Genomic DNA, 141,044 nt, shown 5'->3' with positions numbered 1-141,044 from the left:
GTCTGAATATAAAAGCTCAAATCTGCATACAAATCTAAATATAGGTAAATAAATAAATAATTCTATTATTGCAATTCTTCAAATGACCCTTCATTATGTGCCGGTGTTTCAGACCTGCAAAACCTCATGAAACTACAGTCACTATAGTTTATGTCACTCGCTAATCATATCTTCATAGAAATGACAGTAAGGTTTACAGATTGGTGCTAGGCTATGAACAAAAAACTATATACATTTCACACCCTCGAAATTCCCATCCCTAATGTTCACAGGCTGAGTAAATATAGAAAAAAAAAGGAATTTGGGGTGACCCATATTTGGGTCATTTGGTGACCCCCAATTTGACTTTTTTTCTAATAAGTACTCATCCAGTGAGGCCTTGAATTCATGGAGAAATGTTGTTTGTGTTGCTTTCCTTCAGTGTGAATGAATGACTCCAAAAACAAAGGGAATACTTGATGAATGAGTATTCCATTAAGCCTATAGATTTTTATTTATTTACCTGGCTCTCTTGATGGAAGAGACAATTAAAATCATAATCATAAGAAGACATAATCATTCAATTCAGGTCTATGCAGCGTGTTTACGCTGTATTGCTATGGCTCTATGGCCTTCACCGCTGTCTCTATAGACATACTTTGTAAAACTCTATTGTGACCGCACAACACATCATGTTATGAGCTTATAGATCTGCTATTTTCAATGCGCAACATCATTGTATGGCGGTGATGCTATGGCGGGGCCTTAGCATCGGCTGTGGAAAAAAAATCCATCCAAATGTGCCCATCAGCACAGACATATTCCCAGGGGTAAAGTAACAGAAAAAGAAGAAAGGCCGTCTCTCACCCATCTTCTTGTAGTACTCCTCCCAAGCCTTGGTGTAATCCTGCTGCCCCGCCGGGGTCTGGGCGGGTTGGGTGTGGTCACCTGGGACGGGTGCACCTCCGGCCGGGTTTGCAGGGTTCTGGGCCGGCATAGCCCCCGATGGCTGCTGGTAACACTGGCCGTAGTATGCTGCCCAGGCCGCATTGGGGTCAGCAGCCGCCGCCTTGCCTAGAAAAGATGCAGGGTGGAGGGGGTGAGGGCCCTCATAGGCTGAGGGTGAGCTTCTGCTAGTTTCCTGGAGACCGGGCTTGGAGACCGGAGGGAAACAGAGTCGGGGTTAGTAATGGCTCATTTCACCCCGTCACTCACAACAGTCCCATCAATGCTCCACCGGTCTCAGATTTAGACAGAATTATCATCATACCTTATCTGTAATGACTGGAAGGAATATACGTCATTTATAACCTAAATACCTTAGGACGAGGTACAGTAATATGCAGTTATAAGGAGAGGTACCACAGTGCTAATACAACCAAGAACAACTACATAAAGGAGTGATATGATGTTCTGAGGCTTGACAAGCAGCAGGGGCAGGTCAAAGAGGTGACACAGTGACTCACTAGGGTCATGGGGTCCCTGGGACTGCCACTGCGGGTAGCTGTTGTCGCTCCAGCCCTGAGAAGGGTACTGGTGAGGCCCTGGAGGACCTCCACTGGAGACGAGAGAAGAAGACATTTTGATTACGACCTTCTCATAATCATCATCTAGATATTGAACACTCCAGGCTCCTCTGCCCTCGTCATTATTTAGTCATGGACCAGTTCATTGTATAACTTGCAGTGCTATCTGTCCAGTAGCTACTCACTGTGGGGGTCCAGGGGGTCCTGGGTTGTAGGGGTTAGGATTGTAGGGGCCCATTGGACCAGAAGGACCTGGGCCACCTGGGCCACCTGGGCCTGGACCCACAGGACACAGAGGACCCTGGAACACACAGCACAGCCACATAAAACATGCATGTACGCGTATACTGTATACAAACAGACGCCACTGGAACTTATTTGCGTTACTGTACATGTTTATGGCACACTTTATAAACAGTGACGATAAGAGTCTCAATTCTGTGAACACACCACAGAGATCTGTATGTACAACTACGCGTGCAAACAGTTTTCGTAACATGAATCAAACTATTTTGGATTTCGATATCTCATTGCTCTGATTTGGTTTCTATGTGAACATGGAGAGCAAAGTACAAGACAAATTTCTTCCATGTGTGGATGTACTTGGCCAATAGCTTGAATACATGGTAAAAGGATAGGTGGGCACCAAGGAAGAGTGGGAACCTCTGTGTTAAATTGGCTTTTTTTCCAAAATGTTAAAAAATTTAATATTTGGAAAATATTTGTAAGTAAAGTAAAGCATATATGATTAGAACATGCTTAAACGTTTGACAATTAAGGTCTAATATTTCTACAATTGCTACAAATTACTACAAAACCTGTATATCCAGTCATTTTGGGGCATAAACAATAAGTTGAAGGATAACATTGAGTCTGATAATGATGTGCAGTGCATGTTCACATCATGTATATTTTACGACTATTTTAACACCTTTACCGCCGGGCCCGTAGTTCTACGGGCCGTTAAATCCAACGGTTAAGCGCCGAGCCCGTAGTCCTACGGGCTGCGGTCTTTTCGCGCATGCGCGGTCCGGGTGCACTTTCGGATTTTTTTTGATCCACTTCCGTTTCCGGTTTGATGACAGGAAATAGAATTATTTGGGATCCGGTTTCGACGATCACGCCCGCTCCCATTCTACAGACGAAACTGAAACTCAATTCTCTTCCTGTAGTTTTTTCTCCTCGCATTTCACTGTTTAACGTAATCCGCTCTAACTCAAACATGGATGCCCCGTTTGACACGTGGTTTTCACTGGGAGATACAAGGAGATCTCGCGGATGTAAACAGACCGTTCACGGCTCAATCTTAAGGATTTTAACAAGATCTATGGCGACATGAAAAAAACAAAAAAACAACAAAAACACCTTGGCACTGGTGAGTACATTATGAGATTAACCTCTGGCGGTGGATGTGTTAAGACTTAAAAAAAAAAGAAATTACATTTTGGACAAAATAGACAATTTTACATTGAGGTGCCCAGATGTCCCTAGTGCCCACCTATCCTGTATCCGAATACATAACATGAGGTTGTCCTCATGTCATCAGTCCATTTATCTAATTGAAAACCACTCGACTCCATGAGCACGTCTACCCCACTTGTTCAGTAACCATACACAGGGGTAGGGGCGTACTGTACCTCGATCTTCTCCTCAATCAGCTGCTTGGCGTGGTCTATCTGCTGCGGTGCCCCCCGGATGATGAACATCTTGAAGTTGGGGTCTCCGTTGGGCGGCGGCTGGCGGGAGATCTCCACGAACGCCCCCGTCTGCTGGTTGATGGCCTTGACATTCTCTCCTCCCCGGCCGATCACCAGACCGCATTTGTGCGCAGGGATGGAGAAAGTCATCTCCCCGCCAGGGGGCCCCCCCCAGCCGCCCTGTCCCCTGCCTCTGCCCCTGCCGCCCGGGGGCATCCCCGGCGGACCCGGGGGTCCCTGGGGAAGGAGATTAATCACTTACTGTAGCTGTGACATTGTGCCCTGCTCTCTATGTGATGAATGTGTAGTATTCGCTGTTTTTGTAGACTCAAGGCTCTGTAAGCTCTGAGAATATTTCCGTTACTCGGTGCTTTACCAACTGATGCCAGTAGTTTATTGTCGTTTATTGTTTATTAGGAGATTAACATCCCATAAGCTGTAATCACGTTCCAAATTGCACCTACAGTATGGCCTCAAGCTGCATGCCGCCATGCGGTTATTGCGAGCATATTAAGGTCAGTGGGATCGCTTTACCCTTGTAAATACGCAGTGGGCTGCACCTGTGAGGCAGACCCGTGAGTAGTAGATGTTTTAAGTACATGTCTGTAAGAGTATGTGCGGTGCATGCATACCCCTTGTCCCTCCTCCCTGACCCTTATGCTCTGCAGCAGCTCGTTGATGATCTGGGCGGCGTGCTCACAGCGGTCAGGGGGTCCAATGACGTGGGCCATCTTATCTGCACCTGTGCCATCATCTGAGAGAGAGAGAGAGAGAGAGAGGGTGTGTTTTAAAGATTCGACTCACCCAAAACGGAATCTTTGCATCAAAATGGGAGCCTTGAGAACAGCGTGCTAGGTCCTACGAATACAACTCGATTTCTAGATAAGCCTATTTTTGGGCGGTGAAACCGCCCAAAAAATAGTGAGGTTTGAAAATTTGTACAATTATCCTGCGCTGTGATTGGCCAAAAAGTACCCCGCCTAACCCTGCACCGTGATTGGCCAATTACAGTCTATTCAGGACTGTGATTGGCCAGTGTCACATGACACATGTGCATAGCCCTATATAAAAAACCATAACTTTAAAAAAAACATACATTTGTTTTTTTTAAGTTATGGTTACTTCCATCATAAAGAGTGTTTCAATAAATGTATTTATTATTTGTACATGATTGGTTGACTCCATTCAGTATTGTGATTAGCTAGCAAGACACCGCCCACTTCACACAGGGTGTGATTTTTTTAATGTTATTACATATCGTGTGGAGGATTAGTGCAGGCACAAACCACCTGGTTTGAACTGTATCCGAACTCCGGCATCGTTTTGGATTTTCTTGATCATCTCCCCACTGCGACCAATCACCACGCCCACAGAGTGTCTAGGCACAGGGATCTGAGAACAGACGGGAGGACACGCGTCAGTCATCTAGTTTGGCTCGGTTCAGTTCACAGACGTCCGAGCCCAATCTGAAATAGCGCCTCTCACACACTTACATCAATGCCTCCTTCTCCTTCTCCTCCTCCTCCACCACCACCACCACCTCCGCCGCCGCCGCCTCCTCCTCCTCCTCCACCCATGCGGGAGCCATATTCGTTCCTGTCACCATAGTTTCCCTGTTCCCTCTCCCTCAGAATCTCCTGCACCATCTCCTGGGCTTGCTGAACAGACCACACACACACACACACACACACACACACACACACACACTTGTTATTTAAAAGGTGAGGTGGATGTTAACTTTGACCTTCAGATTGACCTCTCATCACTGTACCTGGACTTTATATGGGTCTCCGATGATGCGCAGGGGCTTGTCCATGTTGGGTCCCTGAGACGCATCTTGGATCAAGATCATCTTCACACCAGCGCGCTCCTGCAGCAGCACAGCAACCGGGGTTCAGCACCACTTTTAAATCACTGACGGCGTTCCAGTAGCAAGGGACTTGCATTGTTGCCGTCCGTCACGCATTACCTCAAGCTTGAATACTTATTATTTCCTAATTAACCACTTTCATCCTGGTGTCCCTATTTTGGGCATGTCATTATTAGCCTGGTAAACCCTCCCTCCGGAAATCTCATTTCTATTTGATTCCTGGAGTGAGTCTGGCCTGATCCGCCTTTCTGCAATATTGGCTGTGCTGGAGTTGGGCGGGAGTAATACCGTTGACTGACAACCCCTTCAGCCAATGATAATTTTTCCCCTTCAGCCAATCAGCAGTTCACCAGTCTTAATGTGACGCAACGAGACTTTTGAGACAGCCATACCCAAAATGGGTTGCCTTTTTCGGATACAATGGTGTCACTGCCTGCCCCTACCGGTTCTCTAAATTTTTATTTTTAAATAGGCTTTGTCATGATTAATTGACCACATATATGAAGAACTAAATTCTATCCAAACGATATCTTATAAGTAAATTCCGTGCCTCAAAATAGAAGTTAGAGAGCTTTTTGAAGTAAAAAAATAGCGGAGAATTGGCCGCACAAGAAAAAGATGGCTGCCGTTCGTGTTTTGGGCTCACTCGAACTCGCCACCTGATTGGCCAACGTAAGCTGTCAATCACAGAACAATGAGCGACGACGCTGATAGGCTCGGCCGTTTGGCATACACAGCCAATATTGCAGAAAGGCGGATCAGGCCAGACTCACTCCAGGAATCAAATAGAAATGAGATTTCCGGAGGGAGGGTTTACCAGGCTATGTCATTATAGGGTCAATGTCAAAAATGGTCAATACATTTCAATATGTAAAAAGAAAAAAAGCTAAAATAGATCTACTATCTCACAACGGGTTGCATTGCGATGCGTTGTGCGCTTCTATATATATATATAGCAGATCTACAAGCTCATAGCGCGGCACCGAGTGCCGCGCTATGAGCTTGTATATCTGCTATTTTTGAAAACGCATTTTTTAGATGTTTTTCAAAAAACAAAAAAAACATTTTTAAGAATCGCCTCAGGTTTTAATGGGTTAAAGTGCCGCTGTGAATGTTAACCACATAGCCCTATATATATATATATATATATATATATATATAGGGCTATGTGGTTAACATTCACAGCGGCACTTTAACCCATTAAAACCTGAGGCGATTCTTAAAAATGTTTTTTTTGTTTTTTGAAAAACATCTAAAAAATGCGTTTTCAAAAATAGCAGATATACAAGCTCATAGCGCGGCACTCGGTGCCGCGCTATGAGCTTGTAGATCTGCTATTTTTGAATAGCCAAAGAAATCTAAAGTGACACAGATGCGTTCCAGGTCTTAATGGGTTAAGTACACATGCGCACACACAAACACACTACCTGTAGCTGTTTGATGGTCTCGCCTCCCTTGCCGATGACAAGACCAGCCTTGCCGGCAGGAATCATGATCTCCTGAACCGTTCCGTTCTGCCCGTTGGTCGACTCGTGGAAAGAAGAGGGTGGTGTGCCCCGCCCCCGCGATACTATCTCGTCCAATAGCATCTTGGCTTTCCTGGTCACGGAGGAGCAAAAGAGACGATTCGACTGTGCCATGTTGGTACGGGACAATGAACGCCACAGCCACACTAATATATCTGATAGATACCTGGCCAAGTCTAAATATAGTTAATCGTCTTTATCTGTTGCTTCTGTGCTCGAAGAACCAGAAGTATTGTTAAGTCCTGGTAACAAATTTCTTAGTCCTTTTCCTATAGTTCTTTTTTTTTACCTCTTTTATCTCCCCAATTTAGTCGTTGTAGTAGTTGTATCCTACTGATTCACCTACCAGTGAGGAGCCTCCACCGGGAGGACGTAGAGCCTCCGTCCTACTACTCCCGCTCAACACCGCCTGCTGACAGGTGCCGCCCCAGTCCGTAGGAATACATGCAGTAGCAATTATCACCCTCATTGCCGTATGTGTTTTCCCCCCAAAATAGGTTCACCATTATATGGGGATTTATCTTATTGAAATTCAAGAATATGTCCGTAACATTGGTACCAGAATGTTTACAACACTTTGTAACTCTTTCACCAAATTACATACCAGGATTGTTTTGTATACAGTGGTAAAATCGTGCATGTTTGTTTGCATTACGAACGCGCAGAGTGATTTTGATACCTGGTTTGCAATACAATGAGAAGGAAGAGAATTGCAACTTCTGGTTTCTTGTTCTCGCAGTACAGATGCTACATATAAAGATGTATTTGGACTTATACAGTACCATGCCCAATTGGTAGCTATGCAACCTTAAAGGTTCTAACAAAGGTCAACATTGCTTTAAAAAGGTCTCTTTTTAACTCTATCAGCCCATTTATATGTAATTATACTCACTGTATGCAGTCATGGGACCCTGTGAGAGTAACATTCCTCTCCGGAAGACCTCCGCTGTCTGGAGACATAACACACAGGTGAATGTCTAACTAAATGTAATATCAATTAGAGTGCCACATATGTTTGACAAATGTTTTATTATTAAAGCCTAACTGAGCTGCATTAACCATTACCTGGATAAGCATAAGATTTAAGGACACACACAGTACCTGGGGATATCTGAACCTTGCAGCCCGAGTCCTGTTGTATCTTATTGATCTGTTCCCCTCCCCGGCCGATGACTGGAGGAAAATTAAGAAAAGAGGGATTAAGTGGTAGGGTTGGGATCCTTTAGGATTATATCGATTCCGTTTCCTTAACGATTCCCTCTTAACGCTCCGATTCCTTAACGGTTCCCTTTAACGATTCCTATAGGGGGGTTCCAAATAAACCCTTAGAAGTCTGTAACTCTGAGAGTGTACTATGGAGTGTTCCACACTCAGAGTCATGGTGGTTCTTGAAATTAAAACATTTGAGAACCACCTGCTATTGTAATTGCAGACATAGCAGTCTGCAATCCACATTACCAACTCTGACAGTGTGATAAAACCCCGGTTCCGGAAACGGTTCCAAATGTGACGGAACTGATTACGGTTCCTCAGGTTCCGGATCCCAACCCTAGTGAGTGGTCTGCTCAGAGGGTTCTGTGGAGTCAGGAGCTGATATTTCCCAAACATGAATAGAGGTAGGAGAGCTATACACTCACCGAGTCCCACCATGCTGTCTGGAACACTGTAGTCCTCTGTGCTGGAGGTGGACCTGGCACTGTGAAGACCAGAGAAAGAAAGTTAAACGCGGGTCGCAGTGACGGCTGAATACAAGAACGGTCGCCCAAAAAACACGCTCGAACCGGGTCAAATCCGGCGATCTCCGAACGGTCGCCACCAGGTATTATTTTATTCCTAAACTTAACCTCAGTAAAAGTATGCCTAACTCTAAACGTATTCCTAACCTTATCCTCAGTAAAACGAATACAAGAACCGCTGGGGGGGCGAGCTGGGGGGGCGAGCAGTCCGCAGAAAAAATGGGGGCGAGCGTGTTTTGGGGCGAGCGTTCCGATTATCTGACAGCTCAGATCATCCAGAGTGTCAGACAGACAAGCAAAAACATGTTGAACCATCTAATGGTAAACTATACCGGTGACTTTATCTGGGGACAATTCAAATGGTCTCTGCACCTACGTTTCATTTCCACTGTTATGATTGAAAAGCATTTAGGCCTCACCTCTGCTGCGCGAGAGCAGCAAGTTGGGCTCCAATGGCTGGGATTGGAAAGAAAGACATGCAACGTGAGAAGAAAGAGAGAGTTCAGGTTACGGACGGAGTGAGAGATGATAATGTGACACAGTTAGTGTAGGAGAGATGCACAAGTACAAGGAAGGGTGAAGGGGACAAAAGTATTGACACACATACAGTACATGCTGGTCTTGCACTCAATAATAACTTATAATAGTAAATAGTTATAAACAAATCAGGAAGTCAAAAAAAAGGGCTTAAAAAGCAGTGGTAGAACACTTACACAGTGCTGTGGCCGAGTCCATGTCACTCTGTGTGGCCATCTTCTTGCTATCTGGTTGATCTGTCACGAGAGCAAATAAAACATATTGTTGCTGTAGCAGAGGTGTGTGAACACTGCATAAATGAAACTCCCCATATAGCTTTGCTTTTAAATGTGTGTCTGTGCTGTGCGTGCGTGTGCGTGTCTTCACTCAAAAGCAAGGTATCATTAAATACAACTTGAACTGCTACCTGGATCCTCCAGCTGTCGTTTTTGTGCAGGAAATGGAAAGACATCCGATGCGTTGCTGTTGTTCATGGGAGGACCCGCATCGCCCCCAATCTTCGCTGCAATCTAGGGCACATCATGAGGTGCATGTAAGCCACATGACAGTGCAGTACCAAACCACCTAACCACATGAACCCTAGTGTCCGGACATGACAAAATAGAAAAACATTGGGCGGAAATGATGATTTACAAGATCAGATCAGCTACTTTCTGCGAAGAGATTTGGTGCAGAAGGATAAAACTTAAGTAGAGACCCCTGTGTATCCAGCAGTTGAGCAGGCTGCTGGGGTATCCCGCCCAGTTAACAAAGCTCAACAGGGGGGCCGCCAAATCTTTGTATGATAGGATCATTTGTCCCTATATATATATATAGTGCATATTCTGAAGAGAACTTAAGCCAAAAATTGCAGATCTTGGATCAGCTATTTTCGGCAAAGAGGTTTGGTGCAGAGGGAAAAAAAGAGCAGAACAAGTACAGAGTGAAAGGTCAAGTTCACTAAGTATTGACGGTTTAAGTGGTTAAAATATACATTAACATGAATAAAACATACACTGATAGATAGTGCTGTCAAACAAGTCTATGGAGCTATCTATGAAAAAGTTTAATCTACGACACAATGTAATACAATGGAGTGGTGGGGGTCCCTGCTTCATTTCAATTTGCATCCCTAGTCCTGATAGACCTGTTTTGTGAATCCTTCCATGTTCAACATTGAACTTGGATGTGGCATCACACACACACAACAGGCACATGACAGCATGAAAACAACATCTCCACTTTATATGAGCTGATGTTATGACAGAAGTAGGAGGAGTAGCCCAACAGTAGCTGACTTGGCGAGATATTCTTCAGACACGTGGCATTATGTTGTTAATAATAACACGGCTTGTTTATGTTATATGTATGCACACGATAATATAGCCTGTGTAAGCTAACCCGGTTAGCTGGGTGACTCTCTCTCTGCTCCACAGAAGGAGGTCCGTCACTCCTGCTGCACCTCCTCACCTGCCGGGCCCGCTGGACCGCGTCCATGAAGGCGTCTTTCTTCATGCCTCCCCCGCCGCCGCCGCCGCCGCCGCCGTTCGTCCCCATGGCTGCCTGTCCGCCGAGAGGAGGTGGTCCACCACCACCGGCCCCAGCAGGGCCCCCGGGGGGCGGCGGTGCCGCGTTGTAATCCGACATGATGTTGACACACACAGAAGAGAGAGTGGGTTTGTGGGTGGGGGGTAAGGAGTTAAGATTAGACCGCCGGTGGGTCAAAGCTACTCTAGTGGGAGCACTGAGCAGTGATTTAAGAAGAGGGGAGGGGAGGAGGAATATAAGAACGCTCGGCCCAAAACACGCTCGCCCCGGTTACCTCGGAACGGTCGCCACCCAGGTGTTTCTAAACGTAACCTCAGTAAAACTATGCGTAAAAACCTAACCTTATTCCCAAACGTAACCTCAGTAAAACTATGCCTAAACTAAACCAAACCTTATTCCTAAACGCAACCTCGGTAAAACGGTGCCAAACTTAACCTCAGTAAAACTATTGCCTATAAAGCCTAACCATATATCCTTCCTCAGTAAAAACAAATACAAGAACCACTGGGGACGATCGGTCCGCTAAGAAAATGGGGGTGAGCGTGTTTTGGGGCGAGTGTTCCGGCTACCGGGAGGAGGGCCGAGGAACCTGGCCGGTAGAAGGACGGACGGCAACCGGGAAGGATCAACATTCCCACGACGAAACCAAATCCTCAGTGGCTACATACAGCCCTAAGTTAACCTCTGTCTGTGGTAAACCTATTGTGCTGTCCCACCCACTTAAAATACACTATCATCTCCCTGCAGTTTTTCTGTTCAGAAAAGGAACAGAAAAACATTTCACTAAAAGTTTGACTAACCAAAACATTCGGTTAATATACCTTGGTGTCATCAAAACTAGTATAAACTAATTTGAAGTGTTGAGATTTTCTGTGTGCTACTTTAAATGTGTTAGACTACTACTGTACTCAATGCAAAGATGTGATTGCTCACTCAGACACTATAGCATGCATAGCCTACCATTAAATGTAGGAATACTTAAATTTGTTTTGTGAATTTGTCCATGCTGCACAATTTTATGTGTTACTTGAGCCTAAAATATCCATAACTATTAGAACACAGTGAGTTCAGTAAATATTGTATTTCTGTTGTATTTGTCTCAGTCATCTGACCTGGCCCATTAGTAATGAGACATTTGGTGGGATTGGCAGCACTTCATTATAATCAATATTTACATAGGAATGTACAGTTATTCAAAACTAGGCAAAGATCAAGATTTTAAGTTTCACAATTATGTAATTGTGGCAACAATCAATTAATTCAAATATCTTAATGGCTCAGTCAGCTCTGTGTGACCAGTTAGGGATAATAACCAGAAGACCCATTTTCCCCATCCATCCATCACATCACAGAGACACCATAAAACAACAAAAGTCATTACATAGGCTCAAAGTTTACCTAAGAGTATGAACATTGAAATGTTGGTGTGCCAGACTCCGCCAGATTGTGCTAACAATGTCCAACATATACTACAAAATATAATAGGTAATAATATATACAAAGGTATCATAATGTACTACTTCTAGTACAGGGGTTGACACTAACGGCTGCACGACTGACCGTGGCAAGTAAATAAAACGTTCGGGCAAGTGGAGTTTGCATGGGAAAGCAACCGTCTTCATTAAATATTATTGGTTATTCATGAAAGAACAAATAATGCTACAGTTTTAAAAGTAGCAGTTGCGCTCATTCAGACTTTCAAAGTCGCCACTCAGCTGTTATCGATTGGATTTAACATTAATTTGATTTATTTTTTGGGAAAGTGCCTCTGAGACCTTAGTGTCAACCCCTGTAGTAAGCCTAAGTAATACAGGAATCCAGTGTTAAGTAGTGTAAAGTAATACCGTTAAAACAACAACAACGAATAATTGTGGTGAGGTACCATAGACCGAATTTAGAATTTCACCTTCCCTGGGACAGAGGATATAAAGAATATGTCTATGAGCAACAAAGGCATTAAAAATATTATAAAAACATATTTTTCTCACCAAAAATCATTATCATCAATAACTGTGATAATATTCAGTGATTGTTTTTGGCATGTTCATACAGCCCTGATTTACGCTTCTCCCCTCATCATTTATGACATAGTGAAATGTTGAAAATGCACTTTGTCTATAGAAACAGTCCACACTCACAAGGTGGATTATTTGAATCTTTTTATTTAACGCAACAGCAGTCTCTGACAAATGGACATGTTTCGGCTACTCAGGCCTTCATCAGCGTGCACTTTGTACAGTGATGTATTTTTAGAGTCTCCATTTCATTCCCACTTTAGTGTGCTCAACATGAATTCCTGCGTTCACATTCTACTCTTCTTATGGAAACTCTGGCTGCCATCTTTTTACTTTTTCCTGGCACTTCCTCATCCACCAGAGACATCCGTTCAAATCTCTCTACATAACTGGCAGAAGCACTGATGCTGCCGATGCCAGAGGTCATGTCAGAGCTGCCTCCAGTCCTCTGAGTCAACCATTCTTTCACCTTGTCACAAGCAGCTCCGTCGATCCCAGAAAAGCTCTCAGCTTCAGAAGGAGCACCTCCACTCACTGGAAACAGAAAAACACATTAAAAAGATGGATGAGACACTGTAAAAAGGCTTTAAATGTAGGCTAAGTGATATTTTTTGGATAAAACAAAAGAAAAATGTTAAAAGTTTGAAGCACTATATTCTGATTTTACACCTCTTTATAAACAGAAAAAACATTTTCAGGGGGGTTGCAATTTCTCAGCCAATCAGGAGAGGGTACCCATTCATCAGCTTAAAGGAGGAGTTCACACAAAAAATTACTTATTTTCTATCAATTGCACACCCTATGAAGCCTTGAATCCATGGATTCTTTTTTGTTTTTGTCGCATTCCTAAGCTAATAATTTGATTCCCGTCTCCTACCAGCTAATGTATCCGGTAGGAGACACAAAGTAGATTATTTGTGTCTCCTACCGGAAATACACACGGTCATCAAATTATTGTCTTACGAATGCCACAAAAACAAAAATAAATCCATGAAATCAAGGCTTCATGGGGTGTGTAATTGATAGAAAATAAGATTTTTTTTGGGTGAACTTCTCCTTTAAATGTTATACTGTTTCAGTTTCGATGTCTGCTCATTTCTTTGTGTCATCACTTCCAATTTCACTTGTTTAATCTGTATCCTGTGTGTGTTCTCTCTCCTGATTGGATAAAATTGGTATCTTGACCCAATGCAATTTCTGTTCACTAAAGAGCTGGAGAGACAGGGAGACTCCTGTTACTGAACAAACACTATTTCAATGAGGACTATCAGAATATAGAGCTATTTAATACTTATTTTAACAAAATAAATGTACCCTATACTGAAGACTAAATGATACTTCGTCACACAACAGTGTCGCTCGATAAATGATTTTTAAGCTTTTGGTGCAGTATAGGCTTAACACACAGATTTGACACAACAAAAACAAACTGGGGTTGCATCATCATGACTGATGGAATAACATGGGTCTCACTGCTTGGGATGAAGGCACCATCTAAGCTGGCAATCTTCCGCACAGCTGGTTGTGGTGGTTCTTCTGCCTCTGCTGCCAAAGCCTTCAGCATCCGGCCTATGAGCTGCTCTTCCCTTTCGGTCCACTCCTCCTCCTCTGTCACTGTCAAAGTAGACTTTCGTGCTAACCAAGAGAGCACTGGCTTCTGATACTGTCTCTGTTCCTCCTCCAAAAAGTGGTGACCCTTGTTCCGTGTCATTAAATCATTTATTTCCTGAAACAGCACTATGTTCCAACCATTGTAGTTATTAAGAACTTGATATCTGTTCCCACACTTTTCTACAAGCCACTGGAGAGCCTCACCTTCACTCTCGATATGCTCTTCAATGGATCTGTCCCCGAGCCAGTCCCCCCAGGTAAACAGCACCATAGAGTGTCTCCATACTCTCTCCTTCAATGGCATCAAGTGCTGCACCATAGCTTCCCTGTCCTTCTTTGTAAAAGGTTTGGAAATGGGAACAACCAGGAAGAAAACATGAGGCCCTGGCACACACATGGAGACACTGCGCACAAGTGCTATTTCATCCATCGTCGTGTTTGTTGACCAGCCTGGACATTCAACAATTGTGAGCTCTAACCCTGCAACATTTTTTTGATATTTTTCAGGCAGCATGGTTCTTCTCTGGTGCTTGAATTCCTAAAATAGAAATATCAGAATCATCATTAAAACAATCATGCCAAATTTGAGAAAATCTGCAACTAAATTCTGTGGTATGAGAACTCATTGAGATGATCTTGAGTATATCGAGTCAGTCACCTTCTTCATTAACCTCGTCTGAAAGTACTCTCCAAGAAGCATTTCGTTTCCTGCTATGCTTTTCCCAGAGTCTCCTCTCCCAACAAGAACAACTCTCAAGCTAGTGAGTGAATGCTCCTCCCCTGCAGAAAAAAGGGGTACAACTTAAAATGTTGATTATGGCTTTGATGTGAGGATAATCAGTAATTTAGATAATTGATTTGCTCACCTCTGAACAACTCCCTCAGAACTCTTTTTTGTCTGTGGACCTTCAGCCTATTATCTTTTGCTCTTCTTTCTTGAACATGCTTCTTGGCTTCTATCAGAGCAGCACGGCCAAGGTCAATCGCATACTGGGAACCGCCATTTCCTACCCACATCTCTTCTACCTTCTCCAGTAGTTCTACCACCTGCTTTTCATCAGCACGTTTTGTGTTGTCTAGAACGTGATATCTGTTCCCGCACTTCTCGACAAGCCACCGGAGGCCCTCTTCACTTTCTATGCGCTCCTCCACGGTTTTCATTCCCAACATGTCACCTCGAGTGAACAGTACAACGGTGTGATCCCAGACTTCGTCCCTGAACAAACCCATGTGCTCCTCGACCGCTCTTTGGTAGGGTGCGTTAAAAGCAGATGCAAGGCCAACCACTAAGAGCACTGCATGGGGTCCAGGTGGACATAGATACATGCTGTACTCAATCTCCTGTTTATCCAATGCACAGGTGTCTTCTAGGCTGTTATTGTAGAACCAACCAGGTGAGTCCACCACTGTGAGGTGCCTCCCCCCTTTTGTGCCATGTTTGGCCTCACAATGCACTGTTGTCCTACCATGAGCAACGCGAAACACATCTTTCCCCAAAATCGTGTTTCCTGCTGAGCTCTTGCCAGACCACTGTGAGCCAATCATCACCAGCTTTAAATGTGCTGGGGTTTTCTTACCACCTATTAGGGATGACAAAAAAAACAAAACAAATTAGGATCTATGTAATTGCATTTTTAAATTAAGTCTGTTGTCATTGCTTTTTTAGGGGATAGCTGTGTCAATCCCAAAAGGAGTTACAATACTGAAAAGAGATGGTATTGAAACCACCACACATTTTTTATATGAAAAAGTCATGACTCACCTTCAATCAGTGCTCTGAGTCTTATTCTTTCACTTGCGACTTCAGAAAGCCTCCTTGTAGCTCTCTCAGCCGTTGCCTGTATCTGCTTTCCTAGAATTTCCCCAGCAGCTGGGTCAACATCATAACAACATCCAGTCTCTGCAACCATTGCCTCTATTTTCTCAAGCAGCACTTGGACTTGAGTGCCATCCCGCCTGTTGCTGATGTCAAGAACATGCGAGCGATTTCCACACCGCTGGAGAAGCCACTTCATTGCCGGCCACTTTTCGATAACGTCCTGCAGTGTTTGGGGTCTATATGGGAAATTTGCACTAAACAGCACAATTGTGTGATCGAAGAATTTCTCATGAAAAAGTTGTAAGTGTTCCTCCAAAGATTTCTGGAAGATGTTAAGAAACGTTGCTCCAATGTGAATGACCAGTAGAAAGACATGAGGGGCTGGTGGACACAGAAATACACTGCGCTTGATTTCTAACTGATCCAGCATTGGAGTATTTTCTCTTGGGTAGTGCCACCACCAGCCTGGAGTATCGACCACAGTGAGCAGTCTGTTATGCACTTCCTCTTGTCTCATCACACTCTGGGTGGTTCTTTTGTTGGTGTCGAACACATCTTTACCCAGTATGGTGTTCCCAGTTGCACTCCTGTTACTTGACGTACCAGTCAATTCTCTCCCACCAATCATCACCATCCTCAGCTCGGACAATTGGTGACTTTGCCCTGTCACAAAAACACAATTCACAGTCACAGTCACACTGTCTACTTGAAGCATTTTATTAGCTTCACTTATCAGCTTAAAAGAGTCTTTTAGTGTCATGAGGAACATTTTACGATCTAACATCAGACAGCTCACTTTTTTATTTTTCTTATGACTTAGGCTGCACTCTGTAACTTTCATGCCCTAGTATTTCAACCTAGGTCTCCTGTTCTGGCATTTATATCTAGATTTAAATCTAGATTCCAACTATTTTGGTGAAGAGATTTGGCGTAGAGGGAAAGAAGAAAAGACCAAGTACAGTGCTGGCCCCAGCCAACTAAGTATTGCTTTACCATGATGGTTTAAGTGGTTAAACTCAGTAAAACAGTTAATGCCTTTTGTTGTACAAAGTAACCTTGCTGCACTGCCAAAATGTTATACAAATCCAGTGTTCATTTATCTCTGACAGAGTAGAATGCACTCTTGTGTAGGCTACTACTCCTATATAAGATGTTATACAAGGCTTTAATCTTGTACACTCTCTGAGTTAAATGAACACAATTTACAGTAGGCCTACATAGCACATGGATCAAATATTGTAATTACAAGTAACTTACCGGTGTTGGAGATAAAATCTGTGCTAGCCATTTTTACTCTCACTCTCACTTCTATGTCACCTGTTGTGAACTATTGGCAGTCTGTTTACTGAGACATAAATTGTGCAGTAGATCATATGAAAATGTAGTCCTGGCGGGGACACACCTCCAATAAAGAACAGGAAATGTACTATGGACTTTAGATTGTGAACATGGGAAGTTCACAACTGGTAATTTCCCACAGGGAAGTTAATCATAATAATATAATAAAACTTTATTTGTATAGCACTTATTTAAACAAAGTTACAAAGTGCTTGAACAATCAAAACAGCAATCACAAGATAAGCATAATGGAACAAAAAGCCTGCAACAAGATAAAACAATGTAGGCATATCAAGTTTCTTTTTTTTGGTTCAAGGTTTCTTTATTTTATATTTTCACATACAGGTCAATAACAAAAGGCATACAAAAACAGTACCCCTCCCACCCCCCCCAAAGCTGGAGATTTGTAGTTGTGTATGTGCATATACTGTACATTTATATACAGTACAGTACAGTACAGTACAGTACATGTACGTGTGTGTGTGTGTGTGTGTGTGTGTGTGTGTGTGTGTGTGTGTGTGTGTGTGTGTGTGTGTGTGTGTGTGTGTGTGTGTGTGCACACGTGTGCGCGCGCGTGCCTGCGTGTGCATGTGTGTGTACATTCTATATTAAAATTGGCTTAATGGAGGACCGAACACTAGATGTGAATGGCCCGAACCTATATTTGTAGCCTTTTTGTAGTTTGCAATGCCCTCCTTTCACTTCTGGTTTTATTACATTCTTAATTTAATTAAAAATATGTTAACCTTTTTTAATTCAATTCTTAATTTAATTTAAAATATATAAAGGTACTTAGACTGTTTGACAGAAATCTGTAATGCTGCTGCTATTGCTTGGTGCTGCTACTTCTGTTTTGTATAGGTGTCATAGTTTTTTATGTGGTTGTATTTTATGTTTTATCTGTTTTTTAGAGGACCACAATGGAAATAAGGGTATTATTTTGTTTTTATGCTCCGTGATATTGTGTGTTGTTATTGTCATGGAAGGGCTGATGTTCTTTTCCTTTTATCACCTAATAAATTCATTCATTCATTCAAATAACTGGGAAGGTCACTAAATCCACTACAAACAGTTCACAGAAATTCTACAGTGATGTAATTTACTTAGCTAATTTACTTACCTTGAATGGTAACATAAAAGAAGGTGGAGGTGCTTTCGGGTAGGACGGTTGTAGGAAACAAGGAACTAAAGCCTCTTTAATACTACTTAGCATGATGGTCACTCGCAATAAAGAACTGATCAACAAGATGCATCACGTAGTGAAAGCAACACCTTTGTCCCACTTGCATTCTGAAATTATGAGTCAGACAAATATACTGTAGTAATATACTGTAAATATACTGTAACCCCCCCCCCCCCAAACAGACTTAGGTCTTGGTCTTAAATGCTTGAATGTAGAAGTATTTGGCTGAAGTGAAAAATACACATATCTGAGTGTGAGAGACATAGCTGAAGAGAATATACTTAACCACTTAAACCCTACACTTTGTTGACCAAGGTCCCCCAGGGGTCTGTACTTGGTCCCCTCCTTTCCCCCCCTCTATACCAAATCACTTCATCGAAAATAGCCTATCTATCTCGGTGGCGCCGCAGTCGGTGGCGCTGTCGCCTCACTGCTAGAAGGTCCTGGGTTCGATTCCCGCAGGGGACGCTGTGGGCGCTGCGGATGTGTTCTCTCCTCCGCGTCATCAGTGCCCATACCCTAGGCGGGGTTGGCGAAAGGGCCTTTCTGTGTGGAGTTTGCATGTTCTCCCCGTGTTCCCTAGGGTAGGTACCCTCACAAAAACATGCAGTAATCCTGGTCACTATACTGCCTCCCCCTGGCCAGCCGGGGCGCCTGATGGAGGGGAAGGGAACTGGTTGGAATAACGTGTTATGCGCTACGTCCAACCAGGGAAACTCTCTCCTGTCAGGTGATAAGAAGGTCAGTTGGCTCTCATGCATTGAAGGAGGCATGAGCTCGGCCCTGGCCTCCCTAGGTTGGCAGAGGGAAGGTAGTGCTCAGGATTACATATAGACAATTGGCACTGGGTGTAAAAAATGGGGTTACAAAATCGTGGGATAAAAACAAATATTAAAAAAAAGAAAATAGCCTATCTACAAGCTCACAACATGTAACGTTGTGAGCTTATAGATCTGCTATTTTTGCTGAATGTTCGCCTACATGCCCTTGACATGAAATGCCCAGAAAAGAAACACCAGTGTCAGGTATATTGTAAATGCACATTCAACAATCTATTAATAAATGTAACAACCATTGTCAAAATAATGTAGTTACATTATAATGTAGAGGAGGCAAACAAATATATGTTATACTTATGTAGGCGTAACAATAAAGATCACCTTAAACCTAAGCACTTAAAAGGAGAAATATTTGTGTATGCATCGGTAAAATATTGATGATGATTTATAATGAGGGTCAGCCCTCAGTGGCTACAGATGCCCTAACCTCTGTGAAGACCTTTGAGCAGAATGTGCTGTCCCACTTTAAGACCATCTCCTCAACCCCCTGCAGTTTATGGAAAAAAAATAACAAAAGAAAAACTAAAAATGTTTGACTACCCAAAACATTTGGATAATATACCTTTGTGTCATCTTGAAAAGCAAGCTACAAACTTGTTTTTCCACAATTCCACAATTATATGTGTTACTTGAGCCTAACATATCCATAACTAATAGACCACAGTGAGTTCAGTAAATATATACAGTATTTCTGTTTTATTTGTCTCTGTCGTCTGACCTGGCGATGTTTGGGCAGGATTGGCAGCACTTTATTATAAACAATGCTTACATTAGGCCTGCAGAATTAATCAAAACGGTTTGAAAATCGTGATTTCAAGTTTCACAATTATGCAATATTCGTGGCAAAAAAATCAAACATCTTAATGGGTCAGCTGTTGCACCTTCCACTGATCTCCTCACCAGTACACAAGGATTAATAACCAGAACATTGTGCAAGCCAATGAAGTCATCTCTCCATCCATCGGGCTCACAGAGACACAATAAAACAACAGAAGCCATTACATAGGCTGAACGTTTAAAAGATTCAAATACTTTATTTGTCACATACTGTACATGTATGCACATTGAAACTCTGCCAGACAATGTCCAACATATATACTGCAAAATATAAGGTCTAAAGGACTACTACTAGTAGGCCTAAGTAATACAGTAAGTGATAAAGTGTACTACAAACCTAATAAGTGTGATTAATAATTGTGATAATATTCAGTGATGTTGTTTTTGGCATAATCATACCAGCCTTAATTTATACTTCTCTCTTCAAGATTTATGACAGACATAGTGAAATGTTGAAAATGCGCACTGCACTGCACAGTCTCCATTTCATTCCCACTTTAGTGCACTCAACAGGAATTTCTGCGTTCACGTTCTACTCTGCTTATGGAAACTCTGGCTGCTATCTTTTTACTTGTTTCTGGCACTTCCTCATCCACCAGAGATATTCGTTCAAATTTCTCTGCATAACTGGCAGAAGCACTGATGCTGCCGATGCCAGAGGTCATGGCAGAGCTCCCTCCGGTCCACTGAGTCAACCATTCTTTCACCTTGTCACAAGCAGCTCCGTCAATCCCAGAAAAGCTCTCAGCTTCAGAAGGAGCACCTCCACTCACTGGAAACAGAAAAACACGTTAAACAAAGGAATGAGACCATGTAAAAAAAAAAACCTCTTTTATAAACAGAAAATACATTTTCAGGGGGGGCTTGCAATTTTTCAGCCAATCAGGAGAGGGTACCCATTTATCAGCTAAATGTTATACTGTTTCAGTTTAGATTTCGTCTGCTTTGTGTCATCACTTCCAATTTCACTTGTTTAATCTGTATCCTGTGTTCTCTCTCCTGATTGGATAAAATTGGTATTTTGACCCAATGCAATTTCTGTTTACTAAAGAGCTGGAGGGACAGGGAGACTCCTGTTACTGAACAAACACTATATCAATGAGGAGTAGGATTATCAGAATATAGAGCTATTTAATACTTATTTCAACAAAAGAAAAAATAATGTACCCTATACTGAAGGCTAAATGATACTTTGTCACACAACAGTGTCGCTCGCCCTCAATAACCGATTTTCAAGCTTTTGGTGCTGCAGTATAGGCTTAACACAGATTTGACACAACAAAAACAAACAAAGCGGGGTTGCTTCATAATGACTGATGGAATAACATGGCTCTCACTGCTTGGGATGAAGGCACCATCTAAGCTGGCAATCTTCCTCACAGGTGGCTGTGGTGGTTCTTCTGCCTCTGCTGCCAAAGCTTTCAGCATCCGGCCTATGAGCTGCTCTTCCCTGTTGGTCCACTCCTCTTCCTCTGTCACCGTTGAAGTAGACTTTCGTGCTAACCAAGAGAGCACTGGCCTCTGATACTGTCTCTGTTTCTCCTCCTTAAAGTGGTGACCCTTGTTCCGTGTCATTAAATCCTTTATTTCCTGTGGTAGTTTACTATGGTAGTTAAGAACTTGATATCTGTTCCCACACTTTTCTACAAGCCACCTGAGAGCCTCACCTTCACTCTCGATATGCTCTTCAATGGATCTGTCCCCGAGCCAGTCCCCCCAGGTAAACAGCACCATAGAGTGTTTCCATACTCTCTCCTTCAATGGCATCAAGTGCTGCACCAAAGCTTCCCTGTCTTTCTTTGTAAAAGGTTTGGAAATGGGAACAACCAGGACGAAAACATGAGGACCTGGCACACACATGGAGACACTGCGCACAAGTGCTATTTCATCCATCGTTGTGTTTGTTGACCACCCTGGACATTCAACAATTGTGAGATCTAACCCTGCAACATTTTTTTGATGTTTTTCAGGCAGCATGGTTCTTCTCTGGTGCTTGAATTCCTAAAATAGAAATATCAGAATCATCATGAAAACAATTATGCCAAATTTGAGAAAATCTGCAACTGTGGTATGAGATCTATACATTCAATCAGTTACCTTTTTCATTAAGCTTGTCTGAAAGTACTCTCCAAGTAGCATTTTGTTTCCTGCTATGCTTTTCCCAGAGTCTCCTCTCCCAACAAGAACAACTCTCAAGCTAGTGAGTGAATGCTCCTCCCCTGCAGAAGAAAATTAGATACAAATGATGATTTGAAAATGATTATGGCTTTGATGTGAGGATGATCAGTAATTTAGATAAATGATTTGCTCACCTCTGAACAACTCCCTTAGAACTCTTTTTTGTCTGTGGATTTTCAGCCTATTCTTTCTTGCCCCTCTTTCTTGAACATGCTTCTTGGCTTCTATCAGAGCAGCATGGCCAAGGTCAATCGCATACTGAGAACCGCCATTTCCTATCCACATATCTTCTACCTTCTCGAGTAGTTCTACCACCTGCTTTTCATCAGCACGTTTTGTGTTGTCTAGAACGTGATATCTGTTCCCACACTTCTCGACAAGCCACCGGAGGCCCTCCTCACTTTCTATGCGCTCTTCCACGGTTTTCACTCCCAACATGTCACCTCGAGTGAACAGTACAACGGTGTGATCCCAGACTTCCTCCCTGAACAAACCCATGTGCTCCTCGACCGCTCTTTGGTAGGGTGCGTTAAAAGCAGATGCAAGGCCAACCACTAAGAGCACTGCATGGGCTCCAGGTGGACACAGGTACATGCTGTACTCAATCTCCTGTTTATCCAATGCACAGGTGTCTTCTAGGCTGTTATTGTAGAACCAACCAGGTGAGTCCACCACTGTGAGGTGCCTCCCCCCTTTTGTGCCATGTTTGGCCTCACAGTGCACTGTTGTCCTACCATGAGCAACGCGAAACACATCTTTCCCCAAAATCGTGTTTCCTGCTGAGCTCTTGCCAGACCACTGTGAGCCAACCATCACCAGGTTTAAATGTGCTGGGGTTTTCTTACCACCTATTAGGGATGACAAAAAAAAAAAAAATCTAGGATCTATGTAATTGTCTGTTGTCATTGCTTTTTTAGGGGATAGTTGTGTCAATCCCCAAAGGAGTTACAATACTCAAAAGAGATGGAATGAAACCACCCCAAAATTTCTTATAGGAAAATGTCACGACTCACCTTCTATCAGTGCTCTGAGTCTTGTTCTTTCACTTGTGACTTCAGAAAGCCTCCTTGTAGCTCTCTCAGCCGTTGCCTGTATCTGTTTTCCTAGAATTTCCCCAGCAGCTGGGTCAACATCATAACAACATGCAGTCTCTGCAACCATTGCCTCTATTTTCTCAAGCAGCACTTGGACTTGAGTGCCATCCCGCCTGTTGCTGATGTCAAGAACATGCGATCGATTTCCACACCGCTGGAGAAGCCACTTCATTGCCGGCCACATTTCGATAAAGTCCTGCAGTGTTTGGGGACTACATGGGAAATTTGCACTAAACAGTACAATTGTGTGATCAAGTAATCTTTCATGAAAAAGTTGTAGGTGTTCCTCCAACGATTTTTGGAAGATTTTAAGAAACGTTGCTCCAATGTGAATGACCAGAAGAAAGGCATGAGGGGCTGGTGGACATAGAAATACACTGCGCTTGATTTCTAACTGATCCAGCACAGGAGTATTTTCTCTTGGGTAGTGCCACCACCAGCCTGGAGTATCGACCACAGTGAGCAGTCTGTTATGCACTTTCTCTTGTCTCATCACGCTCTGGGTGGTTCTTTTGTTGGTGTCGAACACATCTTTACCCAGTATGGTGTTCCCAGTTGCACTCCTGTTACTTGACGACATGCCAAGTAATTCTCTCCCACCAATCAATACAATCCTCAGCTCGGACAACTGGTGACTTTGCCCTGTCACAAAAACACAATTTACACTCACAGTCACACTGCATTTTTTTCTGCATTATTCTTAAGAGGAGTCTAGTGTCACTGTCACGAGGAACAGTTTATAATTTAACCTTAGAAGACTCAATTTTACATTTTTCATATCATATTTTCATATAGGCTTCACTCTGTAACTTTCATGCCCTACCACGGATTTGAACCCAGGCCTCCTGCACAAGTTCTGAAGATTTGACAACTAAGCAAATAGAGTCTGCCTGCTTGCTATGAGTTTTGACCTTCAGGCAGTACCACATGTCAACCAGTAGAGGTCCTACCAGACTACAGGATCTACATTTCGCAATAGAAGAGCAGGAAGATTACATTAAATACAACCACAGCAGTTGTGATAGATACAGTATATTTTATATACTTTATCATATAGATTGGTCAAAATAAAAATGTATTCATAAAAAAAGTAACATACAGTAGCTTTTAAAATCATCAAAACTTACGGTTAGAATTATTTATCTGTACTATTTCAAGAGCCTTTCAGATGACAAAATATATACAATTATAAGAATGATACACCTTCAAGCTATTAGACAGGCTTTAACCACTTGAACTCTATAGCATCCCTATTCTGGGGGGATTATTCGCCTAATATAGCAGATCTACAAGTTCACAAGAGTTGTTAACTTGACGATATACTATTTTCTGTGAAGAGATTTGGTGTAGAGTGAGAAAAGAATGGACCAAGTAAAAAGACTAGGTATTAGTTGAACAAGTATAGATGGTTTAAGTGGTTAAACAGTAAAACAGTTAATACAGTGTGTTGTACAAAGTTAACCTTGCTGCACTGCCAACTTCCTAGATGTTATACTACAAATCCTCAATGTTAATTTATCTCTGACAGAGTACAGAATTTACTCTTTTGTATAGGATGTAAAGCTATACGTCTTGAATCTTGTACACACTATGAGTTAAATTAACAAAATGTACAGTGTATATGTATAGCATATTAATCAAATAACATATTTGTAAGAAGAACTTACCAGAGTTGGAGATAAAATCTGTGCTAGCCATTTTTACTCTCACTCTCACTTCTATGTTAACCTGACTCTGTCAAATGGAATAAGCTTGCGACACACATTTTGTTTCACAGCCTACTTTGCAAATGAGATTTCCGGAGGGAGGGGGGTTTACCAGGCTACTTCTATGTCACCTGTTGGTGAAATATCTGTTTACTGAGACATTGTAATTGTGCAGTAGATCATATGAAAATGTAGTCCTGGTGGGTACACGTCTCAATAAAGAACAGGAAATGTACTGTGGACTTTAGATTGTGAACATGGGAAATTCACAACTGGTAATTTCCCACAGGTAAGTTCACAAGATAAGCATAATGGAACAAAAAGCCTGCACCAAGATAAATCAATGTAGGCCTATCAAGTTTCTGATCAGAAAAGCTGCCAGTGCACCAACTCCATGGATGTGTGTGTGTGTGTGTGTGTGTGTGTGTGTGTGTGTGTGTGTGTGTGTGTGTGTGTGTGTGTGTGTGTGTGTGTGTGTGTGTGTGTGTGTCTGTGTCTGTGTGTGTGTGTGTGTGTGTGTGTGTGTGTGTGTGTGTGTGTGTGTGTGTGTGCTCGCGCACACGGGTGCACGTGCATGCGCGTGCATGTGTGTGTATGTACAGTATGTACAAGGTACTGTACATGATTGCATCAGGTGAGGACAAGACAACTAGAAGTAATGTTTGATAATAGCTAATAGCAACCTGAAAATGTGTGTTTAATCCTTTGTTGGAGAAACCTTTTATGTTTTAAGACAATGGATTCAATAGATCTGTTAGATTCAAATAGATCTGTTCAGAAGGATCCATTTGCTACAAAAGCAAAGGAGGGCAGAACTGGACAAGTAAAGCTTGTTGAAAAAGATTTTCACCATTGAGAGAAAGTGTTTCAAAGTGTCCAAAAATAACAATATTTAACTATAATAACACTCCACAATCATAAGCAGTGGAAACCCTTGATCCACAGCCTGCGGTCCACAATCACCATCAAACCTCCAGCTTCTTAGACGTTTGCTCACCTCTGATCAAAGTTAGGAGCCCTTGCATGAACTTAGTTGTGATCATCATGTACGTACAGTATGATGGTTTTGACTCTGACCTTTCTTTTTGCATTGTACCACATTATCTTACATCACAACTATGTTGACACAGTTGACACAACTATGTTGACACAGTTGACACAACTATGATAGAAGATTTCTCATCAAGATATCACCGTAATGGAAAGAACTGGTAGAACTTGATCTGCACCTGACCTCAAGTAACACTGTCCTCCGATAATAACCATACAGTATGATATGACTCGCACCCAAATGGCCCTTTGCTCATGTAATGTGTGATGGAAGCACTAACTGTACTGATAAGAACCAATTATTGAAATCCCAAATATGGAATAGACCACATTTAATACCTGTCTTAGCCTCCTGGCAGTCTTAAGGTTTTCTTCAGAATAGGTAACCTCTTTAAGTTTAACCCTGGCATCCCCATTTTGGGCATGTCATTATAGGTTAAAGGGTTAGTTCAGATTTTTTGAGTATTTTCTGTAGGAAATACTTGCCATTAATGTAGTGGTTGCAAAGGTATTAATTGATTGCCCGAGTCCCGTGGTCAGAGTTATGGTCCGGTTCTGATGAATATGAAGTAGTTCCGGTACAATGTTTGTGTCCAGAATCACTACGCCGCGGCAGCCTACTCCCGCACAAAATATATGACACAAAAAATAGTACCATGTGACAGAGGGGTCGAAATTGAACGAAACCTGCACTATATGGTAGAAATAGGTCAACAATACAAATGACGCTAGTTTTTTAAATTAATACATTTTTAATGAGCGGCCCCCACCAAATCTACTAATCTACCGGAACTACTTCATATTCATCAGAACCGGACCATAACTCTGACCACGGGACTCGGGCAATCAATTAATACCTTTGCAACCCCTACATTAATGGTAAGTATTTCCTACAGAAAATACTAAAAAAATCTGAACTAACCCTTTAAGTAAATAAATAAATAATTAGAAACATTTCTGAAATGTTTTGAAAATACCAGATCTACAATCTCTCAACATGTCATGATGTATTGTGTTGTGAGCTTGTAGGTAAAAAAAAACAATATTGATCACTTTTGTATGTCTGTGGCAAAAATATAATGCCCTTAATAGACCACTGACCCTAACATATTGCTGGCTTACTAACATGCATGCACACTGATCAACGTGTTTGTGCACTGAAAACGTGTGTGCTGCTGCTGCTATAATAATTAATACAATAGCGAAACCAAATAATATTAGTTTTAATTAAGAACGTGTACCATCATCACATGACTCCGATCCAGAGATACTAATATGTACCAATTTGTGTGACTTTTCAACAATATTTGAAAGGAGGACTAGCAAAAAGTGTATTTGGAAGAAAACGTGAAATGGGGAAAATCTAGCCTGGCACAAATGGCCAGGGCCTATATTTGGAGTTGCATCATAATCCAAGGCATCCAGAGATTTTGATTGTTTGACCTACGGTTTAAGAGTTATTGATGCCTTTGTGTGTTTTTAAACTTAAAACTTTGTATTAGTTGTGTCCTGGGGAGGGGGGGTCTCTTAGTATTGCTTTGAATTTGATCATTTTTACCTTTTTCTTGACTTTTTATGCCATGTAGCACTTTGAAATTTGTGTCAAATATAAAGTGCATTACAAATAAAATGTATTATTATTATTATTATTATCTTACTACTATCTTATCTTATCTTATCTCACTATCTTATCTTATCTTACTACTATATAATTGACAAAAGCTCCGAAAGCTCGTGCGCGATTCGCAAGCACAGGATCACTCCACATGCCTCCAAGACCCGCCACAGACTGTTGATCAGAGCTATGGCTATGTTTTAGGCATCTTACCCCACCTCGATCAGTGATCAGACTCTCGGCTTAATTGATTCTCTGATTTGCCTATCAGACCCTCAGCCTGATCTGGCAGGTTGCCATAGCAACCAGATACAGGAAGTCTGAGCTCTTTATCACATGACCGAGGTTGGGAGGTTGGGACTAGAGGTTAGGGCCGCAAAGAAAAGCGGGGAGGGAGGAGAGGAGAGAAGAGGAGCCGAGAGGAGAGGCCAGAGGGGCCGGACTTCGCATGACGTGTGTGCAGAGTGACTATAGGCCAGTGCTGTCTGGACGGATCGGGCCTAGATGTGAGGGCCGCAAAGCGGCACTCACATCTAGTTATTATTATTATTATTATTACATAAAATGTATTAAGAGTTATAGGCCAAAACCTGAAGCAGGCTGTTATAGCGCCACCATGAGGCCGATTTGAAAGAACTGGTGCAGAGGTTCTTCCTTGGCCTACTGAGAGTGTGCATACAGTTTCATGCTGATCAGTCCAACGGTGCCGGAGATTAGCTGTTTACAGATGGACATAACAATGTGTCCTTGCATAGATTGACTTTTCAAAGTTAAGGAGGCAAAATGGAATGAGTCTTTCCCAACAAAACATGGACGAACCTGGACCAGTGAGCCAATGAATGGGGTTTGATCAAGTCCTATCATGACTAGTTAGATCTGGCCCAGAATATCACCTTATTTCAACTAACATACGCAAATCCTATAGAGAAAATATATGTTTCCACTGAAATCTCCTAGACAGGAGATAACTAAATTGTTGTAATAGTCAAATCACGTATTTTAAAATCCTGGCTTGTTCTTATTCAAAGTGGGATTATTTGCCAGCTTTTGTGACACAATACAATAATTTGCACAAACTGATAGTATATATAATTTACATATTTGTAGCCTTTTTATAGTTTGCATTGCCCTCCTTTCACTTCTGGTTTTATTACATTCTTAATTTAATTTAATTAAAAATACGTAACGTTTTTTAAATTAAATTCTTAATTTAATTTAAAATATATAAAGGTACTTAGACTGTTTGATAGAAAACTGTAATGCTGCTGCTATTGCTTGGTGCTGCTACTTCTGTTTTGTATAGGTGTCATAGTTTTTTATGTGGTTGTATTTTATGTTTTGAGGACCACAATGGAAATAAGGGTTTTATTTTGTTTTTATGCTCCGTGATATTGTGTGTTGTTATTGTCATGGAAGGGCTGATGTTCTTTTCCTTTTATCACCTAATAAATTCATTCATTCATTCAAATAACTGGGAAGGTCACTAAATCCACTACAAACAGTTCACAGAAATTCTACAGTGATAATAAGTGGTAATTTACTTACCTTGAATGGGTAGGACGGTTGTAGGAAACAAACTAAAGCCTCATTTATACTATAGCATGATGGTCACTCGCAATAAAGAACTGATCAACACGATAGGAATGCATCATGTAGTGAAAGCAACACTTTTGTCCCACTTGCATTCTGAAATTATGAGTCAGACAAATATACTGTAGTAATATACTGTAAATATACTGTAAAAAAACCTCCAAAAAACAGACTTAGGTCTTGGACTTAAATGCTTGAATGTAGAAGTATAGGATTTGGCTGAAGTGAAAAATACACATCTGAGTCTGAGATACATAGCTGAAGAGAATATACTTAACCAATTAAACCCTACACTTTGTTGACCAAGGACCCCCAGGGGTCTGTATCAAATCACCAGTGCCGGCCCTGAGGAATTTATTGTCCTAGGCAGGATTTTACCTTGCGCCCCCAACCCATAGCCTATTATTTAATAATAAATAAGGCTATTTCACAAACACAAATAACTTGGACATTGTGTAAAATTATACAATAACCAAATTAAAATTTTGGCATTTAGCAGACGCTCTTAATCCAGAGCGATTTACAGTAAGCAACATAAACACAAGGTAATACATCAAATGCATAGAGATAATGTAGTACATATATACATTGAAACTGTACAAACTATTAGGATGCCAGGTCAACAAATTAACCTGGCATCTGTCTAAATAACATGCTATCTAATTTACATTTTAACGTTTGCATAAGACTGCATGGTCGTCAAGGCTAGAACATTTAAAACAAAACTATTATATATTATTATAAATGAATTTGCATTGGGCGTTATCTAAGTAGATAGATGTCTTGCACGCATGCATAGAGAGAGAGAGAGAGAGAGAGAGAGAGAGAGAGAGAGAGAGAGAGAGAGAGAGACGTTTGTGCATTGTGCACGCATGTTTGTGTAAAGTATGTTATACTGTGCTGTACCATTGCAATTAATAAACAGGTTTCTGCACATCTAGGGATGAACACAGCACTCTTACATTATGTGGAATGCATCCTTCAACCAATACAGGTCTTACCGGTATCTTATCTAGTTTGAGACACTTGAGGTAACCATCACATGGCTCTAGCTGACTCTTATCAGTTTATGAATCTCAGCCGTGCATGTTTCTTTTAAAGTGGTTTTGCACCCTGAATGCCACACACCCGGTTATGTTTGTAAACAAGAAACCTGTCTATAGCCTACTGTACATCCTCTGTGTTGCCCACAGAGAGTGAAAAAAACGAGAACGTAGAACACAGTAAAAAATCCTCAGTGTTAATTCAACTCTGCGACTGCCACACTGTTCAAACTGACAGCGAGCTGCGGGCGGTCAGATACTTATGAAAGAGAGGGGTGCATTATTGGGGCGCACCTAACTTTTAGTTTTTCAAATACTTAAAATGTACAAATTCGAGGGTTCTTTTGGATATTTTGTGTTCTATAAACAATACACAAATGTGCATATTTTTCATAAAATGTGTTACGATTACTGTACCCTATATATTAATATGTAAATATGTGATTGCTCACTGGCATGGATACAATTTAAATGATCAAATTTTGTTTTTGTTATTTGTCCATGCTCCAACAGTTTCAGTATGTTATTTGAGCCTAAAATATCCAAATAATAGACCATATGATTACTTGAATACTTTTAACATAGTTTGCCAAAAGTACATTGGTGCAGTTATACAATAATGCTAAATGGATAACACAAAATGCCCTGGGGGCTTGCTTCCATTGTGGTCCTATGAATTCAATTCATCAAGACGTACACTATAAAGACATACAATACTACAAGAAATCATCAATACTAGGAGCAATTAAAGTATATTTACAGAAGAACAGTGTGTTTCTCCTCCATTAGTAACGAGGAGAAATTAGGTGGGGATTAGCAGCACTTTATTATAAACAATACTTACATTAGGGCTGTACAATTAATGAAAACTATTCAAAAATCATGATTTACAGTTTCACAATTACGTAATGTCACACTACTCGTGGCAATAAAAGAAAAACGAATTAATTAATGGGTTAGCTGTTGCACTTTCCCCTCTCCTCGCCAGTACACAAGGTAAATAACCAGAACATTGTTTAAGCCAATAAACTGTACAAACTATTAGGATCCATCAGGCTCAGCAGAGACACCATTAAACAGCCATCAGCCATCAACCATCCATCAGGCTCACAGAGACACCATTAAACAACAGACCCAATTACATAGGCTCAAAGTTTACCTAAGATACAAAGACTTTATTTGTCACGTTGAAATGTTGGTGCGGCAGACTGTGCCAGACTGTCCTAACAATGTCCAACATACTGTAAATACTACATAATATAATAGTAGGTAATAAATGATACAAATAAAAAGTTATAATACAGGTCAAGGTACTACTACTGGTAGTTGGCCCAATACAGTATGTAATGAAGTGTGATTAATTACTGTGATAATATGCAGCGATATTGTTTTTTGTCATAATCAGCCTTAATGTATACTTCTCTCTTCAACATTTATGCACACTGCACTGTACTACTTTTAGAGTCTCCATTTCATTCCCGCTTTAGTGCACTCAACAGGAATTCCACACACCTCATACAAGTAACAAGGAAGAAGAACTGGAACATACTTTAGATTTGCTTAGATTGCGTAACAGTCTGTGAAACTGGTTAGTTAGTGTGTGTGTGAGTTCCGTTTTTTTGGGTGTATTGAGACACACACACACACACACACACACACACACACACACACACACACACACACACACACACTTGCTTAAGGTTGTCCATCGTGTCCGATGATGACACTCCATCTCTACTTCTTGTGAGTCCACCTCATGTGGCTGTGTAGCCCGATTCGTCATCCACACTGTCTGCCACAAGCAGAGCAGGTAAAGGCACTGACTGGGGGTGTGTGGTAATGGCTTCATGTCTCCTTTGTACAGGGTCCATGCTTCACAGCTGTAGAGGAGGGTTGTCATAACAACAGCCAGATACCTTACCTTAGTATGGAGCTTAAGGTCTTTGTTCTGGAAGACCCTTCTCCTGAGTCAAACACACACACACACACACACACACACACACACACACACACACACACACACACACACACACACACACACACACACACACACACACACACACACACACACACACACACACACACACACACACACACACACACACACACACACACACACACACACAGTTATTATTAACCAAGCAAAATATATACACTAAAATACCAAGTTTGCACAGAAATGTCTGAAACTGGTGTTATTGTCATATACATAATCATACACAGAAGCCTATACTGCATAGTGATTGATTGATTGATTGGAAAATGTATTAGGCAAAAAGAATGTAAAACACAATTACATTTATAATACTTTTGTCTAAAAGGTCTGTCCAAAAAGGTCCTTGCGGACTTGTTTCCATTGGGGTCCTTGGTATTCATTTCATAGACATATATAGTAGCAACCAAACAGTTCAAATATCAACATAAAAATACAGAAAATAATAACACTATGTACAAAAAAGCAAAAAGCATGAAAAAACTAAAAATATGTACAAAAAAAGGGGGGGGGGGGGGGGCGTCGACTGTCTACCGGAAAACTGGTACTACCTCCTCTTTTGGCCTCCAGAAAGATGAGGGCCTGAGGGTTGACAAAAGAGGAAACTCTTTTGACCACCTTTGTTGCCATGCTTTCACCTGTCAGGTATTTGTCAAGAATACATCCCAAATAGGTAATCTCTTCTTTGCTAGAAATTCTGGGAAATTCTTATGTGCCCAGAATGAAGCTAACAATTAGATACAATATAATAAAGTAGAAATTAACAATAGCATGTAAATGAATCTAGAAATTGGATCATATAATTAAAAATGAAATTAGGGTAGTAAATAGCTCATGGAGCAGGATTCTCTCATTATGAATGTACAGTGTTGTGTACACACACACACACACACACACACACACACACACACACACACACACACACACACACACACACACACACACACACACACACACACACACACACACACACACACACACACACACACACACACACACACACACACACTAAGCTTTACTTAGCTTAGCTTACTTGGCTCCTTAATTACTTACTTATGAATGTCTGTAGCTTTATTGCAATTAAAAACAAAAACATACAACAAAAAACCTTTCCTCCTGGAAAATAATAATTCATGAAGTTGTTTTCTTCTACCTGACAAGTGGACACCCGTCCAGCAGGGGTCCTACTTTCTTCCCCCCATGTGTTAAAGCCTTTGTTTGGGGGGGAAGTGACGTAAACGTTTGTCTTTCTCCTGATTGGTCGACAGGCTGGAGTCAAAGGTTACGTATATTTGGCGCTCTCGGGGCTGGCGCGGTTTTCCAAAGAATAAGCATACAGTCAGAATAACATGGATGTTATGGCCGTTCCCGGGATAACTTGGACTATATGACCGCAACGCTTTGGACGGTAACTTCACTGTAAGTGTTATTTACACGCTGGAGGTGTTTGTAAAGCTCTATGTTGTCCCTGTGCGACGCTACGGGTTGTTTGTTGTCAGGAGCGAGGTATTGACCCAGTCTGCTGCATTGAGAGGGTTTCATGTAAGGTACTTACTTAGCAAACAGTGCTACTGTAGCTCCATGTTTCATATTGTACATGATTTAACCTGGCTGGCAGCAACCTAACATACAACTACAACACAGCACTGAACTGTAATAAACGTGTTGCTGTTTAACACACACACAGCAGGGAAGGAGAGTAAAGGACCGAGCAGAACGTTCTGTGCAGTTGCAGCATTTGTTTTGTACTGTTTGTTCTCTGACACAGGGCTGTCATTTGCCACAGCAGCTAACGCTGCTAACTGTGCTACACTAACAGAGCACCTTTCATGCTGTATTGAGGAATTTCATGTTTTAGATTTATGTGACTGATGGAGTCAAAGAAGGTATTACTTATGGCCTTAACAGGGATCCCACAGAGTGACACAAGGTATTCCTCATGCTTCTGGAAACACTGGAGGCAATGTTTTTAATTGATCTGGGCTTTATGGAGTGAAATCAGTCTGGTACTCAGGCTATCTCTGTGTTATTATTGTCTGTTTTGTAACATGTTCCTCTATCTATCTATCTATCTATCTATCTATCTATCTATCTATCTATCTATCTATCTATGCTCATTTTTGAAAGGATGTAATGTTTCTGAAATATCAGTATAAGTTGTCCTTGAATGATTGATTTGTGGAATGTGGCTCTTCTTGTGTCAAATGTGAAGTCGCCTGATATTTGGGCACATTGTTTTTCTAGGGTTAATATAGCCTTGGATCAAGACTATCATATAATATGTATTTTATCGATTTTGAAATACAAAAGTAAAGGTCAGACTCGATAAAATACATCTATGATAGTCTTGATCCAAGGCTAGGGTAAATATAGTATTTGATATCTAATAATACTCCCGTTATGTGTGCTCACTGCTGATGTTAGCCAGACAAAATCATTCTTATTGTTTTAAAAGATTGACTGATCTTTCCTCACCAGGTCTGTTAAAAGTATGGCAGGTGTTGTGGCGATGGCATCTGGGATTGAGGACTTTGAGTCTCAGGTATGTTTAATAGTTTCTTTATTATGAATTGTGTGGAATGCAATGCACCTGCCCCCCTTTTGGCTGCAAGATATAATGATAAATCTAACCTCAGAAATCCAGGGAAGATGCCAATCTAAATTGTAAGTGGCAGAGTCTGTGGTGTTTCTCTTCTCTATAATGTCTGTCTATATTGATGCTTTTGTTTTTGCACACCTTCAAAAGCACATTAGCCAAAAATAGCAGATCTACAAGCTTGTAGATCTGCTATTGTAGAGCTATTGTAGATAGATTTACTCATTACTACTTAGTTAATACCCTTGTATTATAACCTTTAGTACCTTACTTATTAATGTATTATACCTCGATATGTTGAACATTGTTAGTAATAGTCTGGCAGAATTTGCCATACCAACATTTCACTGCTTGTATGAGCATGTGACAAATAAAACCTCTTGAATCTTGCAAAGTGGCCCAACTATCATGCATTGTGAGTCTTCATTTCCCCCAGCTGTAGTCTGAAGACTCACCTCACCCCCCAGCATGTCACTCTTCCTATATGCCTTCTTGCCATCTTTTCTTTAGATTGATGCTAGTCTGCTTTTTTGCATTTTGGGGGTTTTCCTTGTTAAGAATGTGATAGAGATACCATGCTATTTAGACAGCACTATCTGCTATCTCTGCACTGTATTTATGTGATTATTTACCTTGCTGTTCATTGACTAGAGCTCATGCTTACTCTGTTTATTCCAATCTCACACTTGTAAGTTGCTCTGGATAATTGTAAATTGTTCATATTTGTATTTGACATTCTTTTCTGCTATCTCCACAGCCTTGTAAGAAATCCCGCAAAGATGGCGGCAGTCCTGTTGTCAAGACAATCACAAACTATTTCTCACCTGTCCCCAAGCCTGTGGAGAAGCCTTTCTCTCCGCCCCGCTCCAACAACATCATGGACTACTTCAGCCGAAAGACTCCGTCATCCACAGAGAAGACCACTACGCCAGAGCAGTCCAAGGAGAACTGTCAAAGGCCTCAGTCTACGGAAAAACCTGCCACTCAAGCGGAACGTGTTAAAAAGCCTGGCAAGGCCGCCCAGAAGCAAGGAAGGAAGCGTAGCAAGGCTGCCAGGAGACTTCAGGATTCTGAGACTGTTGGCTGCAACGAGGAGAACAACTGTCTGGTTATAGAGGACTCCGAGGAGTCCGGAGGAGATGGCCCAGACTTGGCAGGACAGTCGGTCAGCACCCGTGGCATCCTGGGTAGCGACACGGCAGCTCTGCTGGCCCAGCTCAGTGCTGAGGCTTGTGTGGGACACACCAGCTCGCGGGGGAAGAACGCTCAGAGTGTCGGCATCGAGAAGGTCAAAAAAGATGAACAACATGAACAATCTCAAAGTAAGGACCACGTGAAACTCGAGTCGAAATTGAACTGTAATGGCGTGTCACCCGTTGCACCTTCGAAAGATAAGTTAAAAGCGACCAAGCGTGCTGTGACAAAACGCAGCAGAAAGCATCAACAGGAGGATCCGCCACTAGAGACGACAGAGGTGACAGAGACGGAGCAGTCTTTATGTAATGTTAGCATGGAGGTCAATATGGGCGATGCCTCTCAGCTAAATGGCAGCACAGTCACCGTCTCCTTTGAGGATTTCCTGCAGAGCCAGAGCCAGGGGGAGGAAGAGACAGAGGACAAAGGAAAAGAGGAGAGTAACGTTTCACCAGAGGAGATGGAGATGAAGCAGTTGGGTGTTTGTAAAGCTGATGGACAAGAAGCCTCTGGGACAGCGTCATCTCTTCAGCAGGTCTCGCCCCGTACCCTCACTATTCAGGCCGAAGTCCACGCTGTCTCGCCCAGACACGAGCCAGTCAAGCCTGCAGGAAAGATGGCCTCGGTGTTCAGCAGGAGAAAAGGGTCTATAAGCCCAACTCGGGTCGAGTCATCTCCTCAGATTGAGGGCAACGATGAGCCCCCCGCCGCTGCCGCCCTACCAGTCAAACGGAAATCCAACGTGGTTATCCAAGAGGAAGACCTGGAGCTTGCAGAGCTCAGTCAGCTTGCAGAGGTCGACGGTCAGTCCACCACGGCCAAATGTAGTCAGGCTGAGAGGAAGCAATTCATGTCCGCCTTCAAGCAGCCCAGCGTAGAAGGGGCCGCCAAAGCCAAACCTGGGAAGGGACAAAGCAAGCAGAAGCAGCCTGCAGAGGAGACCACCGAGGCTGTTGAAAAGGAGGATGATGAGGATGTCATAAGTGTGCCCTCAGTTGAGCAGCCCCCTGTTTCTGGTCCAGAGAAGAAGGGAGCTAAAAACAAAGCGTTGAGAAAGGGGAAGAGGAGGCGCCAAAAAGATGAAGAGACACTGACAGACCCTGCATCTCCTGTTGCGTCTGCAGTAGCTGTTGCCCTGAACGAGCAGGCTGGTGATAAAGAGACGGAGCCGGCGAGCCCTTCAACTCCCTCCAGCAAAGCTGTGAGGAGAAGGAGACCCAGAAGAGAGGCGTCCCTCAGAGAAGCACCTCAGGCCAAGACATCCACCCCGCCCCCTGCCCGGAAGACCAAAAGGAGCAAGGAGAGAACAAAGGATGCTGCGTCATCCCAAGACAGCCCTGTCCAGATGTCTACTCCAAAAACACCCAGGTCCAGGTTCAAGGCTGAGATGGTCTGCCCGGCTGATGATCAATGCAGCCCTATCAGGTGAGAATGTCATGATTTAGAGCAGCGGAGCTCAACCTATTCTGGATCAGGGCCCACTTGAAAACCTCGAAAGCATCCATGACCTCAGAGCATGTTCATAATCAATTGATTATGTTCAGCATCACAATGAAAACAAAATCTTCAAGGTTTTAAATAAAAGAATACCATGTAATCTTTTTTTTACATAAATGTTTTAATTTGAATGTTATATTATCATTAAAATCTTAGTGTTTTGCCAATTATTTGGGGGCCCACTTCCAATATGCCCTCACGGCCCTCCTGTGGGCCATAGCCCCCAGGTTGGGAAACACAGATCTAGAGCCATTAATATAGTTGAATAGCATTTCCAGTGTTGGTGTGTGTCAATGTGTGTGTCAATAAGCTTTTTTTTCCCCTTAGAATGAAATTCACCAGAGTCCTTCGAAATAGATCTGTGTCAGAGGGTGGAAGTGACGTTGAAATACTCAGTCCATTGGCTACTAAGGTAAGGATTTCTTTAATACTGCAGGTGACCTCTTTAATTCAGTGAAAATCTTTCTCAATACATTATACGCCAGTTCGCCAGCTTAGATCCTCGGATTGGGCCCTCCTGGATCCTCCCACAACACACTTTGTCACACGGGGGGACCGGGCCTTTTCGGCCCGGGCACCGTTGCTCTGGAATGCCCTACCCTTGGACCTTAGGTTAGCAGAGTCAGTGTCCTCTTTTAAATCGCTTTTGAAAACACATTTGCATATAAAGTGTTTTTCCTAAGGATTGTTTTATGGACTGACTTTAAATGCCGTTTTTATGTTTTTGTTTATGTTTTCTTATGTTTTCTTATTTTATTCTTTCTTTTGCTGATGTTTGCGGTTTTTAATCATGTATGTAAAGCACTTTGTAACTTTGTTTGGAAAAGCGCTATACAAATAAAATTCATTCATTCATTCATACATCTGTACATATAACAACTTCTCCCTCTTTCAGACATCAGAAGCCTCTAAGAGGAGAAAACGGGCCAAGAAGTTGGTGGAGAAGGCCAAAGTGATTCAGCAGGGTAAAGAATCCACTGCCAAGGATACCAGCAGCTTACGTCGGTCCTCGCGTGCTCAGGTGTCGACCAAGAAGATCTACCACGAGGACGAGGTACTAGACGACACACACACAGTATAATCCACAATTTTAAACTTTAACCACAGCTGTGTAAGTCTTAGAAATAACATACTAGTGTGATGTGCAACATGACATATAACATTCATGATCTCGACTTCAAGATGCAAATGAAACCAGTACATTTGCATCAAGTCTGCTTGCTGCTTGTTTTCCAATCTCATTGCTAATGAGATGGTTTTGTTTGGTCAGAATTCACTCATTTGCATGGAGGACGACTCTACTCCGAAGATAACACCGGAGAAGAGTAAATCCCAGAAAAGGATGCGCAGCATGAATGACGTCCTGGGGAAACCCGCACCTGTCAGCAAGGACACCAAGCCCGCCACAGGTAGCCTTTCAGTCCACCTCACATTTAGTATTCAACATTTCATTACAGTTCGGGGGCAGCGGTGGCCTAAAGGTTAGAGGAGAGTTGCCAGTTCGATTCCCCACCCAAAAATCTGGGTGGGGAAGTGAATTGTCACCACTCCTCCAACACTGCTGAAGTGCCCTTGAGCAAGGCACTGACTGAAGCCCCAACTGCTCCAGTGGAGCTGCTTAGTGGCCAACAGTATAAGACTGGTGGTTGTACTGGTCAGCTCCCAGGTTTTAGTATGTGTGTCTGTCTGTGTGTTTCTATGTGCAGGGCGTTTCTGAAAATGAGCACTTCTACTCAGCTACTACCCTGGGTAAAGAAAAAGAAAAAGAAAAGAAAAAAGGAAGGCGTTGCTAACCAGAGTTGCATTCTTCCATTAGGCTCCAAAGTGGCCCCGCTGTTCCAAGGGAAGAAGGCACCGAAGCCGTCTGCGGTAGTGTCCATCCTTGACGACAGCAGCCACGAGGGCTCTGACAACTCGCAGGACGACGAGCAGTTCAGAGCGCGCAGGGACTTCCTGAAGAGCGGCCTGCCTGAGTCTTTTAAGAAGCAGATAGCAAAGACCACGGCCACCAAGGAGGCCTACTCCCTGTCCTGCTCCTACTTCCAGCCAGTTGTCCACGTGCTGCAACCGCCAAAAGGTAGGCTATTCAACAGCACTTGCAACCGAGTGTCCCTATTTTGGGCATGACAGTCATATGCAAAGATATAAAAAATATTTTTCTAAAAATAGCACCCAAAAAAGTGGATGAAGTATAAAATAGGGCGAAGTAGAAATTAGTACTACTGCTTAACAGGTGGATACATAATGTCGTCATCAGTCTGAAAATGGGGGCGGTAGCTGAATGGATAATAATAATACGTCAACCACATAGTGTAACTGTAACATCGGCAGTTTGATTCCGACCGAGGACCTGTGTAGCATCTATTGTAGTTTGTCATTCCCCTTCTCTGTCTTCAATTAGCCGTCTCTACTATCGTATCAAAATGAAAACGATGACTGCCCTAAATAAATCATCAATTATGAAAAAACTGTTAAAATGATTTTGCTGGTTGATCGTCATTTGTGTTCTGCTTCCGATAGACTGCTCTCTGTGGAATCTTCTGTGGCCTGAGTCTTCTCTCCTACGCCACCTGAAGGAGCTTTGGTGTCTTCTAGTAACCCGTCCACTGCCATCTCTGCCACCTCTCTCGTCCTGCTGGAAGACGGAACCAGCCTCCAGAGCAGTGTGTGAAAGGGTAGGAGAAAACGCCTTGTTCTAAGAGTCGTGTTTCTTTAACCCATTAAGACCTGAGGCCGATTCTACAAATGCCTTCTATGTCAGTAGTTCTCAAATTTCTTTGTAATTCAAAATTATTCAACATTTTTCAAACACTTTAAGATTGTTCAATTTTTTTTAAAACAAGCAGATGTACAAGCTCGCAGTGCGGCACAAAGTGATGCACTGTGAGCTTGTATATCTACTATTTTGTAGCCAATGAAATGCTAAAATCTAAAATGACACAGATTCCTGGTTTAGTTTTTTTAATAATCATTTATTTTTGTTTGTTTGTTTTTTCAGTTTACATTTAGACAAGACTACAACAGACTCGGACCTAAATGCACATACAGACATACAAAACAGTGTACACACAGATTCCTGGTTTTAATGGGTTAAATAATCTTCATTAACTGAAGGACTAGTCTTTAACTTTATCTGGCTTTTATCAGGGTTCTTCTGGCTGGAGAGCAGAGTTCTCGGAGTGTGTCCGTCAGCTCCTGATGGAGGAAGTCAGAGCATCTAACCCTCCGTTCCCTGTTCAGAGCTTCTTCACTCGCTTCCTGAAGAGGCACAGCGAACATCTTCAGCTCTGCACAGCTTCAGGTCAGAATGACGAGGAGAGACCAGCTTCTGTTGAATTTAGCTTCACTTCGTTCCCTCTTGGAATCTCAGTATAGCAGTACGGTTTAGAACTTTGTCAGTCATTTTCTATTTGACTATGTTGTCCCTAGATCCATTCAGTGAGCAGTCAGCCAACAAAATAGCTACAGTAATTTATAGTAAAATAAATAAAAGCACTATGCTCACAATGTATTGGTAACTGTGTTTATCCTACAATTTGATGGTCACATTTTCAACACTTAATACTTTTTTTTATACTTGGTTGTACATCGTTTGTTGCTCCGAAAATAGCTTCAGTGTGACACGGTGTGAGCTTGTACTGTGATCGGCTATTTTTGGTGTGAGAGACCGGCGCACAACTAAGTATTAAAAGTCTCTAAGGGCAACCTGTGATATGCCCCTATAATAACATGGAATCAATTGAATTGCTTTAGCTATTAGTCTGAACCGTGCTGATCTTTATGTGGTTCAGAACCAGAGGCAGTGGTCAGCGTCGCGCCAGCCCAGCCAAAAGGAGGGAAGCGGAAGAGGCTCAACGAAGGGGAAACGACAGGCAAAGTGGCTAAGAAGCGGAGATCCAGCCGATCGGAGGAGGAGCAGCAGGCCTCGACGCCCGAACCAGAGCCATGTAAGAGGAGGGGTCGTATGAGCCGGGTCCAGAGGCTCCAGATGGAGGAGAAGGAGGAAGAAGAAGAGAAACCATCCACTCCGCTCTGCTCCCTGGATGACTCTGTAATTGTGCTTGATTCCTCACCTGTGGGAGGGAGCACAGGGAAAGAAGGTGAGCTAAAAACCTCCCAATCAGCACACTAAAGGTGCTGTCATCTGCCATAGCACCTGGGATGGTGATGTTGGGATGTTACAGGAAACTTAACAACTTAAGTCCTATATACTTTTTACCGTAAATACCCGTTCTACATGCTCAAGCTTGTATTATACTTATATTATTTTGCTACCCAGCACCTGCTAAATGTTATGAATGTTCAAGGTTCAAGGTGGTTTTTATTGTTAAAGGCTATGTACAGGTTATAAGAGTAAAAATTACTTTTGCTCAATAGCAGCAGCATTACACCAATTTTGCCAGAAGAGGGCAATGTAACACATAACTGTTAGCTCACTTTCTACCCAATGTGCCTCTTTGAGATTTTCAGTTAGTATCGACATAACAGTTTCTGTGTGATAACGCTGCGTTGTTCATTTAGCGGGCGTGAAGGACGATGTGCTTTGGACTGAGAAGTATCATCCGCAGCACTCCAGTGACATCATAGGAAACACCGCCTCAGTTAGGAGGCTTCACAGGTAAGTGAATATCTGCTCTGATATCACTGTAAAGTGTAGGACCCACATTTTGAGCAACTCCAGTCCTATATTTTTGAAGCAAACATTTTGAACTCAAATCGTTGCTTCTGGGGGTCCCTGGAACAAAATATTTTGAGATGGGGGTCCACGGCCAAATACATATAATTTTGGGGGTTCTTCACATGAAAACGTGCACCACTGATATAACAAGTTGCTCAACATGCATTTGTAGAATCGGGATCAGGTCTTAATGGGTTAAAGCAACTGACATTGCCATACATTGAGCCCCTAACTCTCACTAATGGGATTAAAATAATGAAAGAGAAAATTACACTGAAGGTTTAACACACACTGCGGCAGAAGCTTTAACGTAAAATAAAGAAATCAACAAAGTGAAAACTAGAGGAAATTTAAATTGGTCTATTGGTGGTGCTAAAGGAAAGGCCATGGCAATCCAGCTAAGTAGTGTTTCAGATAACCTTTTTTGGGACCAAAGTGTTGGAAAGACAGACAGACAGACATTTCCTTCTTTAGATCCCTCCTGCTTGCGGGGCTAAAGTGCCTCTGAACACATTTAGAAGTTCCAGCCAATGTGATGGTGCATTAATAATTCTCTAATGTGTCCCGTTTTAACAGTTGGTTAAAGGAATGGAAACTCCGTGCCGACCGAGAAGAAAGAAAGAAACAGAAGGACAAGAAACCAGAGGACGGCGGCAATGGTAAGAATACTCTGCATTAGTTAACTTGGTCTCCTCACATGAACGATTTTAATACAATCATTGAGGGTGGGTGGGGGGGGTATGTTTGACCATAAATAGTTAAAGTGTAGCACATTTTCACAAATGTTTTAAAATAGTTAAAATAGCCGATCTACAAGCTCACAGCGTGTTGTGATGTAATGCGTTGTGAGCTTGTAAATTGGTTATTTTCACAATTTTTGCATGACATCGAAGTATAAAAAAGGATTGAGTGGTTAATCAGAGTAGGCTAATTGATTTAGTTGATTATTAAAACAAAAAATTGTCATGTTAATTCGTTGAAAAAGATTATCGATTATTCGATTAATTAGAAAGTATTCCTTAGAATAATCGCTAAGAAAATAATGGATAGTTTCTGCCCTGCTGTAGGTGCAGTCCATGTATGCTCAGCCCTACTGAAGGTGTAGTCCATGTATGCTCAGCCCTACTGTAGGTGTAGTCCATGTATGCTCAGCCCTACTGTAGGTGTAGTCCATGTATGCTCAGCCCTACTGAAGGTGTAGTCCATGTATGCTCAGCCCTACTGTAGGTGCAGTCCATGTATGCTCAGCCCTACTGTAGGTGCAGTCCATGTATGCTCAGCCCTACTGAAGGTGTAGTCCATGTATGCTCAGCCCTACTGAAGGTGTAGTCCATGTATGCTCAGCCCTACTGTAGGTGTAGTCCATGTATGCTCAGCCCTACTGTAGGTGTAGTCCATGTATGCTCAGCCCTACTGAAGGTGTAGTCCATGTATGCTCAGCCCTACTGTAGGTGCAGTCCATGTATGCTCAGCCCTACTGAAGGTGTAGTCCATGTATGCTCAGCCCTTCCTTTGTGTCCAGATTCTGACTGGGACGGCGGAGAGGAGGGAGAGGACATGATGACGTGCAACACGCTGCTCATCACTGGACCCACTGGAGTCGGCAAGACGGCTGCCGTGTACGCCTGCGCCCAGGAGCTGGGCTTCAAGGTACATCATAACCCATTCATCGGTTTATTTATTCCAGTGGCTCTCAAACGTTTTAATTTCAAGGACCTTCAGTTTTGTATGCATTAGGCTACAGACGCCCATAACTCTAGAGAGTTCTACACATATTTGGTTCCATTTGTTTACTATTGGAGTTGCAGACCTTTCACGGTCCATTTGGTTTAATTATTCAGCTGGGGACCCCCTGGAACCCCTTCATGGACCCTTGGGGGATTATAGTTAAGTTAAATACATAAAAGGATAGAAAAGAAAGTATGTGGGGGGAAAGGGAGGGGGAACAATCGGATGAAGGTGAAAACCATGCATCCAAGAAACAAACAATAAAGCACGCACATCCACTCACTAAAAACCAGGTGCTGGGCTGAGGTCAGAATCCAAAGAGAATAAAGTCTCCACACTGTATCAGACTTATAAAGCCGGTAGGCTCGAAACGTCACATCCAATGATGGTGTAAAGGAACCGATACATCTTTTTAGCTTTGGAGCATGACCCACTGTGTAGACTTTATTCTCTTTGAAATGCTTGCATCCATCATGGGTTCTCAATCCAAAGAGGCTTTATTGGCATGAGTAGCTGATAGCAGCATGTTCTCTCTCTCTCTCTGCTCAGGTGTTTGAGGTGAACTCCTCGTCCCAGCGGAGCGGTCGCCTGATCCTGTCCCAGCTGAAGGAAGCCACCCAGTCCCACCAGGTGGACATCCAGGGGGCCAGCGCCTACAAACCCACCTACTTCAACAGCTACGCTGTCAGCAGCAGTGCCGGCTCCGCCAGGCTCGGCTCCTCTCCCAGTATGTTGCTGTTATTATTACTTTTACTATTATTATTCATATTCATCTTGCGATTATTATTATCCTCCTCTGATAATGATACTTTATTTAACCCATTAAGACCGAAGGCCGATTGTAAAAATGTCTTCTAAATCCTAACAGTTTTCTGAAAAACGTAGTTGCTATATCAGTGGTGCTCAAACTTTTTCATGTCAAGGGCCCCCAAAATTTACCGTATATATATTTGGCCGCCAACCCCCATCTCAAAATATTTTGTTCCAAAAATGTTCGCTTTAGAAATATATATATTTGCACAAATTTTCAAAATGTTTCAAAATTAGCAGATCTACAAGCTGAGCTTGTACTTCTGCTATTTTTGAATAGCAGAAGTATAAAATGACACCGATGCTTTCCCGGATTGAATGGGCTAAAGGCATTCTTGCTTCACTGGACAGACTCTTATGTTATTTTTGCCCAAGTCGTTGAATCTGTATCAGGTCATAACAGATGGTCCTTAAAGGATAGAGACATAATATGATCTTACTTAATAACGTAATCTTTCTCTTTCCATCCTCCAGGGAAGGTGAACTCTCCTCGCAGGGTGGTCTCCTCTCCCAGGAAAGCCCCCCAGTCCCCCAGAGGTGCCAAGAGAGGAAATCTGGCCCCCACCATCTTGGCAAACTTCTTCAAACAGCCAGTCACCAAGGAGCCTGCTAACACAGAAAAGACTAAGAAAACGGGTATAGTAATTATATAAATAGATAATCTAATCAAAATTGTGTCATTTTTGTTTAGAAAAATAAACTGTTTATGTGAACTGATGGATGTATTTGGAGTCAACATTGAACATTCTAGTAATCAGTAATAATGTCTTATGGAAATTTTTGTAGGCTAGTTAGTTAGGTAGCAGTCTAACAGCTGTTTCACTGATAGTTTGCTGTTCCCCAGGGCAACGGTTACAACCAGGAAGTTTACAAAGGAAGTTATTGTTTACTGCCTGAATTGGTCTGTAAGTGTAATAGTAATAATGTTAAAGGTAAATGTATCTTCTATTTCCTCACACACAGTCCCTCCCAAGAAACCATTAAAAGAGAAGGAGACAACCAGTAAGTCTAAAGAGCTTGCTGTCAAACCCCCCGCGGCCACCGCTAAACCCACTGGCACCGCTAAGGCCACGCCCACCGAAGAGCAAAGCAAGAAGACCGCCACCTCTCTGATTCTGTTCGAGGAAGTGGACGTCATCTTCGACGACGACTATGGGTTCCTGGCGGCCATCAAGACCTTTATGACCACCACCAAGAGACCGGTCATCCTCACCACCAGCGGTCAGTTTTAGCCCACGCAGTCTTGACAGCGTTGGTCGTATGGATACAATAGATGGCCTTGTTGTAGTTTATTGGCTCTTGACTTACGCCAGATGTTTTGTTGCTTTTAGATCCGAACTTCAGCACCATGTTTGACGGCTGCCTCGAAGAGATCCATTTCAAAGCGCCCTCAGTGGTGAGTGAACTTCATAAACTTGTAAATCACATCTTCACTTTCCCCACATCGGTATCATGAATGAATGCCACGGTGAACCTATTTTATACTTTGTCATACGACGGTGTCACTTGAAAAAAGCCATTTGTCAAGCTCACAGCTTCGTGTATCGATGTGCCCAAAATACAGACATCAGGTTGAAAGTAGTTAATTTGTGTGATAATAGTGCTGCTTCTGACCAATTCTCTCTCACCGTGGTCCAGGTGAATGTGGGCAGCTACCTGCAGCTGCTGTGTCTGGCCGAGGGCACGCGGACAGATCCCCAGGATGTGCGCAATCTGCTCACGCTCAACGGCTGTGACATCAGACAGAGCCTGCTGCAGCTGCAGTTCTGGACACGCAGCGCTGGGGGGCGCCACATAACCAGGCCACCAGCCCGCACGGACAACTCCGGTAAGAAGACGGGGCTTGAGGGAGCTTTGTACCCTTGAAGGGAATTCTAATAAAGGGAGAAAAACTAGAGTAGACCACATTGGAACAAACGTGTAGAGCGGTATTTCCGGGTAGAATATGGATATTTACACAATATAAAATAAAGTCCCCAGATCATTAGCTATGTCTAGTTTGATATTTAGAACAAAATAGTATATTTTTTATACTCAATAACAATATCATCAAGTGTCCTGTTCTTCCAGATATAAGGTTAATGATTAATACTGCTCCAATGCGACGCTGCTGCCAGAAATAACTTTTTGATTGTGGTGGTGATGTCATGATGATTTGGTCTTTACAAACATATATACAGTACGCATATTCTAAATGAATAAGTCTCACTTTGCTTGTTCCCCGGCCTTTAAAATCAGACACGAATGCAGAAGTGAAGCCTGAGGATCCTGCAGTGGAAGCAGCCATGTCCACGCTGCCTCCCTGTGAGAGCGGCTGCACAGAGAGCATGCTGGGCCTGCTGAATATCGAACCTGACAGAGACATACAGCAGCTGCTCAAGGTGAGGTCTTTATTTTTTTTGCGTTTTACCCCCTTTTCTCCCCATTATAGTTGTTATGCCAATTAATTCCTCCCCACACACATTTCTGTGTTGTCACTGCTGTTGTATCCTACTGTCTCACCTGCCAGTGAGGAGCCTAGACACCCGGAGGACGTAGAGCCTTGGTTGGTCTCACTTGGTTGGTCTCACCTCCCCGCTGACAGGTGCCGCCCCCAGCCTGTAGGAATACATGCAACATGAATGCACCCTCCCCACCTTCCTCCCTTGAACACGGGCCAATTGTGTTCGTATAGACGCTCCACAAAGCCGGATGCACCGCGGTGGATTCAAACCCACAACCTCCGAGGTGGTGGCCACCCGAGCACCCTGCAAATGACAAATTACTCATTTATTCTGCCAGTGTAGACTAGAGAGACAGGAAATTGAGCAAGGGCAGAGAAGGAAAGACAATGCAACACCGGTCTTCAGTCGTAATCAAACATTAAGTGTTGCGACTACGATGGTGACACAGTATCCGGCAGCTCCAGTGACTGTGAACCCCAGATACCAAGTAGTTATTGTGCAAGAAAATAAATGTTGTGTTTAAGCCTCCTAGTATTATTTTTTTAGTTTTTTGTATAAGTGACTTTACAAACAAATGTCTACTCTATTCTAATTCTAATGATGTTTTGCATCCACAGAGTCAGTGTTCAGACGAGGCGTCGCTTTGCTGTGATTTGCTAATGGACAGTAAACGGAGGACGGTAGATCTGCTCCGCTCCAACATGGAGACCCTTCTGCCCCTACCCCTGTCACAGCTCACCCCCCGCACCCATGCACCACAGCAATCGGTATCTACCACTCAGGACCAGGCTATGGTCTCTACCACTCAAGACCAGGCTACGGTCTCTACCACTCAGGACCAGGCTACGGTCTCTACCACTCAAGACCAGGCTAGCGTCGAGCCGCAAGAGTTGGACCCACCGTCCCGCGCCAGGCTACTGCAGGCGTCGGAGTCCTCCGACGGTTTGGACGAAGCGAGTCCGGTCAAATTGTCCAACAGGATGAAGAACAAGAGACAACAGCACTGTCTGCAAAAACGGGACCGGCTGGACTCCAGCTCAGACTCCGAGGATGACTTCCTCTCTTTGTGCCGCAAACCGCAGGGCGCCCCTCAGACAGAACAGTCATCCGAAGAGCCGCCCGTTCCAGATGTGAGCGACACACAATCGGCTCCGGTGAAGAAGGCTCCGGTGAAGAGGGTGCCGCTAACCCCTGATCAGAAGAGGAAGGCTGTCCCAATCTCCTGCTGTCTGGGCTCCATTGCCGAATTCTTAGACCACATGTCCTACCTCGACTCCTCCCTGTCCCGCCACACGTTGGAGGCCGTCGAGGCTCACAGAAGGATGCTCGGCCTCCCGGCCTGTGCTGAAGTGAGGGCCGGAATGACGGATGAGCCCAGGGTGGAGATTAACAGCTGGGTGGAAGGAGAGCGGGCGCTAGAGATCCAGGCTGCTGTGGAAGCCCTGAGCTTCCGGAGGTGCCAAAGCGGGGTGGCGGAGGCGTGGAGGGAAGCCCAGGAGCTAGAAGGGGAGCTTGGGAAGGAGGCTGCAGCAGAGCTCACACTGCCCGTGGCTCCACACCGAGAGGGCTTCAGCCTCACTCAGGACAGCCCTTGTCAACCCATGTGAGTGTTTTATTTATTTATTCGCACACTAAAAAAGTGAGATTTTCTTTTGCTTGTAGGTCGGCTATTTTTGGCGAAGATACTTTTATGTAAGATGAAAAAAGTGGGGGACTCATGTCAACTAAGTGTATATATACGGTTAAAGTGGATAAGCCATAAAGTGAAGGTTGGGGGGACTTTTTCTTCCAACGAAGGAATGTAACTTGCAATAGTGTAATATAGCAATAGTAACAGAAGGTTGGTATTTTTCGGACCACCGAAACGACATTGAAGATTGATTTCCAAAAAAACAAACACTTAATTCCTTCCTCTTCTTAATCTGATCGGCGCAGTCATCATGTTTAAGGGTAGTAGCTGATGCTTGGTTACACCGATCACATATGGGATTAGAAATGTGTATCCAACTTTACCTTAGATGAGTAACGATGAATATAGCTTAACCAGTTGAACCACAGATTGGCCAGTCTTAACCAAGAGGTGTTGGCTGTTCTGTGTTCCTTCCAGCAAGCTCCAGAAGAGGAGGGAACTGATGGAATGCCTGCTTTCCAGAGGAGCGTTCGGTACTCTGGGCAACAGGCCTGCCGCAGCAGTGGAGTACCTACCCATCCTACGCACCATATGCAAATCGGAACAACAGAAAGAACAGGACAAAGTGAAACGGAGGTGAGCAGCACACAGAAACCACTTCTTGTGGGGTTGTGCAGAGGTAACACGTTGTGATTCACTGTGGGGAGGATGTGGCCACATCTTCTTTCTTAGCGGCCACATTGTCTTTCTTAAGAGGATGTGTGTCATTGGCATATATGAATAATACTGTTCGCTTGCAAAATATGTTAAAGTGCAACAGTGATTTTGCAGGGCATGCAAAATCCCCTGTGCGAGTGTTGACATTTCTACTATCGAGTTACGTATAATGAAAAGCCCCTTTGGCCTTCATGCGATACCTAATCTCAACCAATAGTGGTCCTACTTGGCCACAGGATCTGATTTTCTCACTAAAAGAGCAAGTAGACCAACAACCACTGAAGTTGTATTAACATTCTCTACCATACAGATTGGTCAAAATAATGTTACACACACACACACACACACACACACACACACACACACACACACACACACACACACACACACACACACACACACACACACACACACACACACAGTTATTGATTGCAGCTTTAAAGGATTTTAAATGACACAAAATGATGAACATTTTCTGTTCCTGCAGGTTCCTGCACTACCTGGATGGCATCCACCTGGGTCTCCCCAAGAGCACAGTCCAGCTCCTGGCTGAGGACTTCCCCTGAACCGGACAGACTTAACAGCGATGTCTTTATAGTCATACAGAAACCTTAAGTGAGACTTGGCCTTTCTGTGTCCTGTGTTTGAGGGTCCTTATAAACAAACCTCTTGAACTGGCATAAAGAACATTTTTTACAGCCCTTGAGAGAAGTTTCCTCGTGTGTGTGTGTGTGTGTGTGTGCGTGTGCGTGTGTGTGGAGTATAATGGATGAAAGATCTGACTGTAGCATGAATCTGCATTGTTTGTGTTGTGAACCGGACCTTAGCATCAGATGAGTTGGATCCATGCATTTCTTTTTTTTTAAATAATTTTTTTGGGCTTTTTCTGCCTTTATTGATAGGACAGTAGGCTGACAGGAAATGGGGAGAGAGATGGGGGGGATGACACACAGCAAAGGTCGTCAGGATCGGGAGTCGAACCCGCGACACGCTGTCAAACTGGATTACCAGCATATAATATATGCTGGTAATCCAGTTTGACAGCGTGACAGGCGCATACCATATTATGGTATGCGCCTGGACCGCTAGGCCAGCGGACGCCCCGGATCCATGCATTTCTGTGTATAGCCACCAGTCTAGCTCACCAAGAGTTTTGTCCAAACCATTATTACATATAGCCTACTCCCTACTATGTTTTACAGATAGTCTTCCCAATCTGAAGCCCCTCCATTCTGAGTATAGTACAAACAAATTATTAAAACATTTTCAAAAATAGAGAAAATATAAGCTCACAATGCATCGTGATGCTGTGTGAGCTTGTAGATCTATTCGTCATGCAACAAAGTACAGTATATACAGTAGGCCTTAAGTGGTCCATAGGCAAACAGCCATGGGTTCACTCAATGTTTGGCTTGTATTCTGTTCCCTTCGATAACACCTCTTTTTGATACAATCTTTCTGGTGCTTTGATATTTTGCTGTAATTATTACTGCTTCATATAAGTTTGTAATATAAAATGGTATACGTGTATTGTAAAATAATTTTAAGTGTAGTGGGATTTGTAGCTACATTTTTCTATTTGCTTTGCCGGTGTGCAAAGCATTTTTATAAATAGTAATTGCTTTTGGAGAGAAAATGTGTATCGTGAATGACACTTGTAACCTGTAAAATACACTTTGATTTTAATTTTGTACACAGGCTGTTAAATACACCTTTCAGAGTGTCCTGAAGGATCTCTGTTCTAAAAACTAATTAATAAAAAGCACCAAAAGCAGGCACAGCTTTTGAAAATAATTTCCTGTTCCACAATGTACACTTTTTTTTGTTCATAAAAACACTGCCACATTCATTACAGCGGGATTTTGGTTTTTTTTCTCCCCTAAATAAAGGTTTGTCACAAAAAGGTTTTCATTTTAAGTTTTGTGTGTTTTTCAGAGGTGCATTAAAATCAGTGTTAATTTAGCCACATAACTCTGAGAAATGTAACTCAGGATTGTATTGATTATAATATTTAATAATAGACAAATACACAGTAGGCCTATATTACAATATGATAAACTATAAGAAATTAAGTTACAATAATATATACCAAATGAGTTTTTAGAGAGGAGTAGCAGCCAAATGAGGCATATTGATTATATTTAATTATAGGTGGACTAATACAGTATATCACAATGTAAAGTATAATATGAAATGAAGTTACAATGATATATAATTGAGTTTAGTTTTTTGATAGGAGTAGCAGCCAACTGAGGCGTGTTGATTAGAATTTTAATTATAGATAGACTACTGTACAGGATATTAGAATATAATAAACTATTATTAAAAATGAAGTAATGCATCACAAGTTTTATTTAGTTTTTTTTTAGAGGAGTAGCAGCCTAATGAGGTGTATTGATTATATTTAATTATAGCTAGACTAATATTACAATATAATAAACAAAAAAATGAAGTTCCATATAGTGAGTTTTTTTTTTGTATTTTTTTTTAGTGGAGTAGCACTACAGCTGCCTGCTGATGCGCGGTTGGTTGGACGAGGCAGGTGTGTGTTTAGTTCATAGACTGTGTGGATCCATCCAGCAGACAGAGAGGAGGACGCGGTCACGGCAGTGGGAGGTCACAGTGTGTGACACTGTGACAGTCAGATGTGGGGACATAGCCTACTGTAAACCCTCGATCTGTCACAAGTTCCACTTTTGATGATAACGACGACCAGGGTTATCTACGTGCGGTGTCACCCATTATTTTTGGGCACGCACGCTTGTATTTCGCCTCTATAGTGAAATGTGCGACCACCATGGTGACGATTTCCTGGAATATTCATCATCATCATCAACATCAGAGAAGAGGATACATTCGTAGATAATAAACAATGGCAAACAGGGAGCGAAACAAAAAGATTCTACTGGAACTGGTCAAACATGCGGACAATAGTCGATGTGCAGACTGTTGCGCGTCTGGTAAGAGTTCACTGTCTGGATTTTATATTTATCGTGATAGAGACTATTTATTCAAGCTTGAAACAAGAGTGCAGCGCTTTGCTACTACTGCGATGTGTAAAGTAACTAAAAGTAAACTAAGTCACATTTTTAGGTATTTTTTACTTTACTGGAGTATTTCCAGTTTTCAGTACTTTTACTTCTACATGGCAGACGCAAATATTGTACTTTTACTCCGCCACTACAATTATTTGAAAACTTTAGTTACTAGTTACTTTGTAGATTTTAATTATTATTACAAAACATACATTAACCACTTCAGCCCTATACATTTCTACAAGCTCACAATTCGTCGCAGCTATTTTCAAATGATTTTATACATGATTTTAAAACATGAAATGGAAGATTTACTTTTAAGAGTACTTTTACTTTAAGTACATTTTGATACCAATACTTTTGTGCTTTTGCACAAGTTCATTTTGAATTCCGGACCTTTACTTGTAACTGAGTATTTCTACATTGCGGTATTGATACTTTTAATTAAGTAGAAAATGTGAGTACTTCTTCCACCACTTCTTCCATGTATATTTGGCCATGTACGCCCATCAGAAAATATTTTGTGCCAGGGACCCCCATACAAGAATTGCCTTTCAGACATATTCAAAAATCGTCACAAATAAATGCATTTAAAAAATGTAAGATATTTTGAAAATACATGCTAAAAGTTGTTAAATTGATTTTGATGCTGTATCAACACATTTTGCTGGGGACCTGCTGGAACTCCCCCAAGGACGCCTGGGGGTCCCCGGACCCCTCTTTGAGAACAACTGATTGAGGCTACCCGTAACCCCTTAAGTCATGGAATCAGTTTAATTTCACTGGACGCCAATGTGACTAACATTTTGAGAGCTGCTCAAATGACCTGTTGAGGTCAACAAAAGCCTAGATACTGTATACTCCATCCCTCAGTTCCTGTATAGTTAGTGAATACCTTTGTTTTGGAATGTCCTCTTCACACCTCAGACCCGGACTGGGCCTCCTACAACCTGGGCGTGTTTGTGTGTCTGAACTGCTCTGGTGTCCATCGCAACCTGTCCAGCCGTGTCAAATCCATAAGGCTGGACTTCTGGGAGGATGAGCTGGTTGAGGTATGGACAACTATAATCATGCTCTTAAAGGGATAGTTCACCCCCCAATAATTGTTTTCCTATCGATCAGTCACCCCATGGAGACTTGAATTCATGGGTATTTTCTTTTTTTTTGTCGCATTCCTAAGCCAATAATTTGATGTCCAGCGGACCGGTAGGCAGCGGTTCCGGTACGAGATACAAAGGAGACTCTTTGTGTCTCCTACCGGAATCGCTGCCGGTCATCAAATTATTGGCTCAGGAATGCGACAATGACTGATCGATAGAAAAAAAGTCATTTTGGGAGTGAACTATCCCTTTAATCTTAACACCTAGTCCAGTGATTCTCAAACGTTTTAATTGCAAAGGACGCACCATAATTCTCAGATTTACAGACTTGTAAAAGGGTCCATTTGGAACCGAGTTCCCTGACTCACTTTGAGAACCACTGACCTAGTCTAACATCTATGTAGGACTATAACCAAGATTTGACTACACTACAGTCAGAACATAATTGTATATTTTGTGTCTTTCTGGGAAATGCAACCTCTGAAGTTCATGAAATCCAAAGGCAATGCCGTTGCCCGAACTCACTACGAGAAAGCTGTTCCAGCATACTATTATCAGCCCCAGCAAGATGACTGTGCGTAAGTATTAATGCCCATTCCTTCACCGATAACCTCCAAAAAGACCCAGCACTCCAGTTTATTGTTGCAGTTTTTTCACGATCTCTTCTGAACAGTTCACGTTATTTCATTCATGTTATTTGATGCTCAGCCATCCACGTGTTGGAATCGTTGTCAAGGTTTTTGAGAAGTCGAAGGCTACAGACCACAAGGCAGTGTGAAGGGGAAGGAAACTTAATAGAGAGAAGTGGAACTAGAAGTACAAACTGAATACATCATTTGATGCTGCAAAAGAGTCTAAATGTAGAACAGATAGTGAGTAATATAAAGGGTAGCCCATTCCAACCTCCAGTCCTACTTCAACTTCAACTTCATAGTCACATCAAAGGTGTAAAAGATTACTTGTAGTTTCCAGGAAATGGAAGAAGAACACGAGAAAGAAAGAAGAGATAGAAAGAACAAGGAATCAGGTCAAATATTCCTGATATGAGTTGAAACATACTGTACATACTATACAAACAGGTCAGATATTCCAGACATTCCTTATATGAATAGAGTAAGATATACTGTACGTACAAGTAATTAGAAGAAATGGCAAAGTTTATGGGCTACTATATATACATGAGCCCAGTAAACCATAGCTGTTTTGTAAGGTCAACAGAAAAACTAGTATGCAACATCATTGCAATCTCGTTCATACAGTATAGCATCAACACAAGAACAGCAGGTGGTAGGCCTACCTAAAAAGGTAACCATGTTACAAAATAGCCTCATTGCATCGTGTGCACACTCTGAACAGATTCATTCAGAGAGAGAGAGAAAAAGTAAAACTACTAGATTGTAAAAGAGAACAGCTTTTGTTCTGCTCCTGTGACGCACCGGGCTTGCCTCGTTTGGCACTAGATATAAGTGACATAATATATATAATATATGTACAAACTAATTCATTGGTTTAGGTCCAGTAGGCTATACTTCCCAATTTGAGCATGATAAACAAACAAACAATCAAACAAACCAGAAAAAGAAACCTATCATTCTGTGTCCCTCTTAGCTGGGGTTAACCCATGCATTCATCTGGCCTTGTGTTTTTCACTCATTAACCTGGTTACCCCTTTCTTTATCCCAGTGTCTTGAGAGAGCAGTGGATACGATCTAAATATGAGAGAAAGGAGTTCACTGGAGAAACCAAGTACCCTCCACTTGGCTACACTACAGGTGAAGTGACTTTTCTTTCTTTTCTTTTTTTTATTCAGGGTATTTGCTAATAGATATTTGTAACTGATTTATATCTTTAACCACTTACTGTATGCCCTTATATACCATATCTGCCAACACTTCTCATGGGAGTCAAATTTTTTTTAAACCCCTTCTCTCGCTGTGCTCCCGATTGGTCATTTCCGATTGGTCATTTCTCAGGGCAGGGTTAAACAACCCTGCCCTGCCTGAAATGCGTCATCATTGCGCTCACTCAAACAACTCAAAACCTCTGTTTGCTGCTGAAATGTGAAAATGGATGAAACAGTTCCCATTAAGAAATACACCTCTAAATTTCAGTCCTCTTAAAGGAGAATTCCGGACAAATTAAGTGTTATCTTTCATGTCTCGTTACTCACCTAGCGACGTAAAAAGTGGCGTTCTTTTTTTCCATATATTCCCCTGTCGTCATTTTTTAAACACCCTCCGTTGTTATAATGGGAGCGCGAGGGTTAGTGAAGTTCGTCTATTATAACCGACGCAATGTTATTTTTTTCTCTACTACGATTCATTGTAGAGTCTCATGATAGTCAAACATGCGCTGAAAATTCCTGCGAGCCTGCCGTTAATGGCGAACGATTTAACACTGGATGCTTGTTTCTTTCCAGAACCTGGCAACTCGTGTTGCCAGATTCTGGAAACAAGCAACCAGTGTTAAATCGTTCGCCATTAACGGCAGGCTCGCAGGAATTTTCAGCGCATGTTTGACTATCATGAGACTCTACAATGAATCGTAGTAGAGAAAAAAATAACATTGCGTCGGTTATAATAGACGAACTTCACTAACCCTCGCGCTCCCATTATAACAACGGAGGGTGTTTAAAAAATGACGACAGGGGATTATATGGAAAAAAAGAACGCCACTTTTTACGTCGCTAGGTGAGTAACGAGACATGAAAGATAACACTTAATTTGTCCGGAATTCTCCTTTAATGTGAGAGCTTCCCCTTGTATTTGCACGTTTGGTGACGAAATGTTTTTTTTTTAACTTTTGATCAATTGTTTGTATTGTTTATTCATTGTGAGCTATGAGTTTAAGACTAAATAAAAGTCATTCTAATTCCACATCTTTGTATTTATTCTGGTAATGCAGGTAGGGCTGTCACGATCATGACATTTTACTTGACGATTAATTGTCATACAAATAATTGATTGATTGATTGATTTAATTGTGTTTTTGGCATTGAACATTGGAACGTATACATAGAAATACATTTTTTGTTTGGCTTTTAGGCTTTGTAAACAAAAAATGCACAGGATAAATATGACATGTAATTAAAATATAGAAAGTACTACTGACTGTGACTGACTATCTCTAACACTGACATTTAATAAATGTATACTTCAAAATGTCTTTTAAATTGTGGAAATAGCAGATCTACAAGTGTGAGCTTCAATGTCGTATTGTGATGTGTTGTGATCTTGTAGATCTGCATTTCCACACAAAGAAACTGAAAAGAAAATGTTGACCATTTCTTGATATTTTTTTAAATGTCTTTGAAATATTGTCATTATTTTTTTATATATATATATATATTTTTTTAAATAATCTATAATGCCATGGCCAAAATAGGGACGCCAGGTTGAAAGTGGTTAATGTTTTCAAAAAGTAAAATAAAGAATGCTTTGCATCAACTGGTTGTGCAGCCTGATCGCCAGAGAATTAGTATACATTGCACGGATCCAGTGCATGTCATTCCGTGCAGAGTCGCCTAGAAACCCCGAAATTCCGTGCATATGTACGGCGAGTCCCACGGTGGGCGTAACCAGTCGCAACCCGGAAAAACCCGGAAGCAGAGCAGTCCCCACAACAAAATTTACGATTCTGTGCCTATCGGCACATAACTCAAACGGCGCTGAGTAGGAGACTGCGCGCCTCCGAAATGGTTTAGTCACAATGGGGGAGATGCGAGGCGGCTATGCACGGAATTTCGGGTTTTCACGGAATTTCAAAAACTTTCAAAGAGAACGTTTCCTCTGGCGATCGGGTTGGGTTGTGCCACACTCCAACTCTCACATTAACAGTACAGTTCCTCATTCCCCATATACAGGTAAAACCTGTATATGGGGAATGCACACTAATGGAAGACTAGAGGAAATATTGTGTTTTCGCACACCTTGGCAAATGACGTAGACGTGCTTCGGCCTGTGTGTTGAAGGAAATGTGACCGAGCGCATGTCTTTGATTGTCTCCAGGTGTCTATGAAGGGATTCTGTGGAAGAAAGGGAAGGATAATGGACTCTTTCTAAAACGGAAGTTTGTTCTGTCAGAGAGAGAATTTACCCTGGTTTACTACAACAAGGATGATGTGAGTCAACCTGTCATTCTAAATACAACTTAATGATGCACACAGTAGGGCCCAACCATCGATTATCTTCTTAGAGAATAGCTTGCAAGTAAGTAATGACAGTTAAGGCCTTGATTTAATTTGTTGCACAATACTATGTGCAACAAATTATATCAAGCCCAGGCATTATTTAACTGAAATATGCGAGTGTTCCAGAGCAAAAAAAAAAGGTTGAGAACCACTGATCTATTCCTATCCCATGGTTACCCTTATTACATTCTTTTACTTTATCCCACCTTCCACTAAACCTATGTTAACTGATATACTGATTTGTATCTTACAGTATGTATGAGTGAGCAGACACATGCTATTATGGGGACAATTCCTAATAATGATGACTGATGTCTGTGGAATTTCTTGACCTCCGACTCCTTAGAAACTGACAACATTGACATATCATCATAGGTCACTAGGTCATTTAGTGCCCTGTTCTGTGGAAGAAAATATTCACTTTCACTTTCCTACATTACTAAATGCATGGTCAGAGACCACATGCAATACCTTCACGGATACTGGTTCTTATCAGTGTGACGTCGTCTGTTAAGTGGTCTATAGTGACATGCCTAAAATAGGGATAGATTATTAATCAATTATTGTATTAAATTATTGATTAATTTCTTATAATCGATTACATTGATTAGTTTGATTAACTGTTACTGGCTGTGTGTGTCTTGTAATGGTTGTAAAAGTTTGTTATTATCTATAATAACAATTTAATTAGACAAATTAAGCAAATATTAGTAGTAAGCAATCTATAAAGACAAGCATCAGGCAAAACAATGAGTAGAAACACAAAATCGTGTTCAAAGGGTAGTGTAAGTGATAGGTTTTAAAATAAGTGATAAATAGCTCTATATTCTGATAGTCATTGCTATAGAGTGATTGTTCAGTAACAGGGATCTCCCCATCTCTTAATCTGGAGACATAACTCACACAAGATACAGAATAAACCTGGGAAATTGGATGTGATGAAACAAAATAAGGGCAGAGAAAATTGGAACTGAAATACTTTTATTAGATTCAATACATTGAATCTAAAAAATTAACTTGGTGTTCTCTTTCCTGATTTGATTTTTTTTTTTTTTATATTTTCTGTTTATTAAAGAGCTGAAGAGATTGGGAGAGCCTTGTTACTGAACAAACACTCAATAGCATGACTACTATCGGCATATAGAGATTTTAACTCTTTTCTTTTTTAACAAAAACATATCAGCAAGTTTGCTAGAATATCTCCACCACGCCACCAGCCTATGCACAAAATGATGCATTTTGACATGTCCTTTTACATTGGCTAGCAGACATTTTCCAGCGGCATACATTTCACATGTCCTTAATAGAGGGCCGTAGCCACATCCGGAGCTGAGCTCCGCCTCTTTAAATGCGATTATTCACGAAAGCAGAGGTATTAGTCGTTGAAATCCACAACTTCTATGACAAAACCAATCTATTCTTCATGATGCAGGAGTCCAAAGGTCCCAAGGCTGTGATCCCCATCAAGGACCTGAATGCCACCTTTAAGCCTGACAAGATTGGCCACGCCCACGGCCTGCAGCTCACCTACCTAGACGAGAACCACACCAGGAGCATCTATGTTTACCATGAGATCGCTGAGGTGGGGCTACGCTGTCATCTTGGAGCTGATAATCACAGCTTTTACTGTTGTGTGGGATACCATTATGCATGATTTATTCTTGGTTGCGTGCTGGTGTCACACACCGAACGTAGCTGATCTACAAGCTCACAAAACGTCACTATGTGAGCTTGTAGATCGGCTACTTTCGGTGAGCAGCATGATGATGCGCAACCAAGTATAAATCACGCATTGTTCTTTTTTCTGTCCCAGGAGATAGTCACTTGGTATAATGCAATTCGTGCTGCTCGCTATGCCTACCTGAAGACAGCGTACCCAACTGGAAGTGATGAAGAGGTAAGAATTCTGTACTTGTCTTACTATGTCTTAGGTCATTGTTGTGCGCATGCACAGTTCACAGGGTGTGCTCCATATGGACAATGGCAGCCACGAGAATCAGTAACATTTTGCTGTTTGTACCTTGTGCTTGATATTTAAAAAGCTGTTTTGTTTCTTTCTCAGCTAAGACCAAAGATAACAAGGAACTACCTCAAAGAGGGATTCATGGAAAAGACAGGTCCTATGGTGGGTTGACAGATAAACAATCAATCCTATATAGTAATAATCAGGGTTCGATTTGATGGGGGTGGGGGATTTGATAATAATATGACAATTTTTACAATATAATTAACAATGTATGTTAACCACTGTATGTTAAACACTGCACGGTGGCACATTTTGGGCATATTTTCCAAATATTAAAAAGAATCTCAATTATTTATTTTAATTATTTATCAATTTAATGTATTATGATCTATTTTTTCAAAAGCGAAAATAGCTGACCTACAAGCTTTGTGAGTTCATAGATCAAAAAAATCTCAGAGTTACAGATCTGTATGGGTCCATTTGGAACCCTGATGGCCCCTGCATTGAGAAACAGTGAACTAGGATACTGACTGGTTGACGACTATGTGCTGCCTGAAGCTCATAAGTGCAATACCTCCCCAGACCCAGTGGTTATGCCTTATTGGCAGTGGTAGAAATTGGTTCATATGGGAGACCCGGGTTCAAATCCCAGGTAGGACATGAAAGTTCTGTATTGCAGCTTTAACAGGTTTCAGGTTGATAAGGTTCCATGTTGAATATGTTTTCAACAGCAGAGGGAGCCGTTCAAAAAGAGGTGGTTCATCTTGGATTCCCAAGAAAGGAAGCTGCTGTATTTCAAAGGCCAGCTGGTGAGCAAAAAACCCTCTCTGACTGCCCCTAATGGCGGTGTTATACTTTTGTTGCACCCCAGTGTCGCGAGCCAAAAATGGCAGATTCACAAGCTCACAATGCGTCGCGATACGTCGAGTTGTGAGCTTGTAGATAGGCTATTCTAGGCACACGACACTGGCGCGTAACTGTGTTGTATAAATCAGCACAACAATGTATAAATCAGGCTTTATATTATTATTTATTTATATTGTCTATAACAACTGGATTATTATGTAACCCAGGATGCAGAAGAGCTGGGGGTAGTGTTTGTTGGTACGGAGAGCTACGGTTACTCCGCGAAGACGTGCGTTCCAAAGAGTGCACGGGGCAACAAGTGGAAGTGTGGCCTTTCGTTGGAGACCCCCGATCGCCAGTTCGTCTTCATGTGTGAAAATGAGAGGGAGCAGCGAGAATGGATGGAGGCTCTCAGACAGGTCGTCTCCAGGCCCATGTCACCGCAGGACTACACCAGTAAGCACGATGAGCATTAAAGGAGGAGTTCACCCCAAAAAATGACTTATTTTCTATCAATTGCACACCCTATGAAGCCTTGAATCCATGGATTCTTTTTTGTTTTTGTCGCATTCCTAAGCTAAAAATTTGATTCCCGCCTCCTACCGGCTAATGTATCCGTTAGGAGACACAAAGTAGATTATTTGTGTCTCCTACCGGAAATACACACAGTCATCAAATTATTGTCTTAGGAATGCCACAAAAACTAAAATAAATCCATGAAATCAAGGCTTCATGGGGTGTGTAATTGATAGAAAATAAGTAATTTTTTGGGTGAACTCCTCCTTTAACCACGTTCAAGCTGGCATCCCTAGTCAATCAATCACCAATACTTTTCTCTTATTCCAGTTGAAGCCAACATCAGAGGGAAAAGATGAACTATATAAGGGAGTGACAACAAAGAACTATCGTCAGCAAATGTACTGCAATGTTCCAGAACCCAAGTGACTGGGTCACTACAGAACAGACGGTCTCTCCTCTATGTTGGACCCAGACTGTCATCCTCTCATATCCACTGACCATGGATCTGTTCCCTCATGTCACATTAGTGAGTTTGTGGCAGGGCTGGGCGAAATGGACAAAATCAAATCACAATATCGTTTGACCAAATACCTCTATTGATATTGTGACAATAATATCGTATTGTGAGATGTTTTATTTTTCTCCCCCTTTTTTTCTCCCCCCAAACATAAATAGCAGATTGGATTTTTATGAAAATTGAAACCAGGAAAAGACAATATTATTCACAATAATATTGATATATTGCCCAGCCAGATACTGACAAAAGCACTGTATAGTAATAATGTAAGAACTATATGGGCACTATATACTCTGGTGTGTGGTGGTGGGATTTGTTTGGGTGGCTATTTCATTATAATAAATTAAACAATACATTTTGAGTAAAGCACATCATCTCAGCATTATTATAAAAGTCTCGCACGCGCGGACGTGTGTGCGCACACACACACACACACACACACACACACACACACACACACACACACACACACACACACACACACACACACTTATATTAAAAATTCCTGACAAAGATATATTACTAAATCGGTAAAAATGCATTTTGTCCTTCATTTTACCAATGGCACATTTCATAGTGGCCTATCCATAGAATTTGTTTTATTTTTAGTCAAACTCAAATGTTGTCTGATTCCACATCTCATATCAGCCATATTATCCAATATCTTCTGTATTAGTCTATCCCTTTAAATGCACCATTCCTCATTTATTCCACCCTGGCTGGGGATCAATGAGAAGGATTTTGTTGTTGTTGTTACAGGCCTACCATTAGCCTATATATCGTTACGTGTAGTATGGTCTGGAAGGATTTACAATAACTATTTCCCTACAACACACTTTCTTTCTGCTTTATTCTGAGACAGGGGGGGCCCTTGAAAGAACTGCAGCCACAACGATTTTTTATAAGGAAAAATGAATAATGATTACGAATTATGCTTTTGGCTTTATTCGTTTATTTTGCCTATAAAGTGTTAAATAACTATCCTCCTGAGAACTGAGGACAGTATATTATTCCAATGCACTGTAGGGTATTTAAAGGTTACAAAAAAGAAGACAAGACATCTTACAATTTATAATCACAATTACTGTAATTTAAATATTAATATAAGAATGCTTGTACATTGTCCTGATGTCCATGTACATACATTTGACATTGTATGTAGTGCCACTGTGGTGGACATCACCATCACAAATGCTAGGGGGTACCAGAGCACCAGAATCCATATATCCATGTACCTCAACATCAAGCACCATAAACCAGGGTGAGGTTGGAAGGGTTGAGTGAGTGTGGTTCAATCTGGAGGTCAGTTTGGAGCTAGTGGGAGAGGTGAGTGTAAGGGCAGTGCCACCAGAGTGCCACCAGAGTGGTGTAAAGACAGAGTGGCGACAGCTTCACTCCAGAGGACCAATGTTTTCACATATTTCCGGATCATTGAGCTTCTCTGTTTAGTTACTGGAAGTTCAGTTAGCAGTAAACAACATTAGCAGCACAGTGGAAATGCAGCAGAGCAGACCATTTGTGGTGCACTTTTAAAAGGTAAGACTTAAAGCAATAAATAACAGCAATACTTGTTGTGTGATTTGTATGTAATAGAATGTCCCTGTCGATTTGATGTGTTTTTATCTATTTTTTATTTTTTTATTTTCTTAATCTGTTTGTTTTTATCTGTATGAAATATGTACCCCCAGTGTGTCTGGAATAAAGTTTGAATTGAATTGAATTGACCATGTTAACTTAAACTATAGGTCAACAAGGTAACAGGTGTTCACACATTTGTATGCTTCTTTTAAGTCATATAGATGTAACTACATACATACACATGTCGGTGTGCTATATTAATACATTTAGGCTATGTAAAGGAGGAGAGTACTACATCACCAGAGCTTCTCATCCTATCCCTATGGGAGATGTCAGCCACCCTTCTGAGAAAACCCATTTAGGACCCTTGTATCAATCTTGTTTCAGTGACTCATGACCCACCTTTCATGACATGAGTAGGCTATGAATGATTGAGTGGTAGATCGAGAGTTTTATCTTCTGGCATGTCCTCTGTCCAGACAGGCTCACAGACAAGACAACAATATATCATCATCATCATCATCATCATCATCAACTTATTTGTGTGTAGACTCAGGGTCCATTAAAACACACCCTTAGGCTATTAAAAAAAACAAAAAAAAACATATTACAAAGGAATCATACCAGTGTTTCCACAGTATTGATTGATATCTTGTAACACTTGAGGCTAGGGTTTATACAAGTAGTTCCTTTCTCTCCTCATGCTACTGTAGCTGTGCGCTCCTTGGCAGCCATGTCATTCATGAAATCCAATCGATTGCGTTCCATAAAGAAGCATGTTTCCATTCTTTTGTTTGTTTGTTTGTCTTCATGGCTTCAAGCTTGTGTGCTCTGCAGTGAGGGACTTTTCCTCAGCCTCCAGAACCACCAGAAGGTCCTCAGGTGAACTCTTGCCCAGCAGTCTGATGAAAAAAAAGGAGAAAAAATAGGAAGAGAAAAATATATACTTTTCTCCTACAGAATGGAGCCTGTATAGGGGCTGTGCGCATGAGTGCGTGTATCAAAATGCATTGCTAGAAAAAAAGACCACCTACCACATAATTAAAGCTATAGTCCTTCCTGCATCTGGTTCATATCTGACCCGAGAGTTTGCTTCCATGTCATCCCATCTCTCTGGCCCTCTCTCTGCGCTGGTGTCTGTTCAGAACACCTAACTGGCTGAAACTCTTGTCACACAATTTGCAGTGGAACGGTTTTTCTCCAGTGTGGAGACGTTCGTGCGACTTCAGATTAGCCAGCTGACTGAAACTCTTGTCGCAATGCTTACAGGGGAACGGTTTCTCTCCAGTGTGGATGCGCTGGTGTGTCTTCAGGGTGTCTAACCGATTGAAACACTTGTTGCACTGTTTACAGTGGAAAGGCTTTTCTCCAGTGTGGCCACGCTGGTGTTTCTTCAGGTCACCTGACTGACTGAAACTCTTGTGACAATGTTTACAGCGGTACGGCTTTTCTCCGGTGTGGATGCGCAGGTGTGTCTTCAGGTGACCTTGGAGATTGAAACTCCTGCCGCACTGTTTACAGTGAAAACGTCTTTCTCCAGTGTGGAGATCCTCGTGTCGCCTGAGGTTACTTAACTGACTGAAAGTCTTGCCGCACTGTGTACATTGGTACGGTTTTTCTCCTGTATGGATACGCTGGTGTCTGTTCAGGTCACCTAACTGACAGAAACCCCTGTCACACTGTTTACAGAGGAAGGTTTTATTTTCTGTGTAAGTCAGCCCGTGTGTCTTTACTTCTGATTGAGTTAAAGCCTTGGTAAACAGTTGATGGCTTGGTTCATCTGTAACCAGCCATAAACAAGGAGACCCCTGTTTCTGTCTGGTGATTTGCTGGGCTGAGGGGATCTGTCCATTCTTCAGCATTTGGCAGTAGAGGTCATTGTGCCTGCTCTTCATGTGTTTATGGAGGTAGACCTGAGTGTTGAAGGAATATTGACACTCAGAACAGGAGAAGACCTGAGTCGGGGAAGACTGAGACCCCACTCCTTCAGCGGAGCTATTGTTGTCCCAGGGCGTATCGAAAACGATTGCCAAGTCTTTCGGGTATTCATCTCCACGCGAGACGAGTAGTAATTCTCCCATGCCTATACACTGGAATGCCATCATGTTCTGTTCTGTTTCATTATTAGCACAGTTCACATAACTCATACAGTAGGGCTGAGTCTGTTCCTTAGCAATGTAGTTGTAGTTGTTTCTCTCCTCACTGGCCACCCAGGAGTAACTACTCTGTATAGCTTCCTCTCTGTCTGTCTTCACTCCTATATACGGACCAATGTCAGTCCTAACAGAAATCTCAGTCTCGGCACGATAAACCACCTCTAGACCTACATCTGGAATGCCTGACTGTCTAATCTCAGATCTAGGAGGCGGGGGGGTCCTGTTAGCCATGGTTCTGTGAGCCATGAACACAGGAGGTCCATGGACCTTGCATTCCTCTAAAGAGAACTGCTTACACTGATCACAATAGTGGTGGTCTTCTGGCACGATCTGTTCTGTGGTATCAGTTCTGGATGGATTTCGGAAATAGTTGTGGTCTGCTGTCACTATCTGTTCTGTGTTATCAATTCTGGGTTGTCTTCTGGACTCTCTGCCACCAGGATACACTGCTACTGTTTCATTATGACCACCAGACAGACTGGGAGTCCTCTCCTCGTCTTCCTTCTCCTTCACTCCCTCACTTGTCTTGTCTCTCCTCATAAACTCTGGCGTGACAGACTTCACGTCTATGGAAGTGGTAGATAAATGGTTCTTCATGATGTTATTGTATCTGATTCTCTCAGCGTCGGCCAGTTGGTCCCACTCTGTGAGAGAAAAATAAGTCTTCAGGTCTTCAAAGATGTCAATGCCCTCCAAAGAGCTAATTGTAACCATTTCCTCTGGTATAAAAAGCTCTCTAGAATCTGTGATGTCTTTTAAGAATAGGTTTGTGCCAGAGAAGACTGCTTTTATACAAGAGCTGTGCTCTGACGTCAGACACAAAAGCTGTTGACATGCATACCCATACAGTATGTATATAATAATAGAAAAGTGGACAGAGCCTGCCATGACGTCACCCATTTGTGACGTCATGATGACGTCACAAATTCCACAAACCCATTTGGTTTGTGGAATTCCATTTTGAGGCCTCAGGTTCTTTTTGACTGTTGCATAATTGACAAGGAAAGAAAAGCTGACGTTGAAGGTCAGATATTCAACGATGATTAGAAAGAATTCTGTGAGTTCAATAGCAAACCTGTGTCTCTGTGGCTGTTAGGGGCGTCGTTACGCGGGGGCTTTCCAATGTTTTATCCAAAGCCACCAATAAAAATAAATAAAAACTAACCTAACCTAACCCTACCCTAACCCTAAAACCGAAATAAAGTAACAAAAAACGGGGGAAAAGTACCCAAATCCGTGAAAAACAGACTCCTCCCCGCGCGCGCGTGGGGAGGAGGGACACATGCACGCGCGCGCAGTCCGTTGCCTGGGGGGCTAAGCTAGGCCCCCAACCTAGTAGAGACCTAGCGACGCGTCTGGCTGTTGCAGGAACACAACATCAAACGACACTACGAGACATCACACAGAGACAGATATGACAAGTACAAAGGACGCACAATGCAAAAGTTAAACGAGATTGAAGCAGTGCTGCAATAAACAGCCATCCCTTTACACCAGAAGTTGGGAGACTCATGATGATCGGGACGCTTGGGACGACCAACATATCTCTGTGACGACGTCTGCATCACAGGTGACATCACACCCATGGTTAATAGAAAGTATAAAAGGAGCCGCCGGCCAGAGGTATGTGATCAATTAAGATGACCTCAGATGTGGTCGGAGCCCGAGGCAGCATTGCCCAGCAGACCCTTCAGTCCTTCTGGCCCAGTGTCATGGAGGAGATCCGGAACCTCCCTGTGGATTATTTCAGAGAGCAGCAGGAGTTACCTCTTGCGCGTATCAAGAAAATCATGAAGATGGATGAAGATGTCAAGATGGTCAGTGCCGAGGTTCCGGTGATGTTCGCCAAGGCCGCTCAGATCTTCATCTCAGAGCTCACCCTCAGAGCCAGGATCCACACGGAGGACAACAGGAGACGCACGATGCAGAGGAGTGACGTTGCCATGGCGATAACAACGTTTGACCAGTTTGACTTCCTGATCGACATTGTGCCCCAGTACGAGCTGAAGCCCCCCAAGCAACAGGAGGAGGCTCGTCAGTCTGCGGAACCCGCCCAGTACTTCTTCAGCCTGCCCCAGCAGCCCGGGGCTGTGCCGGTTCACGGCCAACGGCGGGGTCAACAGGTCAACACACAGACAGCCACCGCCAGCCAACCTGGACAGGTGATCATCGCGCAGCACTTGCAAGTGCAGGTGCAGTCACAGGGCACACCTAGCACGAGTGCTCCGGTGGGTGAAGGCCAGCAGGTTCAGAATGTCCAGATGGCAGAGGCACGCGGTCAGACGGCCCAGGCTCAGGGTCAGACGGCCCAGGCTCAGGGTCAGACAATGCAGGGCATGCCGCACATGACCAACACTGGAGAGGTCCATCAAATTCCTATGCCACTCAACAACATGGGCCAGCTGCAGTACCACCGCCTGGCCCAGCCCGTCCCAGGAACGCAAGTGGGCAGAGGACAAATCCAGACGCACACCAGCACCCAGCAGATCACGCAGACAGAGCAGCAAGGCCAGCACAGCTGGCAGAACTGCTACTGGCCCAGCAGCAGTTCAACCAGTTCACTGACGGACAGCAGTTGCATCAGATCCAGCAGGTGACGATGCCAGCGGGACAGGAACTGACCCAGCCCATGTTCATTCAGTCTGCCAATCAGAAGGCTGACGGGCAAGTGATGCAGGCTGTCAGCGCCAGGGGCATGATCAATCTCTGCTGGGTCACCTCAGTGTTGTTTGAACGAACCAAAAGACCTGGTAGAGTGTGGAGGCCTTCTATGACTTTGAATAGTTTATAGCATGATTCTCAACCCTACTCATTTGAATGACCCACAATTTGATATGCATTAGGCCACGGAGCCCCATTTGATACCATTGGATATGTCTGGGACCCCCACAATTGAACTCTGGCTGTGAACCAAATGTCATGGATGCTAATAGTGAACCTAAAATACTCGCCTTGGTCCAAAGATTGCTGTGTTTCTTAGTAGACTGTGATGGCTTTTTTATTAAATATTGAATCAAATTGACATTCCCAATAAACTGTGGCTGTAGACACCTCACTGCCTCTGTCTCTAGATCTTGTTCTTACTGTGTCAAATTCTCTCTATTGATAAGGTCCATCACGTTCTGGGACAACTGGAACCCCGGAATATGAAGCAGTGTAGCTGTCTTTTGATTACTGAGTTCAGATTTCAACTTGCGAACTATGTAGCTCTTTCCAGTCGGTTACAGGCATGCCTCCAAGTAGGCCTATTTTGATAATGGGTACTACACTTGCTAAACTAAAGGTCATTAAACATCTTTTCTATAAATGTTCTGTATGTTTTATTGTATTTCTTTCACACGTGGATGGGGGGAAGAATCTCAAAGGGAGAACAAATCTTGACGCAAAAGCAAGTACAAAACTTGAAAGGTTTGCTCAGCATCACTCTGCATCTTCGGAATGCCGTGGGCGGTCACACTAAAGGGACTTGCCTGCTTTTTTATTTTACATATACAGTATGTTGGCAATTTACACATTATACAGGCTACTGTTGATGCTGAACATTGATGCTGGACATCAAAATGTCATTAGAGAGCATTGTAATCTCACAATAGTCAAATGGGAAGAAAATACCCCTGTTGTGTTATGACCTAACACAACAGGGGTATTTTCTTCCCATTTGGAGATTACATGATATTCTCATGAGATTACATGATAACCTAACAGTTAGGTTATCATGTTTCAAGTGGAATGCCACATGATAGGTTATCATGTTTCAAGTGGAATGCCACATGGCCATAATGTGTAATGAAATCACAGTTCATTTTGTTAACGCCAGAGGGCAACTAAAGGCACTTTTTTATTTCCCCCCCTCTTTTGAAACACCCAGGATGAAGTTTGTCCTTCACATCTCGCCGTAGTTGCCGGGTAGCGGTGGACCGGAGGTCAGGCGTGCGCGAGCTTGAAACAATCCTCTGCGAAATGCCGTTGAAAGTTCGTCAAAGAGACCCTATAAACATCATACTAATAACGAACCAGGGCTTTTAATTAAAGTCTCACTGGCCCGGGTGGAAGAGTCACGCGTTGTGGAAGGAACGAGTGGGAAAAGGAGGCCCACAATTAAAGAGAAACCTCCCCTCGTCCCGTTTGTCCTTAAACCAGAGATTGTGTGACATCCAGACAAGCCAGCGGTGTGAGCGCAGCGCGCAGGCCGGAGTTAGTGCACCGGAGGACGGATTAGAAAACGTCCAGAAAGAAGCACATGAGAGGATAAGATCCAAGACCAGTGTGGAGGAAGAAACAACGTTGAAACCATGAGGAAGGACGTGAGGATACTGCTGGTGGGGGAACGTAAGTTAAACCGGGTGGAATGGATAGATGATTTGATGATACACTATGTGTTAGCGAGGATGCTAATATAGCTCTTACATACTAGCGCAAGGAAGGATGTAGCTTGGCTTGCCCCCCCCAAAAAATAACAGATCTACAAGCTAACAACGCGTCGCGGTGCGACTGTTAGCTGTTATTTTCGGCAAGGCAATTGATTTCTGTTTTTTTTTTTCCAGCACATGCAATCGAATTGTGTAAACCGTATATTGTTATGAAATGTACAGTCCAACACTTTTTTTGATTGAATTTTGATTGAATACTTAATTAACAAAAAAGCACAGCACAGCAGTTCAAGACTTAAATAAAAGGATAACCCCCCCAAAAGCCTATGGCTTATTTCCATTGAGGTCCTGTGTATTCATCGAGTACCATCTTGTCATGATAACATCACACACTGATCTCATCTACTTGTTATTAATGTATTTTCATTTATTTGAATACATAACTTGCAGTGTCGCCCTTTGTCTGGTGCTGATTGCCAAAATTAGAAGTACTTTAAAGGTGTTAATGACAGCACACCACCAGACAATGTCATCATGGGTTTGGTTTCAGTTTAACATTATAGGTATTTCAGGCAGGTTATTAGACCACCCACCACAGCACGATTAAACCATGCTTTGAGCTGCCTTGTAACATTTAAAGCTAATGTCAAGTGTAAATGGCTTAAATAGCCTTGAATATAACAATTCAAATAGATCAGATTAATCTCTCAGTCTCAGTAGACCCAACACGGTTATTATGAATTTGAATCAGAAGTTATGTGTCATCATGTGTCAAACATATATGTTGACTTTTATTTGTTGCATGACTGAAGTTCAGCAATGTCACATCAAAGGCTGTGGTGGTGGATCTCCCCTGCCCTGGTCTGTTTCCATACCCTCCCCTGGTGTGTTGCGCTCTTTCTTTCCAGTGTATGTTTGTCTGTACTATTTATATACTGTATCAGTTGTGGTGATACAGCATGGCCTACATAGCCAGATTCTGCTGCTTGGCATTGGATGCTTGGCGGTGAGGGGTGGCCAAAATGCTACGTGCCCCCCAGTTGTGTGCTGGAGTAAAGTGCAGTGTCGTCAAAGATCCAGGGGTTGAAGAACGATATTTAAAACACGCACGTCATTGGATATTAGATTCGTTAGATACTATACTGCTAGTGCAGGTTGGAGACCAAAACATTTAGCCTGTTTTATGATTTTAGAGCAAATGTAATGTTGTTTGCTAATGCAGATACATGTACTGTAGAGGCATGGCAATACCACTGCAGCATTATATACACAATAACACTAGAATCACTCGAATTGTCCCTGAGCAAGACACTTAACCCCTAATTGCTCCCCCCCTCCACACTCCTCTGTGGGCAGCACTCAGCTGGGCAAAGCTGAACACTGAAGTTCCCCCATGGGATGTGATCCGCACTCCTCTGTGGGCAGCACTCAGCTGGGCAAAGCTGAAAACTGATCCCCCATGGGATGTGATGGTATAAAAAAATGCCAGCCCTGCCACCTTCCTTGTTTGCAGCCTCAGTCAATATACTCTCCAACACCTTGACGCTTAGCCATCACAACACATACATATGTAACCCTCTCCAGGAGGTCTTATCTGTGCCCTGTCACTCATGACATTAACCAGGGAGGTCAGAGAATGTCCCCTTCTCTCTACAACACATGCATTACTTCAGGTCATAGTTAATTAATAGTGCACTCACTGATGCCGGTTTGTCTTGTATTTACACAGCCAAGGTGGGGAAGACGTCCCTGATCATGTCTCTGGTCAGCGAGGAGTTTCCTGATGAGGTAACTATGAATGGATCAACAGAATGCTTTGAAATGTTTTTAAGATAGGTCTGTACATTTCCACTTATGTTGATGTTCGGTGTCTTCCAGGTTCCCCTCCGAGCTGAGGAGATCACCATTCCAGCTGACGTCACCCCAGAGAGGGTCCCTACACACATAGTAGACTACTCAGGTAACCGAAACCAGCCATACCACAAACACCTCTTTCTGCCTCATCACACCTTAGGCAGAGATCAATCAGTATATATCCTCTGTCTAGAAGATAATAGATGCACAACAGTGTAATGAATGTGAATGTTTGAAACTTACAAGGAAGTGTTGATTGCGTACAATTCTCCACTCACTCCCCTTATTGACTCTACAGAGGCAGAACAGTCAGAGGAGCAGCTCTTTCAAGAAATATCCAAGGTTGGTCGGAATTCGTCATAACCTTACCTCTGTCCCAAAAGACTCATCCCTGGTGTGTGTTTAAAGTACATTACTGTTCGGGCTAATGTAGTCTTTTTCCTCTCTACAGGCAAACGTTATTTGCATAGTGTATTCAGTAAACAACAAGAAGTCCATTGAGAAGGTGAGCTTAGTGTTTATTAATCTGACTAACCCGGTCATCCTGCTACATGTTAAAATATTAATTAAAGTGTGTCTGACTTACAATATGAATATGTTGGTGAATCATTGTCGACCTGTCTGGCAAATTAAACTTTGGTATGTTGGTCATTAATATCTGTGCCAGCTTACAGTGCTTTATGTTGTGGTGTCTTGTTCCCACAGGTGACAAGCCATTGGATTCCCCTCATAAATGACAGGACGGACAAGGATAGCAGGTGTGTTTATGTCACCTTGTCATGTAGTGTGTGTGTGTGTGTGTGTATGTGTGTGTACCGTATGTGTATGCATGTTTCTGTCTGTTCCCTGTGGATCAATGACAGCTGGGCAGCTGGAACTCTCTTGAGACTTATTGAGTCCTATTTATGTTTACATGGTATAGTATGCCTTGCTAAGGCAGCTACTGACCTGGTTTTCACATGCCTATGAGTTCTGTCCCAATGGTAAACTTGCCTCAACAGAGAGCATGCATATTAGTTCATGTGATTCTAGCTTATGACTACAGCAACAGGTTTTACAGGGTTTCATGCAAGAGTTGGATATTGACTCACTATCTTGTACAGCACATAGTATGACAATTAGCAATGTCTGAAACCTTCAGTCACAAAAACAGATTTTGTAAGATCTGCCAAATAAGTTGTAATCATATCCTGTGTATGATTGGGACTAGGGGAACAATTTACTGTACAATTACAAGTTAAGGCATTTAGCAGATGCTATTATCCAGAGCATCTTACAAACTTACAAAATTGTAAGCGGAATGAACCCATGTCAACCAACAATAAGTTAAACTGTCAAGTAATAGTGCTACAATTAAGGACTACAAAGTAAGTAACATCGCAGATAAACATCAAACCTAGCATATGTCTAACATACTTATCGTCAACAAGCAGACAGCAAGCATACATCTATCTAAATAATGCAGTCCGTACAGATTATAGATGAATAGTAGTGCATTGAGGACTGAGATTGTTAGATCAAGGTTATATACCGTATGTAACCTTATCCTACAGGACAAGTAGAAGTGGGAAAGAATTGTTATCACCTTTTGGTTGTAAATAGAATTAAAAGCATGACAGACATCCATGCTATGTCCAATATTCACTTACTGAGTGAGTTGCTATATGACAGCAACAAAAATATCTGGCCTGTATCTACTGTATGTATGAACAAACTTTGGAAATTGAGATTTTTATGACTTATGATATATGTTTATCTATATGTATAGGCTTCAATGTTCCTTGAATGCCATAATTTAAGGGTTATACTGCAGCTTAGACATGGTTTTGATTTGTCACACTGGATTTGCCCTAGAGGCAAATCACAGGAAGCAATAGCATGAATGGCTTTAATGATAAGCCCTTCAATAAAAGAATGAGAAAATATAATAGGAGGGTGATGTATTAATACGAGGTGTTACTTGCAGGGTGCCATTGATCCTGGTGGGGAACAAGTCAGACCTGGTGGAACACAGCAGCATGGAGACCATCCTACCTATCATGAATCAGTACCAGGACATTGAGACCTGTGTAGAGGTAAGCTGCTATATATAAAAACACACACTTGCACGTACGCACTTCCCGTATGGCAACGGTCGCAAACAACTTTGCGGAGGCAGGCTTTGATGAAGCATTTGTGAAAGATGAAATGAATGACAAATGAAATACGACTCTGGTTTGCGATGCCTTGCCCCGTTCACAATCCGACCCAGACGCATCGACCGGCTAAGGGCTGGTGTGCAGGACAGATGGGTCCCAAGCTGCTGCTTGGGCTGCAGGCCAGCAAGTACCGACTCCTCTTACACTCCACGGACTGACTGGTTAATGGGTTTATGTTACTGAAGGCTGTGCTCTAAGGCCATGACCTACTGACTGACTGACTGACTGAGAGAGAGTGTGCTGACTGAGATGCAAGACTGTAATGGAGGAAGCTGTGTCAAATTCAAGTTTCCCCTCCGTGTTATGTGAAATTTCATTGGTGGCGCTTCCCTGCTGGATTAGTTACCAGACTAAAAGTAGGAGATGGGGACTACGTGAGGCAGCAAATGTGTACACAGTACACACACATGCACGCAAAAGCATGTGCACACGCACACAGAGTGGTGAGTGCCTGGGGACGGATGCACATAGAGTGTAAGTTGGACTTGTGTCAGTGACGTGTCAATCAGTTTTACAATCAGATAACACCAAAGTTGATAGAGTGAGACCTCTTAGGCCTTGTGTCCACCAAGTATTTTTCTGGAGGCCAGTGTGTATTAAGAACTGTTTTCAACGGTGCATATTTACACTATGAAACAAACTGCAACAGCACAACGAGGTGTTGAGCGTCTATACTGCACTGTGCAGTGCAAGTTTGACGTTTATGTGATTGCAGAGAGTTGAAAAATGTTCAACTTTGGGTCTTGTCACAGTCTCTTTTAAGTAATAGCTGTCCAATCACAGTGTAAGAGGGATGCACCACAACAGACCAGCTATCAACGTCCTACAAGTACAGTGGTACTACTCGCTGAGATTTTAATTTGCCAATACAATTTTATTTACCAATATAGACAGGCGGGTCAATCCTCTGTCCGTACAAGCCTTCCCTTCACCCTGAGCGAGTACTCTTACCTTGTACCTTGTGCCCTCATCTTTACATCTGCTATGAGATTTTGCCTGACAACCAGTTTCTCAGCTGAAAGATCACTCTGCCTGTATGGTGAGTGCTTCCTACTGGAAGTGCCCATCCAGCACTTCTAGATGGGCGCTGAGAAAAAAAAACACATTGGTACACAGTTCTGCACACAAAGCCTGTTCTCTCCCACCCTTCCTCATCTTCCAGCAGCCAAGCTTTAATTACGCTTTAATTTAGTACGGACCAAAGAGCAAGGTTGTCCATTCTGTGAACCTTCACTGTGTGACATACTAAGTAAAACATTGTGACACCTGATTCGAATGCTATCAATGCATTGAATGGGCGAAATAGGCGACTTATTAGACCTTTGAATGGGCGAAATAGGCGACCTACTTACCTACCCGCGATTTATCAGACCATTCATTGGGTGTTATCAAGACATACTGACCTACCAACGGAGATGACTTAAATAGTTCAGTTTCGGTTTTGGTTTTGGTTTCGGACCATGACGGAGGCGCGCAGTCACAGGCGAACTGTCACCCGGTGAAGGACCACCGAGGGAGCTAAGGCGACCGAGTTGCAGTCCTGAACGGTGTGACGTTCGCCTGTGCCTACTCAGCGCCGTTCGAGTTATGTACCGATAGGCACAGAATCGTAAATATTGTTGTGGGGACTGCTCCGCCTCCAAGTAGGTCAGTAGCTCCTGATTACGCCCCATGAATGGTCTGACAAATCGCGGGTAGGTCTAAATCGCGGATACTCGCCCATTCAAAGGTCTGATAAAACGTGATAATCTCCCATTCAATGCATTGATAGCATTCGAAGCCGGTGATTGTGAAGTGTTGACTATGCACACTTCAACTGTGGGTGCTATGTTACAAATGTAGCATAGCTTAAAGATAGAACCAGCACACAGAGCAATGGTTCAGTGTTTTTATTGAGGAACAAATAAGACATTTTGATACATAGTGAATCTTCTTCAGGTCAATTAACCTGACGAAATGTTGTCTTTATTTGTTCCTCAATGAAGAAATGTGTGCCATAGCTCGGTTTGCAGTTTCTATCTTTAAACTTCTATAAAGCATACATAAAATCTCTGGTAAAGTTTACTATATAGAGAGGCTAACTTCGGACTTTCTACATGTCTCCTGTCTTCTCAGTGCTCTGCCAAAAACCTGAAGAACATCTCTGAGCTCTTCTACTACGCCCAGAAGGCTGTTCTGCACCCCACTGGACCCCTGTACTGTCCAGAGGAGAAGGAGGTGAGCCCTGAAGCTTGATTACTCTTTATTGATCCTGCGGGGGATAATTCAGTTGCCAATGAGATCACGAGAAACAGCTGTGGGCGTGACGTCATCCAGGGTTCCACTCTATTTTGAATACTAAAGAGTGTCCTTTTACAAGAGCACTCCCTAAATCAATGTTGTCTTTACAGGAATTTATCGATTTGTATCACTATCCTGCAATTTCCCTTTTCTCTCTCTGCAGTGATTGCTTAACTTCTGAGTGACCTGCTCTGTGTTGTGTAGCCGCCCAGTAGTTTATGGTTTATTATGTGTTTCTGTGTTGCAGATGAAGCCTTCTTGCATCAAGGCCTTGACTCGAATCTTTAAAGTGTCCGACCTGGACAACGATGGCATCCTCAATGACAATGAGCTCAATTTCTTCCAGGTAACTTCTTGATTTTATATCCTCCGAGTGTGACTTGTACGTGTGTACTTTGGCTGTGTGTGTACTTTGGCTGCAGGAGTGTGAGCCTGGGCCAGTGGCACAAGTGAAAGAACCTGCTGATTTGCTTCACACCTAAAAAAAAAAACGTGTTGAAAGAAGGTTGGGGGGGTTTATCAGGCAGGTTTAGACCTGAAACGAACCTCGAAAAATATAATAGTTTTTAAGGGTAGATAGTCCTTAGATATGTCCTTATATGACATCACATACTGCACTTCCGTTAGAGGAACTGTGCCGTAGCTGTCTGACATTTAGCAAGATGAATTGTCAGTTTGTTATGTGATGTAATGTGGTACAGTAGGTGTGTTATATACGTATCTCCATGTGTATGTAGAGAACGTGTTTCAACACGCCGCTGGCACCCCAGGCATTAGAGGATGTGAAGAACGTGGTGAGGAGGAACATGACCGATGGAGTCAATGACAACGGACTCACACTCAAAGGTCTCACACACACACACACACACACTGTTCATTCACGTCCTCTACAACAGTGGTTCCCAAACGTTTTAGCTCGAGACCCAAAAGAGAAATTTGATGTCTCCTCGGGGCCCAAACTAGTGAAAATAGCCGTTGTGTAGTGTGTACAAGCTCGCAACTTGTAAGTTGTGAGCTTGTCGACCGGTTATTTTCACTACCTCGCTTTTTTTTTTTTTTACAATTATAGAATGTCTTTGATTTCATAAATATATTTATGATTTATTTTGTCATAATAAATAAATAAAAATGTAGGATACAAAAAAAAGGATATTATAATTTATTGCTCGTCAACGTTTCGGCCTGTTCAGACCTTCATCAGGACACGTATATATATATATATATATATATCCTGGCCTAGCACCTGGGCCACGGATGTGCGTGCACTACAGTACCTTTTTCATATTTACTTACCGTGACCGTCCCACTGTTTGGGAAACACTGCTCTACAACATCATAACTTTAGAATGGTCACGTTTTTCCCGTGTGAATGACCTGACCCCGATCTCCTCTGCACACCGCAGGGTTTCTGTTCCTGCACACGCTGTTCATCCAGAGAGGCCGACACGAGACCACCTGGACAGTGCTGAGGAGGTTCGGCTACGATGACGACCTGGAACTCACACAGGAGTATCTGTTCCCCATGTGAGCCGCGCCAGGGTTTTCTTTTTCTCATTGTTAGATGGAGCACTTTGTACAGTAGAGAGAGTCAGGAGAGATATGCGAGAGAGTCTCGGCACGCTTTATAAGGCATTGACATGACAGATTTTAAATTTAAAAGTTAGTGATTGAAAGTCAAAGGAATCAAGCAGCCACTGGTAATGGCTGCAATGCGAGAGGCATCAAAACCCCAAATTGATTGGATTTAGTATCTTTAAAGGAATAGATAAATGTATATTTATATATATGTATATTTGGGTTTGATATCACACTATGCCATGATCAAATAGCAGAAATGATAATACAAAAGAAAGCATTCTGTTCACCATTACTGAACTATTTCTTTACTGCACTGTGCCACCATATTTAGGAAATTATGACGATTGTATTGGGCCTCTATCATAGTATACTCAACATTAAATTACTTAGTAGGCACTCCGTTCAGTGAAGTTAAAAAGCGTTTTATTGGTCCGTGGCTGACCCTGATGAAGGCCCCTAGGCCAAAACATGTTCTTTTTAAGTTCACCTGATTCTCTCGCTTTGATGTCGGCCTACTACAAATGGAAGGAACTTAAATGCCTTGACCTACAAATGAACCCTCTCCAAAGAGCACCTGTTTCAGTTTCTGATAATTACGGACCCACAGAGGAGCTCCCCCGTCTCTTAATTTAACATTAAATTACTTAGATCAAGGGCAAAAACACAGCATGGGGACATCCATACATGACAGTATGAGTACATTGTGGAACCTCTTATTTGATAATAAATAGAAATAAAAAGAATATTAGAATACAATTTAATTTCCCCTCAACATGTAAGGCCTGTGTTTAGAATGAATGGCTTCATCATCATCACACTCAACACTCAATATCTTTTTTGTGTCTGCTTACAAAACTGCAACTGGGGCCCTAACAGGCACAGACTACAGCTGAAACCACCTGCAGCCACCACTGTAACACTACTGTATGTGTAATGCCATTGCTGTACGTGTAATGCATTTATACTCTTGCAAATACCTCGCCATCTTTCGAAATTAAGTCGTATGGACTGTTGAGTACTTGAGTTAGGCCTGATTATAGCAATTACCTTACTCCATTGCAAGAAGTCTGCTGCTGTTTGCTTAATATCCTTAAGTGATTCACTGTCGCACTGTTATTAATTTGGCTGCTGGCAATCTGGGAACCCATCGTGTTGTTTTTTCCTTTCCTTTGAATCAGATGCAGAGCTCTGAATCTGTCTTGAGACTGAGAGATTAGGCTGCTGGTGATGTGTTGTGACTCGCACTAAGGCACCTAGTCCCAACATTAACGGCAGTTTAGCCTCAGAGAGACTTTGTGTTGATCAGGAATGTTGGCTTGTACTGTATCTGTATCCAGGGTTCGATGTTCTGGGGGGATAGGGGGGAATCAATGCCTCTGTTTTTGATACCCCCCCTGGTCATTCTTTTTTTTTTACCAGGTTGCTAAACCTGGTCTATATCTACCCTCGCTAGTGGTCACTTTTTCCCCATTGGCTGGTCCTTTTGCGTGACTTTTTCCTCATTGGCTGGTCATTTAGCCAATGAGGGCTCAATGTCCTCTCAGAATATGGGATCTAAAGACGACCCGCAATACTGTGTTCGGCCACTGTATTTATCTGGTATACAGTGGTATACAGTGGTATACAATGACTGTGTCATATTTCTCTTGTTTTTTAACAAATGGAACCCTGTCTGTATCTGTATACCAGGCTCAAAGTCCCCCCAGACTGCACCACAGAGCTCAACCACAACGCTTATCTCTTCCTCCAGAGTGTCTTCGACAAGCATGACAAAGTGAGTGAGTCAAGAATGTGCTTTAATATTTATGATTTGAGTATAGAAGTCATATCATGGTCTCTATTAATACTACTTGCAATTGCATGTATTCAATAAGTTGGCTGTAATTCAACGACCACGGAAAAAATCTCATTGTAGTGTGTGTGTGTGTGTGTGTGTGTGTGTGTGTGTGTGTGTGTGTGTGTGTGTGTGTGTGTTCAGGACAGAGACTGTGCACTGTCGCCTGAGGAGGTGAAGGACCTGTTCAAGGTGTTTACCCACATGCCTTGGGGTCACGACGTCAACAACACCGTGTGCACCAACGACCAGGGATGGATCACCTACCAAGGATACCTCTCTCAGTGGACGTAAGAGAGGAACACACACACAATACAAAATGTGCCAAAGATGATGCATTATATACTGTACATGTGCTTTATCATTGGATAAATCTCAATCTCAATGATTTATGTACAATGACAACACAAGGTGCACATCCACTCATACTTTCTGGGACTTATGGCTTGCCTTGTGTCTTCTGTTCCAGGTTAACGACATACCTGGATGTGCAGCGCAGTCTGGAGTATCTAGGCTACTTGGGATATTCCATCATCTATGAGCAGGAGTCCCAAGCAGCAGCCATCACAGGTAAGAGGGACGTGCCAGTCCTCCATTATGAATGGTGGCTGTCCTGTCCAGTAGGGCAGTTCCAATAACAGAATCATGTTTCGGTCCAATGAATGCATGTGTATTGTACCAATATTAACCACTTTCAACCTGGCCTCCCCATTTTGGGGGGGTGTCATTATAGACGCAAAAAAATAATAACATAGGGCTTAAAGTAATACTAGGTAACTTTTTCAACAAAACTAAAGTTAAATTGTATATCTTTTGTGAGTGGCAAATGTTTCACAACACCCACTCCATGAATTTCACCCCCGAAAGCCTTTTCTATTATAATTTCTATTGAAAAGGTGGCTCGGTGAGCCTTTCCCGCGAAAATGACGTCATCCGGCCGGAAAACGGAAAAGGAAATGCATCGGTTTCCTGTTTGGCCAGGAACTACCGCACCGGTTTCCTGTTTGGCCAGGAACTACCGCGCTGATAACAAAAGGGAAACTCACGCTGATTTTAAGAGATTGTATGATTTGAAGATCGGAAAAAAACAGAAAAAGAAAACACAGCTCACGGTAGCTAAAGCTCCACTGGCTAAGAGAAACGATCCACAGATCGTATAAAACAATTAAAAGAACGCTTTTTGAAACGCTTCCGTCTTCCGGTGAAAACAAATGGAATTCTGGGTAACAGAGGAATAAAAGAACGGCCTGCAGTGACGGTAATGACCAGCAGAGGCTGCTAAAAATCGTTATTTGTGGACCTGCACTGTATAACTTTAAGTCGGGGACCTCTATTGAGCTGATCGAGTTGTTCAAAAACAACCGTTATTGATTGATGTGCATACAACCTTTCTCCCCAGATAGTTAGAATTTATCTTACCTTTATTATTCATTCATATTCGATTATTGCTTAAAATTGTCTGAAAATGTGTCTTAATCCTCTTCCACAGTGACGCGAAACAAGCGCATCGACCTGCAGAAGAAGCAGACGCAGCGCAGTGTCTTCCGCTGCAACATCCTGGGAGCGCGGGGCAGTGGCAAGAGTGGCTTCCTCCAAGCCTTCCTGGGCAGGAACCTGCAGGTCAGCAGGCAGCACAGATGCTTCTTTTTATTTTACGTTTGTTAAGATCCCTTGTATGCCACACCACCACGGTTCTGATTGTCTGCTCTGGATTAAATGTTGACTCTTGCCTGGTTCCAGACTCCTGAATCCTTGTTTGCTACCTAGTTGCGCTCATCCTGCCCGCATTAAACATAATAACTCCAAGTAATTCATGCGTTGTTCATGGCTTCACGCTAGCGGCGACAAAGCAACAGACTTCAAGGTATTTTCAATGGAAGCTGGCGACATGAAACTACAAAGCTACACTTGCCGCTGCCCGCTGTGTGGCTCGCTCAACGTTTTTAAGAGCGCCAAAGACGCACTGAAGCATCAAACAATTTTTATGTTTTTATTTCACCATTTCTACTCCCCTTTTCTCTCCCAACATTTGCTCTTCCAGTTCGTAAATCCAGTACAATAAGCTTCAAAAGCTTCAAAGGTGGTGTTGCCCTCATCAAATTCTTGTCGCAGGTTGAAGAAACAACCGAGCCAATCAGTGCCTTTGCCGCCAGGACTAAAGTCACCAGGATTTATCCGGGGATTTATCCCTTCCAAAAAAAAGCATGACTCAATACAATAGCAGGTCCACCATAGACACTAGGCTGAAGGACAAAATGAAGGTACATCAATAAATCAGCACAGAAGCCAGAAATATAAACATGGCGAGCTCTGTGAGCTCGTAGATTGGCCATTTTCACTGAATGCTTGGCAATTAGGACATGCCCAGAATAAGGAGTTGGGGACACTGATGTTAATACGCAGGGAACATCTCTGCTGCACTTCACTTACAGCCCATCTCACTCCTCAACCAGCGTGGATGATTTGGAACTGATTTTTGGCTGATGTTTGTGTCAAGTGAAGTCTGCCTATGGAGGTAACGCAAAGATGAGGGTGGAGGAGGCTATATGGATGTGGATAATTGATTTGATGTTGATTCTTTTTCATTCGTAGTGGCACAGGAGGATCAGAGAAGACCATAAGTCCTTCTACGCCATCAGCACCACCTATGTCTATGGTCAGGAGAAGTACCTACTGGTAAGGGCAGGCAGGGAGGGTATCTGCACTTAAGATCACTGTTACAGTCATATCGTCTTGCAGTATTGTGCTGTGTTGTAAATGTTTTCTCTCTCTCTCACCTCCCTTTGGCACGCACACTCCCAGCTCCATGAGGTGATGCCAGATTTTGACTTCCTGTCAGATGCAGATCTATCATGTGACGTGGTTTGCCTGGTATACGACGTCAACGACCCTCGCTCTTTCGAATACTGCGCCAAGGTCTACAAGGTGTGTGCATCAAGAACGTCGACAAATGAACAAATGCTCGCACACTGATGGGCTCCATTTAAAGAAATATTTATTGCACCCTTAAAAGTGCTGTGACGTTTCGGGCTACATGCCCTTCATCAGACTGATTGACGTTGACATTAAGAACGTTGTCATGGTATGCTTTCAGTGACAAGTCCATTTAAATTGTTTATGAATCAAAGGGACCCAATTTGGTTCCATTTGTATACTCTTAAATGAACACTTAAGGACTTTACAGTGTATATAGCATTCCTCATTCAGCCAGTTTAGCCAGTGGTCTGAATATACTGTGTCTGTTTTTTATGGGAGAAAATATTTCCCCAAAAAGGGACAATAACGGACTGAAATGCTACGTTTTGACCTTAACACGTGGCTCTGCAACGATTAGCAAAGAGTGAAAAAAGGTACGATTGCATTCCCAAGTTGCATGACGCTGCCAAGTGAAAGGGTATCGGCTTTCCTGAGTAACATTTGACCCTCTGTGTTTGGCAGCAATACTTCATGGACAGCAAGACACCGTGCATGGTGATCGCCAGCAAGTCAGATCTCCACGAGGTGCGCCAGCACTACCACCTTGCGCCGCTGGCTTTCTGCCACAAGCACAAGCTCCACCCGCCCCAGCCGTTCACCTGCAACACCGTAGACGCGCCCGGCAAAGACATCTATACCAAACTCACCACAATGGCCATGTACCCGTGAGTAGTAAACCTTCCTGTAACCTGCCCTCACTTGCCCTTTATCCTGCTTTTCTTATCTCTCATCCCTTTCTGACTGCCCGGAAACTCCCATACTGTATGTGTATACTGTACATACCACTACATGCATCATCACCTGTGCGTGACCGTCCTGGCATACAGGGCCTTTCTATTTAGCAGTGAAGCTTTGCCCTCAGCCATTGATGATGTACGTAGTCAGGAGAACGTGACAAAAATGCTGGTTCGTTTTTGGTTGTGTCGGATTAAGCTCGACTGTTCTACCTGGTCCATTTGGCAGGTTAACATTATTTTTTTAAAAGCCAGTAAAATTAGGAAAGAGGCTGTTAGGTTTCAGGAATCCCAGCAGTTTCTGAGTGGGGTGTACTTGTCTGATAGTTTCCAGCACAATAGAGATTGCTTTGTTATCTTTGGCCTTTTGGTTGCACGTCGATATTGTGCCAAGGCGTTCATGATGAAATCTGCGTAAATACCGTAGCTCTGTTAAGTCTCACAATAAAGCTCCCTAGTCCGTTATGCGTGTGCACGCTAGCTATTGACGTTGTGCCAGTCCAGTCCATTGACTTCATCCAGCTTCTGGAGTCTGGAGAGACTTATTAACTCCTCAAAGCTTTCTCATCGGATTACACTTCAAAGTAGATTAACGAGAACAAAATTGGACACACCTGTTAATCTTGGCTTAACAACTGCACAAATCCTCTTATGTGCGATGCTAAGACCATTAGATTTCAGTGTGATGTGGAGCAGGAGTAACGCGTCTTTGCAGCAAGGCAGGGATTTAGAGGAAATCACTTGGTCAGCTCCGTAATGTGACTCGAGCAGGCTGGCTTCCAGTCGAATAACCCACCACAACAGGAGGAGCTCTGTTCATGGCCAAGTTCTGCCTTAGGGTTAGTGATATTTTTTGGTTAAAACAAAACGTTATTTGTTAAAAGGTTAAAGCTCTATATTCTGATAGTAATCATTGCTGTATAGAGTGTTTGTTCAGTCACAGGGGGCCTCCCTGTCTCTCCAGCTCTTTAATAAACAGATAAATCATTTTCAGGTAGGTGACAACATTTCAGCCAATCAGGAAAGAGTACCCATTTATCAGCTTCATTTTTATAGTTTTGCAGTTCCAATTTTGCCTGCTCATTTATTTGTGTCATCACTTCCAAATCCAATTCACTTGTTTAATCTGTATTCTACCTGAGTTCTCTATCCTGATTGGATAGAATTGGTATCCCGACCTGAAAATGCTGAAAAGAGCTGGAGAGACATGGAGACTCCTGTTACTGAACAAACACTCTATACCAATGAGGACTATCAGAATATATAGCTATTTAACACTTATTTTAACCAAAGAAAATGACTTCCCTTACCTTTAAACATTAAATGGATAAATGACGTGCATGTCCACTGTCCTCTGCTCTTGATAAATGAGATTAATTTTGTTTAAGCTTTCATTTAAACAGGACAGTGTTGAGTATCAGGAAATTAAGCTAGGGCAGAGATCCAATACAGGTCTCTAGCCAGAATCGAACATTGCGATTATGTGGTCAGCACACTATCTGGGCAGCAACCGGCATGCGCTGACTTTGAATCAAACTAGAATATCAATCGAATGTCTACAACGCAATGGTTGTACAGTCAGTTATAGCTACAGAGAGGAAATAATTATCAAAGTATGTTTTTCAGTGCATCGATATAGCCTGAAACTTTGAGGTCTTTATTCTTTAGTATTAAACTGTCTTACATGTTACCCTTAGCGTTAGCCTGGTCTCATTGACGCTTTCCCCCTTTTTGTTTGTCGCTTTCCTTTTCTCCTTAAATTGACTGTGATCGCAAAGGTGCTTTACAGATCTTTTAATTGTTGATTCATTGTTGTATTTTGTTATTTACTTTGATGAAAGTAACATTTAAGGATGAACAAGCTAATGGCAGCAGTATACTATTTCTACTCTGAACATGATCTCTCTTTTCCCTGACCGGTATTTGGCTGAACATTTGTCAACCATAGACGAGGCTTTGACCTCTCTTTATGTGGGCATATTTATGTATGTTTGGGGATATGCGTGTGTATGTGTGTGCGTGCGTGCGTGCGTGCGTGCGTTTGTCTATGTGTGTCTCTCCGCAGCCATGCCCGTCTACGCTGCATGTGCACCTGCAACAGGTGCACCTATTGCCTGTCTCAGAACCTCCTCAAGTCGGAACTACTGCACAGTATTAAGGCTCAACTCCGCAGGGTCGTTTTCAACAGGTCCATTATTACCTAGAGATCGCCCTAGTGGTTTAACATAGCCTCTGCCTTCCTCTCTCTGTCTCTATCCTTTGGAGTGGCCTGCTCCATGGGTTTGGGCCACAGAGCCACCTTTCTAACATGAGCTCTCTTAACACTAAGTAGTTACAATAAAAGCTCCATTACTGTCCCTTAATGCTACTTGTTAGTCGGGTTTACTTTGCATATCCACTACAAAGAACAGGAGAACTTGGAATAATAATTCCACTGGCTGCAGGGGGTTAGATATTTCCAGAAGATTGATTTTTTGCAGAATAGCTGTTCTAAAATAGTCCAAATGGGTATCACCATTGTACAGCTGTCCAATCGGAGCCGTCCAGTTAACACATTGACCGCCAGAGGTTAATCTCATAATGTACTCACCAGTGCCAACGTTTTATTGTTGTTTTTTGTTTTTTTCACGTCGCCATAGACCTCGTTAAAATCCTTAAGATTGATCTGTGCACTGTTTGTAAACATCGCGGAGATCTACCAGTCCAAACCACGTGTCAAACGGGGCATCCATGTTGTAGTTAGAACGGTTTATGTTAAACAGTGATCAGCGAGGAGAAAAACTACAATCGAAGAAAATGGCGTTGCAGTGTGCGCTTTAGAATGGAGTCCTACGGGATCGGTAAAACGTGATCCCGAATAATTCCATTTCCGGTGGTGTTACAATGAAATGTGCCGTACTAGAAAATAGAAAAAAGTTTATTTTTTCGAAAAAAAAGGAAAAGGCACCACAGCCCGTAGGCTACGGGATCGGCGCTTTACAGTTGGATTTATCGGCCCATAGACTACGGGCCTGGCGGTGAGAGTGTTAATAGCTGTTAGGGTTTATTGGTTTATAAAAATGTATTTAGCAAATTATGAGGAATTTCACCTGGCCGCACCAGGTGCTGCGCTGAGGCTCCGGCCACGTCATCCTGATAAGCTGAGAGCCACCCTGGGGTTTAGGTCAGGTTGTGTTTGAGTGTCCCTGGGGGTTAGATCAGGTTGTGATTGAGTGTCTTGGTCTCTGCCCCAGCTCCACCCCACCCACCTCCATTCTGTCCAGCCTGACAAAGGGCAGCCTGACCAAACTGCGTGAGCTAACACCTCGGCTACTGGCCAGGTGAGGGAACAGTGTGCGGTGATGTTTGGGAATCTGCATGAATACTGCACGATGTCCTAACCACTTTCAAACTCACGTACTACTTATTCATCATAGGCATGCCATAGTAGGCCCAAAATTCAAAACTAGGTCAAATAGCCGATCGACAATCTCACAGCACAACGTGTCGCATTGCGACGGGTTGTGAGCTTGTACACAGGATATTTGACCTATTTTTACATAGGTTCACATAGGGATGGGAACATTGAGGAACCGGAATCGGTTCCATCACATTTGTAACTCAACAAATGGAAACAAATGGACACGTAAGGGTCCATTTGTACACACTCAGAGTTACAGACCTGTAAGGGTTCATTTGTAACCCCCTACAGGAATCGTGAAGGGAACCCTTAACACATTGACTGCCAATCGCGTAGATCTACGCGAACCTATTTAAAGCCGGCACGTGCCAATCGCGTAGACCTACGCGAAGTGGTGTTCACTTTCGATACGACACATTTCATTGTAGCACCACCGGAAACGGAATTATCCGGGTTCCGTTTTTTCCGATCGTATCCGCTTCCTGTCTAAAACGAAACCTAAAAGTCGATTATCTCTGTTGTTGTTTTTCTCATCGCTGATCGCTGTTTAGCATTCACCGCTGTAGCTTCAAGATGGCGGATCGCAAAGCGAAGCGGTCTTCACTGCTCGTCTCACACAGATCCCCTGTGTGTTTAGAACCAAATGAATGTGTTAAGGAATCGGACTGTTAAGAGGGAATCGTAGGGTAACATGAATCATTAAAATCCTAAAGGGTCCCAACCCTATTACTTAACCTTTTTGTTATGAAGAGCAGACAGGCAAGGGGTTGTACTTCTGTATAGCGAGGATCCTGGATGTCTGTGAAATCATAGAATAGTTAGAATAGTTAAATCAGAAAACAGTGAGTTGGGCGCAGTCGGGTGGCGCAGTGGTAAAGTCACTGCCCACCACCATCGAATCCACCGTGGTGCATCTGGCTTTGTCGAGCGTCTCTACACGAACACAATTGGTCCGTGTTGGGGGGAGGGAAGCTGGGCGGCGTGGGTGATATTGGTCATTGCACGTACGCCTACGGGCTGGGGGGGCACCTGTCAGCAAGGAGTGTTACGCGGGAGGAGTAGGACGAACTAAGGCTCTACGTCTTCCTGATGAGGGCTCCTCACTGGCAGGTGAGTCAGTAGGATACGAATGACCACACAGAAATGTGTGTGGGGAGGAATCAATTGGCATAACGACTAAATTGGGGAGAAAAGGGGGTAAAAATAATTGGCTACTCTAAATAAAATTTTAAAAATGGATGAGTTGTTAGTGGATTCTGCGTTGGTTCTGGAACAATATGGATGATCCAATTCATCATTCTAAGACTTGGAAATGTATAAGAATTGCACAAAGACATGGAAAAGTAGTTTGTACAGACTTTAAGCCTCCATACTATGGCTAATTGTCATGGTAGTCCAGCCACTAATATAATTACATTAAATGAAATCAATCAAAACCATTGAATAGATTCAGTGTTCAGGGCAAAACAAGTTTAATTAACAAAAATGGAAAGAAACCATTTATAAAGCCAAGTGTAGGAACCGTGTGTAACCAGGGACTAAACCAAAGTAGAAAGCCATCTGCCCCTAGATGTCACCTGAGGTGGATATGCAAATCGTAAATCTTGCACTGCAAAAAAAAAAAAAGCTGCATAGTTTGCATAGCGAGTGAACGAAACGCAAAACCACAGCTCTGTAGTTTTGGTTTGTGCTTTGTCACACTCGAGCTGAAACCCTCATTGATTTCTGCATGTCTACATGTTTGGCTCTGTGATTTCCTTAATCATTATAAAAGTGTTTTAATTTCTTCTTGTGCATACTGCATTCATGTCTCTTTGCTATTTGACCACCTGCATCAATAATAGAAACAAAGTGCATGAAATGATTGCCTGTGACGTTTTCAGTCTTGGAAGTTAATCTCATTCAATTTCTTACACTAGAGTCCAAACCCACAAGAGAGGTGTTTTTACTTTTGAAAAAGTCATTAATGTCTTAGATGCCTTCGTCAATGTTTACAAGAGCCAGTGGGCTTCCTGATTAGAGCACTTTATTATACATTTTAATTGCAGTCAGTTGTGACAGCCTTTGTTATTGTCTTCTCTTGTGAGTTTAGACTCCAAAATACCCTAACTGATTTGTCTGGTGTTTACATGAAATACGAAATCAAAACATTGATGTTGATGATTTATTACTGTACCCACCAATCACCCTTTTAATTCCATGCTGTTCTTCCATGTTGTACCGTTTCCTGTTCTTGTTTTTTTCCCTCCCCTCTGTAGGTGTTCACACATGCATGTTTGGTTGCCTCTTTTTCTCTTCTTCCTGCACGTGTCGACCCTGTGCTGATACTGCATGTGTCCACCCTGTGCTGATTATACAATTGTTCATCACCTAGGGACGGGACGATAATCGTTATTATCGTTTATCGTGATAAAAAAAACGTTCACAATAATCGTATCGCAGAAAATTTTATTTATCGTCAAAGTGTCCTCCGTCATACAGTACTAGGATGAATTAGCTTTTGTTGACCTGCAAATTCAGTACCATTGGAAGTTGAAACCGCTATACCCTGTAAAGAGCGCATTTGGTACACTCTCATTTCACTCTACACAAATCGATTTGCCAAAAATAGCAGATCTACAAGCTCACAGCGCGTTGTGAGCTTGTAGATTGGCAATTTTTGGCGAACGTTGCCCCCAGAATGGGGACGTTCAAGTGGCTAACGAATCTTGATATAAGAGAACATTTATTTTCCCTCATAAGTTAGGTTCAAAAGTGCCATTTTAAGTTTTAAGCATATTTTGATTATCGCGGTATCGTAATTATTTTTGCCACACTAATCGTGACGTGTAATTTTCATATCGTCCCATCCTTTATCTCTGCATGCCTCATACAGTATCTTTCTAACTGGCTTACAGTATCTTTCTAACTGGCTTTCAGTATGTTTCTAACTGGCTTTCAGTACTAGCCACAAGGGCTTGCCTTGGTCCTCAGCGTGATGTCGCCATCTGTTGGTGGTAGGGGGTAGGTTCCAGTCCCTTGCAGGCTGGAGAGTAGTGCTTGATGTTTATACAAGGGGAAGGGTGGTGGCATAATACTTTAGTGTTGAATGGCTTACTTTGAATGAAGTTATATTGTGCGTGAACTGCTTTTTCTTGGATTTGGCCTGCTACATTCACCTAGTGATTATGAGGCCTGCAATGGCTTGGTTAGGAAAAAACAACAACAAAACAAAAGTAAAATCTTCAGGTTGAGCACCCAGACATGCCCAGTTATTGCCGTGTCCTGGTGATGTCTTCTTAACCTCCGGGAGTTAATGATTAATAGCATGCCACTAAACTTTAGGCTAATTTATACTTTGTAAAAACGACCACATCATTAAAAAAAGAATACGTTTTGGCCCATTTCGCATTGACACTTTTTTCAGGTAAAAGTAGAATGTTTTTGTCATTCAGAGTGGTCATTTAATGAAGTATAAGGTCATACACACCACATTGACAGCAGTTCTACTGTAAATGGGTTTGGCTGGCCCAGAATTACATTCTGCATTGTTAGTAATTGTTACCTGTTTGCACAGGTTAGGATTCACAGTTGGGACAATGTGGAGGCACTAGTCATTACATTTTCCCTCCCTGTATCTTATCTATTCTATCCCTCTTTACTGTAGTGTATACTCAATAAAAAAAAGCAGAATAGCCCTCAGAAAAATTATCTGTGCTTATCTTGCTTTACATTTGTATTTAGTGAATTTGTATTTATATTTTGCTCCAATTTATAGCCCCTAACTTTATACAGTGTCACAGGAAAAATATTACCAAGCAACATAACTGTCGTTAATATCTAGTTAGAGTAAAACATTCCAGTGCCGTTACTGTATATCATGGTTCTTCTGATGAACCATACCATGTTTTCTTTACAATAACTAAAGAAACCTTGAACCTTGTTGGAAAGTGTCGACCAATCAAATTACTTGAACTAACTGTTGTCTGGATATTGTCTCTGACCACGAACATTGATATAAGAAAACATTTATTTTCCCTCCTAAGTTAGGTTCAATAGTCCAAACCACTTGTAGCTTGAAAATAGTCTTTAAATATACAGGATCAATACGTAGTGCAACGGTCACAAAAAAAAGAAAAGAAAAATACTGGCAAGTTTCAATCCTCAATTACGGATGGTAGTCATTCATTTGTCAAAAAGCCCAAAACAAACCCTGCAGCCATCATAAATAACAGTCATGAATTTGATTAGATAACCATGTGATCTCAGAGCAGCCCTCAGATGTGGCTGCCATGCGGTGTGTACAGTCGTTGTGTAAATGAGGTGTGTATTAGCCTGGCTGACACGGTGTGTTTTGTCGAATGCTGTTTTATTTGACCAGGAATTGATTTGGGCTCATGGTTTGTGTTGTCAGGTGAGGGGGGTTTGGGTGGAGGTTGACGTTGCCTACTGTATTCGTGTGTGTGTCTGTGTGTATGTATTCTGTCCTTGCCCGTGTTGGGTGTGTGTGTGTGTGTGTGTGTGTGTGCGTGTCTGTGCGTGTACTGTAAGGCTGCGGGGCTGGGTGGAGGGTGTGGGGTCCTACCTGCTGGCTGAGGAGGATTTCAGCCTGAGTCATCAGGTTACAGCCATCTCCCACGTAGAGGAATCCATCTACATGGAGGCCTCTGATAAACCACCCCAGCCTCCTCCACACAGGTAAAGACAGACTGCAGATGCCAGGGCCAAGGACACCTGTCTGTGTGTGTGTGTGTGTGTGTGTGTGTGTGTGGGGGGGGGGGGGGTTGTAGGGCTGCAACTACCGATTATTTGCTTAGCGATTATTATATTGATTAATCAAATTTCTTTTTTCATAATTTGTTTTATTTTTTTTATATATCGACTAACCGACGTGAAAAGACTCGACTTTTCATAGGATGTGAAAATAGCCGATCTACAAGCTCAGAACCCGTCGCAGAGCGACACGTTGTCACCTTGTAGATTGGTTGTTTTTGCTATTTTTAAAGCATTTCCCCCCAAGATCGATTATCCTTGGTAAAATCGATTATTAATTTTATTTAGTTTTTTATAATCGATTAAATTGATTACTGTTGCAACATAGCTGAGTGGTTAGTGAGCCCGCCTAGGGAGCCAGAGGCCCTGGTTGCCCCAGGTACGATTCCAGGCCAGGCCAGCACATGTGTCGATGAAATGAAATTTGTCCCTGAGCAAGATAACCCTAATTGCTCACAGGCCCTCATTGGAAACAAGACCGCAAGGACTTTCATGAACGGACCTGTTAAGGCATTATCCTTTATCTATAAGGGAGCAAGAGAATGTGTACATGTTAGTGAGAGAGGGTGTATGCTGGTATGTGTGTGGGAGAGTGAGTGTGTGTAGATACCGTATGTTTGTTTATTTTGAGTGACTGCAGCATGGTGATGATGCAGTCATTGCTATAAGAGGAGAAGTGCAACTAACTTATAGTCTGCAGTGCACTTTCACTTGTCCTGTAGGAAATGGTCCAACTCCCCCCAGGTTTCGTTAACGTCATCTTTTTTTATTGAATTGCTTTCATTGTGTTATTGACTATTTCAGTTTTGTTGCTTTCTTAAGGACCATACCGTCATCGCTACATGTGATTGTCTGTTCACATGCAACTTCAACAGCATATCGTACATGGACGTTGACATTTTTGCGTGAAGTGCTTTTTGTAAAATGTTTTGGATCCTGATGAAGGTCCCTGTTTGACCGAAAGATTGATTAACACAAAGCAGAGAAAAGTGTGTGGCACATTTTCTGTTTTGTTTTTGGCATTTTATGCTTGGATAGGATCAGTTTAGAAGAGAGAGAGAGAGAGAGGAGAGAGAGAGAGAGAGAGAGAGAGAGAGAGAGAGAGAGAGAGAGAGAGAGAGAGAGAGAGAGGAGAGAGAGAGAGAGAGAGGAGAGAGAGAGAGAGAGGAGAGAGAGAGAGAGAGAGAGAGAGAGAGAGAGAGAGAGAGGAGAGAGAGAGGAGAGAGAGAGAGAGAGAGAGAGAGAGAGAGAGAGAGAGAGAGAGAGAGAGAGAGAGAGAGAGAGAGAGATCTACAAGCGTTATGGTCTGTTCACTAAACTGGCTGATTCACCCGGTTGAGGAAGGACCAAATATAAACATATACTGTAACACAATATACAGCAATACAATCACGTATACAAGCGACCTACAAAAGAACGCCATTTTAAAAAATTGATCTGGGCTTAATAGAGTGAAAACAGTCTGGTACTCAAGCTATTTATGTGTTGTCTGTTTTGTATCTATTTTTTTATGGACCTATTGTGTCTGAAATAAAGTTTATATATATATATTATGAATGGACATTGACAATGACATAGTGACTCCAGTATGGTCCTGCTGATGCCAATCGGCTGAAGTTTCGCAGAGAGGCTTGGTATCACATTTGTGGTTTTAAGATGGCTAAATATACAGTTAATGTCTGTGTTGGTGGCATTTGTTTCAAGAGAGGTACTGCCGGTGACAAATAGTACAAGAATGCTAATATGTGTCGAAGGCCTCAACTAGAGCAACTGACATTTGGGGCCTTTGCCGTGAGTGGCTGGCTCGTCTGCTTGGCTGCATTCAGGTATCTCTGTAGTACATGTATATGTGACTGCTGGTATGGAAAGTTGCTATTTCTCCAGAGCAAAGTTATCATTTGAGCTACCGAGGGTACGTAAAATGCTCTTTCCGTCTCATCATTCCTCTCCTGCTCCATAATTTCCTCATTTCCACCATCACTTCATCGTAGTCTGCAGTGTGCACAGCTATGTTATACTTTAGTTGTTGTCAAAAATGACGCAGAAAATACACTGTTTTAACATATTTTCAGGGGTTGAAAAATGTCATTATTGTTGAACAATAATGACTATGTAGACAATAATGTCTAAAGGGTCTTAAAGATAAGCCAGCTGGCATGACATGAGAGGAAACGTTTCCGAGCAGAGGTGTTTCTGATATGAATATTCCTTAGCAAAGGTTTGAATAGTTTCCTCTGTTCTTTTTGCCCATCTGTGTATATTAGCTTGGTTAGAACTTTGGCCTCTTTGCCTCTGTCTCACCGTCCCACAGACAACATCACTCCTCTGTTCACCCCTGCTGCTTCGCTGTGCTTCATCCTGCTTCCCAGGCCAAATGACAAAAGAAAAGCCTGTTGCCAAGTAGATGTAACGGAAACAAATGTAGTAGTAGTTTTCATACTGGAGAAGCAAGGCCTTGTGATGTAGGGCAAAATAGCAATATACTATGTATATATAATTGTTTTCCCTCTCCTTTCCAATTGGCCAATCTGGCACTCCCTCTTTGAAAACCTTGAATTTATGGGAAATGGACTATATGGCCATGAGCACCTTTTTGTTTCAGGAGGTTTCCATCTGAGACAGAACTGGACTTTTTGTTTTGTCATTTGGCAACTGGTCCCAATTTAGTTTTACAACTGATTTTTAATTTTTTTTACGTTCTCTTAATCTCTTTCTCCCTCTCTCCCTTTCACTCACACATAGGCACATGGCTCAAGCGGACGTGAAGAACTCGACATTCTGGCTCCGAGCGAGCGTGGGCGCCACCGTATGCGCCGTGCTGGGCTTCGCCATGTACAGAGCGCTGCTCAAACAGCGATGATCAGCCAACTCAAAAGCATGAGACAAATACTTCCTCCTCCACCCTCATTACCCTGAAAGACTAAAAGACAACCCAACCAACCAACCCACCCCTGTGGCCTCAGGCACACCTCACCCCCCCCCCCCAAAAAAAAAGAAAACAGACAAGACGGAAACCATAGATTCATTTTTTATATACATTTGAAACTGAAGAACAACGTTTATTTGTAACTCATGTTTTTCCTCTTTTGTTGATTGGGGCATGTAAGAGGTTCTTTGCAATATCAAGTAACAAAACATTCAAATATAACTGCAGGCATTCTGGGTTATGTTGGTCTTGTCTAGTCCAGGTCAGACATTAGTAGTCACTGGTTGTATTAACAGATGATTGTAATCCAGACGTTCCCCCCCCAGGTCAGTATTATTATTTAGATGGTTGTAGATCAGAGACAGAAGAGGGCAGCCACACACAGATACAGTGAAAGGGACTGCAGTTGTATATTCCCCCAGGGTTTTAGGATGGACTCCCAGCTACCAGATGAGATCACTGAAGGTTACTTTGTCACGGTGAATGACCTGCAGCTCTTTACACTGCGCCTACAGACACACAACACAGCAACGCCATTTTTTAACAGCATAAAGTTCATGGGTGTTGTGCACATTTATTTTCTTTGAGATTAATTTATTAACCTGTTATTTTTTGTCAATGTTTTGTTTTGAGTGTTCTTTTTCCTTTGCTCTGCACCGCATGACACAAATTTTGTCATGTACTTTTGTATTTAGTATCATCAAACTGTCCTCACAGTCTACTTCATGACTATCTGCCTCTTGTTTTTATTTTTCTGGTTTTCAAATAGAGCCTTACCTGTCATATTCTATTTTTATGAAATCGTAGACACTAACGGAGCTAGAGATAATGCTGTTATTAACAACAGGCCATTCAGCGCACCTCTCCCACCTTAAAACTATGGAAATGTTTATTCTCATTGACTTTTCCAGCATTTACAATAAAGAACTGTGTGATCGAGGCTGGCCTTATGTGTGTTATTATTACTATTAAATTCAGTACACCAGGTTGGTGAGAGATTATCGTCAGCTGTGTCTCCTGTAGGAGAACGACTGCTGCCTAGTTGGAATCGGCGAGGTGTCGTAACGCATGGATTAAAGTTCTGTCGCCACGACTGATTTCAGTCATTTGGATTCTATAGAAGTCGGCATGTCTTCAATGGAAGTCAATGGATGTCATGCACCGAAAATAGCGGTTATTTCTAGATTAAAGAATATTTGAAGTGCTCAAACTAGCAATAGAATACAGAGGCATCTTCCATAAAACCTAATGTGGGACATTTCTTAAAAGTTAAGGCCTCAATCTTTAATTTCATCAAATGGTTGGCTGTATATAGAACAGAGGGAATTTAAGATTAGAATGAAAATACCTGGCTAAAAACATTTTACATGATGCTAATTGTTTAGTAAACAGACCGTTGGTGTGTTCTTTCCATGCCATTTCACATAGATTACGAGTTGGACTAACAACATTTTTCAGTTGTGAGATTTTATTTTGCTTTAATCCCTGCGTAACGACCTCAAGCTTGGCGGTGGTTAGCAGTGGTGGAAAGTAACTTAAGTACATGTAACCAAGTATTGTACTTAAAGGACGACTTAACCCATTTTCAACCTATCTTCATATACCGTAATACGTGTAGGTCCTCCTCACTAATGCTCATGATAATATGGTACCATTTCTGTCTACTCGGTCTGTGTCTCAGTGGAGGGCAGTGAAATCATCAATGGCGAATCCAAGCTAATATAAATGGAGCCAATCTACGAGCTCATAATGCGTCGCGACGCGTTGTGAGCTCTGTAGATCTGGTTTGAATCCATATTGAACTTGTGAAATGGGACATTCTGCATAATAAGTATTTTTACTTTTGGTACTTTTAGCCTATTTTGATGCCAGTACTTTTACTCAAGTACATTTTGAATACCAGCCTTTTACTTGTAACTGAGTATTTCTAAGATTGTGGTATTGATACTTTTTACTTAAGTAAAACATGTGAGTTCCACCTTCCACCACCGGTGGTTAGGCCCTCGACTTTGAGCTGGAGCACTGACGGGCCCTTCTTGACCTTGGGCTGCCAACTCAACGATTGTGTGGCGTCATCGGTTTCACAAAATGGACTTACACCAACTCTTACTACTTACAGTACTACACAGGGGCCGTGTAGAGGCTGTTGCCTTTGTGATGTAATGATACAACTGTAACCAAGGTATTATTATTTGTATCTCTCAGCAGAAAATGCAATCATCTTGAATAAATACTACAATGAATGGTATGTTTTTAAGGTTCCCCTTCTCAGTGGCTACATATCTATTCTGTTCTTTGTTGATGTCCAAAAATCCCCTTTTGTGAATCGGAATAGAGAAGTAAAGAGATGAGGGGGGATTGATACTGTGCATCGCTGTGTGAGGAGGAAGTTAGACCAGCAACACAGGTACACAGAATTATAAGCTACAGCAAGCCACCATGTCGACTGACGGGACTAGATTACTGTTCGAGGGCTTCTTAAAAAAACAAAAAGATACTATGGTAAGATGGAGTTTCAAAATAGATTTGTTGTTAGACTTATGTAGAATTGTTTGACTTACCTATTGATCAGAATGACCTATACCAGTATCATTCATCAAATCCTTACCTATCATTATAATAACTTATGTATTGATCAACACATATCTATCTACCTACCTACCTATATCTATCTATGATCTAATAACGCCTTCCTATTAGTCTTGTGAAAAAGTGTGATACTGGTTTATCAAAACAACTACAGTATATCGGTCTTCTCTCTAGAAAATCAGATGGTCAACGTATTGGTTCAGACTCCAAAATACAACATTGTTTTTCTACAACAAGAAAGGTGGCAGTGCAGTAAGTAATACATTTGCTGTAATAGAACAAACAGAATAAATGTAATACAAGTCAATAGCATTTACATTGAAGCTATAACCTATCAGCATCTCCATAATATATTAGGGACAAACACTCTTTCGGGTGTCGTTGTGTTGGTGGTGTGCCCCTGTACATTTATGTATTCATCTACTGTATGTATTGATTTTAATACATTTTGATCCCATCACTCCACAGTTACATCTGAGGGGCCTGTACTACATCTACACTGTGAGTCCACCTTTGATTTAACATGAAATAGAATTCATTTATTCCTCTGTGTTTAGAGATTTGTTGATGGGACAGTACATGAGTTGTTTTTAGTGATGTGTTAATTGCAGTGGTGGAAAGTAACCAAATACATTTACTCAAGTACTGTACTTAAGTACAATTTTGAGGTATTTGTACTTTACAATTCCCGATACTTTTACTTCTACTCCACTACATCTCAGAGGCAAATATTGTACTTTTTACTCCACTACAATTATTTGAAAACTTTAGTTACTACACTTTGTAGATTTTGATTGTTATTACAAAACACACTCAGCCCTATATACATTTCGGCCATTTGAAAATAGCTCACAATGTGTTGCGATGTGACGCATTGTGAGCTTGTAGATCTGCTATTTTCAAAAGATTTTGATACTTTTGAAAACTTGAAATGGGACATTCTGCATAATGAGTACTTTTACTTTTGGTAAGTACATGATGGTACATGAGTTGTGTTGAGTGACTTGTTGATACAGTATACATGGTACATTAATTGTGACCTCACTTGCACCAGGTTCAGTCGGTGAGGGAGGTGCCCAGGGAGGACAGCAAGCGCTTTGTGTTTGAAATCACCATGACCAATGGGAAGAGAAAGGTGTTGGTGAGTCATTTCTGCTATTTGAAGGCATGCATTGCACACAACCGTGCCATGGGGGTGTATAGGTTCATGCTTCTGCGTTTGATATCCAACCCCCAGGTCGTTCATTGTCATCACCGACGGGGAAGGGGATTATGTTTTATCCCTGCTTCTGGTCAGACACGTTAAATGTGTTAACACAACACGTGCAAGCTTGTAGATCAGCTATTTTTGATAGTTGTCATACAACAATGACAAAAACATAGTGTGCAGGAGGTCCGGTTCCAGGGTAAGGGAGGAACTTTTAGGGCTTTCCCCTTATAGTCCATTAATCAGTCTGTTTGGTCTTAGTTGACCAAGATTTTAGTAGTCAATGTTTATGCTTTTCCATGCACATCTTTTATTCTGCCAGTCTATAACTTTCAATAGCCATTGTCAAATCAACATTAGAACGTTCTCAATCTCACCAATACAACCCAAAGAGGCTGGTCTCTGCATGATTGTAACACAATTTTACAGATGTGTTTATTAAATCAACCAATCGATCAGTCGACAAATTCCTATAACTTTTAGTTGACTGTAAGAATATCTTTAGTAGAGGACAGCCCTAATATGAAGCCCAAATCACACGTGTGTGTGTGTGTGTGTGTGTGTGTGTGTGTGTGTGTGTGTGTGTGTGTGTGTGTGTGTGTGTGTGTGTGTGTGTGTGTGTGTCTCACAGGCTGCAGAGACAGCTGCTTTGAGAAAGGAATGGATCGGGAAGCTATGGCAAGCCATGCACCTCGCTAACCCCGAGGGCAGCACACGGTAAAGATGATAAGAGCTTTTAATATGAACGGCTAATAATTTCTACTCATGTAAAGTAAAATACTACTCAAAGAAAGAGGGGCTGGTTGTCTAAGGCCAGAACCCAACGCAGGCTGGCCGTTTGGGCCTTAACCAGTCCCATTGGGCAGACATAAGGTCATAAGGTTAAGGTCATAATCGGACACCATGTGGTGGGTCCTGGCCCTAGACCAGTGGTTCTCAACCTGTGGGTTGGGACCCCCAGGGGGGTCCCCACATGATGTTGGGGGGAGTCCCCAGATTACAGTGAAGTGACAATTTAAGACTTTTAAGACCTTTTTAATAACTAAATAAAAAGAAAGAAAGAAAAGGAAAAAGACAAGCTCACAACGTTGTGAGCTTGTAGATCTGCTATTTTCACAATATTTATCAGTAGAATGTAAATGTACTGCATCAACTCCTACATTCCAAGTGCTTATCAGGGCGGTGTGTCCCCAGTTCAAATATGATTATTTTGGGGGGGTCGCAGCCTGAAAAGGTTGAGATCCACTGCCTTGGACAACCATTCCTCTTTCTTTACTCGTAGGAAACGAAAAAGTCTCAGTTGAAATGAAAAGATCACTGTAGTAGCCTCTACAACCGTGTTTACATTGAGGTGTAAGATGTACCATTCTAAATCTATAAACTTACAGTGAAAATGATGTTGCTGTGATCCATTCTGCTTGACAGGAAGACAGAAATGAAATAATTCCACATTTTACCACATAAAAACACTGGTTCTGTTGGCCCCTCAGCTTGGATGTTTGTCACCAACGTGAGAGGGGACACTCCAGCATGCCCTTCAGCTCAAGCTGTGATGATGACGTCGCTCTGGGTGTTCGGCCCCTCTCGGCCCCTGCATATCCCAGCCAGAACCGCCACCAGAGCGGTACCACCTTCTCTTCCATCTCCTCCTCCTCGGAGCTGAACAGTGAAGAGCCTATCCATCAAAACAGCTTTACAGTCTGTAAGTCCTCACAGGGATATAAGGTCTGAGTGTGTGTAGAGCTGCAACATTCTATTTTTTTATTTGTGATTATACTATGAAATTACTCTTTCGATTAATCCAATAATTAAGAAGCATATTTTTTTTGATGATTTAAAAAATAAAAATATATCAATTAATTGACTCAAAACTATTCTAATATTTATATATATATTTTTTTTACCTATTTACTTATTTTATACTTCATCGTACAACAGTGTCACACAAAAATAGCTGATCTACAAGCTCACAAAGCGTCTTGAATTTGTAGATCTACAATTTATGCAATTCTTTATGTAAAAGAAGTGTCATTTTTAATTTCCCTCAAATCAATTATTTTTTTTAATAAAAATTCGGACACCCCCAGCGTGTCCATAACGATTTGAATGTGTGATTCATTCAAACAGGCCTAGCTATTTTCATACTATGTATTCTGAACATGTGCCAAAATGTGCTGAGGTCATCATAAGTTGGGGTGCAAAGATTCATGATGATAAGAAATGCAACACAGAAGGCTGGGCATTCTAGTAGTATGTTGTAATGAACACTAGGGGGTGCTAAAGAGAGTGTTTTCAGGTGATGGACACCCCAATGTACATGAGACCAGTGGCTTCAAGACTGAGGAGGAGACACAGGAAGAGGCAGAGGCAGACTATGACATTTTACCACCTCCAAAGAGTAAGTACAGTACTGTCTGTGTAGACTGCTGTGACGGTTGTTTGTTATAAAAGTACTGTACGCTATAATTAGTTCATATCCAATTAGTTACCTAACACTGTCAACACCCTGTTGAAAACAGCCGATCTACTGTATGTGACATGTTGTGTTGCGAGCTTGTACTTGTAGATATGCTATTTTCACTATTGAGAAAATAAATAAAACATACCTTGTGCAGTGCTGTGATTAATAATTAATAATAATAATTTTGCGTCCTCTTTAGCGATGTGTCAAATGAACGGTTCATCAGAGGAGGACGAGGGCCTTTATGACATTCCTCAGCAGGTCTTGTCTGCTGATGAGGAGCTGTATGATGTTCCTTTGTCCTACAGGCGGCTTCATGACCATCAAGGTGAGATTGTCCTCTACACCTCAAATAAGTCACTTTTATTTCCAAATGGAAATGGGAAAAAAAGACGAAGAGAAGAACCAAGTGTTCCAATGGATCCAAAATGTTGTTATTATTTAGTCACAAGCACCTCATTGGTTCAGAATTTTTAAAACCCACAGACAAACTTAACCACTTTCACTTTATAAATGTTCAAAACTAGCAAAAATACACACATACACACACAAACATACACATTCTGCCCGACAGCAACGATATTCTCTTAGTGGAGTAGTACAGTAGGAGTGTTTGCTGTGATAGTTTCAGAACACAGAGAGACGATGGAGAGCATCTACGACGTACCAAGCACTCTTTTGAGGACAACGTCAGATGGTAAGTCTGACTTCAACATGTCACTGTAACTGGATTTCTTGTTCTTGTCTCACATGATGGTGTAGATAGAGCAGCAGTTGTCAAACTTTGTCACGCCACCGTCACAGACCCCCAAATTGACTTTCATTAGGCCGTGGAACCCCATTTAAGATGATTCTGTCATAAGGACAGGTGGTATAGTCACTTCTTGCATTCAAGTGAATTGCATTATAGTGAAATTAAAATAACTCCTCATTTGGCTGGGGACCCCCTGAAGATCCCCTGGGGGTCCCTGGAGGCCCCTGGACTCCACTTTGAAAACCACTGTTTTTGGGGGGTATTTGTTGGCTTCCACGTCTCTTACTCCACAATTGAGCATAGATCCTTAGAGCTTTATAATAATGAATGGCAGTGGTGAAATGACAGGCCAATTTATCTTGTCTGTTTAACTACAGTATGTAAGCTCTACGTAATTTGATGTATGACGAATAGTGAAAATATCCTTTTCAGGCAATATATCTGCAACTTTCACGATATATTTTTGGCCTATAATGACATGCCCAAAATAGGAACGCCAGGTTGAAAAGCTACTCCTAAGCCGTGTTTCTTTATGTATTCCATTTGTTTGTGGTTGCAGAGGGGGATCTGGAGGTGGGAGGGAGCCTGCTGGAGGACATGATGGCCAGTCTCGGGGGAGAATCAGCAAGCTGGGGGGCCAGAGAGACTGCATCAGCAAGACCATACACACCCATATACTTCTAGAACACTGATCCCTGGACAGAGCTATGAATTCTCTCTGCAGCTGAGTTTTGCTACTGTAAGAGTACCTTGTCTGTGTACAGCAGTGGTTCTCAAACGTTTTAATTTCAAGGACCCCCAATTTGGTAAGCACTTGTCCACGGATCCCTATAACTCCCTCTGAGTTACAGACCTGTAAGGGTAAATTTGTTTCCTAACGATCAATACTTTAGCTGGGGACTTGAATCCCCTTAAGGACCCCTGGGTACACATACACAGGGTATGTCGTCGTTGCTGTCGGGCAGAAACCTATCTCCATATTCTAACTTTTTGTGTTTTTTCGTAAATTAACGCCCTACTTGATCATACTATAGCGTGATTCAAAAGCACCATAAGTAGCAGATCCACAAGCTAGAAGCGCGGCGCGACATATGAGGTTGAATAGGTTGAATAGATTTGTCTTTACACTGCACTAGGACATTGGTTGTACGGTACTTCATATTTCCATGCAACAGACAACGAGCAGCAGCACATGCTGCAACCATTCCACATCTTAGACAATAAAGAGACTTGACACAGTACTGTTGTCTTTGAGCTTCTATTTACAAGACAGAGAACCAACCAAGTATTACTTTATAACATTATATACTGTGCCACACTGTACAGAGCTGAGAAGTGTTACAGGTGCAAGGAGGTCAGTCGCACCATGGTCCACAATAGCAAATTCACCCACACGTCACTTTTGTTCACAGTTAAATAAACATAAAAAACATCAATATTGCTTTATACATGGTGGACAAGTTTCCCTGGCATGGTTAAAGTCTAGTTTTAGGAAACATTTAGCGTACTTGGTAGGATTTCTTTAAACCACTTAACCACTCTTCCAAAAAAATATCTGATCTACAAGCTCACAATATGTCACGGCGCTGCTGTTATGAACTTGCAGAACTGCTATTTTCGTGATTTCTATACATTTATGAAAATAGGGATTTCAAACCGAAAGTGGTTAAAGTCTTGGCCTTATTCATGCATGGGAAACTGTTCCTTTAAGATCCAGTTGAATGATGATAGTGTGGTATCTTCAACATCTAACATACGCAGGGCTATGATTTACTGAGCATTACCAAAAGAGAATAAATCCAGTTTCCCCAACTACCTTAACACAGGCAGCACTCTAATGCCCCACTGTTCACCACTATGTGTTTCTGTGTGGCACATGTAACCTTCCAGCAAAGGCTCAGTAAATCGATCCGGAAAATGGTCTCATACAGGCACAAGGATGGAAGATTGGCGTAGTTTGGCTCTCAGAGGAGACAACCAGGCTGGTGAGAGACGTGACGATGACAGTAGTATACAGTACAGAGCATTATTTTACATTACACTTGATAACTTTGAAGACTCAAAACTACGCTAGATTCACAACAAAGCATTCCCACATAAGGATTAAATAGACTCTGAAATATCACTTCATAGACAAATATAGCAGTTCTCATATGACAAAACTATGGTAGTGCAGGGAATTAATTGAACTACAAGCTGAAACGCGCGGTGAAACGAATGTGATGGTTAAAAGTGATTTGTGCATTCTCTAAAAAACACGTTTCTCTTTGGAACAGAAAAGAATCAAGGCAAATAACAGAAACAAAAAAACAAAATAACAGCTTGAACCTCAATTGAGACATAAACATCCATAAATGATTCAATGGTGTGTAGAGGTACTGTTTAAAAGACTGTTGAACTAAAAAGTAGCAATGGTGATTTTGGAGATTTTTGGTATATAGTGTACATGATTCCAGTTGTGTTCATGTAGCAACATAAATAGAAACAGGAAGATACAAATCATATCATTACATATTATGTACTGTAGCCAGGGGAGACAAAATGGACAAAGTGTAAAACACAGGAAGTCAAATAGCTAATTGTTTATAGTAACTAAATATTGGCTCCATTTGATTGGCTTACATATACACTGATTGGAATTGATGTTATTGTTTCAGATAGGCGTCTAACAATTCACCCAAGTTGGGTCAATTATGTTCTTCAATTGTCCTAAAATGTTTTCTTAATTAATGTCACCTCACCTGACATTTAACCCTCGTAGGGTCCTCGGGTCCTTTTAACCCGGTTTAACATTTTCAACATGAATTAAAAGTATGTAAAACATTTTTGTTCTCAATGAAACTTCTTCTATTTGCCTTATTTACTGTACTAAACATGTGATATGAAAATGAAATTTTTCATTTTCATGAAAATGACAATTTTCACCCAGGGCCTTCGGGTCAAAGTGACCCGAAGGCCCTGGGTGTGACTAAAACACGAAGACCCTACGAGGTAGGTAAGACCTGTGCAGTTGTTAAAAGTTATTGAACCTGTGGATTTAGTGTTGTACAATATGCCTCCTTAATTTCTACAAACACTGACAGCCTTTCTGTCTGGGAGCTATCAAAACCAGCCAGGGCAGGAATGTACTGGGGGCTTTTTATCCTTCTAAAGAACACACTTTTTGATTAGAGTATAATACAACTTTATGTCAGTTATCTGCCAAACAGCCCAAACGGCTGGTAGAGTAGATACTCTTACTAGTCATTGCCAAAGTGTTGATAGTATTAATTTTGGCAGTTTGGCTGGTGTGAAGTAGCCTGGTAAACCCTCCCGCTCGCGGAATTCAATTTCATTTTCATTCAGCAGACCGGTCTGCTGAAATCAAATGGAAATGGGAATTCCGCGACCGGGATGGTCTACCACGGCTAGGTGTGAAGTTCTCAACCCTGGCGTCTGTGCTGGAATGAAGGGAATCATGCCTTGGCCTGGGATTGCTCCCTGAGGAACTCCTCCAGGACAGTGATGATGCTGCAGGCCTCAGGCAGGTCACTGTGTTCGTTCCTGGCGTTCTGCAGCAGCACGTCGCCGTTGCCGCAGCCCTGCAGGAACTGGCAGCAGCGGAACAGAGCGTAGTGGCTCATCTCTGCCTGCCGCACGAAGCGCTTCAGGCTGTTCATGTCTTGGATGGCCTGCAGGGGCGAGGACAAGGCATTATGGAGGAGGAAAGGAAGGAACCAAGAGAAAAACGCCAATGTTCAGCGTACAGTGGTTCTCAAACATTTTATTTTTTATTTCAAAGAAACCTACTTTGGTATGCATTTGTCCACAGGCACCCATAACTCAGAAAGTGTACAAATGGTTCCATTTGTACACACTCAGAGTTACAGACCTGTAAGGGTCCATTTGTTGGTTCCTAACTATCAATAATTTAGCTGGGGACCTCTGGAAGCCCCTCAAGGACCCCACTTTGAGAACCACTGTTCCACAAGAAAGGAAAGGTGGGCATTGGGAGGAGAACTTTCAAACATGTTGTGCTGTTGAGTCGTATTCAATGTTGCTACTGACTGTCACCTTGAGTTTGAAGTTTTCCAGGATCTGTCTAAGCAGGAAAGGATTACAACGCTCTGCTGCATTCAGGAACGCCTGGATCCAGTCATCACAGAAACGATTACTGACTGGGGGAACGGAAAAAAAAACACGTCAAGCTGGACTCAGACTGCAGGACAATAAAATCGTATATGACATCTAAAATTGTAAGAGTTCATCAAGAAGCCTTTCATAAAATCTCGTGCTCAGTCTTAACTCTTTACCTGCCTTTGACGAGATTTCTCGTTTTTCTCTGCATGGCTCATCCCGCCGTCGACGAGAAAAACGAGATTTTTCGTTTATCACAAAGGAAGCAGGAGATAACGCGATGCAAAGATTTTCTGCTCCATTCACTTCAATGTTAAAAAATAAACGGAGACAAAATTCACATTTTACCTATTTTTGCAATGTATTGTCTCTGGCAGGGAAGGGGGTAGATTGTGTATAACTCTGGCAGTTAAAGAGTTAATGAGCAGACAAGGAATGAGGAGGGTTGGGGGGGGTTATTGTGAAGTAGATATTCACTCATCTATATGCAGACGGTGGGAACTGGTAGGAGAGTGGTACATGGTCTTTTACAAGATATCCATTTGCTAGTGTGTATTTCAAAATTGATAAAATAATCAATCTCTCATATGCTTGCCGTTTACATGCACCCAGTCCTTGTGTATGTAAAAACTCCTTTACGCACTCCCGACTGTCCTGTGTAACTTTGATGTGATCTTGTGCTCAAAAGATCAGTCAGCGACGGCTTGGATGCACTGCCCTCCCTGTGTGTAGTGGTGCTGACCAAACGCTAGGCTCATCTCCCAGGATTTTCCTCTCGATGATAAAATGTAACCAGGGGAGGCAAATCTGGCCCAAATCTGCAGTAGATTACTGCAGTCTGAGCCCAGTTTAACCACTTAAGCCCTATATACTTAGTTGTGCGACAAATAGCTCAAATAGCCAAACTACAAGCCTACAGTGTCTTTTCACCTACAGTATAATGACATGCCCAAAATAGGGATGCCAGATTCAATCATCTAGATTACTCTGATTACCACCTACCAGTGTTGGAGAATGTGGGTGGGCTGGTGGAGCAGTCTATGATCAGGTTAGTGTCCTCGGACATGGCCTTGCATAGCGAGGCTGTGGTGGTGTCCTGTTGGGAGAGGCCCTGCAAACTGGCTGCTTTCACAAACCTAAACATCCACCAAACAAAACACTGGTCACAGTCACATACACGGAAATGTACGACAGCACATACCCACATCTATTAGTAATCGATTACACGCTACAATATGTGGTGGTAGGGTGCAATACACTCAGTAGGGAGCTGTTTTAGCCATGTGATTTGTTTGTGTTGCATTATTGGTAAACTAACTCACCTGGCCACATCAGCCTTTGTCTTCTCATCTGAATTGACAACCTCCACTTGAATGTGACTCAGAGCCTGAACACAAGAAGCTAAAGTGATTACAAATGTATCCTTTCTGGCATTGTTGTCTTCTTTTTTGCGTTTGATGTCTTGAACATTAACAGCAGTGATCATTAACCACAGTAAACTCTATCGATGCTGAGATGTTACATTCCACAGAGTAAACAAATATTTGTCTTGTGATGACATGATGATATAGAAGGGTAACAGGTTCCTATTTTTCAGTTTTTACTTCCTCAATGACTTGGTTTGTTAAGACTGGTTAATATCAAGCCAAAACACAAGTAATGCTTGTATGTACTGTACTGTATGTTGAGTAAGGAGAAAGTGTGGTCGCTGTAGAGAGTGACACATTTGCAAACAAGAACGGGTTTGCACAATTAATTTGCAGTTTTCATGGTCCCTTCGGAGCAAGTAAACAAGAGCAAAATCTATCTAATATATCACATTCTAAGGCCACAAAACGGTGGCAGCGAGAGGTGACTCACTGCTAGGGCTGTCACGATTACAAATTGTGTTACAAAAGTTGACAATTCATTGTTGCGATTAAGGATTTAATTGTGTGTTTGGCATTGAACATCGGAACATATGAACACAAAATACATTTCCTTTTGCCTTTTAGGCTTCGTAATAAAAGATTGCACAGGTCAGATATGTCAAATAACTTAAATATACAAATAAATTATTGACACATTTGAAAATAGCAGAAATAGCTGATCTACAAGCTTACAACGTGTCACGCGTTGTAAGCTTGTAGATCTGCTATTTCTGCTTTTTTTTTAATATTTGAAAATGTGTGAAAGTTTTTCAACATAGATACGATTATGACGATTATGCAAAAGTTATAGCGATTAGACGATTATGTGATATAAATGTGACAGGCCTACTACTCACTGCATGCAGCAGGAAGCTGATGCTCCCCTGGACCAGCAGTACCACACGATGGATGTGCATCACCGACTCCTCGTACCAGCGGGTCAGATAGGGACGCACCTCCGTCTCCAGGTTCTGTACCTGATGCACACACAGAGGGACGGAAGGCGTTACATCACTGAAATCAAGGTTACGTCAATAAATAGGACAGAGCGTTATAAAACATAAAACACAGGTTCTATTCTCTTACTGTACCTCTGGAGTTTGTAAACTGCTCTGCAGGCCTTGGACATATTTGTCGAGCTCTTGTCGGAATGTACAGACAGTCAAGGAACTGGGAAAGGCTGCTTGTTTATCTGTCTGAAGTTGTTATGCTGTGTATGAATGCAGTATAAGTAATCAAATGGATAGTCCCACAACCAAAAAGAAAAGACAAATAGCAGTGGAGACGTGTTTTGGGCTGTAATAGGTTTGTTTATGTTGGTGATGTCTGTAAAACTGGAGTGAAACAGACATTTTCCAAATTCCAAAAGCAATTTCTTTTCTACAAATCAAACTCTTCAAAAAGAACCATACCAGTAGTCTGGCATGTTTAGTCCATTGACTACGATTCACAGTATACTTACATTACATTACTGCAGACCATTTTCTGTGATTGAATATATATGCCTTGAATCCCTGGAGAAAACATTTATTTACAAATCAAATTCAAAGGTCAGTGACTAATGTTTGCCCAAAATGGGCTCAAATAGTGTGGTAAGTTTGTAATGATGTACTATCTTTGGAGAAATGTTAGTCATGTCATGACTTATGTACAATATAGCAAAGGATATAAATTGAGTCCCTTTTCAGAGCCCCCCATAAAGCAGATGACGTATCCATTTCCATCAGCATCGGGCTGATCGGGGGACCTCTCCTGCTCCAGAAGACAGCAGTAACATCCTACTGCCTGCTCTGGGACACTGGGAAGAATCAAACATCAATAGAGTTGTGTCATTAAAGGTAGCGTAATAAGAGATATTATTATTTCTTTGTTTAAACGATTGTTAAATAGCTCTATATTCAGGTATTCCAATGTCATCATTGCTTTAGTGTTTGTTCAGTAATAGGGGTCTTCCCATCTCTCCAGCACTTTAGTAAACACTACATTTTCAGATCAGGGTACCGATTTGATCCAATCCAGGAGAGAGAACTCATACAGGATACAGGTTAAAAAAGTGAAATTGGTAGTGATAAAACAAACCCAAAAAAATGGAACTGGAACACTATAAAATGATGGTCATTCACTAAGTAACAGGTTTGATGCAATTGAGGATGCAAAATGTTGTTCAACGGCTGAGAATTATTATCACCTGAGTTCCACAGTGGCAATGTTGCCCATTCCCCCCAGCAGGGCTCCTTTACTCAGCCTCCTGGAGATGTAGCTACGTAGCTCCGGTTCTGCCTCCGCCGGCAGGCTGCTGTCCACTAAGGTCAGGCTGTGGACAGGGACAGAGGTGGTTAACATGGATACATGCGGCCAGTGAGAGGTGATGAGGAAGCTTGCCAGCCAGTCGGATCAATGGAGAGGAGATGGAGGAAGCTGATGATTCAAGAGACCAAGTCCACAACATAGAGTTACATCACGTTTTTCTTTGGCCAACCGAGTCACACAGCACCGCCTTTCGTGGCGTTTCTAATGACTGGCATGTTTTTTATTGCCCATGATTTATGCTCCATCATGCAACGAAAAAAAAAGCCGATCTACAAGCTCACAACGCATTGTGAGTTTGAAGATCAGTTACTGTATTTTCCAACTGCGACACTGTCGTATAAATGCTGCTTAATGCCATTGAGAAATGGCCTGTGTTCTTCATGCGTCTACCAACACATCCAAAAGGTTTTCATTCTCCTCAACCGGAGTAGCCAATTGTAAATATGAAAAATGCAAAGACCGTGTAACTCAGTATTGTAGAAATGTCTGCAGAGTGATGATAAATCAGAGCACAATCAGGAAAGGAACAAAGTTTGATTCCATGTTGATTGGAATTCCCGCGGCGGTCCCAGCGTGGTAGATAAGATACATCAAATGCACAACACTTAAAGCCACAGAATCACAAAGCACTGAAAGCGAGAGCAAGTCGGCGGGCGGAAGGATCCCATGGTTCACCATGGTTACCTAAAGTCTTCCTGACTGGCGGTGGAGTCTGCTCGTCTCTGGGTCCATGATGCCGCGCTTTCTCCGGATGCCTCAGATCTAAGACAGTTTGACAGGTCACTCTTCATTCGGTGGTTATGAACCCATGAAGACCTGGCTGGCTGAGACCAATTTTCAGTTTTCTTGACCTTCACAGAAGCCATTGCTTTTCCGTTAAGTTCAGTATGGTATGCAAATCAATTCACAGAAATGTGAAACTTTCCTGCTCTACCCCGGATTCGAACCTGGTATTTAAAAAAATATATTTTAACCGCTGAGCTAATAGAGCCTGCCTGCTTGCTCAGGGAAGAAATTGTATAAGTTATATTGAATTAACATGCTCTAACTCTACCATAGAAATTGGTCAAAATAACATTTTATTCACTAAAGAAAGCAACATAATACAGCTTTAAAATAATAATTGTTTGACTTTTGTCTAGAAAGCCTCGTATTTTGCTCTGTGAACAAGCAAGTTAACAACCACAAACTAGAACACTGTGAGTGTGACAGTTATGAGATGCAGGGCTGCTACAAATGTGTGTGTGTGTGTGTGTGTGTGTGTGTGTGTGTGTGTGTGTGTGTGTGTGTGTGTGTGTGTGTGTGTGTGTGTGTGTGTGTGTGTGTGTGTGTGTGTGTGTGTGTGTGGGGGGGGGGTGTTGCTGCAGAAAGAGACAGATTAATTTGTTATGCAAAAAAAAAAAAGTACTGTAGAATAAGTATGTATAATTGTAAAAACACTACTATGGCCATACTATGGCCATACCATTGTAGGTCATATCCCAATGCATTCAAGTGCATTGGAATATAAGCATCATCAGCTCAATATATAATAATAATAATAATAATCCTGCAGGCTGCAACCATCCAGCTCACAGTTACAACTAGCATGACAACACACACCAACAATCAACAGTATAGCTGTCAATAATTTGTCTTAACCAGAAGTCACCGCCCCCCCCCCCTCCCCCAAATGTTTACTGTACATATACCTTAGTTGCTAATAGTGTTGATTATGTCTTGTTTATTATCATGGTATATTATAGTACGTCTTTAAATGTCTTAATGAATTGAATACACAGGACCACAATGGAAACAATCCACTATAGGGCTTTTTGTGTTATCCTTTTAACAATCATTGTACATAATGTACACACATTGCAAACTGTTAATAGAGTATTCAATCAATCAATATCATGAAGAACAGAAGTAAAGCTGTTTGGGGGGATAATATGTTATACCTGGTGCCTTGATACAGATAGATGGTGTAGTAACAGTCCAGTTGTGTTTTCTGGTTGTAAGCTGCAATGTCTTCACTGTCGAAGTCATCCTTCTCTTCCACATCAATGGAGTCTTGGAAGGACGAGGTCTGAGAGGTAAACATCTTACAAACTGAATACTTTGTTTATTATTATATTATTATTACAACTATAGCAGCTGTTTAAAACCACAGATGACAGCAGAGTGTTATTTATCTGGGATCTACGACGCTGACTGAAAGAGAAGATTCATAAAACATGTGGACGGACGTAAACACATTGCGCAAAGGTTGGTCGAATGAGTGTTGACGTTTTGAAGATCGAGTATTTTAGCACGCATGCGTGCCCGGTCAGCGTTGCCAGGTTTCGCGAGAGAAACAAGCAACCAGGTCTATGAAAAGGCCAAAAGAAGCGACCCCTTCCTCCTTTAAACTAAAATAGCCGATCTACAAGCTCACTGCGCGTTGTGAGCTTGTAGGTCTGCTATTCTCAACAACAACAAAAAAAACAAATCTGGAAGAAATTTAAAAAAAAATGTGGATTATTTTTTAAACATTTTAATAACACAAATCTTGTATGGGGTCCCTGGCATAAAAATGTTTTCAGATGGGGGTCCGCAGACAAATAAATATGAATTTTGGGGGTCCTTGACTTGAAAATGTTTTTGAACCACTGGTTTCAACAACATTAGGAAACAAACTGCTGCACTTTAGAAACGCAAGCCCCAAAACGCAAGCCCCAAAAAACGCAACCCGCAACTACCAATATTTACAAGCAATTTACCAGAAAAACAAGCCCAAAGTCGCTTATAATATCCGACATGGCAACACTGGTACCGGTGCTCTGTCTGTACGTGTGTCATAAATGCCCGACTAGTAATGCTATTAATCTCAAACGTTGGTTCCTGGTTCCGGAATACAAATGTTTTGCAACGAAGAATAAATTCCATATCTGAGGTTTTAATGGAACATTTATTTTAATCAGTGGTGGAACAATTACTCAAATGTCAATTACTCTAAAGTGCACCTGCTTATTTAGGCCTGCTTCCAAAGTATTATTATACTTTTTTAAAACCAGTGGTTCTCAAATATTTTCATGAACAAGTTTTGTGCCAGGGAGCATTTGTGTTGTTAGAATGTTTAAAGAAATATATATATATATTCCACATTTTATTGCAAGAGTTTTTGAAAACAGCCGATCTACAAGCTCACAACGCGTTGCGGTTTGAAGTGCTCATTTGGCCTAATAATATAAGCTGCTTCTTTTGAGCTTGTTTTCCTAGACCTGGTTGCTTATTTCTCTCGCAGAACCTGGCAACACTGGTTGAAGAGCTGACCAACGCCATCTTGAGTCGTGTTGTTGTGTTGTTACATTACAGCTGATGGTGGTGGGCTGATCATCATACACAGTTGATACACAGCGGACAGAAACATGGGAAGAAAGAAGAAAAAGCAGATGAAGCCTTGGTGCTGGTATCCTTTTACATTCACCACTGGAAACAGGGTTTTTAATCAACAATTCAACGTGCTTTGCTCTGTGTGATAGATTTGAGGTAGCAGCCACCCTACGTTTAGCTTAGCTATGGTTGGTAACAGGATAGGTGGGCAGTGGGGACCAAGGAAGAGTGGGCACCTCGGTGTTAAAGGTAGGGTAAGTGATATTTTTTGGTTAAAACAAAAAGTATTTTGTTAAAAGGTTAAAGCACTCTATTCTGATAGTAATCATTGCTTAGTGTAGAGTGTTTGTTCAGTAACAGGAGTCTCCCCGTCTCTCCAGCTCTTTAATAAACAGAATACATTCGGTAGGTGTCAAAATCTCAGCCCATCAGGAGAAAGTACCCATTTTTAAGCTTCATTTTTATAGTGTTCCAGTTCCAATTTTGCCTGCTCATTTCTTAGTGTCATCACTTCCAATGTCACTTGTTTAATCTATCCTGATTGAGTTCTCTATCCTGATTGGATAAAATTGGAAATGAAACTGAAACGAAAATGCATTTTCTGTTGTATAAAGAGCTGGAGAGACAAGGAGACTCCTGTTACTGAACAAACACTCTATAGCAATGAACAAACACTCTATAGCAATGAGTACTATCAGAATATAGAGCTATTTAACACTTATTTTAACCAAAGAAAATCACTTAAAATCACTTGTAGCTTGAAGTTGCCTCTTCTTTCAGTCAGATGATTCCTTGAGTTTAGATGATTATGAAAAAAACTAGAGGGATGTTTTGGGGAAAGAAGCTTTTGTTGTAGCACATTTTATTTGTCAAGCTTGGGAGAGAAGACAGAACACTATAATTCTGAGCTGTAATGGAATGCATTATGTGAATATATATATATATATATGTTGTAAGCGTAAAATGGTGTCTTATAAACCCATGAGGGTTGGGCACTTTGTGTGCAGGAAAGTAAAATAATATCAAAATCAGTCAGCAAGAATGAAATAGTCTATAACCGATTATTTTAGATTTTTTAATAAATACATGAATACATAAATAAATACAAAGGTCATAACATTTTTTTTTTTTTTTGTGTGTCATACCCAGTGTCTTGTTTTGACTCTGCATTTACACAACAAGCTCAGCGGAACTGTATAGCGTATCATAAGGCATGTTATTAATAAACAGTGTTGTTCCTAAACTATGATATCAGGTATTGCAACAGGGATTTTGACGACGAAAAGATTCTCATACAGCATCAGAAAGCCAAACACTTCAAATGTCATATCTGTCACAAGAAACTGTATACTGGGCCTGGTTTGGCAATCCACTGTATGCAGGTGAGTCCATTTGAGACCATAAATGATGTCTTCAGACCAGAACGTTTCGCTTCTTTTAAAGCATTGAATGGGCCAAAAATGCATTTCTGATCTTGTGCTACATTATGAACCTGTCATCTGGGACAGGTCAGCTTTATTATGTCCCGAGTAAAAGAAAAAAGAAATAAAAAGAAGCAGCATCCAGTTTGCATGCAACAAATATACAATACAAGAGCTGTAGCAGACCTGCAATTTTCTGGGAGGCTGTTCTAGATATCAAAGCTGAAGTCTTTTCTGTTTGCTGCTGCCCTTCATTGAGGTTTTTAACACATTGAGTGCCAAAAACGGTCCGGATTGTTTTTCATAATCCAAACGAGGAGTGCCAAAAACGGTCCGGACCGTTTTTGGGGAAAAAAATATATTTTTTCCTTCACAGCACCAGGAGATATCATTTTTCGAAGATTTAGACTCCAATCCACTTCCTGGTTAACTTCAAAAGCCTGTATCTCGGCTCCTGTGTACTTTTTTTTTTTTATTATGTATTTTTGACTATTTTCGACTATTTTCAACTGGCTGCAACTATGGAACGGATTACCTAATGTTTTTTCCCCCCCGATTGTACGAGACCCCTGTGTGTGTAATGAGGGGATCACCGTGAGGACGGTGATCACTGAAAATATTTTGTGACTACTTGAAAAAGCTTCAAAAATGGTTAAAAATCCAGGCACTGACTGTACCCTGTTTTAAAAAAACCCTGGCACTCAATGTGTTAATTGTGCTGCACTGTAATGTTGTTGTTGTTTTTCAGTTTTAACCTATTCGTAGATTTTCTTATTTTTTCTTTTAACTCTTTAATAACTATGTTATGTTTAATTGTTTTCAAACAGCACTTTGAATTGCCTTGTTGAAATTTGCTGTACAAATAAACTTGCCTAAACACATCCACCCGATCCCATTATTTATTTTTAGGTTCATAAAGAGACCATTGATGGAGTTCCCAATGCAATACCTGGGAGAACAGACATTGAATTGGAAATCTATGGCATGGAAGGGATTCCAGAGAAAGACATGGAAGAAAGAAGAAGAGTACTGGAACAGAAAACCCAAGGTATTAACAATGACAGTAAAATGTCCAATCAACACAATCAACAATGTCATATGTTTATTCTTACTTGTGAACACTGGTCTTTGGTTGGTTGATTACATTTTATTGATAATATGATTACATTTCATGGATATTATAAAGTTAACATCCATTCTATCCCATAAACACAATTAGTCCAAAGACAACAGTCAAATGAAAAACATAAACAACTTTCTAGTTCCTAGTATGTTTTTTCTTAAAAAAAAATATATATATATTTTTTTTTGGGGCTTTATTTATAGATTACAGTAGAGACAGACAGGAAACAGGGAGAGAGATGGGGAGAGATATGCAGCAAAGATCGTCGTGAACGGGACTCGAACCCACGATGATTAGATGTCAGTTTACATTGGAGCCCCAGTATGTTTTAATCACAATCAATATGCCATTCCGTTCATTCAATACCAGAGTCCCAGAAGAAGAAGCAGAACCAGGACGACTCTGACGACTGTGATGAGGATGATGAGCCTGGTCCCTCCTTCCAGCAGCCTGCTGCTGCCCAGCCCCAGGCGGGCTTCATCCCTCCCATGACCCAGCCTGGCATGCCCCCTGGGGCTGGAGCACCGGGGATGCCACCAGGCACCTACTCAGGTCAGTGGCACTGATGGGTTTGCTTCCAAGCAAAATTCTACCTGGACATAATTGTTCTTCTCCAACCATCAGGATATCATTTTAACCTAAATCTAATCAAATTCTTCAGTTGAGTTATGTACTCGATAGCCAATGATGCGTTCTGGTTTGGGCAAGTAATGCCACCCAAAAGGTGTTGTTTTTTAATCTAGCATGATATATATATATATATATATATATATATATATATATATATATATATATATATATATATATATATATATATATATATATATATATATATATATATATATATATATATATATATATATATATATATATATATATATATATATATATATATATATATATATATATATATATATATAGCAACATATAATGTGACACAGATGTGTTCCCGCCTTGAAAGGTATAACAACGTATAGGTGTTCCATCACATCTGCTAGTAACTTCAAATAATTTGATCCACAAAGTGCATTTAGAAGCTGCTTTGACTGTTGGTGTTCATTAGAATAAATGACTTTCTTAGACTATTAATTTGAGGTTGAAATCATTCACTCATGTCATGTGTGTGCATTACCTTATGATGCCTGTGTATCACTTTGTGAAATCTTTCTTTTATCTCTTTATGTAGGAATGCCACCAATGATGCCAGGCGTGCCACCTATGATGCCTGGGATGCCCCCTGGAATGCCAGGAATGCCACCAGGGTGAGGGATTTGTATTTCTTCTTGTCTTATTGGTCATTAGTCACTATTGTGTCTCTTCTATGAAGATGTGTTCATCTTTCTCTGTATTTAGTATGATGCCAATGGGTGGAATGATGCCTCCAGGGCCAGGGATGCCCCCCATGATGCCAGGCATGCCACCAGGTACAGGTACACACCGCAAACCATCATAAAGCACACACGGATGTCTAAATCCCTCAGATATAGAAGTGTTCAAAGTCTTTTTTTTGGTACATCTGTTTTGGTACGTCTTTGTTGTGTGACATAAGCAAATTTTCATTGGTGTTAAGTAACTAAGTACATTTACTCAAGTACTGTACTTAAGTACAATTTTGAGGTATTTTTTACTTAACTGGAGTATTTCCAGTTTTCAGTACTTTTACTTCTACTCCACTACAGAGGCAAATATTGTACTTTTACTCCACTACAATTATTTGAAATTTGTATTGACTAGTTACTTAGTAGATTTTGATTATTATTACAAAACATGCATTAACCAATTCAACCCTATATACATTTCAGCCATTCGAAAATAGCCGATCTACAAGCTGGGACTGATCTGCTATTTTCAAAAAAAATTATGCAATTTATACATTCGAAAACTTGGATGAATTTGTACATTCTGCATAATGAGTACTTTCTACTTTTGGTACTTTAAGTACATTTTGATACCAATACTTTTGCACTTCCGGACTTTTACTTAAAGGGATACTTCACTCTCGGGCCGGGGACACATTTAAAAAATATATTAAAAATAAATGAAAAAAGTTATGGAAAATTCATGGCCCCCTCACACATTAGTAGGACACTGCGTGTCGTGAGGGGGCCATGAATTTTCCATAACTTTTTTCATTTATTTTTAATATTTTTTTTAAAAGTGTCCCCGGCCCGAGAGTGAAGTATCCCTTTAACAGGGTGTTTCTACATTGCAGTATTGATACTTTTACTAAGTAAAAAATGTGAATACTTTTTCCACCACTGCTAATTAGTCCTGCCGTCCCGTCTTCACAGGCATGCCACCACCGGTGGGGCACCGTCCAGGTCTGGGCCACATGGCTCAGGGCCCGCCTGCGGCAGGACCAAGCATGCTGATTAGACCCACCATGCCCACAGCCGCTGCCCCCTCAACCCAGCCTGCCGTCCCTAAGCCTCTTTTCCCCAGTGCTGGACAGGTAACCTTTCAGCTCCCCGAAAGTATATCTCAGCTCCCCCCTAATCTCCATTATTCTGACAGGATATATATAGTATCTCCTTAACAAAAAAATCCCTACTGCTCTAATCTACATACTGTTCGATATAATAGGCTGATTTGACAAGGGAACAAAACAGCACCACCTAATCCAGTGACATTTTGTTATCACTGCAGGATATTTCACTATTCCTATTCTTCACTCTTTTCCTGTGCCACAGATCGGGAGTCGGGTTGCGAGCACGAGTACGAGTGCAGGCTCGTCGAGTGCGGACTCTCAGTCCACCTCCTCTAATGCTCTGTTCCCTAGCACGCCACAAGTATGACACTGTCTGCCTGCCCCACTCTGACAAACTACAGCTTTACAATGGGCATGCACCCAATTGTATATAGTTTGCTTATTAACTCATTGAGTGCCATTCACGTGTTTCACGTGTTTTACCGCTATGGTGCAACGTGCCAATCACGTGTTTCACGTGTTTTTGAAAAATAAAAATATATTTTTTTCTTTTGTTCAGAACCCAAGATATCATTATATGAAGATTTGCAGCTCCATCCACTCCTTGTTTAACTTATAACTGAAAAAGGCTGTATCTCGCTTCCTAAGCACTTTTTTTTACTTTGAAAAAAATAAAATAAATCTTACTGGCCAGAAATAGCCAGAAATAATTTGGGCACTCAATGAGTTAAGTAGGGCAGATTGAACCATTTTTCTTTCTTTTTTTTAAATGTGTGAAGCTTTTTTTGTTTAATGAAAATATGATGTATATATTTTGGGTTAATTTATTTGCAGAGAAATAATATTCTTCTCCAAAACCTTGTGTGGCAGTGACTGAGGGATGCTGTCCACATTGCTTTTGTTTGTTTGATTTTTGCAGTAGTGGCCTGCAAAGGGTTTCATGATTTGACTATATGCCATTGTTTGCTTTTTCCTTTTACTACAAATCTGCACTTTATTGAACCCCACATGCCCTTGATAAATATCCGCTATCGCCTTTTGAGCAAGTTTGGTGAATAGTTTTGTTGCCATTTGGTCACATATTAAGTGTCTTGTGCAGGTTTGTAAAGTGTGCAAGTACATTTCTCAATCGGTACAGAACAGCAAAGCATGCTTTTTCAGATTTTTTTTTTCAGACTTGGAGTGTGTATGACATGATCATCATACTTTCTAAAGTTGCTCACTATGCGTGTGATGATAAACATACTGTAGGTGTATTATTAACAATATGGTGTTGACAATTGGCATCACTATCACACAGTCATGGGAGTAACCTTAAAGTATGATTATTATTTCTTTGACAAATGTTTTACTCTTCCTGTAAATGCTGTCTTTTAACCGTTCCTTCTTTCGTTTATATTTTTTCTCCCTCAACCCAGAGCCAACAGGCAGTGTCAGGGTCACTACACCCCACCCCCTCCGCAACCTCTGACCCCTCCAAGCCCACATTCCCAGCGTACACCCAGGCTACTGCCTCAGTGGCCAGCCCCAGCACTGGCAGCAGCACAGTTTCCAAGCCTCCCTCTACTGTCACCAGTAAGCCTGCAACACTCACCACCACCAGTGCAACCAGTAAGTTGATCCACCCCGATGAGGATATCTCACTGGTAAGTGGCGCTGCCGTTACGGTCTCCTTTTTTAGCTGTTTATTTTTCGTACAGTAAGTGGCTAACAGTATGTGTGCATCCATAAAATAGTCTGTAACAGTCAGTAATGTTCAGTTAAATCAAGTTCAAAGTAGAATTCTATGGCTGTTCGATTACATTACATGATGCATTCAGCAAGATCTTTCCTGACTCAAACTGAATTGACATTTTTTAGTTTGTCACCCTGTTTACATTATGTCAGTGCCTAATCAGTTCTTTGCTGTGTTTGTGTGTGTGCTGTAGGAAGAGTTGCGGGCTCAGTTGCCTAGGTACCACCGTAACCTCTCCCGCCAAGGCCAACCCACTGCTGCTGCACCACCGGTGGGCATGATGACCCCTCAGCAGCCTGTCTTGAGGCATCCAATACCTGGTATGGAAGGTATCCTGGCCAGTATTAGTTATTTGAAGGACACTTCTTAATTCAGTTGATGCATAACGGAGAAAGGAGTGAACAAGGAAGTATCTTAGCAGAAAAAACAAGTATCAATTGGATTGCTATTAATTGAATTTTGTGATAATTGTTTGTTATTGGTATGGTGTGTTTTAAACACTTAAACGTTTCATTTGGCTTGACTCTATCAGATTGTATTTTATAGATTCACAATGCAGCGATTCAGTTCAGATTTATGAAACATTAACATGTAAAGAGGTTACTTTTTTTAAATAAATATTTGTATCATTAGAAATAGGACAGATTTCTAGTTTGAGGGTGGTAACTGGCACACTCGGCCGACAGCTACTACATTGAAATGACCCATCACTACAGAGATTCCCAATTATTACGGGCAGAAACAATCCCTGTTGATGTGCCGTGGCCCACTTTATTAGTCTCTTAGTGCCCGCCAGCTGCAACAGTTCTGCTGCTTTGTTTTTAACTTGCAAACCCATCAACTGCACTGCCAAAATAAACACGAAAGTTTTAAGTTACCACCCTTAAACTAGAGGCATTCATCTTTTAATACTCTAGATCTGATTATGATTATGTTTTAATCTCTATAACAGTCATCTAATCCTTGTGTTGCCTCAGGTCAGTATGGCGGTCTGCCCCAGGGGATGCCAGGCTACATGCCAGGAGGAATGCCTCCGTACGGACAAGGTCCCCCAATGGTTCCCCCAGGGTACCAAGGGGCGCCCCCACGGCCACCCATGGGCATGAGACCCCCTGTCATGTCTCCAGGAGGCCGCTACTGAAGCCTGGCCCACTGTCTTCTATAGGTTTGGACACTCACCCCTTTTCTAATGTCCTCAACTTATAGTAGACAAGCCAGTATTGTAACATAGAACAATGTACATTGTACTTGTCGCTATGAGGAAGAGACACTGAATAAACAGCAAACAGAAGTGATCTGTAAAGGCATCACACAGCGCATGGGGAAAAAAGTATTTACACTGTACCTAATCAAGCCTATGAACTGTTGTTGTAAACCGTCCTTGTCCTGTGGCTGTTTTTTTTTGTCCTTCTCATGTTTCATTTAGGTGTGTAGAAGTGTAATAGATATGGTTCGTAGTGTTGTGAAGGCGCTGGAGTTACATGAGCTGTACCCACCTTTTACCAAGGCAAGTTTTCATACTACATTATCGTTCTAAAGAAAAGCAGTGAGGCCTTCACAGCACATTTAGGTGCTGTTGGACTTTGCGTCCCCAACTTTGTTTGGTGAGGGCTTCAGATTGTTGTATTCACTGTTTTTGTAATGCTGTGCTCACTGGCATTTTCTTTAGGCTACACTACTCTCAATGCTAAGTTTATGAATCACACACAGTTACCACATGGATTGGTTCATGCAATGTTGTAAAACTGTATTGTAATAAAACATCCTGAAACCCTAAGACTCTTCTTTACGGGAATTTAGCGGGGAAAGACGCATCACAGCAGGTTTGTACTCCAGTCATGCGCTGCAGGCTACATGACTGGTGGTCATGTGTTTTCAAAATGATTTTGTTCTGTTCAGAATCCAGAAGGTCAAGTTGTGTTTATATTCTCTTTAATTAACTTGTGTAAAAATGGCATTCAAATCTTGGTCTGTAACTTTTGTTTGTATTTTGCTTTTGATTACATGCATGACATAAATGAATTGCTTTATTGCATTATATGTTTTGATTAACCACTTTAGCCCTATATTCTTCGTATTACGAATAGCAAAAATATTTTTGAAAGTGTTTGAATTTTAGTTTTTTTTTTGGAAATTAAACATCACAACATCTAAACATTTTTTTCCCCCCACCTATATTGACATTCCCAAAATTGGGACGCCGGGCTGAAAGTGGTTAATTAATGGTCTTGAATGTATGCTATCTGAACTGTAGTGTATTGGCCTTTGACAAAGTCAGTGCATTGTATACGTAGCTTCAGTACTATTAGGGTGGCTGTGGTGCTAAAACCCAGATTTCTCTTCTCCCTGTAGCGATGCCATGGGGGACTGGCTGAGGCCCTGTCTCAGTGTAGCCCTGTGTATCAGCCTGAGGCAAGTCTCTCACATTTTTCTGTCTTATCATTCATTACCAGGGGCCCTCACAGCGTACATGCTGTTGGATGTCAACGTCCCCAAACTTGCAGCAAGTTTGGTGAAGGCCCTTGTTTGTTTTTGTTGCGTTTAGGTACCATTTTCTTCAGGCATGTTAGCTTATGTAAGATCTACTTCTACCTGTGATGCTTCTATATGATATTGAACAAATTATGTGATGGATAGCACGATGGAGCTATATTTAATCTGTACTTAGAATAACGATTTCATACATTTTAGACATTACACAAGCCTATAGTCACTTCAATTTGGAACTTGTAATATTCTTTCACATTTCACATAATTGCCACATTCAGCTCAATCTCAAAAGGCTGTCACCTACAGCCAGGAATGCATTGAATGTTTTCTTGGTTTTTGGTGCAAAATGAGACTCTTGCAAAATGGTTTCTGCCACTTAATCCTGTTTGTTTCATCAGCTTTCCTCACTTGATCATTTGACTTTTACTACTTAAATGAAGGAGAAACCCTGCCAGTAACAGGTTAGTTACAGCTGTAAGTACCACTGCTAGAAATTCCCTAGATATGTCTTTGGTTTTGTTTTGTTTTTATTGTGTGTGTGTGTGTGTGTGTGTGCACACGAGATCTTATGCAACAATCCCGTAGTGGGTTGTTGTGAAAAAAAGTGTTTGATCTTTGGGGGGATAAGGGTCGCCTGGTGCCATTATTTTGTTTACATACATTGACAATGTAAGAGTAACCAAGCCATTCAGTGCTTAGGATTAATATTACAGGCAGACTCTTCATTGGTAAGTACTGGCTTTGTATCAGCTTAGTCTCAAATATTCCATACCTTATTTTCCAATCTGTAATGAATTAACTTCTCTGTATAACAAATGTCAAACCAATATTATTATACTATTGTCGGATGCCGTTAACCTTGGTTATGTCATATGAAAATGCCACTATCATGACATTAACATTGTCTATTTCTTGTAATCATTTCATATTCTGTCTCAGGACATGACTGGTCTGGTAAAAATCAAGGAAAAGCATAAGAGACATGGAATTTGCACTACAGGTTTAGGTTAACCCATTAAAACCGGGAAAGCATCCGTGTAATTTTAGATTTTTACGTTGGCTATTCAAAAATAGCAGATATACAAGCTCACAGCGCGCTGCGAGCTTGTACATCTGCTATTTTTGAACATTTTTGAAAGATCTTCAAAGTGTGACAACTACTGAATTTAGAAGGCATTTGTAGAATCGGCCTCAGGTCTTAATGGGTTAAAGAACAGTGAGTTGATTTGAGGATTACTGCTTAAACTTGTTCTCCATTGGATGATGTTGGTGATGTACGCCACCAGGTCTGGATACTCACTGTATTCTATTAATAAACCACAAACTGTATATAAACTCTGGTGTGACTTTGTGTTATATTTCTCACCACATTGTATAACTTATTGTGAATGTATTGGAAGGCAACGTTTATAGATCGAAAACAATCATGTAGAATGTGTATAATAACATTGTTATGACGGAAAAGACTGTTAAATGCCTTTTTTTTGGGTATGGTGCTATGTCATCTTCAACAGAGCCTACAGTATAGCATCTAAAAGTTAGTCATGATATAGCACCTTACAAATAAAAAAGGCATTTAACAGTCCATGATGCTCCAGCGCCTATTGATGTGTCCTGCTACTGAGATGCACTGGACCTTCCGTTTATAGTTTGATATGTGGTGGAACTCCTGTACAGATTCAATGCTCAGTTGTCTCCTAAAGGATGATTTAAACAAGAAAAAATGGCAAGCGAGCAGGATTTGGGGGTCTGTATTAAGAGTCCGTTCTATCTTCGAATAGGTCACATAATTATCATATATTGCCTTCAATATTTTGAAAACTTTGTGTGTCTTGTGGGTTGATTTTTTTCTTCTTCCTTAATGTATACCTTACCACAAAACAGTTTCAGCATTGCTTTAACACATTGACTGCCAGAATTATTTCAGATTTTTTGCAGTTTATTGCCAGTAGATTTTTCATTGAAAAAAAAAAAAATACTCAGGAGCCGAGATACAGATTTTTTTTAGTTTTAAGTTAACAAGGAAGTGGATAGGAGTCTAGATCTTCATCCAAAATCATATCTCCTTGGTCTTTGGATCAAATTTAAAAAAAAATGTAATTTTTTTTTTTTTTCTTTTTCCTAAAAACGAGTTAACTCGTTCTTGGCAATCAAGTGATGGATTCTAAAGGCTAGTAAAAACGAGTTAACTCGATCTAGGCAATCAATGTGCCATTCTTAATTCCATTCCACACTGTAAGCACAAAGAAAGAAAAAAGCTCAGTAGTCTTAATTTCAGAGTTAAAAATATACATCTAAAGAAATGATCCTGATGATAATTCACTCACTACATCATTAAATATTTTGGGTAATAAAAGTATGAATACAGCACATATCTATAAAGTTTACCTGCCTTTTAAATGGACCCTTTCACAGAAGTGTCATTGCAGAATAAAGACCGCTGATCTGCAGGCTCGGCTAATAAAATTAATTGTGGTTTTGCTTGATTTAGGTGTACCAGTTGGCAAGCATTGACAATACCAGGGACGGATTAAGACTCAATGGGGCTCCTGGGCCAATTATCTTTTAGGTCCCCCATGTCTGACCACACAGTACCTAGAAGTTAGAACAGTAAAGCGGGGTTGGCACTTGGCACGCAAACACGCTACTCGAGTTGTAAGGCATGTTGACAATTCCTTATGCAACTAAGAGTTGAATATTTACTGTCAATTTACATTAGCTTGAAAGGGGGAGGGCAGTAAAGATGCATCTTGTCACGATATGAAAGAGACATAGTTCCTCGTATAAATTATGATCACATGCAGTTCTTCTTTCCCCTCGGGGACATTAGAAGGGATTTGACTCGTTATGTTGAAACAGTGGGTGGCTCTTAAGAGAGCCTTTGTGGGGTTCAGCGATCTCCATATATGGGCATAAAAGGGACAAGGACTGACAGATACAGAGATATATGCCCATATATGGGAATATTGGTCTAGTATAGACCCAGGAGGACTCAGGTCAGTGAAGTATAAAGGGTTTAAGTGGTTAAAGACATTTGAAGAAGTTGTGCAACGTGAATCTAATGCAACAGAGAGAGGACCTAATGTAAACATGAAGTCCTAAAAACAGCTATCTACTCTGTTAGATAGACGAATTTCATATAGACGAATGTTATATGAAATCAAAAGGCAAAGTCGCGGGTCAAATTCAATTAACCTAAACTGACGTTTATTTGTTATTGAATTCTGCTGATCATGACAAGGATTAAAATAGCCTAGTAAAACATAGTTTTAAACGTTAGTGTTTTGCAGTGGTGTAAAGTACATTTACTCAAGTACTGTAGCCTACTTAAGTACAATTTTTTGGTATTTCTACTTTAGTGGAGTATTTCTTATTTTCTGTACTTTTACTTCTACTCACGTACGTCTCAGAGGCAAGTACTTTTACTCCACTACAATTATTTGAAAGCTTGAGCTACTTTGTAGATTTATATTATTATTGCAAAATATATATTAACCACTTCAGTCCTATATATATATTTTGGCCATTTGAAAATAGCAGATCTACAAGCTCACAATGCTGCATCATGCAATGCATTGTGAGCTTGTAGATCTGCTATTTTCAAAAGATTACGTTTTATACATTTGAAAACTTGTGGGACATTCTGCATAATGTAGGCCTTAATAAGGTAGACTTTCTACTTTTGGTACTTTAACCCTTCCATTGTGTTAGGGTCATTTTATTTTTATTTTTACCCATTTTCAAGTTTAAATAGGTAAAAAGTATCCTGTGCATAGAGTTAAAAATAAGCTTCTAATGCTATGGACCAGTGTTGTAGGGTTGCACCACCAGAACCTAAGTTCTGTCCTAAGTTAGGGTGAGCTAGGCCATTGGTTCTCAAAGTGGAGTCCGGGGACCCCCGGGGGTACTTTGAGGGGATACCAGGGGGTCCCCTGCAGGCTGCAGCTAAATGATTTATAGGAACCAAATGGACCCATATGGGTCTGTAACTCTGAGAGTGTGCAAATGGAACCAAATGGACGTTAGGGTCCATTTGGTTCCATTTGCACACTCTCAGAGTTAAATCATCATTGATGTTACAATATGAATTGGGGTCCCAGAGATAGAAATGCCATTAAATGGGGGTCTGTAGCCTAATGCGCGTCAAACTGGGGGTCCTTAAATTACAATGATTGAGGATCACTGCTACAGCCGTATCTTCTCTTACGGGGGTCCCTGGCTTATCTTTTCAAATGGGGGTCCGCGGGCTAATAAGTGTCAATTGGGGGGTCCTTGACATGAAAAAGTTTGAGAACCACTGAGCTATAGGCACACAACCTGGCTGATCCGAATCCGATCCCAATCAAAGATCCTCAATAGACGAGAAGATAGATAGTACCAAGGCATACACTTCCGGGCTCCTCACTGGGCGTGGTCAGCCCACGTGACATGTATTCAGAAAACGACTCCAAGTGGGGGTGTCTTGCTTTCATCAACCGTCTTTTGTCCGGGTCTGCTAAGCTAGTGCTAGTGGTTCACTCTGAATCTACTGGCCGTTTTACTACCTTCTCCCTGGACAAGTTTAGTGGACAAACTCAAGGATGCAGCGAGGAGAAAAAGCGGCATCCAACGCCGCCGCCGCCACCGCCACCGCAGCAGCGCCTGAAAAGTATGATTTTACCATCGTTTTATTAATTCCATAACCTCAAATTGTATCCAAACAGTGAACGTTAAACGCATGTCTGTGTGATCCTCCTCTCTCTACAGGCCCGACCGGGAGGCCGCCATCATGTCCAAGTACTACGACGGGGTTGAATTCCCTTTCTGTGACGAGTTCTCCAAGTATGAGAAGCTGGCTAAAATCGGCCAAGGAACGTTCGGGTAAGCGTTTGTGTAAATATCACGTCTATTGCACTCGTGTTTGTGTGTGTACAGTTATTATGTCGGGGTTTATATTTGTGCTATGCTGTTAGCACGGTTGCTATCGAGGGTAGTGTTGCCATATTCTGTGAGAGAAATAAGTAACCACGCTGATGAAAACAAGCACAAAAGAAGCAACTTGGGCGGCCCAAGTTGCTTAAAGACTTACAGTGTTTGTGGCCCAAGTTGGGCCACAAACACTGTAAGTCTTTAACACACACACATCGGCTATTTGCAAAATGTCAGATCTACAAAGCTGCGATGCGTTGTGAGCTTGTAGATCTGTGATTTTCTCTCGCAATTAAATGTGGAATATTTTTTTTGAAACATTCTAAAAATCAATGCTCCCTGGCACAACATTTCCATGAAAATATTTGAGAACCACTGGTTCAAATAAGAGAAGCAAGCCTAAATAAGCAAGTCGACTTTAGAAACCAGCTAAAAACTACCAATATTTACATGCAACTTTACAGAAAAAAATAAGCCTGAAGTAGCTTATAATAACCCGACATGGCAACACGGATCGAGGGTAAACATGGCGTTTGTAGTGTAACGGACACTATGGAACGCGACAAAAAACGTCTTATCTGTCTTATTATTATCCTGTTAAAGCCTGATTCATACTCGGTGCTCAGCTAAATAGCAGATCTACAAGCTCGCAACGCGTCACGAACTGTGAGCTTGTATATCTGCTATTTAAAGGCAACACCAGCGTGCAACTAAGTAGACATCAGGCTTAAAGTGTTTGACAATCTAGTAGTTTGTTTTCCAGTTCAGGTTAAAAGGTGCTCAAAGTGAGTTAAAAGAGCCAGTTAAAATAAGTGTCAAATAGCTCCATGTTCCCGGTGCAATAATTTCTGTATAGAGCAGGGGTCTTCAACGTTTTCAGGCCAAGGACCCCCTAGCTGAGAGAGAGATGAAGCAGGGACCCCCTCTATTTACTTGGTCTGCATTTTTTCCCTCTACACCTATACTTCTTTGTCAAAAATAGCCGATCTACAAGCTCACAACGAGGCGTTGTGAGCTTGTAGATCTGCAATTTTTGGCTTAGGTTCTCCTCAGTAAAGAGATGCTAGGGTTCAAGTGGTTAAGGTAAAAAAAAAAATCATATCACACAGAGATACCCCACACAGAGATACCCCCTGTAGTAACTCTGAGGACCCCCTAGGGGTCCGGGACCCTCTGTTGAAGACCCCTGGTATAGACTGTTAGGAGTGTCTCCCGTCCCATCTCTACTCAAATAACTGTTAAATGGCACCCATTGTAACATGGAAACAAATGTGCGAATCGCCACACATATAGGGCTGTCCCCGCCACTGGCGATGTCAGTGTTATCCACCTGGAAATAAGTTCGTTGTTGGGGTGACTTTGTGATGATTTGGTCTTTGTGAGAACAATGTATATTTTATGCTTGGGTGTTGTGGATTATACTTAATTACATTGTGACCATTTTGACTTGTATGTGACAGACTTTTAATGAACATCTAGTGGGCACTACGACAAACACACCACATAAAGAATTTATAAAAGCTATATTTTGCAATAAGTTAACTCAATATTTGAATGAAAATGCCATGTAGAAATGATAAACAAAAGATCCCCATTGTAAGATTTGTTGTTTTTTCATCCACAGGGAAGTTTTCAAAGCAAAACACAGACAGACTGGGGAGAAAGTTGCACTGAAGAAAGTTTTGATGGAAAATGAGAAAGAAGGGGTAAGAGACAATCTTGTTTTGCCTTTCACCAATCCACAGCGAAGCATACAAGTTCACCAAATAAAACCCCAGAATTGATATTATGTATATATAATATATATGTATATTGTACAAGGCATTTAGGAAGCAAGACTTGCTTTTGTTGCTTAAAAGATCAATTAACTCAATTTCAATAGCACTGTTAAAATTGTGTTGCAAAGCCTAAAGGTCCTTACACACCGGGGGCGATTTTTTTCATGCGAATAATATGTTTAAAAAAAAAAAACGTATAAAGTCAATGCAAGCTTCCACGGAGCGAAGAAGCGAAAACGCGTTTTTTATTTATTCGAAACGAGTCAGAATTTTGTGTATATTCGCTCCGGTGTGTAATGACCTTTACACTTTGAGGAAATATCAGTAACATGAATGTTTTGTTTTTGCAACATCATTTACTGTACCGTACTGTAGGAAAACTGTGGGGGTTCTAAGACGGTAGCCATTAATCCTAATTTGAACAAGGAACATTCAGGGTAAAATATGCTGGAGCCTAACCTCTTTCCCAGTTTTAAATATTGAGGAGATAAAGCCTGGTAAAGAACTAGGCTCTAACCGGAACATGTCTAACTAGAAATCTCAGAAGTGCAGGTGTTGTCCATCTTACCAGAACTGCTTGTAGCCCTGTATTTCGGTTAGACATTTTTGGCAGTAGTTATTGTCCAAGTTAGCTCGAGTCTGGGGATAGCTGTGGTTGACATGATGTGTTCAGAACCACGTCTTTGTCACATGCACTGCTGACAATGGGCAAAAGTCATCTTACAGTGATGTTGAACTTTGGTAGTAGTAGTTTTAGGCACATATTCCCCGTCTTTGGTGAGATTTGCTAGATATATTTTATAAATTGTATAGCCAGTAGCCACCTAGCCATGATCTTATCAGTTGTTCTGTGTTCCATGGGAAAGTAGCTATTTGTCCACAATGCCCTGTATTTGTGTGCTGTAAGTCTGTTACCTAAATGACTAAATTGTAACCTCCGCACGATCATTATCTTACACAAGTTGTGGTCACTTGTTCCACAGTTCCCCATCACCGCTTTGAGGGAGATAAAGATACTACAGCTGCTTAAACATGAGAATGTGGTTAATCTTATTGAGATCTGTCGAACCAAAGGTGAGTGTAAACAAACCTATCGGTATCACCTCTTAATCCTGAAACTATGGGTGGGCAGCTGCACCCAGAATCACTGTTACCGTATAACAAGTTTAAAGGTAGGGTAAAATAATTGTTAAATAGCTCTATATTCTGATAGTACTCATTTCTATAGAGTGTTTGTTCAGTATTAGGAGTCTCCTTGTCTCTCCACCTCTTTATTAAACAGATGCATGCAAATGCATTTTCGTTTCAGTTTCATTTCCAATTTTATCCAACCAGGAGACAGAACTCAATCAGGATACAGATTAAACAAGTGAAATTGGAAGTGATGCCACTAAGAAATGAGCATGCAAAATTGGAACTGGAACACTATACAAATTAAGCTTAAAAATGGGTACTTTCTCCTGATTGGCTGAGATTTTGACACCTACCGAAAAATGTATTTTCTGTTTATTAAAGAGCTGGAGAGACAGGGAGACTCCTGTTACTGAACAAACACTCTATAGCAATGATTACTATCGGAATATAGTATTTTAACCTTTTAACAAAATACTTTTTGTTTTAACCAAAAAATATCACTTACCCTACCTTTAATCGGTTATCAGATATTGTTATCATTTAAATATTGTGCACACCTACACATTATTATAAATATTCAGCATGCCATTTAAAGTAGAGCTGTAATGATGCAGTTAATAGCTTTATTGTTATTACATTACACATTAATTTTATGTATTTTTTTAAAGATAATTTGATGGAAACTGAATGTATTTGACTGTATATGACAGTTATATAATTCATTGTCCATCAAAGTAGCTTATGGCTACAATCTTCTCACCAATATGTTTAAAGGAAATATTTGAGACTATATTCATTAATTTATTGTCTTTTCCCCAGCTACTCAGTTCAACCGCTACAAAGGCAGCATCTACCTGGTGTTTGATTTCTGCGAACATGACTTGGCAGGTCTTTTAAGTAATGCCAATGTTAAATTCACCTTGGCTGAGATCAAGAAGGTCATGCAGATGCTACTCAATGGCCTGTACTATATCCACAGAAACAAGGTGAGTTTTGGCTCTGGCTGGCTGAGTGTTATAAAACTGTTGACCAAAGGAAAGTGTAATGGACGAGTGATTGATTGTAGTTTTTTACTTGCAGGCGCATGGTTATGTGCACCTGAATGCAAAAGTACTGCCAGGTTGGATGTTATAGATAGAGCCTCTACTTCTCTGCCCAATTACACTGATGTAAAGTTTGTTTTGTTTTTCTGTTGCTGTCTTCTCTTTTCATTCTTGATAATAATGCACTCAGGGATTTATGAGACAAGGCAGTTTTGGTAGGTAGTGTACATTTGTAATTAAAAACAAACATAACATGGGTTGCCAGTGTTCGGGAGGGGGAAGCCGGGCAGGGAGGGTGATCTTGGTTGCTGCACTACTCTAATGGCCTGGGTGGTGTCTTCTAAGCAGGGGGTGTTGAACAGGATGACTAGACTAGAGGCAGTACAACAGCAGTGGCAAATCAGAAATGTGTGGGGAAGGTTAATTGGCATTACGACTGAATTGGAAGAAAAAAGGGGTAACAATAATTTGCTACTTAAAAATATATAAAAATGATGAATACGATTACATTGTTTGACCATTAATCATCTGACAGCTTAGACTGGTAGGACTATAGAACTGTCAGTTCTAAAGGTTGTTGTTCTTTTTTGCGCGCAACAGAAGTTAACATAAATCGTTTGGGTTTCGGCAGAATGCAACTTCTGACCTATACAACTGCATAAGCTAAAATATAACGGAACATTATTGCTGACAGTGTCCACTCATTAATGTATTGTTGCCAATGTCCTGATTCAGATCCTCCACAGAGACATGAAGGCAGCCAATGTGCTCATCACCAGAGACGGGGTTTTGAAATTGGCAGACTTTGGCTTAGCGAGGGCCTTTAGTCTGGCCAAAAACAGCCAGGGTAATCGATACACCAACCGCGTGGTCACCCTGTGGTACAGACCCCCAGAACTGCTACTAGGTAAGAGACATTTCCCCCCTGCAGTGTCGATAGATATGTGGCTGGTTTTTACTAACTTGGACAGGAAATGGTCATGAAATGCAGCACTATGTACTGCACATGGGACATGCTCTTAATGGGAACCTTTAGAACGTATTAACCACTTATGCCCAAAATAGGGACGCCAGTCTTAATGTGGTTTAAGGGTCTCTGATGCAGTTGTTAAGCTAAGGTTAAATTTGTGCTGTCAACTAGTGCTATAGTTTTAGTAAATATTTGCTATTTATTTTTGCATTTTATTTTTGTCCTGGTAGGCGAGAGAGACTATGGGCCACCTATTGACCTGTGGGGTGCAGGCTGCATTATGGCTGAAATGTGGACCAGGAGTCCCATCATGCAGGGGAACACAGAGCAACACCAACTGACTCTTATAAGCCAGCTTTGTGGTTCCATCACTGCCGAGGTAAGATGCACACAGGGGCGGGGACGACGACTATAGTATGTATATAAAGTTTGAGTATAAGATTGATTAGATTTTCTTTGTCACTCAATTTCAGGACTGCTGTAACTTCTGGTTTTGTAAATATTGTCTGTTAAAGTAAACATGGAGATATTGTTTATAGTAAAACAAAATGGAATAGAATACTACTTTATGAAGTAGAAGAGAGTAAAATAGAGTTCAATACTAGAATAATGTACATTCTTGTAATCCTGCTGTAAATGCAAACTTAATTTATTAAATAATTTAATATTAGGTGTGGCCTGGCGTGGACAAGAAATATGAGCTGTACCAGAAAATGGAACTACCCAAAGGGCAGAAGAGGAAAGTCAAAGATCGGCTGAAAGCCTACGTCAAGGACCCATATGCTCTGGATCTAATAGACAAACTCCTGGTTCTAGACCCGGCCCAGCGGACAGACAGTGACGATGCACTCAACCACGACTTCTTCTGGTCTGACCCCATGCCGTCTGACTTGAAGAACATGCTCTCCACCCACAATACCTCCATGTTTGAATATTTGGCCCCGCCTAGACGGAGGGGCCACATGCCCCAGCAGCAGGCCAATCAGAACAGAAACCCAGCAACCACAAGCCAGACTGAATTTGATCGTGTGTTCTAAGGAATGGTGAGGAAAAGCTACAGACTAGAAGGTTGGATGGTTGGACCGTTGTTCAGCTGCAAGCAGCTAACTGTTATCGTGTAGTTGCATGGGACACCACTGCGCAACTAAGTAGAAATTAAGCTTACAGTTGAGGAGTGCTATGGAATTGAATCCAGTCTGAGGCTGTGCAAACTACTAGTGCATTCCTGTCTCCTGTGTTGTTCAGTGCCTTGACCAGGCTCTTTGGGTTTCTGCACAATCTGGAGAATTATTCTTTGCAAGCAACCACCAACTTATTGTTTTTTTTACAGGATTTGGAAGGATATCGAGACTTAGAAAGTATGCTGGAATCCCTTATTTCTTTTGTTAAATTTCATGCTGCTTTCGTACCATGATGGTGATTTATTTTTATTTGTATGCCACACACAATAGACTAGTTAAAAATAAAGCTGTGGTGTCAGATGTGGTCTTGTGGCAATATGTTTTTAACATATCGTTGCTGTCGGGCGTGAAACCTTGTACAGTATGTAAAAGTTGAAATATGGAGATACGTTTCTGCCCGACAGCAATGATATATATATTTTTTTGACATATGTATTTGTTTTACAGACATATTTTATCTTTTTACACTATTCATAAAATAAATATTGTTTATACTGACTACTTGGTCTGATTAGCCCAACCTTGCTATGCAAACCAAGAGGCTTAAATAAATGTGTTCATAGTAGTTCTACTACTGCAACATGAATATTATTTTTAAATGTAGTAGTTGGGGTTTCGTGCCATTTAGAATATTTTATTTGCTAGATCGTACTAAAGCACATTGTCATATGACCATGTTGCCTGCTCAAAGAATCCAGTTGTGTGTTTAAGTTGGAAAACCAGGTCTTTTCAGCAAGTGATGCAGTCATACAATAAAGTATAAATTAGGCTTATGCCCAACAGTTCACACACACCAGTCTTTTATGCCTGATTTAGACTTTGTTGAAATGGCAAATATACAAGCTCACAAGGCATTGCATCCTTAATGCATGAGCTTAAGAGACACCGTTGTATGATGTTATAAATAAGTGCTTAGTGCAAAGTGGAACTCAAAACTTCCAACATTACATGTCTTTATTTTTATTTACTCTAGATGGAGTGAAGCTGAATGTGTTGCAATAATGCTAACAAAGGTAGATTAATGTTACAGTGTACATAGGGTCCTCCAATTGCCATCTGTACACAAATTAATCCCATTTATCACTCGTGCCAATAGGACACATATGAAACCCACTGTCTTCCTTGTGAAGGCAGATGTTTGTCATGGAGAACAGAATATGATAGTTATTCTTTCAGTTTATTTACAGGATCTTGCCATAGCCTATTAGCTAGACATTAAACATAAGCATTTTAACCCTAATCTGTTGCTACAGGCTTTAATGCAGTATTTACAAGCCATGCAAAACCTGTTGCCACACTCACCCGTCACCCCCCTGAACTCAATGTACAGTTCCCAAATGGTGCGCGGTTAAGACAAAATACAGACCATGATATTGGTGGAAAGCCTGGTGAGGCGAGGTTAATGAATACAGGTGTGCCTTGAGATTTTGGCCCACAATGCATCGCATTGTGACCGTTACAAGGGTTCAAGTGGTTAATTCAGAATGCATTTTTTGTATATTTAGGTCTCGAGCTAAAACGTTTGGGGAAACATTGCTCTCTACATAGTGTCACCAGCAGATGGCTCCCTTCCTCACATCCAGGGTGCTGCACCACTGTAATTGCCATGTACAAGAAATATAACTTGGTGTGGCTCTGTGGAGGCCAGTCGTCTACAACGGTTGGTTTGTGTGTTTGGCAAACCGCTGGACCGAATTTTTTTTTGGGAGGGGGTGATTTGACACTATATTTACTCATATGAATTATTTCCTCCACGTTCAACTCAATGGAACTAAAAAAACTAAGTGCACTGGGCATCCAGTCAATGGACCATATTCACCTCTACTGTGAATATGGTTAAATGGCATTGAAGCGGCTGACGGTTATATGATTAATTGTGGGTGGTTGCCAGTAGCCTGGCATTGGCTAGACTGATACAGTGAATTCACTCACGTTCCTACCGGGGAGGAACGTGAGAGTGAATACACGTTATCAGTCTGGCCAATGCCAGGCTAGGTTGCCAGCATGGTCAGCTGTACTGTACAGTAAACTTTACAATTTAGCTCACCCACAATTAATGGTATTACCTCCAGCTGTTTATCTGTCAAAAATGGCAGGTGTGGAAAAAAAGGTTCATAGTGTTTAAGGATGGAGATTAAAATTTGATTCACTTGAGACTGGGGCAAAGATTCACCTTCTCAGCACAATAATGACCAGAAGTTCACAGCCAACACTGGACTGGACGTGCTTCTGAATGAGTGAAATGTGCCATTGAAAATGCATGGAAAGACCTATGGGAAAGACCTGGAAATGGCAGTTTGCTTTTTAAATAAATACGTTATTGGAATTATTCAGGGTTCACAATAAATATACATTTACATGACATGTTAATTAGCATTTACATTGTCAATATGTGCCATGGCTTCAGCTTTTTTTGTCTGGAGTCAAGTGTTCTTTGCCTTTTTAGTTCAGTTTTAATTTGTTTGAAGACCACCTCTCCAGAGATGGACTCCTGGTGTATGACCATGGCACATCGAGTTTTCCATATTTGGTTGACCACAGTGCACACAACAGACCAATGGAAATCTTGATCCATGGCAGACATTTTTTCCTCAAACACTCCATACATTGCAGCATTATATGTGACATTTACATTAAACCCAATTTGTGCCATTTCCCCCCAAACATATTGTGACCTCTGACAGTCTACAAAGCAGGTGCTCAATAGATTCGTCCTCATTACAGTTCTCAATAGGGCATTTAACGGTTGTCACAAAGCAGCTCCATTTGACTACTTCTCTTAAAGCCAGTCTCCTCACTGAGACCTGCCACATGACATCCCTTTCAGCAATGTTTTTACTCCAAATATTTTTAATACACACCTGCTTTTGAGAGTTGTCTAGATGTTTGTTTTCCACCATAAAGATCATCACACAGCTTAACATAAATGTTTCTACTAGACATTTCAGGTCAGTCAATATTTAAATGTGCAGCTTTGCTGACTAAGTCACCATACATCATTTTAAAATAAGGCACAGAGCTCCTTGCACGACCCTTCTTTTTGTTCCAACTCAAGAACTCACCTATCCACAAGGCTCTTCTTTTCATACCAGATGCAACATTTTTGCAAAATGAAATTCTTAATTGGAGTCCAAAGTCCACATTCCCAAGTCCTCCATCCGATTTGTTTTCTCATTTCTCCAATTCTTCCTTTATTTCTTTGCCTTTATCTTCCCAGTTTTTCCCATAACAGTTTTATTACCAAATGTTATACCCAGAATTGTCATTGTGTCTATCCTTTATATTAACTGTAGGCAGTTTGCCTATACACCTCATCCATTGTTTCAATGGACTTGGAAGATGCTTGCTAGATATTCTTGAGCTCAATAAAGGGAAGGGTTACCAGTTTACTTTTCCATTGCACTATATCAGCCCTACTTTACCCTACCCTAAACACTTCATGTCCATTCATAATGTGTTGATTTTGCTGTCTTGATGTCTAATGCTGCTTAATTAATATATTCTGAAAAGCACTTTGCATTGCCTTCATTCATTCGTTTGTTGCCGTTGCTACAAATGGTCACTAGATTTCACTAGATACCATTTTATGAATAAAAAGCGCTGCTATTTATGCCCTGCAATGAGCAAGGCATAAACATTAAGTAAGTCATGAGTCATGAAGTTTTCCAATCTGCTACTGTATTACTTTTCAAATAAAGGAGACTTTGTAGGCCACACAAAACCAGGTTTGAGTCAATCATCCAATCTCGAACGTGTTGCCGACTGTCTGTCTTATCTATCGGCCCTCTTTTTTTCATGATTAATTTCACATGATACAAAAATACTGTTGAACAAAACACAAGCATAAAAGTCAACAACATTTTGGACAGTACAAAACAATATGCACGGTCGGTTAGTATAGAAAAGGGTTTTCTAAAATGGTATTGTTTTCATTGCATTTTTATTGCTTGCTTGTAGGCCTCAATGGACTAGAAGGTTAGGGTGGTGCTAAGGTGTGATGCATTAGGTACTGTAGGGCCTACAGTACTACCTACAACCAACATAGCCTACAGTGTAGGCAGCTACAGGCAGCTGTGTGTATGCAGCTGGTCCTTGTCTCCAAGACCCATATTTTCTAAATTTTGTAGTTTTCCTTCATACTTACTGGGGAGGGATATCTGATTTGCTATGTGTCATCAATCCTTGTCTCTCTCTTCAGAGATTGTGAACGACTACTCATGACCTTGATAATGTGAATGTTGTACTGAGTGTTTTTATATTGGAAAAACAACAACAACAAAAAACTAATAAAGGTAAAAAAAACAATTACAAAAAACACATTTGTTATGTTTACCCATTGATGGAGATGCACTACCCCATGCCTGGCTTACACTGACTGATTTTTAATATGGTATTCTTAAAAAAGACACGGTATACATACTGGCTAAGTGGGAATAGTTCATTACTTCCACCAAGTCTCAAGGCTTTACAACCATGCCCAATATAACCGTTGGAGAGGTCTTTGTCTTGCAGAACAAAGAAGTTAAGAACCCAGAATAAAGGAGGTGGGGCTGCAGCTTTTTAGGCAACGCCCAGTGCAGAGCAGGCTGCCTGTCTTCCTATACGTCCTCAGAACACAGATAAATAAGCATGGCTTCGGCTTTAAGAGTCACTTCTGCATCTTCAACTGTTAGAATATGTCTGGCCGCGGGAAGGGAGGAAAAGGTCTTGGAAAAGGAGGCGCCAAGCGCCACCGTAAGGTGCTTCGTGACAATATCCAGGGTATCACCAAGCCCGCTATCCGCCGTCTGGCTCGCCGTGGCGGTGTGAAGCGTATCTCCGGTCTGATCTACGAGGAGACCCGTGGTGTCCTCAAGGTGTTCCTTGAGAACGTGATCCGTGACGCCGTCACCTACACCGAGCACGCCAAGAGAAAGACCGTGACTGCTATGGATGTTGTCTATGCTCTGAAGAGACAAGGACGCACTCTGTACGGCTTCGGAGGTTAATAATGCCCACTTGACTACCAACAACCCAAAGGCTCTTTTAAGAGCCGCCCACAGTGTCATCAAAGAGTTGCTTGCTGATTGTAGAATGGTGATCTTAAGCAAATGGTATTGAGCTGACTATAACTGGTCAATAAGTAGCAATGTTAGTGCTACCGCTGGCTGGCAAGTCAGACCAGTAGACTAAATGGCATGAGAAACTATATATTGTCAATGCAAATACATGGATGTCGAGGTTTTTTATAGATGGCTCCGTTCATACATAAAGGTTCTTTTAAGAGCCACCCACAAATTTAAAGAAAGTTGTACATTAGACTTTATCTGCAGTGAGGACTGTTAATGAATGACTAGAGGAGAGATGTATGATGGTTCTGGTTTAATCAGAAATTGAGCCATGTGATAATTACGGGGGACTATCCGGCCGAAATGTATGGTTCTGCACAATCCCCATAATCAATGTATGAAGCGCATATATAGCATGTTAAAGCCATTCCTGGCGTTGTCCACAGAAGGCAGAAATGGATAGGAATTTAATAGTTGTATTTACTTCATTAAAATAACAGTGCAACAAAAAGCAACAACATGGATGAACTCGACTGTGTTCCATTTAACATTCAACACAAAAGTCAAGATAAATACAAGAATACTAAAATAAACTTAAAAGCATCTGGTATGGTGTGATTGTTAGATCTGTCCACGTAATGGTGGCTGATTGTGGGCATAATGAGTAGGCTTATAATACACATTATAGTAGGCCTACATGTGATATTTAGCTATAGGGATATAATAAAATACGTGTATTAATATATATAAGCATATTGCGAGTGATCGGACCTCATCCATAATGTGCAAGGGAGAGCATGGTACGAAAATGTAATTGAACCGATATGAAAAATTGCATCTTTAGCTTGTTGTTATTATACAATACCTTGTACTCTATAGGCAAGCGGTGTAGCCTAAACCCTAACTAAACGTTTCTTGCATTTGGCAATAGTACTGCATGTTATTTAGTGTCCACCAGCCTTTCAACCACGAAAGATATGAAAACCAGTTTTAAAGAGGCGTCCCATGGTAAATAGAATTAGCTCTTGTATAGAAACTGTGGGCGGCTCTTAAAAGAGCCTTTGTGTGGGTTGTCAAACAAATTGAGTAAATTTATTTCTTCGCGGCTTTCTCGGTCTTCTTGGGGAGCAGGACAGCCTGGATGTTGGGCAGCACACCACCCTGAGCGATGGTCACTCCACCCAGCAGTCTGTTGAGCTCTTCGTCGTTGCGGACGGCCAGCTGGAGATGACGGGGGATGATGCGAGACTTCTTGTTGTCACGGGCGGCATTTCCAGCCAATTCTAGAATCTCAGCGGTCAGGTACTCGAGGACGGCTGCTAGATAGACCGGGGCGCCGGCACCGACACGCTGAGCATAGTTTCCTTTACGCAGCAGCCTGTGGACACGACCCACGGGGAACTGTAGCCCGGCACGAGATGAGCGGGTCTTGGCCTTCGCCCTGGACTTCCCACCGGTCTTGCCTCGTCCTGACATTTTTTACCTTGATTCCTTGATTTAGACTACGAAGAAATGTGCTGGAGGACAGGAACACGAAACATTTTATATCTTCAACTCAGTGCTGTCTGTGTGCGCCCCACCAATCATAAATATGAGTGAGAGCGCGGGGTGAGTGTGTATGAGCGCCCCTCCAATCACTACTAGTGGCGTGAACGTTTCCTCCCAGAGAGGGAGGTTCCTGACCATGAATGAGAGCGCGGGCTGACTGTGTATGAGCGTCCCACCAATCAGTACTAGACTCGTGCAGTGATCGGTTCCTCCCAGTCTAAACTGTGGTTCCTCCCCAAACAAGGAGGTTCCTGGCCAGAGACCAATCAGAGAAAGACGGCGTCTCAGAGCCAGTAAGATAAAGAGCAGGCTTTTGCGCTCGAACCATCACAACTTCTGACTCTACAGAATCAGACAGAGAGAGAGATGGCAAGAACCAAGCAGACCGCTCGTAAGTCTACCGGTGGCAAAGCACCAAGGAAGCAGCTCGCCACCAAAGCCGCACGCAAGAGCGCACCGGCAACTGGTGGAGTGAAGAAGCCTCACCGTTACCGTCCCGGTACAGTGGCTCTGAGAGAGATCCGTCGTTACCAGAAATCTACCGAGCTGCTGATCCGCAAGCTGCCCTTCCAACGCCTGGTGAGGGAGATCGCCCAGGACTTCAAAACCGACCTGCGCTTCCAGAGCTCCGCCGTCATGGCCCTCCAGGAGTCGGCCGAGGCTTATCTGGTCGGTCTGTTTGAAGACACCAACCTGTGCGCCATCCACGCCAAGAGGGTGACCATCATGCCCAAAGACATCCAGCTGGCCCGCCGTATCCGTGGAGAACGTGCTTAAACTTATCTGATATTGTCACTACCCCAAAACGGTTCTTTTAAGAGCCACCCACTTATTTCTGTAAAAGATTTCCACTTATTTAAACCGTTAGCCAAACAGTTATGGCTGTAATTATAGCAGGGGAAATAAACTTTAGTGTATATAAGCATCACATTTTAGGGGGCGTTGGCGTTTTTCCCTTAAAATTACTTATAAGGGAAATTGTAATGCAATTCCCATAATGGTCTGCTCTACTGGGCTATTTGATAAGTGATGGGGGTCTCTCCTCACCATCTCTAGTCCTTGGTACACAAAATAAAACAAATGATTGAAGGTATAGAGCCCTCCAAATAACATTCTTTCCCCTGGTTCTGGTGACTGCTATAATGCGTGAGAGGGCCACGTTTTTGTTTTTAAATTTAAAAAAATATATATATATAGATAGTGAAAAATTAAATCAGTCACCAGGACCATGGATGTGTTGGTTTTCAATGAGTATATAACCTACTCAATTGAGTTATAATGGGGTTACGACAACTGCATACTGCATTAAAGAGACACAGACAGACGGGTACAACGGGAGTCGGGTAATCTGCTAACGGTCATTGCATGAACAGGTGGGGCATGGGCATGACGCATTCCCCAACTGCCATTGTTCCCGAGTCAACGGTCTAATTAACAGGCATATGACCAGAGGTGGACATTTTGTCTGCAACAGTAGAAAACACTGCATTCACACTGTTATTTATTCACTAAAAATGAAAATAATCTTTGAGGATTTCGATCCCGTCACACATGCATTATCCCGTTACATTTGATTGATTGATTGAATACTTTATTTAGAAAGACATGGTAAAAGTACATGGAAGT

General features: G+C 41.7%; 13 protein-coding genes and 1 pseudogene across 27 annotated transcripts in view; 9 read left to right on the top strand and 5 right to left on the bottom strand.

Moving 5' to 3' along the window:
- The window catches only part of LOC308098413 (far upstream element-binding protein 2-like), a 12,807-nt gene extending 2,123 nt beyond the window's left edge, over window positions 1-10,684 (bottom strand). The window contains exons 1-16 of one of the 3 annotated variants that reach the window (XM_080446758.1): window positions 10,252-10,684; window positions 9,278-9,380; window positions 9,048-9,107; window positions 8,754-8,790; window positions 8,236-8,294; window positions 7,700-7,771; window positions 7,491-7,548; window positions 6,500-6,671; window positions 4,974-5,072; window positions 4,696-4,860; window positions 4,492-4,594; window positions 3,835-3,956; window positions 3,143-3,439; window positions 1,691-1,806; window positions 1,446-1,537; window positions 847-1,053 (exon numbers count right to left, since the gene is read on the bottom strand). In XM_080446758.1, the coding sequence (XP_080302884.1) occupies window positions 847-1,053; window positions 1,446-1,537; window positions 1,691-1,806; window positions 3,143-3,439; window positions 3,835-3,956; window positions 4,492-4,594; window positions 4,696-4,860; window positions 4,974-5,072; window positions 6,500-6,671; window positions 7,491-7,548; window positions 7,700-7,771; window positions 8,236-8,294; window positions 8,754-8,790; window positions 9,048-9,107; window positions 9,278-9,380; window positions 10,252-10,497 (2,008 nt within the window). In that variant the 5' untranslated portion in view covers window positions 10,498-10,684. Of the gene's footprint in view, window positions 1-846; window positions 1,133-1,445; window positions 1,538-1,690; window positions 1,807-3,142; window positions 3,440-3,834; window positions 3,957-4,491; window positions 4,595-4,695; window positions 4,861-4,973; window positions 5,073-6,499; window positions 6,672-7,490; window positions 7,549-7,699; window positions 7,772-8,235; window positions 8,295-8,753; window positions 8,791-9,047; window positions 9,108-9,277; window positions 9,381-10,251 lie in introns of those variants that run through there. The other 2 variants (XM_080446759.1, XM_080446760.1) reach the window with 2 other exon arrangements.
- Window positions 10,685-12,160: 1,476 nt separating this feature from the next.
- On the bottom strand, window positions 12,161-17,160 carry LOC308098141 (GTPase IMAP family member 8-like). The gene is made up of 6 exons (XM_080446382.1): window positions 17,101-17,160; window positions 15,787-16,506; window positions 14,891-15,604; window positions 14,683-14,804; window positions 13,887-14,562; window positions 12,161-12,947 (listed from the first exon to the last, which is right to left on the bottom strand). The coding sequence occupies exons 1-6, from the start codon at window positions 17,129-17,131 to the stop codon at window positions 12,682-12,684; spliced, it is 2,529 nt and encodes an 842-aa protein (XP_080302508.1). The 5' UTR covers window positions 17,132-17,160; the 3' UTR covers window positions 12,161-12,681.
- Window positions 17,161-20,268: 3,108 nt separating this feature from the next.
- On the bottom strand, window positions 20,269-25,136 carry LOC308098143 (GTPase IMAP family member 8-like). The gene is made up of 6 exons (XM_080446385.1): window positions 24,980-25,136; window positions 23,232-23,954; window positions 22,353-23,066; window positions 22,138-22,259; window positions 21,378-22,041; window positions 20,269-20,812 (listed from the first exon to the last, which is right to left on the bottom strand). The coding sequence occupies exons 1-6, from the start codon at window positions 25,008-25,010 to the stop codon at window positions 20,547-20,549; spliced, it is 2,520 nt and encodes an 839-aa protein (XP_080302511.1). The 5' UTR covers window positions 25,011-25,136; the 3' UTR covers window positions 20,269-20,546.
- Window positions 25,137-33,605: 8,469 nt separating this feature from the next.
- atad5a (ATPase family AAA domain containing 5a) lies at window positions 33,606-51,495 on the top strand. Of its 2 annotated transcripts, none has more exons than XM_080447983.1 (22): window positions 33,606-33,717; window positions 34,788-34,851; window positions 35,663-37,524; window positions 37,924-38,008; window positions 38,492-38,650; window positions 38,867-39,005; window positions 39,413-39,673; window positions 40,117-40,271; window positions 40,744-40,897; window positions 41,388-41,696; window positions 42,118-42,214; window positions 42,851-42,933; window positions 43,779-43,924; window positions 44,552-44,729; window positions 45,287-45,448; window positions 45,776-46,033; window positions 46,144-46,208; window positions 46,451-46,640; window positions 47,051-47,193; window positions 47,874-48,859; window positions 49,364-49,522; window positions 50,091-51,495. In XM_080447983.1, exons 2-22 carry the CDS (start codon window positions 34,801-34,803, stop codon window positions 50,167-50,169), a joined length of 5,721 nt encoding a protein of 1,906 aa, XP_080304109.1. In that variant the 5' UTR covers window positions 33,606-33,717; window positions 34,788-34,800; the 3' UTR covers window positions 50,170-51,495. The 2 variants fall into 2 exon arrangements, with proteins under 2 accessions (XP_080304109.1, XP_080304108.1); XM_080447982.1 differs by having other exon boundaries at window positions 33,636-33,728; window positions 43,797-43,924.
- Window positions 51,496-52,205: 710 nt separating this feature from the next.
- On the top strand, window positions 52,206-62,138 carry adap2 (ArfGAP with dual PH domains 2). The gene is made up of 11 exons (XM_080446371.1): window positions 52,206-52,563; window positions 53,566-53,690; window positions 54,225-54,316; window positions 55,422-55,510; window positions 57,746-57,858; window positions 59,360-59,509; window positions 59,741-59,824; window positions 59,990-60,052; window positions 60,625-60,702; window positions 60,967-61,195; window positions 61,586-62,138. The coding sequence occupies exons 1-11, from the start codon at window positions 52,476-52,478 to the stop codon at window positions 61,612-61,614; spliced, it is 1,140 nt and encodes a 379-aa protein (XP_080302497.1). The 5' UTR covers window positions 52,206-52,475; the 3' UTR covers window positions 61,615-62,138.
- Window positions 62,139-67,149: 5,011 nt separating this feature from the next.
- Window positions 67,150-68,300, top strand: LOC308099397 (nuclear transcription factor Y subunit gamma-like; annotated as a pseudogene). Its single transcript has one exon. The product of its transcript is annotated as a nuclear transcription factor Y subunit gamma-like (transcript).
- Window positions 68,301-69,410: 1,110 nt separating this feature from the next.
- rhot1a (ras homolog family member T1a) lies at window positions 69,411-95,351 on the top strand. Of its 6 annotated transcripts, none has more exons than XR_013934349.1 (21): window positions 69,411-69,838; window positions 71,609-71,667; window positions 71,758-71,839; window positions 72,032-72,075; window positions 72,185-72,238; window positions 72,439-72,491; window positions 73,700-73,808; window positions 76,047-76,148; window positions 76,459-76,557; window positions 76,949-77,057; window positions 77,615-77,735; window positions 79,479-79,563; window positions 79,768-79,913; window positions 80,093-80,193; window positions 81,113-81,243; window positions 82,216-82,299; window positions 82,426-82,548; window positions 83,062-83,264; window positions 85,399-85,521; window positions 88,992-89,479; window positions 90,763-91,030. XR_013934349.1 is itself a non-coding variant. In XM_080447589.1 (21 exons), exons 1-21 carry the CDS (start codon window positions 69,802-69,804, stop codon window positions 94,343-94,345), a joined length of 2,130 nt encoding a protein of 709 aa, XP_080303715.1. In that variant the 5' UTR covers window positions 69,411-69,801; the 3' UTR covers window positions 94,346-95,351. The 6 variants fall into 6 exon arrangements, 5 of the variants coding, with proteins under 5 accessions (XP_080303715.1, XP_080303716.1, XP_080303717.1 ...); XM_080447589.1 differs by lacking the exons at window positions 88,992-89,479; window positions 90,763-91,030 and adding exons at window positions 91,264-91,410; window positions 94,228-95,351; XM_080447590.1 differs by lacking the exons at window positions 85,399-85,521; window positions 90,763-91,030 and adding an exon at window positions 86,567-86,653 and having other exon boundaries at window positions 88,992-89,449.
- Window positions 95,352-96,794: 1,443 nt separating this feature from the next.
- On the top strand, window positions 96,795-102,548 carry LOC308098371 (uncharacterized protein). Of its 3 annotated transcripts, none has more exons than XM_080446697.1 (10): window positions 96,795-96,913; window positions 97,175-97,252; window positions 97,469-97,501; window positions 98,061-98,141; window positions 98,839-98,924; window positions 99,698-99,909; window positions 100,504-100,605; window positions 100,868-100,996; window positions 101,294-101,365; window positions 101,982-102,548. In XM_080446697.1, exons 1-10 carry the CDS (start codon window positions 96,851-96,853, stop codon window positions 102,104-102,106), a joined length of 981 nt encoding a protein of 326 aa, XP_080302823.1. In that variant the 5' UTR covers window positions 96,795-96,850; the 3' UTR covers window positions 102,107-102,548. The 3 variants fall into 3 exon arrangements, with proteins under 3 accessions (XP_080302823.1, XP_080302822.1, XP_080302821.1); XM_080446696.1 differs by having other exon boundaries at window positions 98,055-98,141; window positions 101,300-101,365; XM_080446695.1 differs by having other exon boundaries at window positions 98,055-98,141.
- Window positions 102,549-104,450: 1,902 nt separating this feature from the next.
- Window positions 104,451-111,467, bottom strand: cUnh17orf75 (chromosome Un C17orf75 homolog). Its single transcript, XM_080446948.1, has 10 exons — window positions 111,198-111,467; window positions 109,942-110,019; window positions 109,136-109,261; window positions 108,617-108,745; window positions 108,039-108,099; window positions 107,805-107,924; window positions 106,861-106,925; window positions 106,541-106,674; window positions 105,476-105,579; window positions 104,451-105,093 (listed from the first exon to the last, which is right to left on the bottom strand). Exons 1-10 carry the CDS (start codon window positions 111,338-111,340, stop codon window positions 104,878-104,880), a joined length of 1,176 nt encoding a protein of 391 aa, XP_080303074.1. The 5' UTR covers window positions 111,341-111,467; the 3' UTR covers window positions 104,451-104,877.
- Window positions 111,468-112,570: 1,103 nt separating this feature from the next.
- On the top strand, window positions 112,571-123,213 carry znf207a (zinc finger protein 207, a). 4 transcript variants are annotated; one of them, XM_080447561.1, is made up of 11 exons: window positions 112,571-112,687; window positions 113,867-113,993; window positions 114,942-115,080; window positions 115,525-115,707; window positions 116,342-116,417; window positions 116,509-116,579; window positions 117,447-117,607; window positions 117,846-117,944; window positions 119,002-119,229; window positions 119,512-119,638; window positions 120,296-123,213. In XM_080447561.1, exons 1-11 carry the CDS (start codon window positions 112,647-112,649, stop codon window positions 120,457-120,459), a joined length of 1,416 nt encoding a protein of 471 aa, XP_080303687.1. In that variant the 5' UTR covers window positions 112,571-112,646; the 3' UTR covers window positions 120,460-123,213. The 4 variants fall into 4 exon arrangements, with proteins under 4 accessions (XP_080303687.1, XP_080303686.1, XP_080303688.1 ...); XM_080447560.1 differs by having other exon boundaries at window positions 116,509-116,585; XM_080447562.1 differs by lacking the exon at window positions 117,846-117,944 and having other exon boundaries at window positions 116,509-116,585.
- Window positions 123,214-126,276: 3,063 nt separating this feature from the next.
- On the top strand, window positions 126,277-133,402 carry cdk9 (cyclin-dependent kinase 9 (CDC2-related kinase)). The gene is made up of 8 exons (XM_080446375.1): window positions 126,277-126,456; window positions 126,555-126,668; window positions 128,341-128,422; window positions 129,478-129,568; window positions 130,448-130,614; window positions 131,407-131,578; window positions 131,872-132,020; window positions 132,313-133,402. The coding sequence occupies exons 1-8, from the start codon at window positions 126,389-126,391 to the stop codon at window positions 132,676-132,678; spliced, it is 1,209 nt and encodes a 402-aa protein (XP_080302501.1). The 5' UTR covers window positions 126,277-126,388; the 3' UTR covers window positions 132,679-133,402.
- Window positions 133,403-137,498: 4,096 nt separating this feature from the next.
- LOC308098444 (histone H4) lies at window positions 137,499-137,810 on the top strand (the record flags this gene model as incomplete). The annotated part of the gene is made up of 1 exon (XM_080446796.1): window positions 137,499-137,810. The coding sequence occupies one exon, from the start codon at window positions 137,499-137,501 to the stop codon at window positions 137,808-137,810; it is 312 nt and encodes a 103-aa protein (XP_080302922.1).
- A 1,152-nt stretch (window positions 137,811-138,962) lies between these two features.
- Window positions 138,963-139,346, bottom strand: LOC308098439 (histone H2A-like; the record flags this gene model as incomplete). Its single annotated transcript, XM_080446791.1, has 1 exon — window positions 138,963-139,346. One exon carries the CDS (start codon window positions 139,344-139,346, stop codon window positions 138,963-138,965), a length of 384 nt encoding a protein of 127 aa, XP_080302917.1.
- A 438-nt stretch (window positions 139,347-139,784) lies between these two features.
- On the top strand, window positions 139,785-140,303 carry LOC308098437 (histone H3.2; the record flags this gene model as incomplete). Its single annotated transcript, XM_080446789.1, has 1 exon — window positions 139,785-140,303. The coding sequence occupies one exon, from the start codon at window positions 139,785-139,787 to the stop codon at window positions 140,193-140,195; it is 411 nt and encodes a 136-aa protein (XP_080302915.1). The 3' UTR covers window positions 140,196-140,303.
- Window positions 140,304-141,044: the final 741 nt, after the last annotated feature.

This window comes from Gymnoscopelus braueri (assembly GCF_963280865.1).
Source record: "Gymnoscopelus braueri genome assembly, chromosome: 13".
Classification (NCBI taxonomy): Eukaryota; Metazoa; Chordata; class Actinopteri; order Myctophiformes; family Myctophidae; genus Gymnoscopelus; species Gymnoscopelus braueri.
Note: the sequence above shows the minus strand (reverse complement) of the source record. Positions and strands in the feature narration are given on the sequence as shown.

Coding starts and splice junctions, on each gene's coding strand:
- atad5a (XM_080447982.1), top strand. CDS start 33,697: ATGACCGCAACGCTTTGGACGGTAACTTCACT. Junction 41,697..42,117: donor AGGGAGCACAGGGAAAGAAG/GTGAGCTAAAAA, acceptor TTGTTCATTTAG/CGGGCGTGAAGGACGATGTG. Junction 44,730..45,286: donor CAGGCTCGGCTCCTCTCCCA/GTATGTTGCTGT, acceptor TCCATCCTCCAG/GGAAGGTGAACTCTCCTCGC.
- znf207a (XM_080447560.1), top strand. CDS start 112,647: ATGGGAAGAAAGAAGAAAAAGCAGATGAAGCCTTGGTGCTG. Junction 117,945..119,001: donor TGTTCCCTAGCACGCCACAA/GTATGACACTGT, acceptor CCCTCAACCCAG/AGCCAACAGGCAGTGTCAGG. Junction 119,639..120,295: donor CTTGAGGCATCCAATACCTG/GTATGGAAGGTA, acceptor GTGTTGCCTCAG/GTCAGTATGGCGGTCTGCCC.
- LOC308098143 (XM_080446385.1), bottom strand. CDS start 25,010: ATGGCTAGCACAGATTTTATCTCCAACTCTG. Junction 23,067..23,231: donor ACTCAGAGCACTGATAGAAG/GTGAGTCGTGAC, acceptor CATCCCTAATAG/GTGGTAAGAAAACCCCAGCA. Junction 20,813..21,377: donor TGGTGCCTTCATCCCAAGCA/GTGAGAGCCATG, acceptor TTCTGTTTCCAG/TGAGTGGAGGTGCTCCTTCT.
- rhot1a (XM_080447589.1), top strand. CDS start 69,802: ATGAGGAAGGACGTGAGGATACTGCTGGTGGGGGAAC. Junction 79,564..79,767: donor TCTTCGACAAGCATGACAAA/GTGAGTGAGTCA, acceptor GTGTGTGTTCAG/GACAGAGACTGTGCACTGTC. Junction 79,914..80,092: donor GGATACCTCTCTCAGTGGAC/GTAAGAGAGGAA, acceptor CTTCTGTTCCAG/GTTAACGACATACCTGGATG.
- cdk9 (XM_080446375.1), top strand. CDS start 126,389: ATGCAGCGAGGAGAAAAAGCGGCATCCAACGCCGCCGCCGCCACCGCC. Junction 130,615..131,406: donor ACTATATCCACAGAAACAAG/GTGAGTTTTGGC, acceptor GTCCTGATTCAG/ATCCTCCACAGAGACATGAA. Junction 132,021..132,312: donor GTGGTTCCATCACTGCCGAG/GTAAGATGCACA, acceptor ATTTAATATTAG/GTGTGGCCTGGCGTGGACAA.
- LOC308098141 (XM_080446382.1), bottom strand. CDS start 17,131: ATGGCTAGCACAGATTTTATCTCCAACACCG. Junction 15,605..15,786: donor ACTCAGAGCACTGATTGAAG/GTGAGTCATGAC, acceptor CATCCCTAATAG/GTGGTAAGAAAACCCCAGCA. Junction 14,563..14,682: donor AGACGAGGTTAATGAAGAAG/GTGACTGACTCG, acceptor TTTCTATTTTAG/GAATTCAAGCACCAGAGAAG.
- LOC308098371 (XM_080446695.1), top strand. CDS start 96,851: ATGTCGACTGACGGGACTAGATTACTGTTCGAGGGCTTCTTAAAAAAA. Junction 97,502..98,054: donor GCCTGTACTACATCTACACT/GTGAGTCCACCT, acceptor CACTTGCACCAG/GTTCAGTCGGTGAGGGAGGT. Junction 98,142..98,838: donor ATGGGAAGAGAAAGGTGTTG/GTGAGTCATTTC, acceptor TGTGTCTCACAG/GCTGCAGAGACAGCTGCTTT.
- adap2 (XM_080446371.1), top strand. CDS start 52,476: ATGGCAAACAGGGAGCGAAACAAAAAGATTCTACTGGAACTGGTCAAA. Junction 52,564..53,565: donor TGCAGACTGTTGCGCGTCTG/GTAAGAGTTCAC, acceptor TTCACACCTCAG/ACCCGGACTGGGCCTCCTAC. Junction 60,053..60,624: donor TGGAAAAGACAGGTCCTATG/GTGGGTTGACAG, acceptor TGTTTTCAACAG/CAGAGGGAGCCGTTCAAAAA.
- cUnh17orf75 (XM_080446948.1), bottom strand. CDS start 111,340: ATGTTTACCTCTCAGACCTCGTCCTTCCAAGACTCCATTGATGTGGAA. Junction 106,675..106,860: donor ACAAAGGCTGATGTGGCCAG/GTGAGTTAGTTT, acceptor GTGGATGTTTAG/GTTTGTGAAAGCAGCCAGTT. Junction 105,580..106,540: donor ACCCACATTCTCCAACACTG/GTAGGTGGTAAT, acceptor CCGTTCCCCCAG/TCAGTAATCGTTTCTGTGAT.